This window comes from Lampetra fluviatilis, chromosome 31 (assembly GCF_964198595.1).
Source record: "Lampetra fluviatilis chromosome 31, kcLamFluv1.1, whole genome shotgun sequence".
In the NCBI taxonomy this organism is placed as follows: Eukaryota; Metazoa; Chordata; class Hyperoartia; order Petromyzontiformes; family Petromyzontidae; genus Lampetra; species Lampetra fluviatilis.
This window is the reverse complement of record NC_136305.1, coordinates 12,467,888-12,612,066: the sequence shown is the minus strand read 5'-3', so window position 1 is coordinate 12,612,066 and position 144,179 is coordinate 12,467,888. Positions and strand designations below refer to the sequence as shown.

Below are 144,179 nucleotides of genomic sequence, written 5' to 3'. Positions count from 1 at the left end.
TGCGCTACGATACAAGCGGTGGCGACGCAGACAGTGCAAGTGCCCCAGGGTTCACAGATGTTGATTCCCCTCCGGTTGCGGAAACCATGGGTGAGGGAGGCTTCGGGACAGAGTATGCTTTTGGGTCCTTCTAACAAGGCTGTCGGGGGTCTTGATTTATCGGTGGCTCACACTTTGGTGCGGGCTGACAGGGATCCGTTTGTGATGGTTTTGAACGCGGGGTCGCGACCAGCTGTCATTCCGCAGGGCACCGTGCTGGCTCACGCGGCGCAGGTCCCTGGGGATGATGGGTTGGTTGCGCAGGTGGGCTCGAGCCCCGCGCGGAACGTTGAGCCAAGGGAAGACCTTGAGTGGGTCCATTCGTTATGTGCCGCCTCGGACGATTTGTCGGCGGCGCAGTTGGGTGCGCTGCGCGAGTTGCTCATTGAATTCTCTGATGTATTCAGTAAACATAAGTATGACATTGGGTGCACGGATTTGTTGCACCATCACATTGAAACGGGCGATGCGGCGCCGGTCAGGCTAAATCCCTTCCGACTGAGTCCCGTGGAGAAGGAACATGTTCAGTCGGCTGTTAACGATATGCTAGAAGCCGATATTATTTCGCCCTCCTCTAGCCCGTGGGGAGCGCCTATTGTGCTGGTTAAGAAGCAGGACGGGTCCCTGCGATTCTGCGTTGATTTCCGTCGCCTGAATAAGATCTCTGTGGCTGACGCGTATCCGCTCCCCAGGATGGATGAGTCCCTCGATGCATTGTCTGGTGCGCGATATTTTTCGACTCTTGATTTGTTATCGGGGTTTTGGCAGTTGCCGCTCGACGAAGAGTCGAAACCTAAGACAGCATTTCGGACTCCAGGGGGGCTGTTCCAGTTTAACCGGTTACCCATGGGACTTCACTCCTCTCCAGCGACGTTTCAGCGACTTATGGAGCTGGTTTTGTCGGGCTTGCAGTGGGATACATGCTTGATTTATATGGACGATGTCATTGTTTTCAGTAAAACGTTTGAGGAACACCTCCGGCGATTGAGAGGGGTGTTCTTGCGAATGCGATCGGCTAAGTTGAAATTTAAACCGGCCAAATGTCACCTCCTTCGTAGGTCCGTTAGATACTTGGGTCACATTGTCGATTCTTCGGGGATCTCCACCGATCCCGCGAAGACGGATTGTGTCGGTTCGTGGCCGACACCTACGTCCGTTTCCGACGTGCGTAGTTTCATCGGGTTTGCTTCTTATTATCGGCGGTTCGTTGAGCACTTCGCCACTATTGCAAAACCCTTGCACGCTCTAACGGCGAAGGGAGTGAAGTTCAAATGGGGACCGGAGGAGGAGGCCGCGTTTCGCTCCCTCCGGGACGCCTTGGTGGGTGCCCCACCCTTGTGTTATCCCGATTTTGCCAGTCCCTTTTTGCTGGACACGGATGCTAGCAACACGGGCATTGGGGGGTGCTATCCCAAGTCGTTGGGGGTGTCGAAAGAGTTGTCGCCTACGGTAGTAGGGTGTTGTCTCCGGCGGAGCAGCGCTACTGTGTCACCCGTCGCGAGCTGCTTGCCATTGTTTTTTTTGTGCAGCAGTTTAGGCCATATCTTTATGGTCGTCACTTTACAGTCCGAACGGACCACGCGGCGCTACAGTATTCATTGAGGGTCGCCCAGCCCTCGGGCCAGTTGTCGCGTTGGTTGGAAGTCCTCCAGGACTATCAGTTTACGACTACGTACCGTAAGGGGTTGCGACACACGAATGCCGATTGCTTGTCGCGGTTGTTGCCTTGTGATGAATGCGCGTGTTTGTCGGGATCGGCGCGCTGTAAACCGACGCTTGCGGGGGAGATGGGGGCACTGGCTGCGACAGCGGGCGCACCGATCGGGGATGATTCCACTGCCTCTCAGGGTCGGGACTCGCTGCTCTCGCTGTCGCTCAGCGAATGGGGCCGCCTCCAGATGGCGGACAGCTCGCTGCTAGCATTGCGCCGCAAGGTTGGGGGTCCCGAGGGGGACCAGGAGCGTACCGGCTCCTATGTACTTGAGCGGGGCGTGTTATTGAAATGGGACAGTTTGTCCCGGCGGAACGCACTCGTGGTGCCTTCCGCTGTGAGGGGGAGGGTTGTCTTGGCGGCACACGAACGCCTCTTGCACTTGGGAGTTAACAAGACGCTTGCCCTGCTTCAGCGTGACTATTACTGGCCGGGAATGGGAAGTGATGTGGTGCATATTCTGAAGGGGTGCGTTGAGTGCGCCAGGCGTAAACCACCGGCCGTGGCAGCTAATCCACCGCTGCAATCTATTCAGGTCTCGCGTACCAACGAGCTCGTTGCACTCGATATTTTGGGGCCCTTCCCAGTCACGCCGAGAGGGAATAAATATTTGTTAGTGGGGGTCGAATACTTTACCCGATGGCCTATGGCGTGGCCTCTCGCTAACCAGTCGGCAGCGGCTGTGACGGATGCCTTCGTCCAGGGCTATGTCCTGGACAAGGGGGCTCCCGAACGCCTGCTGACCGACCAAGGTAAAAAATTTTCGAGTAAATTGTTGCAAGAGGTGTGCGATCTGTTGGGTACCAAGAAGGTGCGTACCTCCCCGTACCACCCGCAGACTGACGGGATGGTGGAGAGACTCCACAAAACCTTGACTTCCATGCTGTGCCAGCAGGTGTGCGAGGCACATGTAGATTGGGACCTGCAGGTCCCGGGAGTCCTTGCCGCGTATAGAATGGCCCCCCATGCAGCTACGGGGTTTTCCCCATTCTATTTGATGTACGGTCGGGAAGCTGACCCGCCAATAGAAACGCAACTTGGCCTGTCCGCTCCACGAACTAATTCTAATTTGGCAGAACATATTAAGTTTAATATTCACAAGCTGACAGAGGCGAGGGAGGCCGCGCGGCTTAATTCGCGGGCTCGCCAAATTGCTAATGAACGGTTGCGGGCACGGAAGGTGTCCATGCACGAATGGAAACCAGGTGACAGGGCCTGGCTGCATTGCCCTCAGGCACCCTTGGCTACGTCGCCTAAATTGTTGAGACCGTGGAGGGGACCCGTGGAGGTCGTGCGCGTTGCACGGCCCCAGTGCGTTCAGATAAAGTGGGGAAAGCGCCGGTGGTACGTTCACCCCTCCCGACTGAAACCGTTCTCGCCTCCATATGGCCTCCCCTTGTGTCGTGATGGCCGGGCGTGTGACGTGACCGGCGACCCAGAGGGGGAAATGTCTCTGCCTGATCCACACGTATTTTCGCCTGATCTGCTCCCAGGTGTCTCGGAACTGACAGCTGCCGATCACCGGCGGCCGGATCTCCGCGGCGGGGCCGGCCCTTTCAGGCCCGTTCCGCGCCGTCTGGAGCAGCCGGAACCGCCGGACGGTCGTCAGTGTCCCGCCCCATACGATGGACCAGCCAGACGGACTCGCGCCAGGTCGTGCTACTTTGCATGACCTGCCTCGTGAGGAGTCGGGGCAGTTGGAGCGCCTCGTCACTGCGTGTAGTCGCAGGGAAGTGGGGCGCGTTCGTTTCGAATTTGCTCGTATCGTGTTATTGTTGACTTTTCGGGTTCATTGTCAATCTGTACATAGTTATTCTTGTTGTTGTTGTTGTTGTGTTATGTTACGGGGCACACTCGGGGGGTTACGGGGTTTTTTTTTGTTGGTTGTCGTTTTATCGTCGCGGTTGGTTGTTGTTAGCAGCCGGGCCGGCTGCGAGCTATGTGGGAGGGGGTGATGTAGTGGTGATACGCGCTGGGTGTATATGTCGTGTGCCAGCGCGTATGTACGGGTGTGTGTGTGGTGACGCGCGCTGACGGGGAGGAGCAGGCGTCAGTGCGCGGGTGGGGGTAGTGCTGCTGATTGGCTGTGTGCCGGTGACGCGCCCAGAGGGAGTGATCGGGTAGCAGCGCGGTGTGATTGGTCGGGGAGTGGAAACACGCGCTGAGCGGAACCGGATCGTAGGGATAGCGCGTGGGGATTGGGTAACTGAGGAGCGGTGCCGACGTTGAGGTCCGCATCCGCTCCGTCTCCCGGGAAGAAGGGGTATATAAGGTGATGCACAGAGGAGCAGGGGCAGAAGTGGAACCATCTAAGAATGAAGACGAAGGTGCAGAGATAGAGCCCGGAGAGGAGAGTAATGGAGAGTAATGGAGAGTAATGGAGAGTAGACGAGCTGAGTAATGTATAGTGTGTAGCCAGCGAGAGAGAACGGTCTACACGAGCTGAGTAATGTATAGTGTGTAGCCAGCGAGAGAGAACGGTCTACACGAGCCGAGTATGCATACGGTGTAGCCAGAGAGAGAGGAAGGTCTACACGAGCCGAGTATGCATACGGTGTAGCCAGAGAGAGAGATGCAAAGTCTACACGAGGCGAGTGGAGAGTGTAGCAGAGGCGCAGAGTCTACACGAGGCGAGAGAGGAGTGTAGCCGAGGCGCGGAGTCTACACGAGGCACAGAGAGCCGGCAGCACAGAATCCAGAGTCAAGAGAAGCGCATTGTGAAGAAGAGAGGCCACGCGTTGTATTGTTACAAGTCAAGATTTAATAAAAGAAGTGTGTTCCCGTCAAGGAGTTTCCTGCCGTCATTTTACAATACTTCAATAGTATCCCCCGTGTGTTAGCTAAGTTAGGAGCGGTGGTTACTACCCTATGTCGTTATCCTGTTAACGTTAAGAGTTACATGTTGTGTTAGTTAATAAACATGTTGCCTCCAGTTCTAAGTGAGAAAATTAATTGCTCGGTTAATACCTAGCAATTAATTTTAGTATAGTAAAACGCACACACAAAGAAAACAACTCACCAGGACGCCTTCGTATGATGACAGTGTGAAGATCATTCCCCAGACAGCCCCGGGGATTGCAGCCCCGATGAGAGAGCGAGATTGCGCTGCAGGCGGATCAGGGAGACAGACATCACACTGCTGCTTCGCCACCATCGGGAGGTGAGCGCCGGAGCCGTGGGAAGAGGACGCCGCCGCCGCTGCTGTTCTCGGGCGGGAAAGCTCGTGCGTGAAGCCCGTGCGCGCGGCCGCCATTTTGTTGGTCGGTCGGGACATGGTTCCTGTCACCGTTCCCGCCTAAATCAATGCTTGCGGACGGGGATTTTAGACCGTCCCGGTGGTGCCCCCATCTTCTGCTCGAGTGCAGGAGACCGGATCAGCTCGCAAGAGGATGCTGCGCTCACCATACAAGATTCTTCATAGCGCCCAAGTTTTCACCCTGCTGTCCTCACAGCCTTTCAGGCGAGTCGTGACACGTCTTACACCCGGCCCTTGCAGACATCACCCATCGTTTGTGCGGAGCATGTCGGTCTGGTTTGTGGTTTTACTCGCCGGGTTGCGGAGCGCGTCGATCGGGTTGTGTTGTGTAGCGGATGAACGTGGCGTCCGTGCTGGTGTCCGCGTTATAAAGTTATTGTTTGTTACGGCGTCGGTTTTGCGGACTGCAAAGTGCTTTGCTCGACATTGTTGACGATATGTGGACTGTATAGACCAGGGGTCGGCAACCTGCGGCTCCGGAGCCGCATGCGGCTCTTTTGAACCTTGACCGCGGCTCCGGGGCGGATGCTAGCGAGGGGAGGAGGCGCACTGTGACACCTGCTCTGGCGTTGCCGCTGCTGACAGGTCGCCGCTCCGCTCCACACTGCCCGCCCGGTGACAGGCAATAACGTTGCCGTTGCTTTGTCACATGTTTGGAAGAAGTAAAAACCTTCCTGGGCAGCAAAGAGCTCACCTTTGCTGAGCTGGAACAGCCAGAGTGGCTGGAAAAATTACATTTTATGGTAGACATGACAGCACATCTAAACACGCTAAATACAACCCTTCAGGGGAAAGGAGGCACAGCCCTGCACATGCTGGAGGAGGTTTTGGCATTCGAGCGCAAGTTGACAGTGTTTGTCAAAGATTTACAGAGAGGTACACTGTCTCACTTTCCCTCTTTGAGAGAGTTCAAACAAAGTCATGATACGATAAATTTGGAATATTTCAAGTCTGCAATCACCACAATGCAAAGTTCGTTTGGGAAACGATTCTGTGAGTTCAGAGAGGAAAAAACGACATTATCCTTCCCTGTCACTCCCCTGGCGATCGATCCATCCCTATTGAATATGACTGCATTTGCAGGTGTAAGTCAACCTGATCTTGAGATGGAACTGGCCGATATAGCCGACAAAGATATATGGGTGTCCAAGTTCAAATGCTTGACCGCTACTCTTGAGGATGTTGCCCGTCAGAAGGCCATTCTGGCTCAGAATCATAAATGGAGTGATATTGAAAACCTTCCCAAACAGGACAAACTTGTATTCGAAACATGGAATGCCATCCCCAACACTTATATAAACATGAAAAAGTATGCATTTGGAGTCCTGTCGATCTTCGGCTCCACATATGTATGTGAGCAGGTCTTCTCCAACATGAACTATATTAAAAACAAACATCGATCATTCCTCACAGATGACAGCTTGCAAGCCTGTGTGAAAATGAAGGTGACGTCTTACAGCCCTGATGTGCAGACACTGTGCACTGAGGTTCAGGAGCAAAAATCCCATTAACCAGGTAATTTAGCTATTAATTTGCAAAAATATATTTTACATTGTTAAGTGAAAAAGTCCTTTTTTTATTCAGATTGACAGCTGACTGCACGATCCTGTATATAGCAATAAGGTAAGAAACAATATATGCAGTGTTATATTTGTTTTAAATGTTGCAATGGTTTTGCGGCTCCCAGTTTATTTTTTCCTTCGGAAACGGGTCCAAGTGGCTCTTTATGTCTTAAAGGTTGCAGACCCCTGGTATAGACCATTGCTCGGGAGTGTTGACGATGTGCGGACTGTATGGAGCTTTGCTCGATAGTGTTGACGATGTGCGGACTGTATAGAGCATTATACGAGAGTGTTGACGATGTGCGGACTGCATATACCGCATTGATTGATATCGTCGATTATTGGGGGCATTGTGTATGGTGCTTTTGCTGTTGTGTTAGACTGTTAGTTAATAAATGTGTTGCCTCCAGTTCTAGTGTGCGCCTAAATAGAACCCACTACACATTGAGTGGCGTTGAATAGGCATGATTAAAGGGCTGTGTAAACCGAACGTAGATGGGTATGCGAAAGAAAACTAATTTTTAACAAGTGCAAAGTGGAACAACACCAGGTGGCCTGAAAAATTAAGTCATTGGCCTCCGAACACTCGTACTTTTGAAACAGCTTCCATGAATTTTTTTTGAAACCTCATTGACTTAAAACGTGAACTCGCACTTGTATACTGAATATAACTATTTTGTTCAGAGGAGCAATCCTTCGCGAGAGGGACTAATTGTAGCCCCAGAGAGTGGGGGTTGGTGATTGCTTGACTAGGAGATTTATGGTGCTGTAACAGAACACGATGAATCCGCGACAGAGCGAATGATAGATTGCACACATCAAAAACCCGTATTTGAGCAATTGCCACACCCATATATGGTATGAAAATGTAATTAATTCTTTTGCCGATTCATATGTAAGGGCTGTTACATAAACATAACATGCCAATTCGTCACTACACCTCCCGCTCACTCTCCCGGCCGCCCCCTATCTGCCTGTGAGTGTGGTGACAGTAAGAAGACATACAGCGCCTTGGTATGGCGCAACATCACCCCCCTCTCCGTAGCACCCAGCCGTCCTGGCTGTCAATAATCCTGAAGGGTACAACAATGAACAAGGTACGCGAGCCTAAACCATAACAACAACATCAATAACAACAACGGCGGGGAAGGTAAGTGACCCGATATAAATACCCTAGCCCACCTGCACAAATTTAAACTATATGCAACCGATAAAGAAAAACGACAAGGTAAGTTCATGGTGTGTGAATAAGCGACCCCTTCCCCTCTGAGTTTACTGTACAAAGTATCCCAAAGAGTAAAATAAAAGTCAACAAGAACGAACAAAGTGGGCTGTACTCATTGTGAAGTGTGTGGGGCTTGCATGTGTGTCGGGGGGGGGGGGTCAAGAAAATCTTTGAGTCCTGGACCAAGTCCTCATGGCCGGGCCGCCGACAAACGTGGCCTCCCCCAAGCTGGCAGGATTCAGGGGTGTCAGTGACGGCGGCGTGACAGAGGGCCTTTTGGGTAGAGTGTCCGGGGGGACGGGAGAGCTCCTCTTGGCAGGGCTCAGCAGAGCAAATGTCAGCGGTACCGGTGCAGGCGTCAGTTGTGCGGCGCCTGGAGAGGGGGGCAAGGACTTCCGCTGTTGCTCCGCATCAGTAGGCGCACAACCCGGCTCGTCGGACACCTCACACAAACGGCCCGGACTAAGTGGGGATGAATCGGGAGGGTGTGAAACAAAGAATGGCTTAAAAACGCGACGGATGCACGTGCCAGCAGCGGCAACCCCACCGAAACCACACATACCACGACAACGGGCCCCCGCCATAGTTTAGCCAACTTGGGGGACGTCCTCACAGGGACCTGAAGGCAGTGAAGCCAGGTTTTGTCACCCGACTGCCACCCGTGATCAGATACGCAGGAGGCCTGCAGGCGTTCGCTAGCGTTTTGCCACGCCTCTGAATTAATTCTAGCAGCTTCTCGTGCTTCGGTCAGCCTCTCGATGTTAAAGCGAAGCGAGTCGGACAATTTAGCAGGTTGTTTAGGTGGAGTCACGCCGAGTTGGACGTCAACTGGGGGGTCGTGCTCCCTGCCATAAATAAGATTAAAGGGCGAGTAGCCGGTCGAAGCGTGGGGGGCCATCCGGTAAGCGGCCAGCTGCCAGGAATGCACAAGTCCCAAACCTACTGGGACTCACTCACTTGGTGGCTAAGCATTGTCGTAAGTGTCCGGATCAACCACTCCACCATGCCATCTGTTTGCAGATGGTATGGAGACGTTGCGTACCTTTTGAGTGCCAAGCAGGAAGCACATGTCACGGAGCAATTTAAAAGATACATTTTTCCTTTGATCTGTAAGTAGCCTTTCAGGTGCTCCCTTATCCATCACGTATCCATTGAGTAATTGGTTGGGGAGAGGCCAGGCCATGGGCGAAAGTGTGAAGTATTCTGCCCCAACCAACAAAAAAGATTTCCGCGAGGGGTGGCGGGAAAGGGCCCCAAGATGTCAAGAGCTACCGTACGCGATAACACGCTCAACCCCGTCAACGACCTGTGACAGGACGGCGCTGATACTGGTGTCGCTCGCATCCATATCAAGGATAAAAGGAACAAAAATTGGGATAGCGGAGAGGAGGCGCGTCGACCAGAGCCTCTCAAAGTGCCCGGAACGAGGCCTCCTCAGCGTCACCCCAATGGCAAATTTCGCGACGAAGCGGTGGTAGTATGAAGCAAAACCAATGAAGCTTCACACCTCTCCAACCGACGTGGGGGTAGTTAATGTGCTGACACATTTATTTTTTTCGGGATCCATTGCAATGCCGGATTCGCTAACGATATGCCCAAGATAACATACAAATTTTTGCAGGAGATGGCATTTTTGTGGCTTGAATTTCAGATTGGCAACCCGCATGTTCCCAAAAACAGGACGCAACCGTTCGAGGTGTTCGTCGAAGATGCGGTTGAAGAAGATGATGTCATTCAGGTAGATCAAACAGGAGTCCCACTGCAAACCAGCCAGAACTAGTTCCATTAACCTTGGAATGTTGCTGGTGCGGAATGGAGGCCCGTCGGAAGCCGATTGAACTCAAACAGACCCTGCGGCATGTGGAAAGCCGTTTTGGGTCAAGACGTCTCGTCCAATGGCAATTGACTGAATCCCGACAGGAGGTCAAGTTTGGAGAAGTACCGAGCACCGGCCAAGGTGTTAAGTGAGTCGTCCATCCTTGGCAATGGGTATGCATCAGTGACTTTATTGAGCTTACGAAAATCGAAGCAGAAGCGCAAGCTTCTGTCGTGTTTTTTAACGAGAACTATGGGCGCACCACATGGGCTAGTGGATGTTGAAATAATGTTGGCTCCCAGAATGTCATCAACGGCCAGCCGAACGTGTTCCTTCTCCGCAGGACTGAGCCTGTAGGGCGAATGGGGGCAGCATTCCCCGTGTCAACGTGGTGACTGAGCAGGTTTGTGCGGCCAAGGTCAAATTTGCCGTTGCTAAAAATGTCCGAAAATTCCAGGATGAGAGACTGCAATTTTCGGCACTGTGACTCGGAGGAGCTCAGTCGATTCCGCGCACAGGGATTCGACCCATCGGATATCCGGTCTGGAACGTGGCATCGGACTAGGCCTAGCCGCAACGCTACTGATGACACATGTCGCGAAGTGCTGGCAACTCATGGGCAAGAACTGTGCCCTGGGGTACAACGGATGTCGTTAACCCAGCGTTAAGAACTTGTAAAAACGGTTCTCTGTCTGTGGACACCAGGGTCTGCGCCGCCCACGAGTTCCAAGCCTCGTACTGCTGTATTAGACGGGCCCAACAGTATCCCAGCTGAAGTTGCAGCTGGGTCGAGAGGTTTTCGGAAACGGAGTGGCACTAATATCTGCACGCCCAGCGGGATCCAGATGGTTATGGCTGCGAGCACCTGCACCGTAGTAAATGGGAGGCGAGGGGAAGAAATGCCAAATGGCGACCCAAGGGTAACTCAATGCAACCACGGTCAATGAGTATTTTGATGGGCATTTTGACCAGGATATCAGTGCCCATTAAACACGGAACAACCAGGGACGATGAGACCAGGATCGGCCCCGACAATTTAATATCCCCAATGGCAATTTGAGCGTGAATCTGGCCTATTATACCGAGCGAACGCCCGTTTGCCGCAACACACGACACCTCGAAAGGGCGCAGAGAATGACAGCTATCTGGCGGTCGCGGCAATCACCCTATTGGCCAGCTCCGACCACTGACCCGGTCGGAGCGGCCAGCTTTCACGAACGTGATCTGAAGCCGCGCGATCATAAGCACAATCCGAACGGTCGCGGCGGGATGCATGAGGTGAAACTATGAGCCATGTGTGTGAGGTGCCGCGACTTGTCTCCGGTTGATGCGGCGAGGAGGGTGGCCTGGTGGACGACAATGAGGGCCCGGATTAGCACTGTCGTGGAGCCCGGCAGCCCGAAGCAACATGGCCCTGCAGTCCGCAGTTGAAGCAGGTCATCCTGCCCTGCTCCCGCCGCGGTGATGTCCTCTTCCGGCTGAGATCCGTGTCCCGTCGCGGCCAATCTCCCGACATCCACCCCTTGCCAGGAATGGAGGCGACGACCTGTGGTGAGCTCGAATCCTCAGGAGCGTCGCGTGCCTCGCCGGTGGTAGCAGCACACATTGGAGTGGGTGTGTCACGCCGGAGGAGCACATTTGCCTGGATGCACCTGGCGACTTGAAGGGAGCTGAGGTCGGAGTCCTCGACGGCATGCACGACAACTCGGAGTTCTCGTGTGAGCCCCAGCAGCTTGTGGATCACCAGCGCATCGATGCCCTGTTCATCCATTCTAGGATACGCCGCCCTTGCCAATGCCAACAACGAGCAGCGATAGGCGAGGGGAGTCTTCGACTCTTCCTGTCGTCAAAGAGTTCGCGTGTGTGTGACGGTGGTCCGAAAATAGCGGCCATCTGTTGCAGCGCTTGCTGGAGCATAGCGCGGTCCGCCGGCGGAATGGAGATGAGCGCCGCAAATGCATTGTCGTCGAGAGCCGCAGGGAGAGTCTAGAGCACCTCCTCGTCTGACCAGCCCGCCATGGCCACGTTGAACATGAAGCGGCGCTCAAAAGCAGCCCAATCGCTGCCCGCCACAGAGAATTATCTCAGAACGGGCAGGCGCTGCTGCACTGTAGACTTCTTCCTCGGCAGGAGCAGCGTCGAGGAGGCCACGACGTCGCGTACAGTACTAATGGTGGCTCCACTGTCCAGTCGCGGCGTTGATGACTCGCCACCCCCTGATTGGTCGGGGCCAATGGCGGAAGTATTTGAATTTTCGGCGGGAACCCCGGCAGCGATGGTGGATGCCGCGGCTACGAGCGGCTCCGCCTGTTCGTCCTCCGCCGCCGCCGCCGACTCCCCCTGGTTTATTTTGTCCAGCAGAGATGCCACGGCATGGAGCAGCTCAGCGAGCCAGAAATGCACCGCCCAGCGCGTTCTTCCCGGCGGCGGTGGCCCGCTGAGCGGCCGGGCAGCGTGCTGCACGGCCAGTGGCGTCTGTCCCTCTCCTCCCTCCAGGCCACGCAGACCCAGAGTTGATGCGTCGGTGGCGGCATCTTCTGGAGACCCGGTACGTACGGCTTTGCTCCTCATCTCCATGTCGAGCTTAGGCAGTTATCTTGACCACTTCTGGCACCAAATGTTGTGGGTATAATCTTCGAGGGAGACTTCTCGCTTGGAGGCAATGCGTTTATTTAGATAAACGATAACAATAACAATAGCCGTAACACTAAGGGCTATGGCCGCTGTAACACCTCAGGGTACGGCCCCATCACCCGATAACCTAAGGGAGGTACAACCTCTCTTCTAGCGGGCCCTACAGACTCCGGGCTACGCTCTCACGGGTTCTCTGCTACTGGAGCTAGGGGAGGCTAGACTGACCTGACCTAGCCAGGGTACGGGTCTCACCGCTGGTCCGCTGCAACCTGGCTTTCACAAGAGCCTCGGTTGAGGGTCCCAGGGTGCTGGTCTAGTCTTCAGATGTTTTCGGGTCTTGAGTGGACGAACACTGCCAGTCCCGTTGAGAGGACCGGCTTTTATACACAAGTTGGGGCTTACCCCGCCCCTAACCACACCTTCCTCCGAACCTTCCAGAAGCATCTGGAAGGGTCGGGAATGGACCGTTGGCCTCCAAGCCCTACCCCTTGGGGGTCTAGGGTCTCTACCTCCGGTCACGGGGCACCCGGGGGGGGGGGGGGTTTACCCCAGGTTAACCATTACACCTCCCGCTCACTCTCCCGGCCGTCCCCTATCGGCCTGTGAGTGTGGTGACAGTAAGAAGACATACAGCACCTTGGTATGGCGCAACACTGGCAAAGGAGGTCCCATGATCTCCCATGTTGTCGTGGTGTTCTTTTTTCATACGGCTGATGTCATCATCATCATGGCTTGGCTTCGAACAAAGATCTAGGAAGGACATCCATCCACGTCTTCTGCAGGTGTAGGGGTTATTACGGGGAGAAGGGCGGACAGAAAACACAAGGGTGTCTGCACCTACACACGGGTGTTTACATCCACGTCCGCATCCGTTAACCCTGGGGGGCCATGGGGGCGCTGTGATCCCCCATAACTCCACCCCTCGGAGGGGATTCCTATAAAAGGCGGGGAGCCAGAGAGCTCGGGGCCAGTGTGGAAGAAGCTTACCAGTGAAGTCTGAAGACCGGCAGAATAGGCACTGGGACTCCCCTGTCTCGCTGCCCTTGTCAGGGCCGAGCAGGGCAAGCCAGTGGCGTGGCCCCAAGAGCTTCTGGACCTCTGCACTTGTAAGAGCAAGGCCAGGTTAGCTGGGTGCCGGGATCCGTGCTTTACCAGGGCCGGATCAGATAGCCTCTCATAGCACTATTAGAGGAGGACTGGGAATAGGACAGGGGAAATAGTGCTAGGGGTGTTTTCCCATCTAGTACGAGTGAAGGGGCCGTTACCCCACCAAGTATTGTTACTGCCCTTGAGTTGAATAAAAGAGTGTGCCTCGACTCCGTCGTCAGTCTCCCTGGAACTCACTACACAGGCACGCTGGTGGCTGACGAGGCCTATGCGGGACAGGCAGGTCCTGCCACAACGGCTGCAAGTATAGGTCTGATCTGGGATGGGTGCCGAGGGATCACGGTTCTTCCTCCTTTTGTCCTCCATACGGGCCCTGCGGGTATCTTCGAAGAAGGAGGTGGCCTGGTGGACTGTGTGCCGCCAGGAGTTGCGATCAGCTGCTTGTGTTTCCCACTGACGGTGATCAATGCAGCAAGCAGTGAGGGACTTCTTCAGGGAGTCTTTGTATTGCTTTCGTGGTGCCCCTATGTTGCGATGGCCAGAGGACAGTTCCCCATACAGCACAATCTTAGGTAAGCGGTGGTTCTCCATCCTGGCGATCTGCCCTGCCCAGTGAAGCTGTATCTTGAGGACCATGGCCTCGATGCTGGTGACCTCCGCTGACTCGAGGACTTCAATGTTGGCGAGGAAGTCACTCCAGTGAATATTGAAGATTGTGCAGAGGCAGCACTGATGAAAACGCTCGAGGAGACTCAGGTGACGACGGTACGTGACCTAGGACTCAGCGCCATACACGAGAGTGGTCAGCACAACAGCTTTGTAGACGTTGACCTTTGTGTCTCCTTTAAGGTTGCTGTTGTTCGAGACACGTTTGTATAGTCTGCCGAATGCACTGTTTGCCTTGGCCAGCCTGTTGTCAACTTCGTTGTCGATCTTGGCGTCAGACGAGATCACGCACCCCAAGTAGCTGAACTGGTGGACAGTTTTCAGTTCTGTTTGTTCAATGAAGATGCTTGGTGGATGGTGCTCCTCATGATGAAGAACTTCAGTCTTCCTCAGGCTGACTTCAAGACCGAAGATCTGAGCAGTTTTCGTGAAACAGGACCTAAATTCGCTGCATAGCTACCTCTGTGTGAGCAAGGAGGGCGGCATCGTCAGCAAACAGCAGCTCCCTGATCAGTTGCTCCATAGTCTTTGTGTGGGCCTGCAAACGCCTCAGGTTAAACACGCTCCCGTCGAGACGAAAACGGATGTATACACCATCAGCGTCGTCGAGGTCCTCTGTGGCCTGCTGGAGCCTCATGCTGAACAAAATGGTGAACAGCGTGGGAGCAAGAACACAGCCCTGTTTCACGCCGTTTGCAATTGGGAAGGGCTGCGAGAGATCGTTGCTATGTCTGACTTGTCCAAGCTGGTCTTCATGAAGCTGGACGATCATGGTGAGGAACTTCGGTGGGCAGCCTAGCTTTTCCAGGATTTTCCAAAGTCCCTGCCTGCTCATGGTGTCAAACGCTTTTGTCAGGTCCACAAAGGTGACGTACAGTGCTTTGTTTTGCTCCCGGCACTTCTCCTGAATCTGCCTCAGGACAAACACCATGTCTGTGGTTCCCCGGTTGGCTCTGAAGCCACACTGGGTCTCTGGGAGGTGATCTTCAGCTATTGCGGGTACCAGTCTATTCAGCAGTACTCTTGCGAGGATTTTGCTGCCGACGGACAGAAGTGTTATGCCACGATAATTGGAACGGTCTGATTTATCCCCTTTGTTCTTGTACAGGGTGATGATGACTGCATCTTTGAGGTATTGAGGGAGTTTACCCTGCTCCCAGCAGCAGACGAAGAATTCATGGAGTTTGGTGTGCAGTGCTGGGCCTCCGTTCTTCCATACTTCAGGAGGGATGCCATCAACTCCTGCAGTTTTACCACTCTTCAGCTGTTTAATGGCTTCCTCAGTCTCTTGTAATGTTGGTGCCACATCCAGTTCGGTTTTCACTGGTTGTTGTGGGATGCGGTCAATCGCTGGTTCTTGGACTGAGCGGCTAGCATTGAAGAGCATGTAGAAGTGCAGACCAGCGGTTCAGGATTGAGTCCTTTTCGGTGAGCAGTTCTTTCCCGTCTGCAATCCACAGGGGGCTCAGGATTTGGTACGAGGGGCCATATACTGCTTTTAGAGCTTCATAGAATCCCCTGTAGTCAGTATCAGCGCACACCTGAGTTCTTACTGTGAGGTTGGTCCACCACTCGTTTTGAATCTCTCGAAGCTTGCACTGGAGGGTGCTGCATTCCAGGCAGAAGGCTGCTTTTTTGTGCGGGCAGGATGGTTGGGCCAGGTGGGCCTGGTGTGCTGATTTCTTCTTTGACAGCAGCTCCTGGATTTCTAAGTTGTTCTCATGGAACCAATCTCTGTTTTTCTTCGTGGAGAATCCGAGGGTATCTTCATATGTTTGCAGAACAACAGTTTTGATGCGGTCCCACAGCACTTCAGGAACCGGAGGCGAGTCTGCTAGGCAGCTCGGTTCCTCTAGCCTAGATTGTAGGCTTTTCTGGGAAGCTGCTTTGAGCACGGCAGACTGAAGGCTGCAGACTTTGAGCTTCTTTCTCGGGGCGCCTCCTTTCCTTGGTCTGGGCTTAAAGTGGAAGCTGAGTTTGCAGCGGACAAGACGGTGGTCTGTGTGACACTCGGCGCTGGGCATTACCCTGGTGTGAAAGACATATTTTAGGTCACGCTGGCGCACTAGAATGTAGTCTATGAGATGCCAATGTTTTGACCGAGGGTGCATCCAGGTTGTCTTCAGACTGTCTTTCTGCTGGAAGATGGTGTTGGTAATGGAAAGCTGCTGTTCCGCGCAGAGTTCAAGTAACAAGCGTCCATTATCGTTGCAGCTGCCCACACTGCCTTCCAAGTACGCCTTTCCAGGTTTCCGAGTCTCTGCCCACTCTGGCGTTGAAGTCGCCAAGGATGACAATCTTGTCGTCAGCTGGGACATCCTGCAGAAGGCTGCGTAGGTCGGAGTAAAACTTGTCTTTGTCAGCGGGATCTGCCTGGAGAGTTGGAGCGTACACACTGATCAGTGTTGCGTGTTGCTAGTCATGAAGTGGTAGACGCATTGAGATGACGCGGTCAGAGTGGCCAGTTGGCAGGCTTGCAAGCTTGGTAGCGATTGAGTCCCTGATCATGAAGCTGACACCTGAACGGCGTCTCTCTGTCGCTGGTTTGCCTGACCAGTAGAGAGTGTAACCTGCGCCATGCTCCCTCAGACTGCCTTCCTCTGAAAAGCGGATTTCGCTGAAGGCGGCGATGTCAACATCCAGCCTAGCGAGTTTGTGTGCAATTAAAGCAGATAGTCGCTCAGGTCGAGTGCTGTCAGCTGAGTCTAGCATGGTTCTGATGTTCTAGCATGCGAGTTTGAGTCCTTTCCCACCTTTTAAGGCAAGTGGGATAAGCCGTTGATTCTTTGATATAGTTCGACCGCATATGAAGATGCCCATTGACCACGGTAAGCCAACTAAGGGAGGAGGAGACGAGCTTTGTTTAGGTCACCTTTTCTAGGCCCCTCTCCGTGAGGAGCAAGCAGTGCTGTCCCTAGAAAAGGCTGCTTGGTCGCTCAGGGTGCTGCCGGGTGATGACGTCGTCTCCAGGTCATCATCAGACGACCACTAGCGCCTGAGCCACCTGCATGCAGGATTGAGACTGCGGCTGCCAGTGTCATCTTACACCTGCCGAGTTCGCCCCTTTCCCATCGCTACAGGACTTAGTGAGACCCCCCCGGTCTCACTAAGTAGACGTGAAGATTTCTCTTTTACCAGTGGCAAAATATAGTAGTGTAAATGCTTACCCCGAGCTCTCAAGACTCTGATATTGCACTGTGTTTGAGTTGTACGCCTTCTGGTGTCATCTGGTCCAACACCAATGGGGACTAGGCTCTAAAGAAAGCCGTCTCGGGTGTGGACCAATCAACTTCAAGGACAGTGCATATTATTATCATTATCAGAGTTGCTTCTTTTTGTTTGCTTTTTTGACTACTTGTGTTGTGGTTATTGCAAACATGATGCCTTGAATAAAGGTGTCAGTTTTGTACCAGTTTAAAAGGGTAAAAACCTACTACTATATTTTGCCACTGGTAAAAGAGATCTCATAGTGTAAATACTGTTGTGTTGTATTCTCTCTATTAATAATAATTCGCTAGCTTTGTGTAGTATTTTGTTAGCTTTAGAAGACTTTATGTGATGTGTTATTTTAACTGCGTTTGGTATTACCTTCGAATCTCTGCACCTTTTGAGGAACGCCAATGAAGATATCAAATAGTTCACTGCTTTAGCCCACCGGTGTGTTGAAGCGTGAAACCACAACATTTACAATTTGAGTACGACGTTTCGCTGGTAATTGCATCCAGCATCATCGGGCAATTCGCCTATTTGTCTTTTGTCAACGTGACACTTTTTTACTGATTGGCCGTGTCGGGTGGTGGAGGGTTACGACACATTTATAAATAACGCGATCTAAACCCAAAAACGTTGATTATGAATAATATTGGTCGCAAAAGCCTACGTGTTAAACTGACTAACCTCTATGGGGAGGATACTTTTCTTAAAACCAGAAAATTGGAAAAGCTCCGCATTAAGCGGATGAAATTGATATCTTCATTGGCGTTTCTCAAAAGGTGCAGAGATTCGAAGGTAATACCAAACGCAGTTAAAATAACACATCACATAAAGTCTTCTAAAGCTAACAAAATACTACACAAAGTTAGCGAATTATTATTAATAGAGAGAATACAACACAACAGGAGTGAATTATCCAACATTTCTGAATTGCTAAAGCATTTACATTTAAATATAAGCAATAGTGTGTCCATGCATGATTGGAATATAATCGATACTATAACACAACAATCGGCTGATAATGTGTTTAATCTAACAAATGCTAACCAAATTAACAAATTTTCTAGACTTTACAATAAACAAATCCCTATTAAAAACGAACAATTTAAAAAGAAAAACCGTAATGAACTTGACTAACACTGATTTAACCACTGACATGATTTCTGTCCTTTCTAAAGGCCTTAACTTTGCCGTTACCCCACGCACAATTCCAGTGGATGAGATAATTGCTGAGGTAGAATCAGCAGTAAGACTCCTTCCACATAATGAGGCAGAGATGACTAGACACGAGGTTGCCAAAATAATTGAGAATAGTAAAGTACCAAAAGTAAATATTAGCTCGAACGAGGCAAAAGCCTTAAGAGAGCTTCGTCTAAATAAAGATATTCAAATCCTAGCAGCTGATAAGGGCCGCACTACTGTAGTGATGTCACAAGCCGATTATGATAATAAAATTAAAGATTTATTAGAGAAAAGTACCTACATTAAAATTGAACGAGATCCAACTAATACTTTGGAACCTAAGACTACTGCAATCATTGCAAATTCATTAATCCCAAAAAAATTAGCAATTGCTAATTAAGCCAAGGGCTTCAAACCCACCTAGACTGTATGGGCTACCAAAGATCCATAAAATCGGCATCCCTTTACGACCCATAGTCAGTACAATTGGCTCTGCCACATATAAATTAGCAAAATATGTAACTAAACAAATACAGCCCTACATCGGTAGGACATCATCATTCATAAGAAATTCAGAACATCTTGTGAATATGATAAAAAGATATTAAACTTAACCCTAATGATATTTTGGTGAGTTTTGATGTGATTTCGCTATTCACTAAGGTTCCAGTGAGCGAGTCGCTTAAATTACTTGATGCACTGGTAAAGAATACAGGTTTGCCAAAAGATATTCCGAAACTCGCTGACCATTGTTTAAATAACACTTACTTCTTATGGAGAGGCGAATTCTTTAAACAAAGGGAGGGAGCAGCAATGGGCTCTCCTTTATCTCCTGCTATAGCAAATTTGTACATGGAAAACTTTGAAACCAGAGCACTTGCCTTGAGCACATTAAAACCATCCTTTTGGTTTAGATATGTGGATGACACTTTGGTTGTCTGGCCACATGGTAAAGATACACTTGTAATGCGGGCGTAAATGGGCGGGTCGGATGTGACGATCCGAGAGGGAGGAGTCAGGGTCACGTGGGGGGAGATGTTATAGCGGGGAGACAGGAAGACATCTGGGTCAGTCGGGGGAGTGAAGAGTGGAGAACACGTTGGGTGGTCGCCGTGCCTCAGCCTCGTGGCTGAGGGGCTCATGACGGCGCCAGCCAGCGGGGTGGAAGAGAGAGTGTGGGAGATAGAGTTAGAGTGAGGCCACGCAGGGCGGAGGTCGAGTGGCGAGATCGCCACACACACGAAGAGTAAGACTTGGCACCGTCGGCCAGCGGTGACCAAGCACGGAGGAACGACGGGCAGCGGATGGAGCTGCAGTGAGGGCAGCGGTGGAGCTGCAGTGAGGGCAGCCAGAGGACTGCACGGGATCTGCAGCGGAGCTGCAGAGGTGTGGAGGCTACGGGAGCGAGGGCAGCTATGGAGCTGCTCTCCTCTTGGCAGCTATGGAGCTGCCAAGGGGAGAGCTCTGAGCGAGGGTCGTGTGGGAAAAGTGCAAGAACCCGAATAAAGGACAACGGAGACAGACCCAGGATCGAGTCCTTTATTACACTGGTGTCAGAAGTGAAACGGCATGTCAAAACAGCTCGGAAGAAAGAATATTCCTGCGCCATCATCTGCTACATCATCCGACTTACGACGGAGACAGATGGCGGCGCAGCTGGAAACCTTGAAAATCGTGCTGGCGCAACTGTGTGAGCTCACCACGCCAAGGACGGCGTCGGGGAGGCCCGGTGGTGATCCGCAGGCCTCCGCCTTGCCTGCGCTGCCAGCGCCATCTGCCACGCGGCACGAAGACGCCATCTTGGGCGTGGCAGGGGAGAAACGGCGGGAAGCCGCCATCTTGTCTTCACCGCGGCGGGAACACGCCGCCATCTTCAACATCGCGGCGGAGAGGCGGCCTTGCGCTGCCATCTGGAGGTGCCGCGGGGTGAGCAGCCTGCTGTGAGCTGCTGTTTTGCGAGGAGGAGCTGCGAGGAGAGGACGCCGACGCTGCAGCTGCTGGGGCGGAAGCTCTCCCGTCCTGGCTCGGGTGCGAGACAACGGAGCAGTCAAGTCATCGTTCGAGTTTTGCGAGGCGTCTCAAGTTACCACCCTGCTGTCCTCTGCTTGCTGCAGCCCCGGGCGAGTCGTAACGATACGCACCCGGCCTTAACACACACCTCACCCATCTTTCGTGTGCCGGGGGGCGATTTTTGTCACGTCTCGAGCGTGCGGAGCGTGGTTCGGGCTGTGTGTGTGTGTGTTCAGAATGAACGCGCTATCTGCTTGTTGCTCGGTGTCAATTAGTGTGTGTGTGTGTTGAGGATGGACGGAGAGTCTGCTGTGCTTGCTGAGTGTCAAATAGTGTGTGTGCGCTGCGGCGTGCACTTGTTATCTTGATGGCGAAGTTACTTATTAACTCGGGAGCGTCGGGTATCCTGCGCTGTACCATCGCGTGGGTTACCGTGTGCGACGGGCTTAATTGAAAAATATTTTTTTTTTTGGTGTATTGTGCTGAAGTGCTGTGTGCGATGTGGTTGTTTGCAAGAGAGAGAATATTTGTGTTGTTGCTGCAAAGTTATGACAGGATTAATGGTGTGTTGGTTGCCTGCAGATCTGCTTGCTATTGTGCTTAAATGTACGCGTGTGATCGCGATATGCTGACTGCATGTGCTGTTTACACCGTTCTGTACGGTTACGGGGTGCGATGCATTGGTTGACTATTGGGGTTGGGATTGTTATTAATTGTGCGTACCTGTTTGGAAATTGGTAACAAATTCGAGGGGGATCCAAAAATTTGGTTGTATGGGTGTTTATGCACACGATATTGCGTGTATATTATAGGTAATTGCGCTTTTTGAGAGAGAGAGCGCGCGATGAGGGTGCGCGATGACGCCGTTGTGGGTGGCTCAGATGTTAAGGGTGATGGGACCGTAAATTGGCGCCAAGTGGCGTCGCTCATTCGGTTGATTGCATGCAGCCAGGGGTTGCTTTGCGAGTTGGTGTGTGTAACCAATGTGTTTTGGTAAAATAGTGGTTAAAATTTCCCCGATATGACTGCTGTGCGCAGCAAGCTGGGGCTGTGCGTCTATCATTGGTGGGGTTGTTACAACGTGACGGGGGATGCATCTTGTGACCCCCAGCAAAGGGAAGCTGGGGTGCACGCACGGAGAAAACTGGCCACGTGTTCGCACGTTGGGCCGCCATTTTGCGCGCACGCGGGGTATGGCGACGATGCGCTTTGCGCAAAGGGCCGCCATTTTGAGTGCGCGCGAGATATTGCGAGAACGCGCTTGGCGAAGGGGGCCGCCATTTTGAGCGCGCGGGAAAAACCTCGGTGGGGCAAATATTCCATCTGTTATGCCTGCCATTGTTGATTGAGTGATGCACGAGTTGTGGTCACATCGGCCTATGGCTGATGACTGACCTGACAGCCCGGAGGCGAAACCTCCGTGGTATGTCTCAAACTAATGGGTCGTGTGCTCATATGGCTCGGGGAGTCATAGTTCAGTTGTGCGGTGGCAGACTGAACCTGGTGTGCCAGGGGCTCACGGGATCTGGGTTAGGGTGTTATTGTCTCTATAAGAGAACATTACCCCGTGGGGGGGGTCGTTGGTGTCTGGCCTTGTCGAGGGATTGATCTTCCCTTGGCTATACAGCGTTAGACTATAAGATGCTGGTGTGTGTCCATCGCTGATGGGATAGTAAGGGAGGAGCATGGCCGAGTTGCTGCTCATCCCCGAAATAGCACTAGCCGAGAGTATGATCAGTGGATGTTGCTGTGGTTTGACGACCACGGTGAGGGTTAGGGCGAGTTAAACGTTACCGCTGGGGAGCGTGGCTCTCTCCACGCGAGGGTGTGCGACTGGGGGTTTTGTTGAGAGTGACCATGGGTACATGCTGTGTACGTGTGATGTCTGTGCTGGTCCTCAAGGGAGGACTGCTGGTGGGCAAGAGCAGGAATTTTTTGTTGTTGTTGTTGTCACGTGTAAATACTATTGTTGTTAAAATGTAAATACTGGGGCATCCATCGCGGTTATTTTGGGTAATTATTGGGGGTTTCTTAAGCGGGCAGGATTTACATCATCTCCACTACCCTGGGGCCGGGTGGCTGTCGTGTACGACATGCGGATGTGCGTTGTTGTGCTGTGCCTCAGGGGATTGGATTCTCCTTCTCGTCACAGATCTTCGGCGCCTGCCACACTGGGTGTTACCTGGTGTGCTAACTGGATGAGGACTTAAAGGAGAAATTGAGCGCCCGTTCGTCATTCTGCTCTACCACTTGCTCTTTGATGTTGGACTTGAGCCGAGCGGATGGAACAACAACATGGACACGCTCTAAGACACCACATTTCTGGGTTGTGCGCGTGTGCTATTCTTGCGTGTCGGTTGCCGTTGTTGTGCTTTGTGCTATTATTATTCTTGTTGTTCTGTTCCGGTTCCTGATCCCTCCCCTTTCGTTACTTGTGTTGTTGTTATAATCTCCGTTGTGTCTGGGGGACTCCTGATTGTGATGTCTTCGCCCGCATTATTTTGTTCTGGTTCAGCCGAGGACGGCTGGAATTTTCTCTACGGGGGAGGGTGGTGTAATGCGGGCGTAAATGGGTGGGTCGGATGTGACGATCCGAGAGGGAGGAGTCAGGGTCACGTGGGGGGAGATGTTGCCGTGCCTCAGCCTGGTGGCTGAGGGGCTCATGACGGCGCCAGCCAGCGGGGTGGAAGAGAGAGTGTGGGAGATAGAGTTAGAGTGAGGCCACGCAGGGCGGAGGTCGAGGAGTGGCGAGATCGCCACACACACGGAGAGTAAGACTTGGCACTGTCGGCCAGCGGTGACCAAACACGGAGGAACGACGGGCAGCGGTGGAGCTGCAGTGAGGGCAGCGGTGGAGCTGCAGTGATGGCAGCCGGAGGACTGGACAGGGGATCTGCAGCGGAGCTGCAGAGGTGTGGAGGCTACGGGAGCGAGGGCAGCTATGGAGCTGCCAAGGGGAAAGCTCTGAGCGAGGGCCGTGTGGGAAAAGTGTAAGAACCCGAATAAAGGACAACGGAGACAGACCCAGGATCGAGTCCTTTATTACACACTTAACGATTTTCTAAATCATCTCAATGCACAAAACCCGGCCATTCAGTTCACCATGGAAATGGAGGTGAATAACACACTCCCGTTCCTGGATATTTTACTTGGGCTTGGCCTAAATGGTAAAATAACACAGCGTTTACAGAAAGCAAACGCACACTGATGCCTATCTGAATGCAGATTCGCATCATCACCCAGCTCAGAAATCCTCTCTTATCAAGACGCTCATACATCGGGCTAAAACAGTGTCAGATGGTGAAAGTCTAGTGAGAAAGATTAAACATGTTAAAGAAGCACTAAGACAGAATGGCTACAATAATGCTCAAATTAACAGAGCACTAAATGCCAAATCACGATCGCAAAGCAACACTGCTGAAAGCGATCAGATTATTAAAACAATAAAAATACCATTTATCTCAGGAGTAACTGACAAATTAGCCCATGTTTTGCAAAAGCAAAACATTACAGTAAGATTTGGTACAGTACACAAATTCAACAACTAGTAATGTGCACTAAAGACGAATTACCTAAATTATTAACAGAAGGTGTATATCGGATTAATGGTGTATGTGGCAGATGCTATATTGGACAGACAGGGCGTAACGTTAGTGTAAGACTAAAAGAACACCAGAGAAATATTAAACTATCGCAAACACAACTGTCGGCAGTGGCAGAACATGCATGCCAACAGGGACACTCAATTGATTTTGACAACGTTGAAGTGTTGTGTAAAACTAGTTACTACTGGTAAAGACTAATTAGAGAATCCATTGAAATTGAGAGAAACAGAAATAACTTTAATCGCTCAGACAGCTACAGGCTTAGTGCGGCCTGGAAGCGTATTATTAAATAAGATACATTACAATTCCTTATAAGGGAAACAAAAACTAACTGATTACTAATGTAGCATAATCACAATAAAACACATTCCAAATGATTACTAATCTACAACTCGCATCGTAACAATAGCCTGATTACTAATCAAGTATATAATTACAATAACCCCCCCTCAAATCTTTGCACCTGATGAGTTAATGAGTTAATGATGACGTCACCCTGCTGCTGCTCTATATAAGAACGGGAGACACAGCAGAGCCTCACCATTCTGGCGAATTGCCCGATGAGGAGGGGGAAACTGCCCTGGCTTGCCAGAGGAGACACCAGGAGCACCGAGGTGATCCTTCCAGCCCGTCCGGATCTCAAGTGAGACCTAGCCACCAGCCCCGAGGCCTGCGTGGGCCCTGACCGTGTGGTCAGGGATGACCACGCTGTCAAGAAGCGGGGACTGCTGGAGAATGGAGACAGAAATCGCAACAGACGAAGAAGGGAAATGGCGAGAGTCAAGGACCACGAGGGCCACCCGAGTTGCTGAAGGAGACCGGGATGACCGAGCTGCCCAGCTTATGCTCGCAGCAGATGAAAAGGAAGCAGGGAGTGCGTCAAGAGAAATGAATGCCACCTGCACTGCTGAGGGAGCCTGGGACGACAGAGTCGGCCAGACGGTGACTGCAGGAGACAAGAAGAAGACGCGGCGAAAGCAGCGGGCCACCGACACCACCTACGCTGCTGGAGGGGACTGGCGCAACCAGACCGACCCACCGACAGCAGGGGGATGCGTGGAGGAGGCACGGAGATGGATGGAGAGGAACGCGGCGGAGGCACGGCAGAAGGAGAGGATGGAGGAAATGGATGGGAGGGTGGGAGCTGATGGAGTGGGTGAGGGAGGCCGAGGAGAAGAAGGTATGGCGTCCGGAAGCAGAGAGGCAGGTGCCCCCGAGTGGAGGATGGGGAACGAAGCCAGGGAGACGCCAGCAACCCTGGGGCAGGGGGAGGCCCGGAGGGAGAACGCGACAGTGGACGCTGGACCAGTGGGAGCTGGGAGGCCCCGGGAACGAGCCGGGAAATGGCGAGGCGGGGCAGGGGTGAGTCTGACACCACCTCATGTCAAGCGATATAATTGCGTCCGAGTAGTGATGAAGGATGAGGTAGCAGAAGAAGTGACCATCGACCGTGCGACCTTTGTACGGTCTATAATGATGGGCTTGCTACATATAGAGCCGACAGACTTGTACTGTTTGATAACTCTGCCGGGAGGGAGGGCGTTTGATGTAAGCTTTAACTCAAGCCCCCTGCTACAAAGATTTATGACCCGCTTCGAGGAAAAAGTGGAGGAGAAGCCATTGACATCAATGAAGCTACAACTTATCAGAGCTAGACACGAAGGTAGTGACTATTTTCCTATACAATGAAGCCCTACATGACCACGACGTGGAGGTCTGGCTAAGACAGCACTGCTCGGTACTGTCAGGCTGTAAAAAGGTGAGGGACTCAATGGGGATATGGACAGGGGCAAGACAATGGAGGGTGCAGTTGAAAACAGAGGGAGGGACCTTGAGACACATCCCAAGTGCTCTGAACATAGGAGGCAACCGAGGATATGTTGTGTATGCCGGACAACCTAAACTGTGTAGGAGGTGTGGGGGAAGTGGTCACCTGGCCGCAGCGTGCAAGACAAAAGTCTGCTATAGATGCAAGGCACTGGACCACGAGGTAGAAGAATGCAGTGTTCCGGCACGATGTAACCTCTGCGGTAGCCGAGAACATCTGTACAAAAATTGTCCGGAGTCGTACGCCAACAAGGTTAGGGCGTACAGGGCGGGAGGAGTGCGGGATGAGGAAGGGGGTGGGACCAAACTGGACCCGGATAAGGAACCGGTGAGGGAAGAACGAGGGGAGGTGGCCGAGCAGCAGCTACCAGCGACGGACGGAGGGGGAGAAGGGGAGAGGCATGCAGAAAGAGCAGAATCAACATCGAGCGAGCAGGAAGCGGGGCTGACGGGGGAGGGGAGCGACGGCACGGAAAGCATCACCAAGAAGACCGTGGAAGATTGGGCGGAGGTAGTGGAGGAGGATGAAGAAAAAGGGGAACGACAACAGGAGGAAGGTGAGAGCGATAGCGAGAAATGGGAGGGACCAATTTGAAGAAAAAGGAGGATACAGAGAGCGCTAAAAAGAATCACCCCTTCAGACAGCTCGGGACCCTCGGACTCCTCGCTGGACACGGAGGCCTCGAGGGAGGGGATGAAGGAAATGGTGGGGAGCCGGCGCAGGGGGAAACCCTTGAGAGCAAGGGGCAAAATGAAATTACGGGAACTGGCGAATGAAGACTGCTACGGAGGGCGAGCGGAGAAGGCCGTTTTGGACTGAGACACATCCCAACATGGATCTTTCCGTGGCGTCCGTAAATGTGAGAGGCTTGAAGGGTAAGGGAAGGAGAGGAGCAATAATACAACTACTACAGGCTTCTAAGTGCGAGGTGGTCTTCCTCCAGGAATGCCACCTACCATACACCCTGGGCCGGGAGGAGCTGTTGGAGAGCTGGGATGGCTACTACTTTTGGTCCGGGAGTAATGAAAATCGATGCACGGGGGTGGTTACCCTCCTAGTCGGAAAGGTATACAGATAGTCGGGTCCCAAGAGGTCATCCCGGGCCGCCTCCATTATGTGGACGTGTCTTATGGAGAGGCAGACCTGAGACTAATAAATGTGTACGCCCCCACGACGTGCACAGAAAGAGTGGACCTATGGAATAATGTAGCGACCCTGCTCGTGACGAGACGGCAAGTCATAATGGGGGGTGATTTTAACTGCCCGTTGTGCCTGGCAGACCTATTATCGGTGGCTGGGAGGAGGCTCGACCCTTCCTCTAGGAAGTTGAAGGAGTTGATAGAGGATTTTAAAATGACCGACACCTTCAGAAAGGTACTGTCGGTGAGACCGGGATACACGTGGTCGGATAAAGGCGGTAGAACGCAATCACGAATAGATTTCATCTTTGTGTCTGCCAATGTGAAGGTGGATGGAGCAGACCTGGAACCCTTCCCCTTGTCAGATCACAATTTGGTGAAGGCAAGGCTCGGTATTCCAGGTGGCCTGAAGATGGGGAAGGGAACCTGGAAAATGAATGTAAGCCTGTTGGAAGACATACCGGTCGTGGAAGACTTTGTAAGGAAGTACGAAGACTGGACGACCCTGCAGGAATGTTTCGCCACGAGGGTGGAGTGGTGGAGAATGGTGAAGGGCCGGATAAAGGCCCTCTTCCAGACACATAGTAGGAGGAGGAGTGTAAACCAGGAACTGCAGCTGTGGAACGCTAGAATCGAGAAGAAGCACAGGTTACTTGAGCTGGGATTCTCGGTGGGTGAGGATATACAGAGATTAAAGGGAAGGTTATCCTCGGTATTGGAGAAAAGAGTTAAACAAATGGCATACAGGGCAAGGGTCAGGGTAACGGAACAGGGAGAGAAATGTACGAGTTTCTTCTTTAAGAAATGCAAGGCAGGAGACAACACACTTAGGGAATTGGTGAGTCCGGTCAGAGGCAGGCAAGCAACGACAGAGGGTATGATAGAGATAGCGGAGGAGTACTATGGGGAGTTGTATGGGAGGAAGGGAACAGATAAGGGAATAAGGGAGGCACTACTAGGGGAGCTAAGACATGAGGTTAAGAACCCAGAGGTACTGGGCAGGAGGATCCAGATGGAGGAAGTGGAGGAGGCAGTGAGGAGGCAGAATAGGAATAGGACGCCAGGACTGGATGGAATTCCAGCAGAATTCTATATTACATTCTGGGATTTAATTAAAGGGGACATGCTGCAGATGTATAGGGAAATGCTGGAGGGCGGACTGGTGCCAGAAGCAATGTGCGAGGGGCTCATCACGCTGATGTATAAGAAGAAGGGGGACCGGAGAGAGTTGGGAAACTGGCGTCCAGTTACGCTCCTGAACTCGGATTACAAGATCATGGCAAAAATAGCTGCGACGCGCCTGGGGAAGGTGGTGGAGGGAGTAGTCGAACCCAACCAGACGTGTGCGGTGCCAGGAAGGAGGATTTCGGACTCCCTGATTTTATTAAGGGAGGCAATAGAGGTAGAAGGAGAGAGGGGATGCCCCCTAGGGCTTCTTAGCCTGGATCTTGAGAAGGCTTTCGACCGCCTCTCGCACGAGTACATGTTCGCAGTGTTGGAAAAAATAGGGGTGAGGGGACCCCTGGTCGATTGGGTGAGGCGTCTTTACCAAGGGCTCAAGACCAGACTACTGATAAATGGGGAGCTCTCGGGGACAATTCCAGTAGAGTCAGGGGTGAGACAGGGGTGCCCGATGTCCACGGTTCTATTTGTAATGTGTATGGAACCCCTTGCACAGGCAATGAGAAACAATGAGGAGATTAAGGGAGTGACCATCCCCGGGAATAAGGAACAGGGGAAGGTGGCGCTATATATGGATGACGTAGTCGTGCTCTGTAGGGACGTGGCATCAGTGTGGGGGCCATGAAGGAGACAAACCGCTTCGGCCTGGCTTGAAGGTGAACGCGAGAAAGAGCGAATTGATGGCCTTCGGGGACCCGAGACTATTTGAGGGCCGGCCGCCTGAGTTGGGGATAAAGATGGAGGAAGTCAAGGTCTTGGGAGTGTCCTTTTGCCGAGAGAGGTCGGCGGAATGAAACTGGGACGGGAGAATAAAGCAGGTAATGGGACAGTTAGGCAAGTGGGCCGGGAGACGGCTCACGATGGAAGGGAGGATTCTGGTAGTGAGGGTGGTGGTTTTACCAACACTCAACTACCTCGCATATGTGTACCCGCCAGGTAGGAGGGAGGCAAGAATCCTGGAATCGCTGTTGTTTAGATTCATTTGGGGAGGCGGGATGGATAGAGTGAAGAGGGTGGTGATGTGTAAACGCGTCGAGAACGGGGGGAAGGGCGCCCCAAATATTGCACGTGTGCTGTCCTCAATTTTTGTGTGCAACACCTTGAGGTTATTCTTTTCCGAAGGTATCGCCTGACGTGGCTCCTGAGGGGGCTTGTGATGACCCAATTACCGGCGGGCACGCCCTTGGCCTGGCCACAAGGTTGGCTGAATGCGGCGGTGGGTGACTACATAAAAGAGTACAATTTGAGTCAGAGAGGGGGACCGTGGAACTCCAAGGAGGTACTGGCCGAAATAAACGAAGGGGAGGCTTGCGAGGGGGTGATGGGCGCAAAGAGGACTATGTACTGCCAAGTGTGGAAGAACATCTCTTCAACTGCACTCACAAAAGAACAGAGAGATCTGTCCTGGTTGGCGGTATGGGATAGATTAGCGACGAGGGGCTTCATGTTTTCCCGCCGAATGACACATTCGTTCAAACGCCCGAGGGGCTGCAGCACAGACGAGGACGCGGTGCACGTCATGGTGAAGTGTCCCTTCGCACAGGAGGTGTGGAGACTGAGCAGTCTGCTGTTGTCCTGGTTTTACCTGTCGCAGGTGACAAGTCGGGACATTATGTGGGGAGTCTTAAGGGAGGTGCGGGGAGATAACAGAGATCGAACGTGGGCCATAATAGGCGCGACAAAGGAAGCCTTATGGGGAGCCCGCAGAAAATAATTGGATGGGTCCCCTATATCACCTTTGGGGGTGTGCTACTGGGCGAGGAGGTTGCTAGAAAGGGTGATCGAAGTAGATCGGGTTAGGCTGGGATACAAAGCTGCAAGTGTGACGTGGAAATGGCCCCTACCCAGCGTAGAGTAGCGAGGGGACTGGCGGGTATAGGTAAGGGATAGAGAAGGAGGGCCATGCACATGTTAACCGGCCTGCTAAATCATATGGGCGAGGAATATACGTGTTCGATCCGGGGAAGGCGATGCGATGGAACAGCGCACGGGTGTATGGTGGTAATTAATGTACATAAGGGGCATGGGACGGTGTGCGTTATGGCGGCGAGCTTTTTCTGCTGAATTGTACGTGAGTGGAGCCCGCGGATGTGACGGAGACTCGAAGGGGCCGATCGAGGCGCCCGGGAAAGAGTGTTTTTCAGTACTCTTTTTGGTTTTTTTGTACCTGCTAAAAAGTTAATAAAACTTTTTAATCGCAATTACCAGCGAAACGTCGTACTCAAATTGTAAATGTTGTGGTTTCACGCTTCAACTTCAACACATCGGTGGGCTAAAGCAGTGAACTATTTGTCTTTTGTCAACGGGACACTTTTTTACTGATTGGCCGTCGGGTGGTGGAGGGTTACGACACATTTATAAATAACGCGATCTAAACCCAAAAACGTTGATTATGAATAATATTGGTCGCGAAAGCCTACGTGTTAAACTTCATCACGTTTATAAAATTTTCAGCATTTCCAGCGAATTCATAATGCTTTCAAATGCACAGTCCTCAGCACCAAACGTGAATCTTCCATGCATTCCCCTGATCTTTTAAATGTACTTTACTACCAGGTAAACAATACATCCTGTAGTTACCGTTCTCTGTTGTAAAATGTGTTAGATAAACTTGTCTCTGTCGTCTCTGTAGTGGAAACACGTCCTCCCACTCCCCCCATTTCTCCCCTTCCATCTCCACTCCCCGGAGTCCCCAACGTTTCGGGGAGGGGCGAGGAGTGAAAAACTGAGACACACACTCGGAGAGAGAGATACACAGCATGTGAGACCGAGATAAAGTGAAAAACGTTGAGACAATTTTAGTGGGTTCCAGGAGACTTGAGACGTTTACTTAGAGGCAACACTTTTATTTAAAACACAGTAACCCAACAACCCTTACCCCGCTCTCTAGGGAGGTACAGCCTCCGGGTTAACGTGCCCTATCACTGGGACTACTCAGAGCCCTCCGGCTAAGGGTGACCTGGGAGAGGCTGACTGACCCCGACCCAGCCAAGGTGCGGGTCCCGACCACTGGTTCATACTCGGTCCTGGCCCTTACAAGGACATCGGGTCCCGAAGTCCCAGGGTCCTAGCTAGGGAGGCTAGGCTGACCCGACCCAGCCAAGATGTGGGTCCTGACCACTGGTCCGTGCTCAGCCCCGGCCCTTACAAGGACATCGGGTCCCCGGGTACTAGCCTAGCTGGTCTTCGTCTTCGGAGCACTGTCTCGAGCCGACCTGAGAGCCGCCTTTTATACACATCCCGGGGACTCTCCGCCCCCGGTACCGCCCCCTTTCTGGAATCTTCCAGGGGGCCCTGGAAAGGCCCCCCAACCCCTGACCTTGGGTTGGGGAGGAGAACTCGGCCTCTCTATGGTCCGGCTCTCTCTATCCCCTTGTACAGGTTGGCACCCCCTACAGACCCCTGGCCATAACTGCAGGTAAGTGAGCATCAGGCGGTGTGTGCATACGTATTTCCGACGCTACACAATGATACAGAGGCATATAAACCAAGTTATGCAGATATGCAGGCGAAGTGATACAGAAACAAGGAGACGCAGACAGGGAGGCAGAGTCGCACAGGGATGCACAGAAACAAACAGGGACATGAAGGCACGGTGGCAGTATGATCAAGGTAACAAAGATGCAGGAGTAACAGCAGAGTGATCAGTGAGCAGCAGGATTTCAAGTTGAACTCGACTTTGAGATCGAAGCAGTACCAATGTCCTAGGATTATCCGTTTTAACCATGTTTACCTTGCAACCATGATCAATTGTTACAGGGACCAGTGAATGAGGAATATAAATACAAAGCAGTTCATGGCTTAGTCATAATTTCGATGTAACAGTAGACCCTAGGCTGGGGATATGTCAAGCGCTCTTATCCACTGCATGCTCCTAGTGACGTTCAGTATTATGTACTGGTGATAACACGACTCACCTTGGCGGAGTCCATCTTCCCGTTATTTCCACGCGTCCGTGATCTGCCCTGGTGTGGTGTTCACATCAATTTGAGGTGCCACGGTATGCAGGTCATGGGTTCGGTCCCGACCCTGACGCTTCTGTATGTCAAGTTTGCATGTTCTCCCTGTGACCACATGGATTTCTCTCGGGGTCCTCCGGTTTTTCCCTCCACATGTAGACATGCATTTAGAGTATTTGGCTATTCATTTCCACGTGATAAGCCACTTTGTTGAGCTATCATTTGTGGCCAGGTCGCTTCTGAAACACAGCCAATAGCTCAGTGGGCTTTACCTGGTAAAATAGAAATAGTAAAACAATAGTAGCATGCACCTAGGACGTGTTATGCATGTGTAGGGGTGATACGCGCTGGCAGTAGGGATCGTGGGGCAGCGCGTGGTGATTGGCTGTGTAGTGGTGACGCGCGCTGACAGTGATGGATCGTGTGGCAGCGCGTGGTGATTGGTTGTGTGCGCTGCCACAAGCTGGGAAAAGGGATCGTGTGGCAGCGCGTGGTGATTGGTCAACTAGGGTGGGTGCTCACATCGCAGTCCGCATAGGCTCCGTCTCCTCGGGAGCGGAGGACTATAAAAGGCGGTGCGCGCGGGCGCTCGGGGAGTTGGTGACCAGTGAAGACAGAAGACGGAGGAGGAAGAGATAGGGCCCTGAGACCCCTAGTCCCGCTGTCCTTGTAAAGACCGGGACCCTGTGTGGCTCAGAGGCGGGACCTTGGGACCCGGGGCCGGACGTCCGTGTGAGGGCCGGGCCGCGGGACCCAGTGGTCGTGACCCATACCCAAGCTGGGGTGGGTCTGTAGGTTCCCCTGGATGTTACGGGGCTGGAGAGCCCGTGTGTGTATAGCCGGGTGGAACGTGTAGCGTGAGCTGTAGTGACCACACGTGTCGGGTGGAACGTGTAGTGTGAGCTGTAGTGACCACACGTGTTATTGTGGCAAGGACAAGTGTTAATAAAGTGTGCTACCCGTCAAGTGGTCTCCCGCCGTAATTTACAATATTACACATGTGTGGAGGCTGCTGCTCCCTCCTCTCCCCCTTTCTCCTCCCCTCCTTCCCGCCGGGCTGCCGCCAATCGCGTCATCGGCCTCCCCGCCCCCGTGTCCTCTCTATGGGGCATGACTCATGGGTGGCTCTCCACCACCTCGGGTTATCCCAACACACTCCCCACCTACCCCACCACTCACGCTGTGGTGGCTGCGTGCATGCGCACCACCGTACCCGCTGCTCACCACGTGCATGCGCAGCCATCCGTACCTGCTGCGGTGGCTGCGTGCACGCTGAGCAAGATGGCCGCCTGAGGCACTCGCTCCCGGGCCGCGCTCACAGCAGCGGCTGGCGGGGCCGTTTGTGAGGGAGCCGAGGGTCCAAGGGAGCCGACGGAGGGAGCCGATGGAGCAGAGGGGGCCGACGGGGCCGACGGGGCCGGGGGGGGCCGACGGGGCCGGGGGGGGCCGACGGAGCTGGGGGGAGGCAATGGAGCCGGGGGGGGGGGCGGACGGAGCTGGGGGGGGGCTGACGGAGCCGGGGGGGGGGGGGCCGACGGAGCCGGAGGGGGGCCGACGGCGCGAGCAGAGGTAGCCGACACTGACTTTCTCACACATCATACACTGACTCGCTCATCATGCACTTATTCACTCACATCATACACTCGCACAACCACTGACCCATTCACTCATCATACACAGATTCACTCATCGTGCGCCGGCTCACTCGCACATCATACACTCACACTGCCACTGGCTCGCTCACACATCATACACTGACTCGCACATCATACACTCACACTATCACTGACTCACTCACTCGCACATCATATACTGGGATTGTCATGCTGCCAGCTATGGCTGCAGGTTTTGTCGTACCTGTTATGTATATCGTTTATTGTTAAATTTAAATCACAGTTCCTATGATTACTGTTGTTACATTGTTTTTATAGCTTTATTTTGGTGATTCGAAAACATATGGTTAATCTAAATTGTCTTATGGTTGTTGTTGTTGGCTTGCACCACATTGTGATTTTTGCACACGGCGTTTTAATACGTTTTTTTTCTATATTTGCTGGTTTATTCCAGGATGTTTCTGTTGCGCGTCGTCGCTTTGGGATGTTCTTTGTTCATATTTTGTTTGTTGCGGTTGCACCCGACTTAAGAGCCGCATGGCTCACAGGGCGATACCTAATAAGTTAAACTTGGAAACTTTTAACTTTAGCGCGCCCGCTCAGGTTGCTTGCCACGACTCGCGCTAAAAATAGCCGTAGGAATATGCGCGCGCCCCTCCCCCCTGCCGTGGGATCGGCTTTAATCCGCGGTGCAAACAGGCACGGCGAACGCAAGCACACGGGCGCAGTTAATGAATTACTACCCGCGCTGCCTCATGCACTTAATTCGATCGCCTCCGCGTAAACCAAAAACACGCTGTGTAAACACGCACTCGAACGGGTTTTAAACTCACCCCTCCCTCGCCCTATTAATCACGCGGCTGCACAGACACGGAAGCCGTTAAGAATTACAACCCGCGCTGCCTCACACACACACTCGAATTACACACTACACCGACACTTTCCCAACACCCACAGAAGTCACACCACACGGATCCTTTGTGCGAAAGTTTATTAATGGCGCCTAACTCTACCTATGACCCCAGTTACACGAACGTTCTACCACGTACCTCGTAGCAGTACTCACGGTGTCGCACGGATGCTGTGAGAGTCGGAGGGAGAAGGACGAGCGAAACTCTTGCTTATCATTCCCTCGTAGCAGCACTCGCGGGCATCACACGGATGCTGCAAGTGGCTCAAGGAGGCAGGACGGCAGGGAAGGGTCTGAATCGCCCAGGGTGACGTCATACCGCGCAGCCAATCAGGCGCTTACCCTTGCTCCCCCTCATTGTCCCCCTCCACCGTCTCTACCGTGGCCTAATCCCCTCCTTTCAAAGGCACAGGATGGCATTGTACGGCGCAGCCAATCGCGTGCTCACCTGCGCCGTCTACATGGAGGACTACGGGGTCTGCTGCTGCGGCGCCTCACCTATTGTCCCCCCGCGCTCATTAATTCTAACCCATTGGTCTGCCCTTCTGGCCTAATATTCCACCCTCTGCCTCTCCCAGTGTCGTGAGTAACTCATTGCGGTTGGCCCAGTGAACCTTTTTGTTCTGCGCCCATACAATCTTAAGCCAATTTAGGGTGACCGTGATGTAACTTGGCCTGGGGGTGGGGGCGGCCAATCTCCAAGCACTGGGAAACCGTGGGACATCCCCACGAGGGGGCCCTCGGGTAAAAACCCAGGGTGCTAGGTGACCCCCCCATGAGGCCCTACGTGGGGATATGTGTGTGTTTAGAGGGGGGTGTGCGTGCATTCGTGTGGGGGGGTTGCGAGGGGACAGCAGCGCTGGCAGAGTGGCTCCGTTGCTGTGGCACCATACATGATCCCTTGCACCTGGGGCCTGTTCTGAGTGGGACAAAATCACTCCTGAGATGTGTGCAAACCTGGTGGCCAACTACAAGAAACGTCTGACCTCTGTGATTGCCAACAAGGATTTTGCCACCAAGTACTAAGTCATGTTTTGCAGAGGGGTCAAATACTTATTTCCCTCATTAAAATGCAAATCAATTTATAACATTTTGTACATGCGTTTTTCTGGATTTTGTTATTCTCTCTCACTGTTCAAATAAACCTACCATTAAAATTATAGACTGATCATTTTTTTGTCAGTGGGCAAACGTACAAAATCAGCAGGGGATCAAATACTTTTTTCCTCACTGTAGTATGAGGGCACACTAAGTGTGAGGACGTATCCTCTAGGCTATTGGGTGGGAGAGGCCGTTACCTCTCCATGTTAGGGACGTTCTTAGTCGTTAAAGCGAATAAACGGTGTTGCCTACAAAGGGAAGTCTCTGCCTACTTTATCAACACTACACCTTTATACAACTCCTACTATATGGCAAGTATGTGTAAATTATACATACAGGTTTGTGAGCCATTTGATACCTTCAGGAGTAGCGCTACTCATACTATCTATTCCGTTGGACAACGGAAATAGAATGCAGTTGTTCGGGATATGGTCCATTGTTTTGTTCGGATGGCCGCAGTCACACTGAGTCACCTTTAATTTTCTACTTGTAAAAGAGGTATGTGCAGCAACTAGTTGATGTTCTGAAACAGTTGCTGAAACACTAGAGTTTTCTTGGCAGATGAAAGCTATGTGGGGCAGTGGTGGGGCATTAATGAGGCTTTTATTAGGAATCTTGCGGAACTCTATAAAGTTCACCAGATATCTTCAGTTGACCCTGCTTCAACCAATTGTCTCGCGCGATCAGAGATTGGTTTCTGCGATCTCGGACAAGTTCTTGGAAGTGGACGACCAGATCGTTGTGTGATGGAATTTCTATGCTTATTCGGATTTTCCCCAGTTGGTTTGATGTCACGGCATGCCAGTGGAGGTTTTCTGGCATGTTGGCCAGAATGGGTAGCCACTCAGTGTGAGTGCATTTAAGCATGCATGTTATTGTTCGGAGGACACTGTTGGTCTGGATGTCCAATTTATTTGTGGGCACTTGATGCCCAGACAGGCGCGTAATACTCAGCACTGGAGTCTACAAGTGCGAGGCGGCCATACATAATTTTGATGGCAGCTCCCCATGTTGTACTGGCCAATTTTGAAATAGGAGCTACTTAGATTTTTTTTCTAACTATTTAAATTTTTTTACTCAAAGCTTTCGTGACTGCAGGAATTCATATTCTTGGGTCTTTCCATAAATTAACGTAGATAGGTTCAAATAAAATAACAAAAAACTACGACGTTTCGATTGCAACACAAGCAGTCGTCTTCAGGAAAAGGGGGGGGGGGAAGACGACCGCTTGTGTTGCGATCAAAAGTTTTTTGTTATTTTTTTAAACCTATCTATACGTGACTTTACCGAAAGACCCACGAATATCTTTTAACGCGCTTTTTGAATGAGGCTTCTAACGTTATGACCCAATTTTTTAGCGTACAGTTCGGTTTTTACTGGGTTACCACATAAAGTCACTTCCAACTGGGCGCTTATGTCATGGTGATTGAAAGTGGATTGAGACAGTCGTTTTGAATGTATGTAGCCATAGCCTTTGCGTGGGCCACCTATTAAACATCTAATCGCATGATTAATACCATCACTTCGGCCTTTTTGTAAATAATTTATATATTTAATTTCAAGCATGTGTAATAAAAGACTCCGTCAGGCACTGCTGGTCTCCGTTGGTCTTTTATTCAAGTTCTTTCTCCGCACCCCGCTGGTCTCCTCCGCGGACCAGCGTCGTCTCGCGTGCGCCTCACACGCGCTTCTCCTCAGCTCCTCCACTCGTCCTCACACCCCGCTGGTCCTGACAAGGGACCAATGTCTCCTCTCGCGTGCCCCGCACGCTACTCTCGCGTGCCGCGCACGCTCCTCTCGCGTGCTGCGCACGCTCCTCTCGCGTGCCGCGCACGGTGCGGCAATACACACGTCAGGCTACGACAGTATATAGGGGGAATAAAACATCTAGGCAAAGTTCATGGAGGGGGCCAACTGGAAGCCTTGGGAACCTGCTAATAGGTTCTAGAAGGAGGGCGTGGTGAGGGCGGAGCAAGGCCACGCCAGGAGGATAAGAAGGGGCCCTGAGCGAGAGCTCGGAGCTGTTGCTGTAAGTGGATCCTCGCCGTGAGTTGCTGTTTGTCACTACCGTCACCGCCGTCTTCACCATCACTGGGCGCCGTTAGTTCGACAGCCTGCCAACTTTCTCGGTGTAGACCAATCAATTTCAAGGACAGTGCATACATTATCAGAGTTGTCTTTTTGTTTGCATTTTGACCGCAAGTGTTGTGGTTAATGCAAACATGATCCCTTGTATAAAGGTGTCAGTTTTGTTGCCAGATAAAAGGGTAAAAACCTATTACTATAGCCTGCAAACTGTTTAGTTATTGCCGCCGACAATAGATGGTTGTGTGTGTAGAAATTTATATAATAGTCTACACCCACGTAGAGGGTGTATAGTCCCCACTGTCAGTAAAGAATAAAGAGGTGCCTCCAAGTATTTCTTGGTTCTTTCGGTAAAGTCACGTAGAAGGGAAGCAGCCGTCCTCAGGTGAAGAACAGAGCTGTCGGAAAGATAGCGTCCCAATGAACACTGCTAGGCTTGGCAACGTATTTTTAAGCTGTGTGGGAGGAGGAGAGCGCCTTGACAAAGGAGTTTACATATCAACAAAGGAATTTAGCATGTTGATGACAATGCAGATATGGGGTTAGTCACTCCTTGTAGAATGTGTAGGTGGTGGGGGGTCTCAAAGTCATATTTTGCTCGTGTATTATGCAGGATTAGCTGTAATAAAGGAATGGAAATTTTTATAATGAAGAACTGCAACAGCCAAACCACCGCGTATCAGGCTAGTGCATTATGTGGAAAAAAAGGAGTTTCTAAAGAACTGCAAATACCCTACTACCATATAATAAACCGATGTGAAAAAACGAATCATAAACTACATCAATATAATCAATGTACTCAATATACTCTCCAATAAGCTGAGCTATTAACATTAAGTAACACTACACTATGTAATGACTGTCATATAGTAAACCGAGAAAAAAACGAAAATATAAACTACATCATTATAATCAATATACTCTCCAATAAGTTGAGCTACTAACAATAAGTCATTATGCATTACACTTCTATCTCGAAAAAAGTGGCGTTTTTTTCTTAACGTTAGCACCACGGACAGCGACTAGCGTTGTTCAGACGGACGAGTCCATCTATGCTCGTGTTGAGAGGCTCTTGAAGACTCGGAGACGGAGGTACAGGTAAGGGCTTCCGCCGGTGTTTATTTAAGGGCTTATGCCAATAACACGGGGTATAACACTTCCCCCAGGGGTAAGGGGTCCTACACTTGGACCCCTGACTCTGTCTGCCCCTTAACACAGCGGGCTGCCCGTGCTGCCTCCTGTGTGCCGGCCGAGGGTTCATCCAACTCGGCCGACCCAGGAGCGCAGCCACACCTAGCTCTTACGCTGGAAAACTCCTATCCCTTTACCCTTGACTCTAGATTCCACCCTTCCTCGTTCCCTGGTTCTAGCCACGACCCCGTTGACGTCACGTTCCCCTCTTTAAGTACTCTCGCGGGACATGATGTCACCCCGCCCGCAGGCGCGCATGACGCCACCTCCTGTGATGTCACCGCACCTGAGAGCAAGCCTGACGTCACGCCCACCACTAATCCTCTACATTATCCCCCCCTGTGAAAAAAAAACGATCCGGCTGCAACCATGACGAAAGCGGGGCCCCATTCCGGACGTAAGGCTGACAACCCAAGGGGACATGTGCATAAAGGCCGAACCGGCTGCCAGAACGGAACCCCAACATAAGGGAAGCACGGCACAACAACAACCAACACAACTAATAAGAAAAAGAGAATTTCGATTTAAAGCTTTCGTGACTGCAGGGATTCGTCTTCTTGGTTCTTTCTGTAAAGTCACGTAGAAGGGAAGTAATAAAATAATAAAAATAAAGCATAATAAAACAATTCTCACGACGTTTCGGCCACAACGCAAGCAGCCGTCCTCAGGTGTAAACCTTCAGACGCTGTCGCTTCCGCAGACCTGGTTTTCACCTGAGGACGGCTGCTTGCGTTGTGGCCGAAACGTCGTGAGAATTGTTTTATTATGTTTTATTTTTATTCTTTTATTACTTCCCTTCTACGTGACTTTACCGAAAGAACCAAGAAGAAGAAAAAGAGACAGAAAGCCCCCCTCGCCCACAGCAGCGCCGAACCAGCGCCGGGGGCCGGGGTCCGATGAACGGCAGGCCAGTCCATCACCGGAGCCACATCCCCCTCGAGCGGGTATGCGCTGCCGGCCCACTCCCCCGTGTGGCGTCGGGCGACAGTGTAGGTGGCTCGTTAGCGGACGACAGCTCCCCCGTCAGGGCCTCTGGTGGCCGAAGAGCCTTTGCAGGTGTCACTTGCGAGGGCTCTGGGGGCACACATGCAGGGCGGACGTCGCCTCCGTCATGACCCGGGCGATCAGGCACGTCGGACGCATCACCCGCTGGCCGCTCCGGAAGTGGGGATGGATCCACAGGGGTAGATGGCACATAACATTTGAGCTGGGACGGGTGCACTATCCACTGCCGGCGACCAAACCGAATCCGAACGCACTGCGGCCGTCGGACTTCCACAACCTCAACGGGGCCCTGCGAAGGGCGATGTCATTTTGGAGATGTGCCAACGGGAACCTGGGGCAATGCAGACACGCCTTCTGGCCCGCTACCCACGGGAGGCCAGCTGCCTGGTGTTTGGGCAGGCGCTCGTTGGCCGCCTGCCGGTTGGTGGAATTTTCGACAGCGGGCCTTCCGTGCCTCGCGCAACCGGTCGAGCGTGACCTTCAAGGGGACCGACACCACCGACCCCTTCCTGGAGGACTCGACGTCCATCTGGACGTGCATCGGGGGCTCCGGTTCCCTACCATACATCAAATAAAAAGGCAAAAATCCGGTTGAAGCATGAGGAGCCAACCGATATGCCGCCAAGACCCCCGGGATGAACAGGTCCCAGTCTGACTGGGACGTGTTCATGTGGTGGCACAGCATGGACGTGAGGGTGCGGTTCATCCGCTCTACCATCCCGTCCGATTGGGGGTGGTAAGACGAGGTGCAGATTTTCTTGGTGCCAAGGTCACACACCTCCTTGAGCAACCTAGACGAGAAATTCCGCCCCTGGTCGGTTAGCAATTGTTCCGGCACGCCCTTGTCCAACACATTCCCCTGGACGAACGCCTCGGTGATAGAAGAGGCCGACTGGTCCAACAAAGGCCATGCCACAGGCCAACGTGTGAGGTATTCGATGCCTACCAAGAGGTATTTATGTCCCCGTTGAGCTCATTAACGCGAGAAACCCGGACGGACTGCAGCGGGGCCCGGTCCTGGCCAACTGAGGCCTTCCTCCGCGCATAGTCGTGACACCCCTTCAAAATCAGCGCCAGGTCACCCTCTACACCCGGCCAGTAATAGTCCCGTTTAAGGGTCAACAAGGTCTTGTGGTAGCCAAGGTGCATAAGCTTTTCGTGAATGGCTCGGGTTAATTTACCTCGCAGGCTAGTGGGCACAACCACGCAATAGCGTTTCAATTGGGCATCCCAACGCATGAGGAGGCCGTCATGCACGGCGATCGCCGGGGCAGCTGACGGAGCTGAGCTCCGGGCCTTACGCCCAATGCGGCGTCGTAGCCTCAGCAGAGAGGAATCCTACATCTGCAACCTGGACCATACCTCTCGGGGGAGTCCCAGGCCGAAATCCGCTTCGGCCAAAGCAACCAACTGGGCCGCAGAGTCCCCTGGAGTCTTGCAATGGCTAGAGCCCAGGGCACAAGCGCACCTGCCGCCTGCCGGCAATCTGCAGAGACCGTCCGCATTTCCATGATGTGCCCCCTTTCTGTGGATTACGTCAAAGGGGTATTCCTCGAACACCTCGAGCCAGCGGGACAGCTGACCCGAGGGCTGGCCAATCCGCAGCGAGTATTGCAGGGCCGCATGGTCGGTTCAGACCGTAAACAGTCTGCCGTACAAGTAGGGCTTATACAACTGCACAAAAAACACTATGGCAAGCAGTTCCCTTTGGGTCACACAATATTGCTGTTCCGTCGGGGACAGAACGCGACTACCTTAGGCCACCACCCTCTCAACCCCGTCGACCACCTGGGCCAGGACCGCCCCAATGCCCATGTTATTGGTATCGGTGTCGAGGAGGAACGGTTTTGAAAAATTTGGGTACCCCAAGGGTGGCACATCCGCCAAGGCCGTAGGAAGCGCCGCAAAAGCGGCCTCCTCCTCCGCACCCCAGCTAAACTTCTGGCCTTTGGTGGAGAGCGCCTGCAGTGGCTTCGCAATTGTTGCAAAACCGCGGAAAAACCGACGATAGTAAGATGCGAAGCCGACGAAGCTACGCACCTCCCTGACAAATGTGGGAGTCGGCCACGTCCGGATACAAGCCGTTTTCTCCGGATCCGTGGTGACACCTGACGCACTAACAATGTGTCCCAAATACTTCACCGATGGTTGTAACAAATGGCATTTCTGGGGTTTAAATTTCAAACCCGCAGCACGCACTTTGACGAACACTGACTCAAGGCGTTGCAAGTGCTCGTCAAACATACGGCCAAAAACAATAACGTCATCCAAGTAAATTAAACAAGACTCCCACTGCAGCCCCGCCAAGACCATCTCCATGAGATGCTGGAAGGTGGCTGGGGCCGAATGAAGACCCATAGGAAGCCGATTGAATTGGAACAACCCTTGGGGTGTGCGGAACGCTGTCTTGGGTCTAGAGGCCTCGTCTAGTGGAAATTTCCAGAAGCCGGAGAGCAATCTATAGTCGAAAAGAACCGTGCACCCGAGAGGGCGTCCAGGGAATCATCCATGCGAGGCAATGGATATGCATCAGCCACCGAGATCTTGTACAATTTACGGAGATTTGATGCAGAACCGGAGACTCCCGTCCCGTTTCTTGACTAGCACAATGGGGGCACCCCAAGGGCTAGTGGATGGAGAGATAATGTCCGCCACCAACATTTCGTCGACAGCCGAGCGGACATGTTCTTTTTCTGCCGGGCTAAAGCGGTGGGAATTCAATCGAATAGGGGCCGAATCGCCCATGTCAATGTGGTGTTCCAGAAGGGCAGTGCGACCTAGATCAAATTTACTTTGGCTAAACACATCGGTGAATCTCTCGATGAGGTTGCGGAGTCGCTGGCGCTTCTCGGGGAACAACGAGGTGTTCTCGTCGCACAACGCGTCGATCCACGACGCGTCGGATTCCCCTGTGCACATCACGTGCGCCACCACCCCTCCATCCGGTGAAGTACACTCGGATGGAGGAGCTGGGGTCGCATGTGCTAGGACGGCGCCGGCCGGAACTATGATCGGTGAGGGCCCCGAATTGAGGACCTGTAAAAAAATGTCCTGGCCTCCCGACACGGCCGTCAAAGCGCCCACTAACCCGTCCGTCTTTGAAAAGTAACTGGAGGGGGATAGAAGAATACCCGTCTCCGGAGAGCCCAATTTGAGTGGTCTGCGCAGCCTGAGGGGTAGCAGAATTTATGAACCCAGTGGAACGGTCACAGCCGCCCTATTCAAAGCCCGTACACTGGTGACCAAGGGGGACAGTACGGTCGGCAATTGCAGAAAGTGCAACTGCCTTCCTGATGGCATTTCCACACAGCCCTGGTCGACGAGGATTCGACTGGGCATTCTGAACAAAAAGTCAGTCCCCAAAAGGCATGGCACCGCCAATGCCTTGGAGACTAAAATAGGCCCAGACCAACTCAATCTCGTCGACCCAAACCGACGCAACAATGTGGCCCAAGATGCCCAAACTGCCGCCATTTGCCCCGTGAACCGGCTGTAAGGGACCCATGCTGCCAGGTAACAAATGGAAGTTGGCCTCCGAAATGATGGTGGCAGATGCCTACGTATCTACCAAGATTCGTACTTCGACCCCCTGCACGCATCCTGCCACCGCCGAGGAGCCAGCAGCTGCCGCCACCACCCGATGCGCAAGCGCATTCCAATGGCGGATCCGTCTGGGCCACCCAGCGGATGACGAGCGTGCCGAGGGTGCATCCGACCCCCCAGAGACAACCCCATGATGAGGGACCCTAGCCCTGCTAGATGCATGAGTTGAGGGGAGCGGCTGTGCGAGTGATGCATCGCGACTCGCCTGGGTCCCGGGGGCCGATGCTGACGAGGGTCCGGAGGGAGCCAGAGAGGACTTGCTGAAGGCCCCCAGAGCATTCCGGCAGCCCCGCTCTATGTGGCCCTGCTGACCACAGCGGAAGCAGGCCACTGCAGCAGCGTCCTGCGGACGGGAAGGTCCCGCCCGCCACCGCTGCTCCGGCCGGCGACCACCAGCACCCCTCCCGCGGCGGTCGGGCACCGCCAGGGCCGCGAGGGTGTCCAACTCCTGAGGGGTGGCCATCCCCTCCGGTGCCAGGGCCCCCGTGCACGCCGCCATCCGGGGCTGTTGCCGTAGAGAGAGGTGCGCTTGAATGTTCTCAGCCACCGCTAATGACATAATCTGGAGATCGTTGGCAATTGACAAAACGATCCCCAGCTCCTGCGCCAGGTCAAGCAGGCTTTCGAGGGCCAATGAATCTGATGCCCTGCCCTCCAGGTCAGGGTATGCGGCCTGCGCCAATGCCAGGAGGGAGCAGCATAATGCCAGTGGCAGATCCCCCTCCTCCCGCTGTCTTAGTAAGAACTTAAGCCGTGCACTGGACGGCGGCTCGAAGACGGCGGCCCTCTGCAGATATGCTGCTGGAAGTGAAGCTGTAGGGGCCGTTGGCCCCCGGGGTCTCCCCCGCCTCCATCTCCAGGCTCGTTTGCGTTACCGCACCGCCCTGCCCTTCACCAAGAAAAGAGAACTCTCCCCGGGGTCCCCGCCGGCATCTCCGGGCTCATTTGCGTTACCGCACCGCCCTGTGCAGCACTCACACGCTGTGAGCGGACGTACACACAGCCCCGCGCAGCACTCACACGCTGCGAGCGCACGTACACACAACCCTGCGCAGCACTCACACGCTGCGAGCGCATGTACACACAGCCCCGCGCAGCACTCACACGCTGCGAGCGCACGTACACACAGCACCGCACAGCACTCACACGCTGCGAGCGCACGTACACACAGCACTGCGCAGCACTCACACACTGCGAGCGCACGTACACACAACCCCGTGCAGCACTCACACGCTGCGAGCGCACGTACACACAGCCCCGCGCAGCACTCACACGCTGCGAGCGCATGTACACACAACCCTGCGCAGCACTCGCTGCGAGCGCACGTACACACAGCCCTGCGCAGCACTCACACGCTGCGAGCGCACGTACACACAGCACCGTGCAGCACTCACACGCTGCGAGCGCACGTACACACAGCACCGCGCAGCACTCACACGCTGGGAGCGCACGCACACCCAGAACCGCGCAGCACTCACACGCTGCGAGCGCACGTACACACTGCACTGCGCAGCACTCACACGCTGCGAGCGCACGTACACACAACCCCGCGCAGCACTCACACGCTGCGAGCGCATGTACACACAGCCCTGCGCAGCACTCACACGCTGCGAGCGCACGTACACACAGCACCGCACAGCACTCACACGCTGCGAGCGCACGTACACACAGCACTGCGCAGCACTCACACACTGCGAGCGCACGTACACACAACCCCGTGCAGCACTCACACGCTGCGAGCGCACGTAGACACAGCCCCGCGCAGCACTCACACGCTGCGAGCGCATGTACACACAACCCTGCGCAGCACTCGCTGCGAGCGCACGTACACACAGCCCTGCGCAGCACTCACACGCTGCGAGCGCACGTACACACAGCACCGTGCAGCACTCACACGCTGCGAGCGCACGTACACACAGCACCGCGCAGCACTCACACGCTGGGAGCGCACGCACACCCAGAACCGCGCAGCACTCACACGCTGCGAGCGCACGTACACACTGCACTGCGCAGCACTCACACGCTGCGAGCGCACGTACACACAGCACCGCGCAGCACTCACACGCTGCGAGCGGATGTACACACACCCCCGCACAGCACTCACACGCTGCGAGCGCACGTAAGCACAGCAACGCGCAGCACTCACACGCTGTGAGCGGACGTACACACAGCCCTGCGCAGCACTCAAACGCTGCGAGCGCACGTACACACAGCCCTGCGCAGCACTCACACGCTGCGAGCGCACGTACACACAGCCCCGCGCAGCACTCACACGCTGCGAGCGCACGTACACACAGCACCGCGCAGCACTCACACGCTGCGAGCGCACGTACACACAGCCCCGCGCAACACTCACACGCTGCGAGCCTGCAGTTACTACTATAGAATCGGTAGATATTACTATAGGCCGTAGGTACTACGACTGTAGAGCAGGCGGGGTGATGGTGAGGGGGGGGGGTAGCAGCCTAGCCCCAGCTGGCCAAGGCGCCAGTAGATACTACTGAGTCAGTAGATACTACTAAAGTCAGTAGATTGCCACTACGGTCAGTAAATACAGTCAATAGATACTACTGTAGAGTTAGTGGATACTACTAGTCAGAAGATACTACTATACAGTCAGTAGATTACACTGTAGAGTTAACAGATACAATAGTCAGTGGAAACTACTGTAATGCGAGCGTAAATGGGAAGGCCGGATGTGACGATCCGAGAGGGAGGAGTCAGGGTCACGTGGGAGAGAGGTTATAGGAGGGAGCCCGGAAGAGATCAGGGCCAGTCGATGGAGTGAAGAGGCGGGACCACGTTGGGTGGCCGCCGCGCCATCAGCCACGTGGCTGATGGGGCTTGGGACACCGTCAGCCAGGCGCACGGGGCTAGCGGAGTGGCTAGTGGAGCCTGCGGGGTGCACGGGGCTAGCTGAGTGGCTAGCGGAGCATGGGGAGTGCACGAGCTAGCGGAGTGGCTAGCGGAGCGTGCGGGGTGCACGGGGCTAGCGGAGTGGCTAGCGGAGCGTGCGGGGTGCACGGGGCTAGCGGAGGGGCTAGCAGGGCGTGCGTGGCACGCGAGAGGAGACGCTGGTCAGAGGAGGAGGCCAGCGGGGTGCGGAGGAGAAGAATCTAAATAAAGGACCAACGGAGAGCGACATCTTGTGACCGAGTCCTTTATTACACTACTATAGAGTCAGTAGTTACTACTATAGAGTCGGTACATACTACTACACTCAGTAGATACCACTATAGTCAGTATATACTGCTGTAGAGTCAGTAAATATGACTATAGAGTCAGTAGATAATGCTATAGCCAGCAGATACTGCTATTCAGTCTGCAGATACTACTATAGAGTCAACAGATGCTACTATAGTTAGTAATTACTACTATAGTCAGTAGATACTACTATAGAGTCAATAGATACTACTATAGATTCAGTAGGCACTACTATAATCATTAGATACTAGTGTAGATTCGGTAGATACTACTACTTTAGAGTTAGTATATACTATGTCGTCATTAGATACTACTACCATTAGTAGACACCACTGCAGTCAGTATATACTGCTGCAGAGTCAGTAGATACTATAGAGTCAGTAGATACTGCCATAGAGGCAGCAGATACTGCTATAGTCAGTAGATACTACTATAGTCAGCAGATACTGCTATAGTCAGCAGATACTACTATAGAGTTAGTAGTTACTACTATAGTCAGTAGATACTGCCATAGAGCCAGCAGATACTGCTATAGATTCAGTAGATACTGCTATAGTCAGCAGATACTACTATAGAGTCGGCATATACTACTATAGAGTTAGTAGTAACTATGTTCAGTAGATACTATAGAGTCGGTAGATACTACTGTAGAGTCAGTAGTTACTACTACTGTCAGTAGATACTAGAGTCAGCATACACTACTATAGTTAGCAGATACTACTATAGTCATCATATACTACGATAGTCGCACACTTGTGTGGAGGCAACACTATTGATTTAACACACAACTGTTACACACACTATACATAGGGTGGTGACCACCGTCCTAGTCTCACTAACACTCGGGTACTACTTGGTGTGGCCAAGCCAGGAGGACTTCTGTTTGGTCACGACTTGGGGCTTCAGTCATCATGAGGCGTTTTCATCCCAGGCACGAACAACCCCGCTCCCTCAAAGGCGCCCGCTTATGAGCTCCCCGGCGTGGCCGGCCACACCCCGGCCACGCCCCCCTTCTCAAACTCTCGAGAAGGCTCCAGACCCCAACCACGTGACCTCAAGGTCCCCCCTGGGCCCCTGGCCCCCACCTTGATCCGGTCACGTGTCCAGCCAGGGTCACTCAGAGTGCCATGGCCTGCCACGACTCCCGTGGCACTTGTCAACGGCCTCCACCCTGCCCGACCCGGCAGTGAAGTCATCCGAACCGACCCGACATGGTAGTGATGTCATGTGTGTACAGACCCGACATGGTAGTGCCGTCATGTCACTACACTATAGAGTCAATAGATACTACTGTAGTGTCAATAGATACTCATGTAGAGCCAGACACTATTGTAGGGAAGTAGTGGGTGATGTCACGTCACGCTCGCCCTCGGAGAGAGTGGCGTTGCAGAACGTGACGTCAGGCGGATCTTGGGGGATGGTGACGTTATGCCCCCGGGGGGGTATTTAAAGGGGGAGCCAGGATGTATCCGGGGTCGTCAGGGGTAGGAGTAGGGACTCGGGGTAAGTGATCCTCACACGAGGCTAGGGGAGGCTACTCCGCCCGACCGGCCGAGGTTGGGGTAGTCCCGGCCCGGGGCAGGGAGGAGAGCCGAGTTAGCCGGGGTTGTAGGGATCACAGTACCCTGTCCCCTGGGGAGTTATAGGCTAGGATGGTTTGGGTTCGGCGTAAGCCCTTAATAAACTTGGTGTGAGCCCCTAAAGGAACCCGTCTCGGAGTCGTACATTGCGCCGCAACACTATTATAGTCACTAGATACTACTCACTCTATTGTATGTAGGATATGTAGTATATATGCCTACGGGGGGTAAAACATGTTTTTTAGGGGGGGGAGTCGACAATTTTTGGAATCATTTTAGATCAACTATTTACCCCCCACTTTCTATTACTTTTAGGACTTCTGCAAGCCTCTTATAATTTTGTTGACAGAAAAATGGACAAACGGAATGCCGGGCTTCCACAATAGCTTTGTATTTGTACATGTTATGTTTTTAAGAGAAGACAAGTTTTGAAATATATTTTTCCCCCGAGCAACGCTGGGTACTTCCCGCTAGCATATAAATAAAACATTAATATATGACAAGATGAAGTCGGAAAAAAAGTCCCATGCAATCGTAGCATTAACACTCATGCTAAGCCTATTGAATAACATATGTAAACCAATTACGATTCATTATTTACAACCCTTTCCCATTTCCACTGTTGCATAAGGGTCTCCTCACGCTGTGTCGGTCGGAGGTATTGTTTGACAAGCGTGATGAAGCATGGTCGAAGTGAATTGTTGAAGGGGATGGAGGGGGCCAGGACCGGTCCAGATATCACTAGCCACTGATGTTAGCTATGGCCAGGAACCAACTCAGTGGTCAGGTTCATAGTGTAGTACGTTAATATTGCACCACCGCTTCCCCATAAAAAAAGATCACAAAATGCAATTGCTGAAAATAATTTTCACAGGGTCATAATGGCCAATGGAACCACACCTCACCTTTGAGCGCTTCCTGCCAGACACTGCTATTGCACAGGTGACGTAACTTATTAACAAAAGCCCTAACTTTTCCCTAGCCCGAACCTACCCTTAGCCCTACTTGAATACATCCTGAACTCTACCTCATTGATCCACGACTCTTATTACCCACGACTGCTAATATCCGCATGACCTACAGGGTCTGTGGCCATATTCTTCCTGCTATCCATGATTATCCGTGGTTTTTCCCATTCTGCTTTATGCGACGGCTTCCTATCATCCATGAGTAAATTTATTTCAGTAGGCTGTTATCCACACAAGGGTTACACCTTGTATATACACTTCTTAGGAGCGTCCATCTCAGGTCAATATAATATAAATGTTTAGTCCTCAGAACTGGAATATTGTACAGTCATTGGTGACCAAGCTGAGACCAAACACTTTGTACACTTGAGAATCCGATTATATTATTAATGCCTGAAACTCAGATTCAAACCCAAGTTTTGAATGGTTCTGGCTCCATGTCTCTCACAGAGCCATTATACCCCCTCTAAAAGAGACAGCCAGATCTAGGATTTGTAACTAGCATGTCAGAAATGCCTTTTGATTTCTCTGACACCACAATTATCCCACAGAGCCACCCTTTATGTGCCTCCTACTCTGCCGGTGGGCTTTGGGAGTCTCTGTCGGAGCTTGTGAATGGCAGCGGAGAGGCGGGAATTCTCGCTCTGTAGAATCCGAACCCGTGTGGTATTCGCTTGGATGTGCCTCTCCATGTCACCCAGCACATCCCCAGAGTCTGCATGTCACACACAACAACAACAATGCACTCAACAACATGACCTCGTGGTCTAGAATATAGGCAGTCAACAGCACAGTTCGGTAGGCAGAGACGTTGGAGGCGGCAGAAGAAAATGGGTAACATCCCACTGAGCAAAGGTTGACTGGGGGCTTCTACAGAAAACCTTGGAGCAGGAAGATGAGAGGTACGCAGGGGTAAGGCCATAGATAATCTTGATTTCACATGTAGCAATGCAAAATCGATTTTTGAGTTTGGCCACAAAATCTGACCAAATTTATATCATGAAGACCCCCACCACCCGACTAAGCTAAAACAAATTGTCACATGAGGCATGAGTATTTAACAATGCGCCAATGATTATTGTTTTAGCTCACACCGGTAAGTTACAGAACAATTCTCACGACAACATTTTGCAATTCTATTAACAATATTTCACTTGTAACAACAAGCATCTTCAAAACAAGATCCAGGAAGTCATGATCACTGTGTCACCTGATCCATATTCTTAAATATAGTTTTCATGACCTTACAAGAACCAATCAGATTTGAACTCTATAGTAACCATTAAAATATATTCTAATTGTATTATGTTGAACTGGGCTAATTACTACTATAATGAGCCAAGAATATCTGTTTGTGTGTAACACACGTGACGTCACTCCACATGCCGCACCCCTCCCCCCCATCATTAATATTCATGAGCGGGTGGATTTTTACACTCGCGCAGAAGAAGGTCGAGCAGAAAGACATTTTTCTTCGCAAATTCGCTTTAAGTTTCACATTTCTTTATTGAAAGTGAATCTAATTAATAATTCTACACGGCAACAAAGTGGATTTGGTGTATTTATTTCTTCAGCATTTGAGACAAAAAGTAAGTCTAATTTATGCTTCTACATTATGGTAAAATAGACATTTCTCGGTGATTTTCCAGATATTGTATCGATTACCAGATAATTTCAACCCCAGCGACCGAAAGCAGAAGAGAATAAAGTATCAGAGAAGTGAATTTGAACAAATTGAAGGTCAGTTATATCCAGTGCTACAGTGACATGAAGTCAGGTGTTTTATGACGTAGTTTTGTGCAAGAATCACTGCCATTAATACAGTGTTACAGTGAAATGCAGTGAAGTGTTTGATGACATACTTTTGTGCAAGATGTACTGCCATTAAATTTACACAAGACACAATTATACTCTGTTAAATTTTTTCGTAAATATTCCAGCTTCCGTCCTAGGACTGGCAAAAGGCTAGTTATAATTAATAGTCGATGCATTCTTCATTACAAACTATTCTTCATGTAATAGAGTGTGAATGTCGGTGCTGTGTACACTCGGGTATCAGCTCTGTGGGCGTATGCAGCTCTGGGTGGCAGATGAGTAGATGCTGTTGCTCCTGCAGGGCACTCAGCGCACGCTCCCGGTCCATAATAGCCTCTTCCGCCTCCTTCCTCCGCTTCTCCTCCTGCCTTGCAAGTTCCTAATAATCATACACGACCATTACAAAATAGATATGCCCACAATAGGTTTCCTTCAAATATGTCTCTCCACCTAAAATATAAAAGTGTATCTTACATAAACCTATCAGCTGTTTAGCCTTCTGGGAGTGCATAATTTCAGCAGCATATAAGCCTGACTGCTAATGAGACAGTGTCAAAACATGTCCAAAATTTGCTTGAATGAAATCAATGCTGTCATGTGGCTGATGGGTTTAGAAAAACATTTTTTTTTACATGGAGAGACATTCAGTTTAACACGTAGGCTTTCGCGACCAATATTGTTCATAATCAACGATTTTTGGGTTTAGATCGCGTTATTTATAAATGTGTCGTAACCCTCCACCACCCGACACGGCCAATCAGCAAAAAAAGTGTCACGTTGACAAAAGACAAATAGTTCACTGCTTTAGCCCACCGGTGTGTTGAAGCGTGAAACCACAACATTTACAATTTGAGTACGACGTTTCGCTGGTAATTGCATCCAGCATCATCGGGCAATTCGCCAGAATGGTGAGGCTCTGCTGTGTCTCCCGTTCTTATATAGAGCAGCAGCAGGGTGACGTCATCATTAACTCATTAACTCATCAGGTGCAAAGATTTGAGGGGGGGGGTTATTGTAATTATATACTTGATTAGTAATAAGGCTATTGTTACGATGCGAGTTGTAGATTAGTAATCATTTGGAATGTGTTCTATTGTGATTATGCTACATTAATAATCAGTTAGTGCTTGTTTCCCTTATAAGGAATTGTAATGCATCTTATTTAATAATACGCTTCCAGGCCGCACTAAGCCTGTAGCTGTCTGAGCGATTAAAGTTATTTCTGTTTCTCTCAATCTCAATGGATTCTCTAATTAGTCTTTGCCAGTAGTAACTAGTTTTACACAACACTTCAACGTTGTCAAAATCAATTGAGTGTCCCTGTTGACAAGCATGTTCTGCCACTGCCGACAGTTGTGTTTGCGATAGTTTAATATTTCTCTGGTGTTCTTTTAGTCTTACACTAACGTTACGCCCTGTCTGTCCAATATAGCATCTGCCACATACACAATTAATCCGATATACACATTTATCTCAGGAGTAACTGACAAATTAGCCCGTGTTTTGCAAAAGCAAAACATTACAGTAAGATTTGGTACAGTACACAAAATTCAACAATTAGTAACGTGCACTAAAGACGAATTACCTAAATTATCAACAGAAGGTGTATATCGGATTAATTGTGTATGTGGCAGATGCTATATTGGACAGACAGGGCGTAACGTTAGTGTAAGACTAAAAGAACACCAGAGAAATATTAAACTATCGCAAACACAACTGTCGGCAGTGGCAGAACATGCTTGTCAACAGGGACACTCAATTGATTTTGACAACGTTGAAGTGTTGTGTAAAACTAGTTACTACTGGCAAAGACTAATTAGAGAATCCATTGAGATTGAGAGAAACAGAAATAACTTTAATCGCTCAGACAGCTACAGGCTTAGTGCGGCCTGGAAGCGTATTATTAAATAAGATGCATTACAATTCCTTATAAGGGAAACAAGCACTAACTGATTATTAATGTAGCATAATCACAATAGAACACATTCCAAATGATTACTAATCTACAACTCGCATCGTAACAATAGCCTTATTACTAATCAAGTATATAATTACAATAACCCCCCCCCTCAAATCTTTGCACCTGATGAGTTAATGAGTTAATGATGACGTCACCCTGCTGCTGCTCTATATAAGAACGGGAGACACAGCAGAGCCTCACCATTCTGGCGAATTGCCCGATGATGCTGGATGCAATTACCAGCGAAACGTCGTACTCAAATTGTAAATGTTGTGGTTTCACGCTTCAACACACCGGTGGGCTAAAGCAGTGAACTATTTGTCTTTTGTCAACGTGACACTTTTTTTTTTGCTGATTGGCCGTGTCGGGTGGTGGAGGGTTACGACACATTTATAAATAACGCGATCTAAACCCAAAAATCGTTGATTATGGAGAGACATTGTCTGCTTTATCTATTTTGTTATTTATCACTACATCAGTGCATAGCTACTGTGGTGGTTACCTGCTATCACTGCAGCAGTGTATACTGACTGTGGTGGAACCTGCTATCACTCCAGAAGTGCATACTGACTGTGGTGGTATCCTGATCTTGCTACAGCAGTGCTTACCGACTGTGGTGGTTACCTGCTTTAACTACAGCATTGCATGCCGACTGTGGTGGTTCCTGCTTTCACTACAGCAGTGCATACTGACTGTGGTGGTATCCTGTTATGACTACAGCAGTGCATACAGACTGTGGTGGTAGCTGCTATGATTAAAGCAGTGCATACTACTGTGGTGGTACCTGCTATGATTACAGCAGTGTATACTGTGTTGGCACCTGCTTTCACTACAGCAGTCCATACCAACAGTGGTGGTACCTGCTTTAACTACAGCAGTGCATACAGACTGTGGTGGTAGCTGCTTTCACTACGGCATTGCATACGGACTGTGGTGGTAGCTGCTATTATTACAGCAGTGCATAGTGACTGTGGTGGTAGCTTCTATGATTACAACAGTGCACCCTGCTGTGGTGTACCTGCTAGGATTACAGCAGCGCATACTGTGGTGGCACCTGCTTTCACTACAGCAGTGCATACCGACTGTGGTGGTACCTGCCATCACGACAGCAGTGCATACCGACTGTGGTGGTACCTGCTTTCACTACAGCAGTGCATACCGACTGTGGTGGTACCTGCTATCACGACAGCAGTGCATACCGACTGTGGTGGTACCTGCTTTCACTACAGCAGTGCATACCGACTGTGGTGGTATCTGCTTTAACTACAGCAGTGCATACAGACTGTGGTGGTAGCTGCTATGATTAAAGCAGTGCATACTACTGTGGTGGTACCTGCTATGATTACAGCAGTGTATACTGTGTTGGCACCTGCTTTCACTACAGCAGTCCATACCAACAGTGGTGGTACCTGCTTTAACTACAGCAGTGCATACCGACTGTGGTGGTAGCTGCTTTCACTACAACAGTGCATACTGACTGTGGTGGTATCCTGCTATGATTACAGCAGTGCATACTGACTGGTGGTAGCTGCTATGATTACAGCAGTGTACACTGCTGTGGTAGTACCTGCTAGGATTACAGCAGTGCATACTGTGGTGGCACCTGCTTTCACTACAGCAGTGCATACTGACTGTGGTGGTACCTGCTATTACAGCAGTGCATACTGACTGTGGTGGTACCTGCTATGATTACAGCAGTGCATACCGACTGTGGCGGTACCTGCTTTCACTACAGCAGTGCATACCGACTGTGGTGGTACTTGCTTTCACTACAGCAGTGCATACCGAATGTGGTAGTTCCTGCTATCACTACAGCAGTGCATACCGACTGTGGTGGTACCTGCTATTACAGCAGTGCATACTGACTGTGGTGGTACCTGCTATGATTACAGCAGTGCATACCGACTGTGGCGGTAGCTGCTATGATTACAGCAGTGCATACTGCTGTGGTGGCACCTGTTTTCACTACAGCAGTGCATACTGACTGTTCATAATAAAGTTTTTGGGTTAGATCGCGTTATATATAAATGTGTCGTAACCCTCCACCACCCGACACAGCTAATCAGCAAAAAAGTGTCACGTTGACAAAAGACAAATAATTCACTACTTTAGCCCACCGGTGTGTTGAAGAGTGAATCCACAACATTTACAATTTTTGAGTACGACGTTTCGCTGGTAATTCCATCCAGCATCATCGGGCAATTCGCCAGCAGCGCATACTGACTGTGGTGGTACCTGCTATAATTAAAGCAGTGAATACTGACTGTGCTGGTACATATGATTACAGCAGTGCATACTGTGGTGGTTCCTGCTTTCACAACAGCAGTGCATACTGACTGGTGGTCGCTGCTATGACTACAGCAGTGCATACCGACTGTAATGGTTACCTGCTTTCATTACAGCAGCGCATACCGACTGTGGTGGGACGTGCTATAACTACAGCAGTGCATACCGACTGGTGGAACCTGCTTCCACTATAGCAGTGCAAAATGACTGTGGTGGTAGCTGCTATGACTACAGCAGTGCATACTGACTGTGGTGGGATCTGCTTTCACTACAGCAGTGCATACTGACTGTGGTGGTACCTGCTATGATTACTGTAGTGCATACTGACTGTGGTGGTACCTGTATGATTACAGCAGTACATACTGACTGTGGTGGTACCTGCTATTACTCCAGTAGTACATGCTGACTCCATAGCAGTATATATCGAATCTATAGCACAAACTACTAACCTGACAGAGTGGCATGGTGAGGCCTAGTCCCGTGCAGAGCCCCTGGCCTCGCCTAGATTGCCCAGCCGGCGCAGGCTGGCCGCTACCCCCCCCCCCCACCATCCCCCTGCCCATGCTACAATAATACCATCTAAGCGCTATAATATTAGTATATACCGACCCTATAGTAGTAAGTGCACACATTGGGGTGGGGGGGGGGAGAGAAGAGGACATGACACTTTGATGAGTTTACCTGTGTTGCGTGTATTTTTTTTTTGAACGCGAAGGGGGGGGAGGCAACCCCTGGCCAGCTGTCGCGGCTCGATGAAATAATTAAATAATGTTTAATTGCACTAAATTGTTCATTAAACTACTTTAAAGTTGACAGATGGCAAAACAGAATAGCGCTTGCCCACCGTGGGGCTTACGGTGTGTTGCCTGGAAAAAAAAATTTCCACGTGAACCCCACCATTTGAGAGCCAAATCCCTCGCAAGCGCGCGTGAGCAGACAGACAGACGGACAGACAAAAAATGCCTTTTATAGGTTAGATAAGCGACTTACATAATTCCAAATTTTTTAAAGGGCACCCCTAGTTGCAGCTGTCCAATTCATTGAGCACCTGCTACAAAGCAAGCAAAAGTCTGCTTTGTGTAATTCCAATCGAGTAATTTGTGAATCCGGTTAATGTGGATCATAACACTGGCACACAATGGCCTCCTCGCTTCAAATAATGTCAGGGAATCTTTAACGTCTGCTGCCAAGAAAAGTGCATATTCTATGGTTAATACGCATGCAGCAATAACCAGGGTGGCCACCATGTTTGAAGTGCGAAACTCTGCAAAAAGTGGTGAACGTGCTACCACTGAGCAATGTCCAGTGATATAGTCACTATCTGAGCCCGACTTACGATGGCAGAGTGGAGCTGCTCCCTAAGGTTTGCGCAGGACTTGGCGGAGAAGGCAGCCTCGCTGATGAGCCCCTCGCTCTTCTCCTCGCTCATTCCCAGATTCTCCCTTAGATGCTCACACTCCGCGTCGAGCTGTGCAACTCGATCGCACAGTGATGCCTGCTTCCCCAGTACTGCCTGTGGCAAGCAGGTAAGGACAACCCTCTGTCAGAGAATGTATGCTTCAGCTCTACCCCCACCCAAATTTTTATTATCCTTATATTCTTTTTTGAGAATACTAGTTGTCACATATAGAATAAATGTTTGAAAATTGGTTGACACATGGTTGGTTAATAAAATTGTGGGTGTTGTCAGAATAATCTCACATGTACCATTAACCTCTCCATGCCTCTTTGCGTGCTTTTAAACTTTTCCATTACATTTTTTCAGTACATTAAAAATATTATACTTAAATTATTAACCTGCTGCTGTAAGTATGTGTCCAACACAGTGGTGTGGTAAAGTATTTGTTTTATCACCTGTACATGCTTCTGCAAGTTGTTTGCCAAAGCAGTCTGGCTCGCGGCCTGAGCTTTTGTGTCTCGCACTCTCTCCCACGCCCCCTCCAGATCCTTCTTTGCCTCCCTCGCTCGTAAAATTTCCCCTTCGAGCGCTTTCTCCATTTCCTGAATGCGGGCTCTGCTCTGAGCCTCAGAAGCCCTTAGTTTCAACTCTACATTTGTGGCACGGACACGCATAGGAAAATGTGGGCGTCATTACCAACAAATCTACAAACATGTTAAAATCCCAGCAGAGTCGTGCAATGGTTAACACTTGTTTGTGCATGAGAGTAAGAAGTGCCTGGGTTAGATTCCCAACTTAGGCAAACTTTCTGTGGAGTTTGCATATTAACCCCCTACTCTACATGGGTTTTCTCTGGGTTCTCTGATTTCCTGGCATAACGAAAAAATAACTATACAATGTAACTGGTATTGCAAACATCCCAATGCTGAAACATTACCTGCAAATTACTCAATTGGGATTATACATTGCAACATCGTCAAAACTGTGAAAACTTGGCAGAACCATCCCAACACAGAATCTTAGGACACGGTGAGGCTTTTCCCAGTGAACAAGCATACTTAATAAATACAATGACCGGAGTAGAAGCAGTTGACTCACCAAGGTTTGACACTGTGGACATGTGGCATCTGACTGTTTCTTGATGTTGTTGGATGACTTCTTCACACTTGGCTTTTTCTGTCATGTAAATTTCAATTTCAATATCAATCAAAAAGAGCTAAAGCATATTAGTTTAGATCAGTCTAGATGTGACATGTAGTTATGTGTGTGTGATAAATCGTGCTTATAATCACGATACATCATGACAAGTTTATGGAAATTGAATGTCTGCAGTAAATATCGCAAGGATATTGAGCAATAGTTGCGTGTAGAGCACTGGGTCTCATTTGGCTAAGGGCAGATGGGTGGTACTTTAGACCCTGCCCCTTCCACCAGGCAAACGTAGGTGGACACGTGGCTCACAGGTCAGTCATGTGTGCTGAGAAGTGAAGGCATGTCGGCATGGAGCTCCAATATTTGAATTGTAATCTATCGCCATCTGCAATGATAGAGTAATACAAGTCACCTATGTCTATAGCATAAATCTAGAGTTGTTAAATATAAAATGGTAATTTGCTAAATGTGATGCTTTACAGCATGTAGAAGAGCATAACATTCACAAAATGGGGTGTGGTGCTTTGGCTAACGATCCGTGACGAATGATTATATGGATAACTAGGGAAGTGCAATTAATTAACGTATACATTAATGGATCATATTTTTTAACTGTTACGTGTTTTGTTAAATGTTGTAATACATGTGCCCCGCACACCCCGCTAGCCCCGTCTACCCCACGCACACCACGTGGCAGATGGCGCCGTTCGACTATGTGGCAGATGGCGTCGCTGTTCCCGTTCCGCTCAGCGTGGCTCCCCCCTATTCTCACTCCATTCCCACTCCCGATCTCTTCCGGCTCTTCCATTATATCCTTCCCATCACGTGACCCCTGACTCCTCCTTCCCGTACTGCCCCCGTCTCCCATTGGAGCCGAGATGAGCAGTGGCTCCTCCCACACGCTCCGTCGACCCGGCTACGCCCCCCAATGCTCCGGCCCGCGTGATTGGCGCGGAGGCCAACAACCACCCTGTTTATGCTCGCATTACATGACCCCCCCCCCTGATGAATAAGCCAGCCGTCCCCGGCTGCAACAGAACAATAATAATGTGAGCAAAACATAAGTCAAGACTCACAAGACACAACGGAGATTAGAACAACAACAATTAACAAAAGGGAAGGGACTTCGAACGAGTGCGGGTCGCCGGCCCGTCCTGCACGGGGCCCGGCCCGCGCACCGACCGTGATTTGGACAGGGTTTTAGGAGCGGCGGAACCAGAACCGTCCGCCGCTGGTGGAGGCCTGTCAATCCCAGCGTCTCGTTCCCCAGAGAGGCCCGTCATCGGGGCCTCCTGCAACTGCACCCGCGGTGGGGTTGGAAGGGCAGCGGGGTCAAGTGTCCCCGTCGCCGTGGTAGGCCCACCCGGTGCAGGAATCCCTGTGTCCGGCAGGATCACAGCCGGTCCGTCTACAGGAGGCACGACAGGCGCGCCTGCAAGTTGAACAGGCAAGGTCAGTGGCACGTCGGCCGCGACAGACACCGGCAAGGCAACATTAGGAGATGACGCATCCACCCGCGGGGCCACGTAGGGTTTCAAACGAGACGTATGAACGAACCAGCGCCGTGATCCGAACCGAACACGCGCGGACTGCGGACTAGGAACCTCAATAAGCACAACCGGCCCCTGCCACGGTTTGTGCAACTTAGGGGAGGTCCCCACCGGTACCTGTGGGCAGTGCAACCAGGCCATCTCCCCCACCCGCCAGGGGGACTCACCATACGAGCGCCGTGCACAACGTTCGTTCCGGGCCTGGGTCTTGGCCGTAGCCAATCGGGCCGCCTCCCGCGCCTCTGCCACGCGATGAACGGTGTCCCGAATATACTCAGGGAGAGGCTTGACAGGACCCTTCGCCCAGTTGCACTTCCACCGGCGGCACGTTCTCGCGGCCGTACATCAAAAAGAACGGTGAGTACCCCGTCGACGCATGTGGCATCATCCGGTATGCGGAGAGCACCCCAGGGATATGCAAATCCCAATCAGCCTGCTTTTCGCTAACCGTTTTACAGAGCATGGTCGACAGGGTCCGATTCAGCCGTTCAACCATCCCATCCGTATGCGGATGGTAGGGAGACGTCCGAACCTTCTTGGTCCCCAGTGCAGCACACACGTCGCTCAACAATTTGGAAGAAAAATTTCGCCCTTGGTCCGTGAGCAACCTCTCCGGTGCCCCTTTGTCCATTACGTATCTGAACAGAAAGGCCTCCGTGATAGACGCCGCTGACTGGTCGGCCAAGGGCCAGGCCATCGGCCAGCGGGAAAGATATTCCACCCCGAACAACAAAAATGTATTCCCCCGAGCGGACGGCGGAAAGGGCCCCAAAATATCCAACGCCACCAACTCGTTAATCCGCGACACCTGTATAGACTGCACTGGTGGGACATATGGGTGTTTAGGCGGCTTCCGACGGGCACAGTCGGAGCACGCCCTAATGTGCCCGACGACATCAGTCGTCATGCCGTGCCAAAAATAATCCCGCTGTAACGTCAACAAAGTTTTCTGCACCCCGAGATGTAACAACTTCTCAGAGTGCAGAGTCCGAATCAACTCATATCGCAACGACGACGGCACAACAAGACGCCAGCGATCGTGCAAGCCTTCCCTCCACAACAACAAGCCATCACGGAGAGCAGCTCCCGGCGTCCCATCGGACAGTGGCCCACCTCTCTCCTTCGCGGCCCGACCACGCAAGGCCCCCAGTGACTCATCGAGCAATTGCTCGCGAACCCATACAAAACGCGGCAAATTCAAAACCCCATCAGCTGGTTCCGGACATGCGGGAGCCTCAGGCACCTCCACTGCGGACATAACAGGCCGCGGGGGCTGCGGAACCCGCGTGCATCTATTTGTGCCCGAAGCACAGGCGCAAGGAGGCCCCTGCGGCAATCTGGAGAGCGCGTCCGCGTTTGTGTGACACGATCCTTTACGATACTGAATCTCAAACGAAAATTCCTGCAAGGTTTCCAACCATCGTGCCAATTGGCCAGACGGTTGTTCAACCCTCAGGGAATATTGCAAAGCCGCATGATCCGTGCGCACAATAAACTTACGGCCGTATAAATACGGGCGATATTGACGAAGAAAATGCACTATTGCCAAGAGTTCCCGACGAGTAACGCAGTAGCGGGTCTCCACCGGAGATAGCACGCAGCTACCGTAAGCCACGACGCGTTCAACGCCGCCCTTAGACTGGGACAAGATGGCCCCAATCCCGGTGTCACTAGCGTCAGTATCCAGAATAAAAGGCCGAGCAAAATCAGGATAGTCCAGCGTCGGCGCCGACGCCAAACGATCGCGTAGGCCCTGAAACGCCGCCTCCTCCGTCGGCCCCCAGCTGAACCTCCGTCCCTTTGCCGTAAGGAGGTGCAACGGCCTTGCGATCGTGGCAAAGTTTGGAACGAACCTGCGGTAATAGGAAGCGAACCCAACGAACCGGCGCAAGTCCCCCACCGTGGCCGGAGTCGGCCAGTTTCGGACGCACGCCGTCTTCTCTGGGTCCATGGCCACGCCGTCCGAACTGACTATGTGGCCCAAATAGCGCACGGATCGTTGGAACAAGTGACACTTTTTAAGCTTAAATTTAAAATTGGCGGAACGCATCCTAGCAAATACCGCGTCCAATCTCCGAAGATGTTCCTCAAACGTGCGGCTGAAGACGGTAACGCCATCCAAATATATCAAACACGTGTCCCACTGCAGACCGGTCAACACAAGCTCCATCAATCGCTGGAACATCGCGGGGGCGGCGTTCCAGCCCATGGGAAGACAATTAAACTGAAACAAGCCCTGCGGCGTACGAAAAGCCGTCTTTTCCCTCGAGGACTCGTCCAGGGGAAGCTGCCAGAATCCCGACGAGAGATCAAGAGTAGAAAAAAATTGCGCCCCAGACAAGGCATCGAGGGAATCATCCATACGCGGCAGGGGGTACGCGTCCGCAACCGACACCTTATTTAACCTTGCGGTAATCGACACAGAATCGCAATTTCCCATCCTTTTTCTTCACAAGGACCACCGGAGCGCCCCACGGACTGTTGGACGGGGAAATAATGTCAGCGGCCAGCATATCCTCCACTGCGCCACATACGTGGTCCCGCTCCGCTGGACTCAACCGGTGTGGGTTCATCCGAATCGGAGCAGCATCCCCTGTATCAATATGGTGGGAGAGCAACGAGGTACGTCCCAGATCGAAATCGTCCGAACTAAAAACATCTGAATACTTCCCCAACAGCGCGCGAAGCGCGGACCGTTGGTCCACAGTCAAAGACACATTTCCCTGGCACAACTCGGCAATCCATCAATTATCCTGTGCCGTCGAGGCAGAGACCGCCCCTATGAGGCCCCGGTGGCACCGATCGTCATGGGCCGTGAAAGCAGTCGTGGCATGTGCCAAAACCGTTCCGGCCGGCACGATGACATTTTCCCCGCTCCCATTCAAAACTTGCAAAAACGGAGGCTGACCCGGCCGAACAATCGTCTGTGCTGCGACCAGCGTCAAGCCACCCGTAATCGCTTTGGACGGCGACAACACGCCTGCCGCGCCCTCGATTCCCGGCACTGGCTTCCGATACCGCAACGGAATAAGCATCTGCGAGCCAGGTGGAACGTCAACCAAAACCTCGGACAGCGCCTGCACCTGGCAGTCAGGAGCAATTCGATACAATTCTGATCCACTCTTATCTGAATGGGCATCTTTGCCAGAAAATCGGTCCCCAAAAGGCATGGCACCGCGAGGGACCTGGAGATCAACACTGTCCCTGAAGCCAAAACACCCCCAACCGATATACTCGCGTCCACCTCACCCACGATGCCCATACTCCCTCCGTTCGCCGCTATGCACGAGTCGTAAACCGGTCGTGCCTGCCCCGGTGGAATGGACAGGAGATGGAATATCACATAGGAGATAATGGTCACGGACGCACCCGAGTCAACCAAAATGCGCACGTCGACCCCTTGGATCGAGCCAGGCACAGTCGACGACCCAGTAGCGGCCGCAACCACCCTCCGTGCCAATTTCCGCCACTGCGTGAGCGAACGACGCGGATCTCTTAGCGCCCCCCCGTTAGGAATGTCTCCCGGACCGCGTAGTGACGGTGATGCATGAAATGACAGGCCTTGCCGGGTGTCTGATGCGTACCGACTTGCCTGTCGTGGTGGATTTTCCCACGTCGCGTTCCCGGCAGGGGCCTCCAGCTGGAGTGGCGGCCGAGAGCGACCCCAACACTCCCTGGCGAAGTGCCCCCGACGGCCGCAGCGGAAGCACGACGAGTCAGCTCGTCGTCCGGCACCCCCTCTATCTTGCCGATCCCGCAACGGTGGGCCCGAGTGCAACTCCGCTCCCCCTCGAGCAGGCCACTGGGTCGATGCTACCGCCAGCTCCTCAGGCCCCTTCTCGTCCTGTACGTAGACGGCTTTGGACGGATCCCACCCGGTGGCACCACCTTCGACTTTGGGGCTCCCGTCCAGGCGTCACCTGCTTCCACCAGCGTAGGTTGAATTGCACGTCCAAGCACTTAGCCGCTATCCGGGAGGTCAGCTGCTCATGGCCGCACACCGGCATGGGGATGCCCAAATCCCTGGACAGCTCCAACATCTTGCCCAATATTAAAGGCTCCAGCAAGTCGGGCTCCGTGTCCGGATATGCGGCCATAGCCAGCTCCAACACAGCGCCCCGGAAAGCCACTGGCGATTCTTCTGGTGCCCGTTGCCGCTGCACGAATCTGCGATGTGCGTCGTCCGGGGGCTCATAAGCCTCCACCATTTCCTCGAACACTCCCTTCAGCATCGTCTTCTTCGCGGCCTTGATGGAACGGAATAATCTGACAGACTCGTCGTCCAGGAGCGTCGGCAGGACCTCCAGGGCTTCCGCATCCGTCCACTTGGCGGATCGGACCGCCACCTCAAAACGGCAGGCGAATGCACTCCAATCCCCACCGATTGAGAATTCCTTAACCGTCGTCAGACGATGGCTGCGGGTCCCCGAGTCGCCGTTTCCCGCTGCAGGTGTTCCACGCGGTGGCGATAAGATGGCGTCTCCATGCGGCGGGGGCAAGATGGCGGCTTCCCGCGGTGAAGGCAACAAAATGGCGGCTTGCCGCGGTGGAGGCGACAAGATGGCAGCTTCCCGCCGTTCGTCCCTGACCACGCCCAAGATGGCGGCGTCGTGCTGCGTGTCGGAGAGGGCGGGAAGCGTCGCACAGGCCCCAATGGCGGACGGCTCGGCCCCACTCGAAGGCTCCCCGCTTAGGCGATCCGACATCGTCGCTGGCGCCACCAGGGTGAGTAATTGCAGCAGAACGGCCCGCAGCGAATCCAGCTGGACTGCGACGTGTCGCCAGCCGTCCTCGACGCCCGTCGGCGCAGGCGTTCCGGCCGCCCCAACGACATCCTGTACTCCTGGCGTGTCGCTCGCCGCCGCTTCGCCCACGCCTTCCATGGTCGGGACTGCCACCGCCGGAGGAAGATCCTCTTCGTCTTCTGAAGATGGTGCCAGTATATTCTTTTTCTTGAGGTGTTTAGACATCACGTTCCACTTCTGACCCCAGTGTAATAAACGACTCGGTCAGGCTTTCTTGGTCTCCGTTGTGTCATTTATTAGGTTCTTCGTACCGCACCCCTCCGTGCACGCTCCGTGTGGACCGCACTCGCTGGTGGCCGCTCCGCTCTCTCCGTGTGCCCCGCACACGCCGCCAGCCACACCGCTTGCTCCGTGTGCCCCGCACACTCCGCTAGTCACTCACTAGCTACGTGTGCCCCGCACACCCCGCTAGTCACTCACTAGCCACGTGTGCCCGCACACTCCGCTAGTCACTCACTAGCCACGTGTGCCCCTCACACTCCGCTAGCCCCGTTTACCCCACGCACACCACGTGGCAGATGGCGCCGCTCCACCACGTGGCAGATGGCGTCGCTGCTCCCGTTCCGCTCAGCGTGGCTCCCCCCTATTCTCACTCCGTTCCCACTCCCGATCTCTTCCGGCTCTCCCCTTATATCCTTCCCATCACGTGACCCCTGACCCCTCCTTCCCGTACTGCCCCCGTCTCCTATTGGAGCCGAGATGAGCAGTGGCTCCTCCCACACGCTCCGTCGACCCGGCTACGCCCCCCAATGCTCCGGCCCGCGTGATTGGCACGGAGGCCAACAACCACCCTGTTTATGCTCGCATTACACATGTAGTCACATGGTGCCCTGAGAGGGAGCGGGGAAATAGGTGTGCTATATCTGCGGGCCGAGTCATGACCTAGTGTAATAACATTACAGGGCCCTGTTGGTGTGCGAATAAATGGGCGCCATTGTCATTCATCATATCCTCTGTAGACTTCCTGTGTACGGTGGTGAGAGAGTGAGGCGTGCTGTGGCCTCGGAGATGGAGATAGAGCTGAAGCAAGAATAATCGCAGAGTACTACCAAGCTCTGACAATTTGATATTCTATACCCCTGTGTTTTCAGTGAAAATCACGGCCAATGATAGTAATGTGGATTGTGATATACAATAACACTGATAATGCAGGGCGTAATAGACCCTGGCTGATGATGATAACTAAACTGGACACCGCTTATATATATTACACACCATGACCCTTCCCTACGGTGTCACCTCAAACACCTTCAGATAGGAATACCTATGTTCACCCATTGCATAAAGGTCATCATATGTTAAGAATCTTAAAAAATACTGACCGGAAGTAGCCGGGTACTTCAGAGGTCATAGAAACTTAGTTGACCTGTGATTAAAACCAGGTTTCACTCACCCATGATTAATCTGGGTTCTCATATGACTACACAACCAAACCACTACATTGATTAACCAACTTTAATGACAAACCAAATTATAGTTTTACTACAGTTGGGTATCGGTCCACTGCAGATATCGAGTGATGAAATAAGCTCATGTGTAGGTGCTAGATGATTCTTACATTGCAAGACCGTTAAGGATGGCGACTGCGTGATGAGGCCTTCATCTAGTACTGGACAGAACATGGCAGATGATGATGAAGATACAACCATCATCTCACCTCGGATGACTTCCAGCCTCTCCTTGTCCATCGCCTGCACTGTTCTCTCATGATCGCTCTGCAGTCGCCCCACTGTGAAATTCAATTCGGCCTTTGCGTTTCTCAGGGAGGCAGCAATGTCAGCAGCCTGTTGCTTCTCTTGCTCCAACTCCGCCTGCAAGGAAGGTGACCACCCCGATTTGCCCATTTCTTCTCATGTAAATACAATCCCACCCGCATTTTTTAAAGTAAACAAATATTGGTTTCCCCAGAATAGTTGTTCCCCCAGAGGGAAACAAATTATTTGTATCACCAGCTAACATATAGCAGCGCACAGACCATGGCAATACAATGGTGACCAGCCGACATAGTTCCCCACCTTGAGTGGCACCACCTCCCCTTCCAAGCGCTCCATGTGTCGCATCACACGGGTAAGGTCTCTGGCCATGTTGGCCGCCCAGCGAGAGGTGTCTGTTGGGTGGCCGGGCCCCTGGCCCACATCGCGCCGCAGCTGAGAGAGGCAGGATGGCAATTGCTGACTCTGGCAGAGCTTCATGACGGCATCACAGACCTGCGGTTCACAGGGCGGACACCACAAATGAAAGCAGCACAACCTCTGATCACGTGATTTATTATTATTATTTAGACACTTCTCAGAGTGTCTAAGTCATCCTCATAATAACAATATGCAGACCGTTTGTTGATCCATGGCTTGGAAGGTCCAATGGTGATGTTTCGGTCACGGGGATTTTTTCATGATAATGAATACACTTTTCAGTGTAGGTTTGTGATTTAAAAAAATGAGTCTCTATAATAATGTGCAGGTTTCTATGTTCTCTTGTGGCCACCTATCCGCGCGAGTGAGTTTATGGTTGCAGATGAAGGATGAGTTATGTGAGTGGAATACTTTGAAGAAGGGCCTTGGGATCTGGGAAGGAACCATTCATGAGTGATATAACATTTTAAGGAGAACCATCATAATAGGTTTTTTCCCTTTTTTCTGGCAACAAAACAGGTGTTAAGATGTTAAAACACCAAACTGAAACCTTTTACAAGGAATCATGTCTGCATTAACCACAATGCTTGCGGTCAGAATGCAAACAAAAAAGATACTCTGATAATATATGGATTGTCCTTGAAACTGATTGGACCACACCAGAGACAGCTTTCTTTTGAGCCTGGTCTTAATCGGTGTTAGACCAGAGGATGCACACCCCAAGCTCTCATTACTCTGATAGTGCATTGGCATTGGGCTGATCGCCTTTTGGCGTCCTCTGACCACGAGCATTGTGGTTAAAGCAGACATGATTCCTCGTAAAGGGTTTCAGTTTGGTGTTTTAACATCTTAACACCTGTTTTGTTGCCAGAAAAAAGTATCAAATTTTGGTACTGGCAAAAGAGGTCCATGATGTAGATTCTCACCCCGAGCTCTCAATACTCCGATAGTGCATTGTCTTTAGGGTCTACGCCTTTTGACGTCCTTTGGTCTAACGCCGTTTCAGACGAGGCTCAAAAGAAAGCTGCCTCTGGTGTGGATCAATTAGTTTCAGGACAATGCATATATTATCAGAGTATCAATCTTGATTTGAAGCTTTCGTGACTGCAGGAATCCATACTCTTTGGTTCTTTCGGTAAAGTCACGTAGGTAGAAAAATATATGACAACGTTTCGATCGCAACACAAGCAATCATCATCAGGTGGGACAACCACAGCAAGAAAAAAACTGCTGAAGTAGGCGAGAGATTTGCCGTGGCACGAGGTTGTTATGCAATTACCCGGGTGTCGACAAATTGAGTTGTGGGTGCAGCAGCAGTTACATTGGGGAAATGAAACGACATGTCTCGGACCGCGTTCGCGAACACAAGGCAGATATGAAACACGGTAGGACCAATACCTCTGTCGTTGCTGATCATTGTTTTAAAGCTGTGGGCTCACACAAAATTGACTTTTCCAAGACGAAGGTACTCTGCAAACCCACCGGCTACCTTCAGAGATTTGTTCATGAAGCCATCCAGATATATAAACACAAACGCAACTTCAACCGAGAAGATGGGTACAAACTGAGCAATCATTGGAAGGACGTTATTAACCAGGTAAAGTCTAAACTGACTGTGATGTTTCCATCCTACCTGCCTATGTCAGCTGTTATTTCTGACTCTCTGTCTTTCTCTCTCTCTGCGCATCTCTCTCCGATCTCTACTCCAGTACTCCAGTGACCCGGGTGCTGCCGTGGGGTCCCCTTTCTGTCCCCCCCCCCCTTCTCTCTCCCCCCCTGCAGCCGATCTCTCAGATCTCTCCAAGTGCTGCGGCGGGGTCCACTTTCTGCCCCGCCCCCTCTCTCCCCCCACCTCCTTTCTCCCCCTCTAACCTCGTGCCACGGTAGATCTCTCGCCTACTTTAGGAGTTTTTTATTGGTGTGGTTGTCCCAGCTGATGACGATTGCTTGTGTTGCGATCGAAACATCATGATCTATTATCAGAGTATGTTTTTTGTTTGCATTCTGATCACAAGCATTGTGGTTAATGCAGACATGATTCCTTGTAAAAGGTTTCATTTTGGTGTTTTAACATCTTATCACCTGTTTTGTTGCCAGAAAAAAGGGGAAAAACCTATTATCATATTTTGGTACTGGCAAAGGAGGTCCCATGATGTAGAGGACCATCATCTTGACCAGATGGGCTCTGTTGTGGAAAGAAATGGGGAAATCTGTCCACTCTGCGACTGAAGTAACAATATCCTGGAGCAAGGAGGGGGGTGGGGGGGGAATTCTTCCGAAAGAGCGACATTAGAGAAGCGGGGATTGTCACACCCAGGTAATCTGATATGGGTTGGGCACCACTTAAAGGATAACAAACCCTCTGGGGGTTTGGGGGAGGTAGGGGACAGGCACATCAGTTCTCATTTAGTTACATTGAGTTTTAACCCCGACGCTCCCCCATATTCCCTCACTAGAGTCGAAATGGCAAGAATTGAGGTTTCTAGGTCAGTAAAGGTAATGAGAACATCATCGGCGTATAAGTTAATTTTATTTTCCACTGCTCCAAAACTTACTCCTGAGATCTGTTGACTGCTCCAGATAACCGTCAGTGAAGGGCTCCATAGTAGTGGAGAAAGAGTGCAACCCTGCCTTGTGCCTCTACTTCATGTACAATTTGGGGATGCCAAGCCATTTGTAGCCAGCGTAGCCGATGGGCTCACATACAGGAGTCTACATTTGTTAGTGAATGAGGGAGGGATACTAAATGTATCCATAACCCTGAATAGGAAGGGCCACTCCACCCTATTGTAGGGGTGTTAGAGAGAGAGCCGTTATGCATGGCAGCTTATGGGAAACAAACACAGTGGGCGGGGCTACGTGAGTGCACGGGGGGGTGCTCTCAACGACGTCCGCACCAGGCAGCCCGGGGCCCCACCCCTCAGCGGGGGTGGAGTATAAAGGGGGATGTGTCAGAGGGCTCGGGGCAGAATGTTAAAGCTAAACCAGTGAAGACCGAAGATCGTCTAGCTAGAGCCCTGGACTCCCCTGGGACGCCGCCCTTGTCAGGGCCGCGCAGGACCGAGCCAGCGGCGTGGTCCCGAGAACCAGAGCCAGTGCTCTGGGACTCCGGGTACCGTAGCCCGACTTACCAGTGTCGGGCCAGACAGCCTCCCCTAGCCCGTTAGTGGAGGACTAGGAGGTAGGTCAGAGATAGCTAGCAGTGTATTCCCAGCTAGCCGGGTGAGGGGGCCGATACCCCCTCTAGTATTGTATGTCCACAGTTGTGACTACTTGTACGGAATAAATACGTGTGCCTCACCAACGGTGTCCAAGAGTCACCAACGGTACTTCATCTGGTGTCAGAACAACTACGAACATGGACACGCGCCGGACAGCTCGAGCCGGAGTACCGCAGGTGGAGGACACCGCTGAAATTGTCGAGCCCGAGACGGCTCAACAAGACATCGTGCAGCCGGGGCCGGACGCATTCTTACCGGGGCATCAGGATGAAGAGGAGCCGCCATCAGAAGGGCTGAGGCTGGCTCACGCGAGGCTGGCGGAGCTGCTTTACGCCGCTGCCGCCACACTCGAACACATCACGCGGCTGGGGGCTGGTGGACCACCACGGGGCGAGGAGAACCGACGTCCGATGCGCCTTCCCGCCATCTCAACGGATTCAAACTTTGAATCTCCCGCCATCGCCGCAGCAGCTGCTGAGGGCGTGGCCGGCCTGAACCTCGGGTCCAACATCGCTCTTGCTGGGGCTGCCGCGTCACCGCCAGCGGAGGGAGCGTCATCACGGCTGCGACAGGCGATACCATCTGCCGTTCGCGCCGAAGCACAGCCGAGTTACGGGGACAGCAGCCTGCGAGCTTCCATGGCGACCGCTGCGCTGCACCAACGGCTGCCTCCGCTCAAAGAGTTTGTTGGCGCGGAGGGCGACTGGGGCGGCTTCCAGCGACGCTTCCTCGCCCACCAAGAAATGGCACGGTGGTCGGATGCTGAGGCTCTCTGCGCGCTGCCGGCGCTCCTCGACAGCGACGCACTCGCCGCCCTTACATCGGCGCCGAGGGAGAAGCGCTCCACGCTACAGATGGCGCTGCAGTTGCTGACCGGGGTCTACGGACCTTCAGCGGAATGCAGGCAGCAGTTTTACGATCGCCAGCGGGGTGCAAAGGAGTCGCCCCTGGCGTACAGGACGAGTCTCCTGGCACTGGCGAAGACGGCCTTCCCTCGAATGGACGACGACGGCGTGGACGCCATGGTCACAGAAAAAATCCTCCTGCTGGCAGACGACCTGGACATCGCCGTCGTTGCACAGGAGGACACGGAGATGAGTTCCCTCCAGGCTGCGCGGCTCCTCCACGCCAACCTGCTGTCACAGCGTCGGAAAGCCAGCAGGGCAGCGGCCGGGCGTGCGGTGGCTGCAGCCACCCTCCCGGCGGAGGAGGTTTACGCCGTCGACCGTCGACGGCAGCAGGGGACGGGAGCACGGTCGGGCCGGGATGGGTCGAGCCGCTTCGACCGTCCGTCATCGCCGCCGGCGCTCCCGCGTTGCTTCAACTGCGGCGTCCGGGGCCATTTCGCCTCGGGGTGCTGCTCTCCTCGGCAGCGCGGGACGACGCCTCGACAGGACGCCGGCCCTCCTCCTCCCAAGCTCCATCAACATAATCCGGCGAGTCGCGGCACCCCTCATGTTTGGCCCAAGCACACACTCGTCACACACTCGCACACCGCAACGAACGGGGGGCCGACATTGCGCTGCGACGGGCCAACACGCACCACTATGGGGACTCAAATCGAACCCAGGCAGTGGTCCATGTTGGCCCATCGCGTTGTGGCCGCGTCGTCGGGGTCGTCGGCCGTGGTGGGACACATTGACGGGGTGGAGGTACGCATCCTGGTCGATACGGGGGCATCGGCGACCATCATTTCCGAACTCATTTACAATATTCTACCTGTCCAGAGCCGTCCTTTACTGCCGGTTAACGTCCCATTCTATGCTGCTAACGGGGGCTCTCTTGGCATCATTGGACAGATTCGAGCGCAAATTTGTATCGGGGATATCAAATTGTCGGGCCCGATTTTTGTTTACTCCTCGCTGGCGGTTCCGTGCCTGCTGGGGACGGACTTCTTGGGCAAAATGCCGATTCGTATTTTAATAGACCAGGGATGCATTGAGCTCCCGTCGGGACGACGCATGGCGTTCCTGCCTTCCTCTACTGCGGCTCGGACGGCGTTCGTAACAGTACCAGCGTTCGTCGTTAAAACAGTTCGTGTGCCGCCGGGAGCTCAAATGTTGGTGCCTCTAAAACTTCGTCGGCCCTTCGCTGAGGGCATTGGGGACCAGGGAATTCTGCTGGGACCATCTAGGGCCGGGGTTAGTGGACCTCATTTGATTCCGGCCCAGACCGTCATAAGAGGGGACGGGGACCCTTTCATCGCGGTCCTCAATGTGGGGTCGCAGACAGTGGTAGTTCCTCAAGGGACGGTGCTTGCTCACGCGACGCCGGTGCCCTGCGAGGAACCTGTTGCGAATCACGTCGGCACTGCTCCCCGGCCGCACCCACATTCGGACAGCGATGGAAGGTGGCTCGATGCGCTTTGTGCGGGATCGACGGACCTGTCAAATTCAGAGCGCCAACAGCTTAGAACGCTACTGCGGGAATTTTCCGACGTTTTCAGTCGGGACAAATACGATTTGGGTTGCACTCATCTGCTGCGTCACCATATTGACACGGGTGACAGCGCGCCAATACGCCAGAATCCGTTTCGGTTAAGTCCCGCCGAAAAGGACCATGTCAAATCGGCTATTGATGACATGTTAGCCGCCGACATAATTTCTCCTTCCACCAGCCCTTGGGGAGCGCCGATCGTCCTGGTTAAAAAGCAGGACGGCTCGTTGCGGTTTTGCGTTGATTTTCGGCGCCTTAACAAAATTTCGGTTGCCGACGCATACCCGCTCCCACGGATGGACGAATCGCTGGACGCCTTGGCGGGAGCGCGATTCTTCTCCACACTGGATTACTTTCGGGATTCTGGCAGCTTCCTCTGGACGATGATTCAAAGCCTAAAACTGCTTTCCGTACACCGCACGGCCTGTTCCAATTCAACCGGTTGCCGATGGGCTTACACTCAGCGCCGGCAACTTTCCAGCGTTTGATGGAATTGGTTTTGGCTGGATTGCAATGGGAGTCGTGCCTGATTTATTTGGATGACGTTATCGTCTTTAGTAAAACTTTTGACGAACATCTCCAGAGGTTGCGGGCGGTTTTCCTAAAGATGCGGGCTGCTAATTTGAAATTCAAACCCCAAAAATGTCATTTGTTACGCGATTCGGTGCGTTATTTGGGGCACATCGTGGGGCGCTCAGGTATTGCTACCGATCCCGCCAAAACGCAGTGTGTCAGCTCCTGGCCGACTCCCACCTCGGTGGGAGAGGTCAGGAGTTTCATTGGCTTCGCGTCGTATTACCGACGGTTCGTCGCTGATTTTGCGACGATTGCCAAACCCCTACACGCTTTAACATCAAAAGGGGTTCGGTTCCACTGGGGTCAGGAGGAGGAGGCTGCTTTCTGCTCCCTTCAGGACGCCCTGGTAAAAGCTCCTCCCTTGATTTACCCCGATTTTTCGGAACCATTTTTGCTCGACACCGATGCGAGCAACACGGGTATTGGGGGCGTGCTTTCCCAGGTGGTTGACGGCGTGGAACGGGTGGTTGCGTACGGCAGTCGGGTGTTGTCTCCAGCGGAGCAAAGATATTGTGTCACCCGTAGGGAACTGTTGGCAATTGTCTATTTCATCCAACAGTATCGCCCATATCTGTACGGTCGGCATTTCACCGTTCGCACAGATCATGCGGCACTGCAGTACGCCCTGCGAGTTCAACAGCCATCGGGACAATTGTCCCGATGGTTGGAGATCCTCCAGGATTTTGATTTCGAAACCACCTACCGTAAGGGCGTTCGCCACACCAACGCGGACGCTCTGTCGCGCATGCCAACCACCTCCGAATGTGCATGCCTCCTGGGGTCGGGACGTTGCAAGCCTGCAGGGGACATGCCGGTTCCGGTCCTGGCGGCAGCCGCCGACGACGAAACATTGCTTCCAAATTCTATCGCACAACAGGGAAAAGATTCCCTGCTGCGTTTGCCTGTTAATGAATGGGGGCGCCTCCAGATGGAGGATACCTCCCTCCTCGCGTCGCGTCGTCGCGCCGGGGAGGCGGGGCGGGGGACGGGTGATGCCGACGCATGGGAAATGCACGCGGGGTTGCTGATGCATTGGGACGGGAAATCCCATCGACACCGGCTGGTGGTCCCTTCTGGGTTACGGGGTAGGGTGGTGTGGGCTGCTCATGAGCGCCTCCTCCACCTGGATACCCAAAAGACCCTCGCCTTGCTCCAGCTTGATTTTTTTTGGCCAGGCATGACGAGGGATGTCGCAGATCTGTTGGCATCATGCCCTCGGTGTGCGCAGCGAAAACCACCAGCACGGGAGTCAAACCCGCCTTTGCAGTCTATCAGAGTCTCCAGAGTGAACGAACTTGTCGCGCTGGATATTCTGGGGCCATTTCCCGCCACCCCTAGGGGCAATAGATATTTGTTGACCGGGGTGGAATACTTTACGCGCTGGCCTATGGCCTGGCCCAGGGGTCCTCAAACTACGGCCCGCGGGCCACATGCGGCCCGCCGAGGACATTTATCCGGCCCGCCAGGTGTTTTTGCCGCCGCTGCCTGTCTGTTACTTTTTTTCTTCATGAGAAGGACGGTCATTGGTGGAAGAGGGAGATGGGGCGGCCGCCGCCGATTGGCTGGCCGGCTGAAGCGCTGGATCATGGGAATTGTAGTCCGGCCGCAATCAAGCTTCAGGCGGTGGGAGGAACCGAACAGCGCAGCCGGACTACTACTCCACCTCCCAGGACTCAGAGGAAGCCAGGGCATGTGGGAGGGGCCGGCTGCGCTGTGAACAAAACTGCAGGTGTAATTAATTTTTAATGGCACCCGCACCAGTGTGAGCCTGGGGTAAAAGCGGAGTTCCCCCAATCAGACTGCATTGATGGGCAGTGCAGTCTGTATGTCTCTGTGTGGGCAAAGTTATTGCTGGTATATGGTTTTTGTAGCGCTGTATATATATAGGCATTTTACTAATAGCAATTTTGACTCCCTAGGAAACAATGATGTCAAGAAAGAGAAAAATTGCCTCGGAGTGTAGGATATTCAAAGAACAGTGGACTTATGATTACTTTTTCATGCAGTACAAGGAAAGAGCTGTGTGTCTGATATGCCAGAATATAGTGTCTGTGTTCAAAGAATACAATTTAAGTCCACACTATGAAACTCAACATTAAGATAAATATGATTGTTTGGTCGGAGAAGTGAGAAAAGATAAAATATTAAAACTGAAAAATACATTAACAACTCAGCAAAATACTTTTGTGAAGCAGAAGCAGCTAAATATTTCATCACTGCGAGCAAGTTGTCAAGTTGCCAAGCTAATAGCGTACACTGGCAGACCATTCATGGAGGGATAATTTGTTAAAGAATGCCTTCTTTCTGTTGCCAAAGAGATGTGTCCAGAGAAGGCCGATTTATTTAGTACAGTGAGTCTTAAAGGACATACAATTACACGGAGAATTGAAGAAATGGGAGACAATTTGCATCAGCATTTGCAAAACTCCCCAAAAAAAATTTGCTATTTTCCTTGGCACTCGACGAAATCAATGATGTTCGGGATTCTGCACAACTTCTAATTTTTATTCGTGGAAGCTTGCTGCACTGCAAAGCATCAAAGGAACAACTACAGGAGAGGATATCTATGAAAAGATTTGCCAAACTGTGAATGGTTTGGAGCTGAACTGGGCTAAACTTGCCAGTGTGACAACTGATGGTGCTCCTAGCATGGTGGGGTCTAAGAAAGGAGTAATTGCTCGCATTAACCAAGAGATGGACAAACATAACCATTCTCATCCAATAGCCATACACTGCCTCATCCACCAACAAGCGCTGTGTAGTAAATCACTGAAGTAGGACTCTGTTATGAAAATTGTGGTATCTTGTGTTAACTTCATTAGAGCTACATAGAAGGGAAGTAGTCCTGCATAATGCACGGGCATATGTAGTACTAATCACATTCCTGCATTTCCCATAAATATGCTAAATTCCTCTTGATATGCAAATTATTTTGTCAAGGCGCCCTTTCCCCCCCCTTCCAACCCAGCTTATATATATGCTCCAAGCTCGTGTGCTGTTTCATTCAGACGCTGTCGTCTCGACAGACCTGGTTTTCACCTGAGGACGGCTGCTTGCGTTGTGTTTATTACTTCCCTTCTACGTGACTTTACTGAAAGAACCAAAAAGATGAAACCCTGCAGTCATGAAAGCTTTAAATCGAAATTCATTAGAGCTCATGGACTAAACCACAGACAATTTCAGGAATTTCTGTCTGAGCTAAATGTTGACTATGAAGATGTTCTGTACCACACAGAAGTCCGTTGGCTGAGTCGAGGGAGAGTTTTGAAACGTTTCTATGACTTACTTCCACAGATTACAGCTTGTCTGCTTTCAAAAAACATAGAAGTACCAGAGCTCAATGATGCAGAATGGAAATGGCACCTTGCCTTTCTGACAGATGTAACAGAGCTACTCAACAGTTTCAATGTGCAACTTCAAGGAAAGGGGAAGCTCATCTGTGATATGCAATCACATGTCAAAGCATTTGAAGTAAAATTAGGCCTCCTCATCAAACAAGTGAAGGAGGAAAACTTCTGCCATCTCCCCACAACTCAAAATCTGTTAGCGGAAAAACCATTGGTTGCATTCCCAAACAAAACATGTGTGGATTCACTGTAAAAATTGCGAAAGGAGTTCCAATTTAGATTTAAAGAGCTTCATCTCCATGAACAGGACATACAGCGTTTCTGTAACCCATTTTCTATTGACATTGAAAATGTGGATACAATTTACCAAATGGAACTGGCTGAACTGCAGAATTGTGACTCTCTGAAAGACGCATTCAAGTCAAGCAGCCTTCATAATTTCTATGCATCTCTCCCCTCTGAGACATATCCTCATCTCAGGAACCATGCACTCAAAATGGCAACCATCTTTGGCAGCACTTATGTCTGTGAACAGACTTTTCCAGAATGAAACATTTGACATCTCCAACCAGATCTAGACTAACGGATGCACACTTGCATCACTTGTTACGACTAGCAGTGACAAATATGGAACCGGACATTGACCATCTCATTAGCCAAAAGCAGGCTCATAGTTCCCATTGAAATACTGGCAAGTTTGTTGATTTAACTTTGCTTGTTCTTCATTTTAAATATTGTATTTGTTCCCGTTTTGTTTCTTCACTTCAAAATAAGATATATGCAGTGTGCATAGGAATTTGTTCATAGTTCGTTTTAACTATAGTCCGGCCCTCCAACGGTCTGAGGGACAGTGAACTGGCCCCCTGTTTAAAAAGTTTGAGGACCCCTGGCCTGGCCCCTGGCCAACCAGTCGGCAGCAGCCATCGTGGAGGCCTTTGTCCAAGGTTACGTCATGGACAAAGGTGCTCCGGAGCGGCTGCTGACCGACCAGGGAAAACATTTTTCCGGCAAACTCCTCCAACAGGTCTGTGAGCTCCTGGGAACGAAAAAAATTCGTACCTCTCCCTATCACCCGCAAACTGACGGGATGGTCGAGCGTCTGCATCGAACCATCACGTCTATGTTGTCGCAGCAGGTTTCGGACTCACAAACCGATTGGGACTTGCAAATTCAGAAATAGATCTGGAATTACCTTTAACTTTCACCAGGGTACCCAGTTTATGAAAGAACGAAATCCTGGCTTTATTCATAGCGTTTGGGAGAGTTGGAATTAAACGCTGTGTTAAGCATCAACATTTACTGTGAGTTGAGAGGGGCACCAACTTTTTTACAGAGCTCCAATGGGATACGATTGGGGCCAAGCAGCCTTCCCCACGGGTGATGAGGCAATGGCATCGATTCGTTCTTGAGAGGCAATAAGCCTGCCTAACTGCTGAAGGTCCAAATTGGGGTGAGTGACCTTAGTTAAAAAGGAGTTTATCTCCTCGCCGGTCGGGAAATCAAAGATACACGGGGACTTTTTGAATTATCTAAAGTTCATGTTCATTTCCCTAGTTTTGGTTAGAGGAGAGTCCTTCCCGCTCTGGATAGAGACAATAAACTATCGGTGTCGCCGGGTTGTGACCAGTTTAGCTAGTAACCTGACTATAGTAGAAGAGTCATGAAAGGGCAATCTGACTCTCTTATTTATATAGCAGGCTAGTTTTATTATTAACCACTTCCAGTTCTATTCTTGTAGTGTTAATTTATATTACATTTGTAGTGATGGAGTGGATTTAAACTTCTCATGCAAGACAGCAAGATCCTCCTTTAGCTCCTGTTGCTTTTGATGACCTTTCTTCATCTGTGGGCCCCCTTTTTTTGTTTGTGAACCTCAAATGAATGCTTTAAGAAAGTCCCAAATTATATGGGAAGAAAGGGGTTAGAGGCCGAATGAATCTGTATTAATTCACCTATTTCCTTTCTCAACTCCTTCATCATCTGCTCGTCATCCAGGAGCCGCTTATCCGGGGATCAGAAGTTAGCCACTACCTAGTCTGGGTCAAGAATTATTTGGATAAATATTGAAATGTGGTCGAAGAACTGCAAGTCCAAAATTTTGGTTTTCGTGAGCTTTGACAGAAGTAGCTTAGAGGCTTGGAAAAGCCAAATCTGGACAGAGTCTTGTGTGCTTTAGAGGTGTGGATAAAGTCATTATCTGTCTGATTAAGGACCATGAAGGGGTCGACTAGATAACGCTGGGACATTATATTTGGAGGAGTCTTTGTAGAGTATTTTGCTCTGAAGCGATAGGATGGAATTTATCGAGGACAGGGTTTAGAACCAAACTTACAGTTCCTACCCACTATGATTTTCCCCATTCTCTTCTCAATCAGTGCAGAGCTAATGGAAGGGAGATTATAGACGTTTAGCAAGGTGATTTCCCTATCCTGCAGTTTACCCGAGGGAAGAACATATTTTCCCTGCGGATCCACAACTAGTAAGTTATGGGAGATGTTGATCCTTTTCTTCACCAGGATGCGTAATCACCTGTATATGGGGGATCTTTGATTTTTATGGTTATGTGGTGGTTGTGGTTATATGGTGATTGTGGTGAGAATGTGGTAATCGTTGTGATTATGTGGCTGTGGTTATATTGTAGTGATTATAATGGGGTTATGTGATTATTATGGTTGTGGTTTTAATGTGGGTGTTGTGGTTATGTGGCTAAGGTTGTAGTTATGTGGTTGTGCTTATAATGTAGTTGTGGTTATATTCTGGCTGTTGTAGTTATGTGGTGGTTATGCTTGCAGTTGGAATTTGGTTGTGGTTATAAGGCAGTTGTAGCTATGGTTGTGGTTATTTTGTGACTAATATGGTTACTTCACTTTAGTTGTGGTTATATCAGGGCTAATTATGGCTCTAAAATATTGGTACAGCTGTTGAAAATTATACATGTGCTGTTGATATTAATATTAACATTTCTGTCATTGATATGTCATTGTTGCTATAATATTATTGTTGATGCTGATATGAACAATAATATGATTGTTGATATGCCATTATTGTTGATGTTATTGTTGTTGATAAAGTCAACTCACTGTTGTTCATTTTGACATGATGTTATTGTTGATGTTGCCCCATCAACTATTGCTGATTTGGTGGCTCAGTCCCGACCAACCTTTTGTTCCCTCGATCCCTACCCTACCAAATAAATTCAAGGAAATTTCCATTTACTCTGTCCATTTGTCACCAACATTTTGAATTAATTTCTCAGCTCTGGTATTGTCCTTTCCACCTTCAAACTTGCAGCTGTCACCCCTCTCCTGAAAAAGAATGGCTTTGATTCTGAGGTTCCACATAATTATCACCTAATCTACCCTTCCTATCCAAAGCCCCTAAATGCCTGGTTGCTTGGAGTTGAATCACCATCTGAACCTTATGGCAGTACCCCGGGGTACCATAGTACTCCGGCTTTCGCATAATCTCTGTGGTGCAGCCATTTTTAGTCTTATGATGGTCAGTGATGCGGAAATCGACTCATCTCGACGAGTTGTACACGATGCACTATTCAAAGTTGAATTTTTCGATGACGGATTTTTTATGCTAATATAGTGCCGTAACGCGCGCAGGGTTTACAAACAGCAGTTGCATTCATGTACGGGGTTGCAAACAGTGAGGTCAGCTCAGGATAAGTAGGTGAAGGCGGGTGGCCTGGGTGACAGCAGACAGAGAGATGCCAGCAATTAGGGAAAGAGGCAGTGATTGGCTGACTGCAAATGCAAATGCGGGGTAGGCGCCACGGAGGCGAGAGATAGAGGCTAGAGGTGATAAGAGGGAGAACACGTGCAAGAGACGCCGGAAGGACGCCGGCTTAATGAGGGTCATCTGAGGGCACTTAATGAGGAGGGGGATATAAGGGGAACGTGTGAGGCAGTTGGGTGGCGTTGGTTGGAGATGAAGCAGTGAAAAGATTCAAGAGAAATCCGGGACCACGCCCTCCACACCTCGTCCTCCCCAGGGGTGTTGGCTGAACCCCCGCTGGAAGAACGGGCGAGGTTGGAGGTGCGGGTGTGGACAGGCTAGCAGTGGAGAGGCGAGCGGACTCTTTAGTCTGAGTGTGATAGGCTAGCGGGGTGAGAAGCTAGCAGAGTATAAAGAGAGAGAGTCCGTGACAGGCTAGACAGCGGAGAGCAACAGGCTAGCGGAGCGAGAGTAAGCTTGAAGTAGCAGGCTAGCAGAGGAAGAGAGGAAGAGTTCGCGAAAGGAGTAGGTGGTGTTGAACAAGAGCAGCATCTGTGTGGGATACTGTCAATAAAGTGACACAGGAGAAAAAGACGAAGTTGTCCGCGTGAATAAACACCACACTCCACTAATGTTTGGTGTTTCGACATCGCGGAGTAGCACTAATTTCGGATTGATTGGTACCCCAGTCGCGGAGTTAAGTACACCCCTGAAAAAAATAGTATCCCAGAAATAAAATATTTAATTGCCTCGACCATTTTGTATTATTTGGTACCCTGGGGTACCGCCATAAGGATCCAGTCTGGGTTCAGGGGTAGACACAGCAGACACGGTACACACAGCACTCAGACAGCTCTGGTTAAAGTGGTGAGCGACCTTTTGATCGCTGCTGATTCTAGCTCACCTAGTATTCTCACTTTGCTGGATCTGAGTTCACCCTTTGACACCATCGATCATATATTTTGATTGATCGCTTGGAAATCATCATGGGGGTTCGAGGAACTGCTCTCTGTTAGTTCAGATCGTATCTAGCTAATCGGGAATAGTTTATATCCATGGGAGATTTTAAATCTGCTCCCAGCCCGGTTTCATTTGGGGTTCCTCAGGGTTCAGTTCTTGGACCTCTTCTCTTTTGTATTTATATGGTGCCACTGAGTCATATGCTCCGAAATCTTGTCATAAAGTGTCATTGCTATGAGGACGACATTAAATTTAGCATAATGAGTCCGATATCCCTTCATCTGCCTCCATGCTCACTTTGGCGATTACTTCCTTCAAAAGTTGGTTACAACGAAACTTCCTCCAATTGAACGGTGTTAAAACGGAGGTGATGCTCATTGGGTCACCCCACCAACTTCACAAAGCTGCATCAATCAACATTACGATTGACGGTTATCTAATCAGTTCGGCAATGAGAGTCACAAATCCAGGGGTCATCTGTCATCCCACATTGTTCTTCAAGGCTCATATTAAAAAGATCGAAAAGACTTCATTTTTCCATCTTCGGAATATCTATTGTATTTGATCCCTTCTCTCTGCCTCAGATGAAGAAAAGCTGGTCCATGCCTTCATCTCATCACGCATAGACTATTGCAATGTCTTACTCCCTGGCATGGATAAGAAAATGCTGATCATCATTGGACCTCATTTGCCAGTACCAAAATATGATAATAGGTTTTTTCCCTTTTTTCTGGCAACAAAACAGGTGTTAAGCTGTTCAAACACCAAACTGAGACCTTTTACAAGAAATCATGTCTGCATTAACCACAATACTTGTGGTCAAATTGCAAACAAAAAACATACTCTGATAACATATGCATTGTCCTTGAAACTGATTGGTCCACACCAGAGACATCTTTCTTTTAAGCCTCGTTCCAAACGGTGTTAGACCAGAGGATGCACACCCCAAGCTCTCATTCCTCTGATTGTCTTTGGGCTGTACGCCTTTTGGCATCCTCTGGTCTAACACCGTTTGACATGATGCTCAAAAAAAGCTGTCTCTGGTGTGTGCCGATCAGTTTCAAGGACAATGCATATATTATCAGAGTATGTTTTTTGTTTGCATTCTGACCACAAGCATTGTGGTTAATGCAGACATGATTCCTTGTAAAAGGTTTCAGTTTGGTGTTTTAACATCTTTACACCTGTTTTGTTGCCAGAAAATAGGGGAAAAACCTATTATCAGGATGCTGATCAATTTGCAGCATGTTCAAAATGTGGCTGCTTGGGTGTTAACCTGAACACCTACTTCACATCATATTACACCAGTGTTGGCCTCCCTGCACTGGCTTCCAGTTTCATATACAATTCAGTTTAAAATCCTATTGTTAACTGACAAAGCAGTGAACCATCTTGCCCCATACTCTTTGGTTCTTTCGGTAAAGTCACTGATGGTGATTGCTTCTGTTGCAATCGAAACGTCGTGATTTGTTTTATTTTATTTCTAACTACGTGATTTTACCGAAAGAACCAAAGAGTATGGATTCCTGCAGTCACGAAAGCTTCAAATCATCTTGCCCCAGCCTATATCATTGACATACTGCACCCATGTCCCCTCAAGATTCCTAATAGCTGGGGATGTAGATCTTGTCTGCATTCCCAGGTTGAGGTTTCGGTCTATGGGTGAATAAGCTTTTTCCTGTGTCGTCCCCAGGCTATGGAATGCTCTTCCACGAGATATCAGGATCTCTGAGTATGTGGACATTTTTTAAATGCGTCTTAAAACCTATTTATATGCTTCCGCTTATTGAACTTTTAGTCTATTTAGTAAATGGATTATAATATAATTATTTTCATGCTGAGTGTCTGCGGCTGCTGTGTCCTATACAGTGCTTTGAGATCCTTGATGAAAAGCCCTAAACAATGGAATGATTATATTGTTGTTGATGTTGATTGAAAGTAGGCCTGCAAATCTCATTGGGAAAGGAAAAGCAACAAATCCATATTGCTTTCAATTAACTTAGCTCATACCCCCTGCAAATGAGTGTTAGTATATTTGAAATTTAAGTGGAATTTACCTTTTTACTTAGCCTATTCACATTTTACAGGTTTAAAAATGTATTGTACATTTTTTATCAAATGTAAAAAAAAAAATTGTTCTGATTTTTTTCAGGGCAATCAAGGTTGCCATTGCAAACGAGGCAAAGCTTCATGTGTCTCAATGGCTTTAGTCATCTCCTGCTTAAATAAGGCTACAAGTATACAACATACATGCAGTATTTGCAAACTAACTACACATACTTACTACATACTTGGGTCATTTGTGTAAAAGAGCTTATGGCTGAACGTCCATCAACAAATATAACCAATGAATAAATCAACCAAACATACATACGCACTCACCACTCTCATGCCGGTCTGCGTAGACATACACCTAGAACAGAGGGATCCAGTCCAGGATCCGGTCTGTGTTGTCGCATCCTGAGCTCCCATGTCTTTCTTTATACCCTTCTGCAGATCCTGCATTTACAGATGGTCATTTTACAAGAAGAGTTAACAACAGATCATAAACGTGATAGAATCAATATAAAATTGTACATCCTTTTGTCTATCCATTGCTGGTGGTAAAGAATAATGTTGGCAGTGCCAGCCAAGTGCTCCTTAACTTAGCCTGCATCCTCCCCTGGCCTTCCTTACCATGCCTTACCAAACAACTTCTGCTTCAAATTCCTAGCCTGTCTATGGCATCTTCAGTTTTAGCACTTATCTACATATCCTTCATTTACTCGAATTCTGCTGCTGCCTCAACTACAACTGTATTAAAGCATTCCTGGAGTATCTCTGCTTCTAGCTCTGTCACACCTCAGAGACATTTAGCTTTGCTGTATTAAAGGAGCACAGGAAGGAAATCAGAGAGAAACTATCGCATGACGAAACTACTTATTGGTAGAAGCCAGCAGAGCAGATGGAAGATGCTAATAATAATAGGGATAACAAGAAGTTATTCTATATGGTTATTTGATCATTTGGTAAGAAGTTGTCTAAGAATATAGGGCAGGAACCAGTTATGAATGGAATTGGGGTAGAATGCTCTGTGAACGAGAGAATGGCAGCGGTATGGTAGGCATGGGGTTAGGGTTGATTTGATGACCCTGACCTATGTAATCCACCGTTACCTGCTCGGGAGCTTCCTGACGGCCGTAGCTTGTGATCAGACGCTCCCACAGCCAGCGAGCAGCCAGGCTAACGGACACAGAGGAGCCCTTGACGTCTCTGTCTGGGGGAGCGACCCCGCCCCTCCACCATTCAGATGCTCCCGACACAAACCTCTCCACTGTCAGTAGCAGCAGCACCAGCCTGAAGATCATGTAACACCACCACCATCAAGCGTTAAACGAAGCTGCCTTGTGTCCTATCCTTTCAGCTCCAGCTCCTAGACACTGAACCGGATGTTTTGCTTTCTACTTGACATTGCTGAGGATATGCAGGTGGCCAAGTCGACTATTGACCAAAGATGCTAAGCCAGAACCAGCGTGGTCTGGAGATGAGGGTTCTCATTTCCAGTTCAGTTATCACTCATCCACTGATAATAATAGGTTTTGCCCTTTCTGGCAATAAGATAGGTGTTAGGATGTTCAAACACCAAATAGAATAACTTTTTGCAAGGCATCAGGTCTGCATTAACCACACATACCTGTGGTAAAACTTCCAAACATGCTCCGATTAGAATATATGCATTGTCTTTGAAACTGATTGGGCTACACCAAGGATAGCCTTCTTTACGGTCTTGTTTACTCTTATTTTGATACTGGCAAGAAAGGTCTAATAGATATAAATGCTCAACCCGAGCTATAAATGCACTTATACTTGCGCTACCTTTGTATTGTTCACCTTTTGGTGGTCTCTGGTCTAACACTGGTGGGATCACTCTCTCTGTGAAGTTGCATTTAACACCAGAAAATAGATTTGACTAACAGTGTCAAATCTGGAGGGTGTATTACTCTTAGAAGAAAATGTTATCTGGAGCGGCGACCATTACCCTAACACAACAGCCTCCACCCAATGTCCACACCTGTCCACAATGAGCTCCAGTAGCAATGTGACCTCACGGGTGCCATCCTGATTTTGTTCCTCCAACTCCTGCTGCAGCAGCACGGGGAGGTCGAGGTGCCAAGCCGGGCGGTCAGGGTAGCGCCAAGACGGGCAGGCGTGGACACCGGTTCTTGACGCGACAGAGATGAGGAGGCCCTGCAGCTCTGTGAGATCACGACGCAGAGTAACGCAGCGCAGCTCTGTGCTGTCCATGTCAGTCATGGCCGTTGGTGGCTGGGGTGGGGTTGGAACAAGGAGAGAGTAAAAGCCTCAACATTGCAGAATGTATCTTCTTGGTTCTTTCGGTAAAGTCACTTAGAATGGAAATAATAAAATAATAAAAACATAATAAAATTATTCTCACGACGTTTCGGCCACAACGCAAGCAGCCGTCCTCAGGTGAAGACCAGGTCTGTCGGGGAGACAGCGTCTGAATGAAACAACACCACGCTTGGAGCGTATATTTAAGCTGGGTTGGAAGGGGGCGCCTTGACAAAAGAATTTGCATATCAAGAGGAATTTAGCATATTTATGGGAAATGTAGGTATGTGATTAGTACTACTTGTGAAATGCGTAGGAGGTGGGCGGGGGGGTTTCAAAGTCATATTATGCCCGTGCATTATGCAGGATTAGCAGCATCAAAGGGAGTGGGTAGGGGTAGCATTAATAAAGGGAAGGAATGTAATAGTATGTAGCTGCAGTAACTAAACAACCACGTAAAAAACTACAGTATAAACTACATAGTATGATCAGTATACTAAATATACTCTCCAATAAGCTGAGCTACTAACAGTAAGTAATACATTACAATTTTATGTCGCAAAAAAGATAGAATAATACATAGTGTAATATTACACTATGTATTATTCTAAGGTGGTGTATAGTAATACAGTATGTAATTTAATGTTGGGTTTGTCTATGGCAGCATATAGTACGGGGTAGACCCGTGTGATGTAAGGGAAAAAAGTATAGCTGGAAGCATATTATATTTTTTGCGACATAAAATTGTAATGTATTACTTACTGTTAGTAGCTCAGCTTATTGGAGAGTATATTTAGTATACTGATGATACTATGTAGTTTATACTGTAGTTTTTTACGTGGTTGTTTAGTTACTGCAACTACATACTATTACATTCCTTCCCTTTATTAATGCTATCCCTACCCACTCCCTTTGATGCTGCTAATCCTGCATAATGCACGGGCATAATATGACTTTGAAACCCCCCCGCCCACCTCCTACGCATTTCACAAGTAGTACTAATCACATACCTGCATTTCCCATAAATATGCTAAATTCCTCTTGATATGCAAATTCTTTTGTCAAGGCGCCCCCTTCCAACCCAGCTTAAATATACGCTCCAAGCGTGGTGTTGTTCATTCAGACGCTGTCTCCCCGACAGACCTGGTCTTCACCTGAGGACGGCTGCTTGCGTTGTGGCCGAAACGTCGTGAGAATTATTTTATTTTTATTATTTTATTATTTCCATTCTACGTGACTTTACCGAAAGAACCAAGAAGATGAATCCCTGCAGTCACGAAAGCTTTAAATCGAAATTGCAGAATGTAATTTATAATTTGGAAAAAAGTATTTGATCCCCTGCTGATTTTGTACGTTTGCCCACTGACAAAGAAATGATCAGTCTATAATTTTAATCGTAGGTTTATTTGAACAGTGAGAGACAGAATAACAACAACAAAATCCATAAAAACGCATTACAAAAATGTTATAAGTTGATTTGCATTTTAATGGGGGAAATAAGTATTTGACCCCTCTGCAAAACATGACTTAGTACTTGGTGACAAAACCCTTGTTGGCAATCACAGAGGTCAGACGTTTCTTGTAGTTGGCCACCAGGTTTGCACACATCTCAGGAGGGATTTTGTCCTACTCCTCTTTGCAGATCTTCTCCAAGTCATTAAGGTTTCGAGGCTGACGTTTGGCAACTCGAACCTTCAGCTCCCTCCACAGATTTTCTATGGGATTAAGGTCTGGAGACTGGCTAGGCTACTCCAGGACCTTAATGTGCTTCTTCTTGAGCCACTCCTTTGTTGCCCTGGCCGTGTGTTTTGGGTCATTGTCATGCTGCAATACCCATCCACGACCCATTTTCAATGCCCTGGCTGAAGGAAGGAGGTTCTCACCCAAGATTTGACGGTACATGGCCCCGTCCATCGTCCCTTTGATGCGGTGAAGTTGCCCTGTCCCCTTAGCAGAAAAACAACCCCAAAGCATAATGTTTCCACCTCCATGTTTGACGGTGGGGATGGTGTTCTTGGGGTCATAGGCAGCATTCCTCCTCCTCCAAACACGGCAAGTTGAGTTGATGCCAAAGAGCTCCATTTTGGTCTCATCTGACCACAACACGTTCACCCAGTTGTCCTCTGAATCATTCAGATATTCATTGGCAAACTTCAGACGGGTATGTATATGTGCTTTCTTGAGCAGGGGGACCTTGCGGGCGCTGCAGGATTTCAGTACTTCACGGTGTAGTGTGTTACCAACTGTTTTCTTGGTGACTATGGTCCCAACTGCCTTCAGATCATTGACAAGATCCTCCCGTGTAGTTCTGGGCTAATTCCTCACCGTTCTCATGATCATTGCAACTCCACGAGGTGAGATCTTGCATGGAGCCCCAGGCCGAGGGAGATTGACAGTTCTTTTGTGTTTCTTCCATTTGCGAATAATCCCACCAACTGTTGTCACCTTCTCACCAAGCTGCTTGGCGATGGTCTTGTAGCCCATTCCAGCCTTGTGTTATAGGTCTACAATCTTGTTCCTGACATCCTTGGAGAGCTCTTTGGTCTTGGCCATGGTGGAGAATTTGGAATCTGATTGATTGATTGCTTCTGTGAACAGGTGTCTTTTATACAGGTAACAAGCTGAGATTAGGAGCACTCCCTTTAAGAGCGTACTCCTAATCTCAGCTCGTTACCTGTATAAAAGACACCTGGGAGCCAGAAATCTTTCTGATTGAGAGGGGTTCAAATACTTATTTCCCTCATTAAAATGCAAATCAATTTAGAACATTTTTGACATGCGTTTTTCTGGATTTTGTTGTTGTTATTCTGTATCTCACTGTTCAAATAAACCTACCATTACCAGCAAAACGTCGTACTCAAATTGTAAATGTTGTGGATTCACTCTTCAGCATCTTCGGGCAAATCTTATTGGCGAAAAATGTTGCAAGTACTCTGCACAGACCTGGTTAACTAGTTGATGGGTGGTTGGAGTGCAGCAGCACCTTGCGTTGTTTATCCTATGCATTGTCAATAATTCTATTGAAGTCATTTTTTATGGCTGCTTGTTTTTTTTCATTAATTGTATCCCAATTGTGATATAGGTGTCATGCCACGAGTTTCACAATTCATTATAGAATTTAGCATCATCCTGTAACGAACTTGTTGGGCAAAGTCTTTGGAAGTTTAATTACAGTACAGGTAGTCCCCGATAACCACAATGCGTTCTTGAAATTCTTTGTGGAAGGAGAAATCGTGTAAATCGATCACTGATTTCCCATAAGAAATAATGTAAATAGGGGGTGTTGCATTCAAAGCCCCCAACTTGATCGACAAATTCATCATTATTACCGATTTATTATGACTATATTTTGGTTAATGCTTTTTATTGTTGCATTTTTATGTATATTTTCATGCATAACATTAAAAAAGAAAAGAAACAATGATGAAGGTAACCTAATGTAAAGAATACCGTAGTCTATGTATGCGAGCTGACTTGGGTGGAAGATAAAGACAAAACGTAAGAATAGAAAACGGATAAGTGCAGCAGGGGTGTAGTGCACCAATGCCATTACCACTTTCTTCCTTGTACTGGTGTAGTGACTGGGAATATCACTGTGTGGTGCCGGGCCTGTGAGGCCACGGTGGGATGTATACTGTTGTGTGTACACCCCGGACACGGGGTGTAGTACCAGTCCTAGTGGGGCCTTGGGTGAGCGCTGGTTAAGCGCGGTGGCACCACGCATAGCATACGGTGCGGGCTCCTGTTGAGAGAGCGAGAGAGTGTCAGCCAGCTAGGGTTACGTTGGGGGCATTATACTCTGGCTGACCTGGGGACATGTGTAGGGGTGTTACGGAGGAGCTGTATGTGTAGGGGTGTTAGAGAGAGAGCCGTTATGCATGGCAGCTTATGGGAAACAAACACAGTGGGCGGGGCTACGTGAGTGCACGGGGGGGGTGCTCTCAACGACGTCCGCACCAGGCAGCCCGGGGCCCCACCCCTCAGCGGGGGTGGAGTATAAAGGGTGATGTGTCAGAGGGCTCGGGGCAGAATGTTTAAGAAAACTCTTGAAGACCGAAGACTGCCTAGCTAGAGCCCTGGACTCCCCTGGGACGCCGCCCTTGTCAGGGCCGCGCAGGACCGAGCCAGCGGCGTGGTCCCGTGAACCAGAGCCAGGACTCTGGGACTCCGGGTACCGTAGCCCGACTGACCAGTGTCGGGCCAGACAGCCTCCCCGAGCCCAGTATTTGGAGGATTAGGAGGCAGGCTAGGGGTAGCTAGCCGTGTGTTCCCAGCTATCCGGGTGAGGGGGCCGATACCCCCTCCAGTACTGTATGTCCCCAGTGACTGTTGTGAAATAAATACGTGTGCCTCTACTCGGGTGTGCACGCGTCCTCAACGGTACTACATCTGGTGACAGAAGTGAACAACAACGAACATGGACACGCGCCGAACAGCTCGGGCCGGGGTGCAGGAGGCGGAGGACACCGCGGGAAGTGCGGTGCCAGAGACGGCTGATGGAGGCAACGAGCAGCCGGGGCCGAATGCATCCTTACCGGGGCATCGGGAGGAAGGGGAGTCGCCATCCGACGGACTTCGGCTGGCGCACGCGAGGCTGGCGGAGCTGCTGTATGCTGCTGCTGCCACACTCGAGAGCATCACTCGGCTGGGGGCTGCTGGACCGCCGCGGGGCGAGGACGGCCGACGACCGTTGCGCCTTCCCGCCATTTCTACTGACTACAACTTTGAATCTCCCGCCATCGCCGCAGCAGCTGCCGAGGGCATGGCCAGCCTCAACCTGGGGTCCGACATCGGCCTCGCAGGGGCTGCCGCGTCACCACCAACAGACGGAGCGTCACCATCAGCGCGACAGGCGATTCCATCTGTCGTTCGTGCCGACGCTCAGCCGAGTTGCGGGGACAGCAAAGCGCGGGCCTCCACGGCGATCGCTGCGCTACACCAAAGGCTGCCCCCGCTGAAAGAGTTTGTAGCTGAGGAGGGCGACTGGGGGGGGTTCCAGCGGCGCTTCCTCGCGCACCAAGAAATGGCGGGGTGGTCGGACGCCGAAGCCCTCTGCGCGCTGCCGGCGCTCCTCGACGGTGACGCCCTCGCCGCTCTTACGTCGGCACCGAGGGACAAGCGCTCCACTCTTCAGATGGCGCTGCAGTTGCTGGCTGGGGTCTACGGACCTTCGGCGGAATGCAGACAGCGATTTTACGATCGCCAGCGGGGTGCAAAGGAGTCGCCCCTCGCCTACCGTACGAGCCTTCTGGCGTTGGCAAAGACGGCCTTCCCTCGTATGGATGACCAAGGCGTGGACGCGATGGTCACTGAGAAAATTCTTCTGCTGGCGGACGACCTGGACATCGCCATCGTCGCACAGGAGGACACGGAAATGGGTTCCCTCCAGGCGGCGCGGCTCCTCCACGCTAACCTCCTGTCACAGCGACGGAAGGCCAGCAGGGCAGCGGCCGGGCGTACGGTGGCTGCCGTCACCACCCCGACGGAGGAGGTCTACGCCGCCGACTTCCGACAGCAGCAGAGGGTGGGAGTACGGGCGGGCCGGGATGGGTCGGGCCGCTCCGACCGTCCGTCATCACCGCCTGCGCTCCCGCGCTGCTATAACTGTGGCATCCGGGGCCACGTCGCCTCGGGGTGCCGCTCTCCTCGACAGCGGGGGACGACGCCTCGCCGGGACGCCGGCCCTCCTCCTCCTTCCAAGCTCCATCAACATGACCCGGCGTGTTCGCGGCACCCCACATGTTTGGCCAAAGCACACACCCGTTACACACAAGCACACCGCAACGAACGGGGGGCCAACATTGCGCACCGTCGGGCCAACACGCACCACTATGGGGACCCAAATCGAACCCAGGCAGTGGTCCGTGTTGGCCCACCGCGTTGTGGCGGCGTCGTCGGGGTCGTCGGCCGTAGTAGGGCACATTGACGGGGTCGAAGTGCGTATCCTCGTCGATACAGGAGCGTCGGCGACTATCATTTCGGAACTCATATACAACATTCTCCCCATCCAGAGTCGTCCTTTGCTACCGGTTAATGTCCCATTCTACGCTGCTAACGGGGGCTCATTGGGTATCATGGGTCAGATTCGCGCACAAATTTCGATCGGTGATATTAAATTGTCCGGCCCCATTTTTGTTTCCTCCTCGCTGGCGGTTCCGTGCCTGCTGGGGACGGACTTCTTGGGCAAAATGCCAATTCGGATTTTGATTGATCAAGGTTGCATTGAGCTCCCGTCGGGACGACGGATGGCGTTTTTGCCTTCCCCTACTGCGGCTCGGTCGGCGTTCGCGACGGTACCGGCGTTTGTCGTTCAAACGGTTCGCGTGCCGCCGGGGGCACAAATGTTGGTGCCCCTAAAACTTCGTAGGCCCTTCGCTAAGGGTGTTGGGGACCAGGGTGTCCTGCTGGGGCCATCTAGGGCCGGGGTTAGCGGGCCGCTTTTAATTCCCGCCCAGACCATCGTAAGGGGGGACGGGGACCCTTTCATCGCGGTCCTCAATGTGGGGTCGCAGGCCGTGGTAATTCCTCAAGGGACCGTGCTTGCTCATGCAATGCCGGTGCCCTGCGAGGAACCTGTCGCCAATCACGTTGGCACTGCCACTCTGCCGCTTCCACATTCGGACACCGATGAAGGGTGGCTTGAGGCGCTTTGTGCGGGATCGACGGACCTGTCGGATGTAGAGCGTCAAAAACTTAGGACACTCCTGCGCGAATTTGCCGACGTGTTCAGTCAGAACAAATTCGATTTAGGCTGTACCCATTTGCTGCGTCACCATATTGATACGGGTGACAGCGCGCCCATACGCCAAAATCCCTTCCGGCTGAGTCCCGCCGAGAAGGACCATGTCAAATCGGCTGTTGATGACATGTTAGCCGCCGACATCATTTCTCCCTCTACCAGCCCGTGGGGAGCGCCGATCGTTCTGGTTAAGAAACAGGATGGATCGTTGCGGTTTTGCGTCGATTTTCGCCGCCTCAACAAAATTTCCGTTGCTGACGCATACCCGCTTCCCCGTATTGACGAATCGCTGGACGCCTTGGCGGGGGCGCGATTCTTCTCCACATTGGATTTGCTTTCGGGATTCTGGCAGCTTCCTCTGGACGATGAATCTAAGCCTAAAACTGCATTCCGTACACCACATGGTCTCTTCCAATTTAACCGGTTGCCGATGGGATTACACTCGGCGCCGGCGACTTTCCAGCGATTGATGGAATTGGTTTTGGCTGGATTGCAGTGGGATTCGTGTTTAATCTATTTGGATGACGTTATCGTCTTTAGCAGAACATTTGACGAGCATCTCCAGAGGTTGCGGGCCATTTTCCTCAAAATGCGGGCTGCTAATTTGAAACTTAGACCCCAAAAGTGTCATTTATTGCGCGAATCGGTACGTTATTTGGGGCACATCGTTGGACGCTCGGGTATTGCTACCGATCCCGCCAAAACGCAGTGCGTCAGCTCCTGGCTGACTCCCACCTCGGTGGGAGAGGTCAGGAGCTTCGTTGGTTTCGCGTCATATTACCAACGCTTTGTCGCGGACTTTGCCACCATTGCTAAGCCCCTGCACGCTTTGACGTCAAAGGGGGTCCGCTTCCATTGGGGACAGGAGGAGGAGGCTGCGTTCCGCTCCCTTCGGGACGCTCTGGTTAATGCCCCTCCCCTGGTTTATCCCGATTTTTCAAAACCCTTTGTGCTCGATACCGACGCGAGCAACACAGGTATTGGGGGCGTGCTTTTGCCAGGTGGTTGAGGGCGTGGAACGGGTGGTCGCGTACGGTAGTCGAGTGTTGTCTCCAGCGGAGCAAAGATATTGTGTCACCCGTCGGGAACTGCTGGCAATTGTCTATTTCATCCAGCAGTACCGGCCATATCTGTACGGGCAGCGTTTCACCGTCCGTACAGACCATGCGGCGCTACAGTACGCCCTGCGAGTCCAACAACCATCGGGACAATTGTCTCGATGGCTGGAGGTTCTCCAGGATTTTGATTTTGAGACCACGTACCGTAAGGGCATTCGCCACACCAACGCGGACGCTCTGTCGCGCATGCCAACCACCCCCGAATGCGCATGCCTCCTGGGGTCGGGTCGGTGCAGGCATCCTGGTGAAATGCCTGTTCCGGTCTTGGCGGCTGCTGACGACGCAGCGTCAATGACGAATTCCATCGCACAACAGGGATCTGATTCCCTGTTGGGGTTGCCTGCCACGGAATGGGGGCGTTTGCAGATGGAAGATACCTCCCTCCTTGCGTTGCGCCGCTGCGTCGGGGACCGGGGGCGGGGGAGGGGTGATGCCGACGCATGGGAAATGCTCGGTGGGTTGTTAATGCATTGGGACGGGAAATCCCATCGACACCGGCTGGTGGTCCCTTCGGGGTTACGGGGTAGGGTGATGTGGGCCGCTCACGAGCGCCTCCTCCACCTGGGAACCCAAAAGACCCTGGCCTTGCTCCAACTTGATTTTTTTTGGCCGGGCATGACAAGGGATGTCGGGGATCTGTTAGGGTCGTGGCCTAGGTGTGCGCAGCGGAAACCACCAGCGAGGGAGTCGAACCCGCCCCTGCAGTCTATCAGGGTCTCCCGGGTGAACGAACTTGTCGCGCTGGATATTCTGGGACCGTTCCCCGCCACCCCCAGGGGAAATAGATATTTGTTAACCGGGGTGGAGTACTTCACGCGCTGGCCTATGGCCTGGCCCCTGGCCAACCAGTCGGCAGCAGCCATCGTGGAGGCCTTTGTCCAGGGATATGTCCTTGACAAAGGTGCTCCCGAGTGGCTGCTGACCGACCAGGGTAAAAATTTTTCTGGCAAATTGCTCCAACAGGTCTGTGAGATCCTGGGCACAAAAAAGATTCGTACCTCTCCATATCACCCACAAACCGACGGGATGGTCGAGCGGTTGCATCGTACCATCACGTCGATGTTGTCACAGCAGGTTTCGGACTCACAGACAGATTGGGACTTGAAAATTCAGGGGGTCCTGGCAGCGTACAGATTGGCCCCCCATGCGGCGACGGGATTTTCCCCCTTCTTCCTTATGTATGGCCGCGAACATGACCCACCTGTTCGGGCCCAGCTGCAGATCCCAGCGCCACAGGGAAAAACTCAATTGGCCGAACATGTTAAATTTAACCTGGAAAAATTGACAGAGGCGCGGGATGCTGCCATGCAGAATTCTGACATGCGGCAGAGGGCTAATGAGCGCCTCAGACTGGGTCGCGCGCATGTGCTACAGTGGAAGCCGGGGGACAGGGCATGGCTGCACTGTCCCCAGGTACCACTCGCGACCTCCTCAAAACTGGTGCGGCCGTGGCGGGGCCCCGTCGAGGTGGTTGAGGTCCTGAGACCTCAGTGCGTACGCATTAAATGGGGGAAGCGCCGGTGGTTTGTACACCCCTCCAGGCTCAAACCCTTCGTTGCGGTGCGAGGTCCCACTACACACGCGCGTGGCCAAACATGTGGGGGGGCGACCGACTCAAAGAGTTCGTCTCCGCTGCTCTCGCCTGACACGTTGCCGGCTGTCCCGCCCCCAGGTGCACCGGGAGTGACGGGCTCACGCCCGATGACCCCCACGGGGGATGCCGAGGGTCTTGCGACGTCAACAACAGACTCACTCGGAGATGGACACTTGCCACCCGACGGCCTGCCGGCCGGGGTTATCCCGTGTGACGGGCCTGCGGCGAGGACGCGCGCAAAAATGCGCAGACTCTTGTGACGCACGGAGTGAAAATGGGAAAAAAAGGAAAAAAAGAATTTTTTTTTTTTAAATATTTTTTTCCTGTGTACGTTCACATGTTATGCTCACTGTGTGCGGCGTCGGTGGTGTGCTCCTGGCACATTGCATTGTACGAATGTTGTGTTCGCTGTGTGTTGTGTGTGTGCTGGGGGGTTTCCTGAAAAAAATGTATATACGTTGGTTGTACGGATTTCGTATTTATTCGGGGGTGGGGTGCGTCGAGTTATTTTCCCTTCCTGTTGTTCTTCTCGTTGCGTTATTGTTGTAAAAATGAGGCACACGCTGGGGGATCGAGGGGTGAATAAACTTTTATTGTCAAGGTTGCAGCCAGGACGGCTGCGAGCTGTACAGGGGGGGGTGATGTAGGGGTGTTACGGAGGAGCTGTATGTGTAGGGGTGTTAGAGAGAGAGCCGTTATGCATGGCAGCTTATGGGAAACAAACACAGTGGGCGGGGCTACGTGAGTGCACGGGGGGGGTGCTCTCAACGACGTCCGCACCAGGCAGCCCGGGGCCCCACCCCTCAGCGGGGGTGGAGTATAAAGGGGGATGTGTCAGAGGGCTCGGGGCAGAATGTTTAAGAAAACTCTTGAAGACCGAAGACTGCCTAGCTAGAGCCCTGGACTCCCCTGGGACGCCGCCCTTGTCAGGGCCGCGCAGGACCGAGCCAGCAGCGTGGTCCCGTGAACCAGAGCCAGGACTCTGGGACTCCGGGTACCGTAGCCCGACTGACCAGTGTCGGGCCAGACAGCCTCCCCGAGCCCAGTATTTGGAGGATTAGGAGGCAGGCTAGGGGTAGCTAGCCGTGTGTTCCCAGCTATCCGGGTGAGGGGGCCGATACCCCCTCCAGTACTGTATGTCCCCAGTGACTGTTGTGAAATAAATACGTGTGCCTCTACTCGGGTGTGCACGCGTCCTCAACGGTACTACACATGTGACCAGATGATACTGGAGGGGGGCCACCGGTGGAGGGGGCCATTCGGTGGTCACATGGTCCGGGAAGAACTCTCGAGAGCCTTCAGGCAAGAACGAGAGAGATCGAGTAGGTGGGCTAGGTGAGTGGCAGAGCCAGCCCCACACCGGCGCGATATAAGGGGGGGCCCTGTGAGGGGCTCGGGGTTCTTACTGTTGGAGAGGCAGAAGATCCACGTCAAGCTTGAAGAAGCCTCCAGCCACGCGGTCCGGGACCCAGCTTGTGGTCCGGACCGGGATAGTGGAACCACGTCTAGTTCTGCCGTAGCGTGGTTAGTTGGGTGGTCACCACTCGAGGTTATGTTGTGTTAATAGCCCTGGAGTATGTTGTGCAAATCTAACCTATAAAAAGCATTCTTTATCTGTCTGTCCGTCTATCTGTCTGCGTACACTCGCTCGCGGGGAATTTGGCTCTCGGACGGTGGGGTTGACATCGCGGTCCAGCCCCCAGCCTCAGCCGGCTGGGCAATCTAGGCGAGACCGGGGGCTCTGCACGGGACTAGGCGTCGCCACGGCACTGTCAGGTGAGGACGTTGTGCTAGAGTCGATATATACTGCTACTAGCGGGAAATACCCAGCGTTGCCCGGGGCAAAAATAGATTTTAAAACTTCTGAAAACTTAAAAACATAACATACAAATGAAAATAAAACTCATTTAAAATAAAACCCAAGCATGCCAAGAATCGATGCTTTAAATCGCGCAAAGGAATCACAGGTTGTAGATTATCTTAAAATCGTCTTGAAGTGACGTCGCGCAACAGAAACATCCTGGATAAACCAGCAAATCATTAAAGAAAACGTATTACAACGCTGTGTGCTCAAATCCCAAGGTGATGCAAGTCAAACAACAACAATCATAACATAGATTAACCATGTTTTCTAAATCACAAAAATGAAGCTATAAAAACAATGTAACAACAGTAATCATAGGAACTGTGATTATCATTTAACAATAAACGATATACATAACATGTACGACCAAACTTGCAGCCATAGCTGGCAGCATGACACTCCCAGTGTGAGCGAGTCAGTGGTAGTGTGAGTGAGTGTATGATCTGTGAGTCATCGTATGATGAGTGAGTGTATGATGAGTGAATTAGTCTATGATGAGTGAATGGGTCAGTGGTTGTGCGAGTGAGTGTATGATGTGTGAGTGAGTCAGCGTATGATGAGTGAGTAATCATATGATGAGTGAGTGTATGATGAGTGAATTAGTCTATGATGAGTGAATGGGTCAGTGGTTGTGTGAGTCAGCATATGATGAGTGAGTCAGCGTATGATGAATGAGTGTATGATGAGCGAATTAGTGTATGAGTGAATGGGTCAGTGGTTGTGTGAGTCAGCGTATGAGTGAGTCAGAGTATGATGAGTAAGTGTATGATGAGTGAATTAGTGTATGATGAGTGAATGGGTCAGTGGGTGTGTGAGTGAGTGTATGATGTGTGAGTGAGTCAGCGTATGATGAGTGAGTGTATGATGAGTGAATTAGTCTATGATGAGTGAATGGGTCAGTGGTTGTGTGACACAGCGTATGATCAGTGAGTCAGCGTATGATGAGTGAGTGTATGATGAGTGAATTAGTGTATGATGAGTGATTGGGTCAGTGGTTGTGTGAGTGAGTGTATGATGTGTAAGTCAGCATATGATGAGTGAGTTAGCGTATGATGAGTGAGTGTATGATGAGTGAATTAATGCGTGATGATTTCTTTAAACAAAAGGAAGGGGCAGCAATGGGCTCTCCTTTATCTCCTGCTATAGCAAATCTGTACATGGAAAACTTTTAAACAAGAGCACTTGCCTCGAGTACATTAAAACCATCTTTTTGGTTTAGATATGTGGATGACACTTTGGTTGTCTGGCCACATGGTAAACATACACTTAATGATTTTCTAAATCATCTCAATGCACAAAACCCGGCCATCCAGTTCACCATGGAAATGGAGGTGAATAACACACTCCCGTTCCTAGATATTTTGCTTGGACATGGCCTAAATGATAAAATAACAGCATTTACAGAAAGCGAACGCACACTGATGCTTATCTGAATGCAGATTCACATCAAAGCTTTCGTGACTGCAGGGATTCATATTTTTGGTTCTTTCGGTAAAGTCACATGTCGGGTAGTGGAGGGTTACGACACATTTATAAATAATGCGATTTAAACCAAAAACGTTTATCATTAGATACTACTGCAGTCAGTAGTTATTACAAGCGGCAAGTCCCCAGGACAGGACGGCATCACACCAGAGGTACTGAAATGTGCGAAACCCGCCGTCCTCACAAAACTCCATGAACTTCTCTGCCAGTGCAAGGAAGAAGGAGCAATGCCTCAAGACATGAGAGACTCCAACATCATCACCCTATATAAAAACAAGGGTGACCGTGGGGACTGCAATAACTACCATGGCATCTCCCTGCTGAGCATCGTGGGGAAAACCTTTGCCCGTGTGTTCCTCAGCAGGTTACAGATACTAGCTGAGAGGACGTATCCTGAGGCTCAGTGTGGCTTCAAAGCAGGAAGGTCCACAATTGACATGCTCTTCTCCTTGCATCAGCTACAGGAGAAATGTCGAGAACAGAGAATGCCCCTGTACTTGGCATTCATTGATCTTACAAAAGCCTTTGACCTCATCAGTAGGGAAGGCCTTTTCAAACTCCTCAAAGTAATCGGCTTCCCACCAAAGCTGCTGGCAGTCATCTCTTCTTTCCATGACAACATGAAAGGAACAATACAACACAGCGGCACCACCTCAGAGGAATTTCCCATACTCAGCGGTGTAAAGCAGGGGTGCGTGCTTGCCCCAACACTGTTTGGCATCTTTTTCTCACTTATGCTCACTCATGCCTTTGGGACAGCAGAAGAGGGAGTCTTTGTCCATACAAGATCTGATGGTAAACTCTTCAATCTTGGCCGTCTCAGATCCAAAACCAATGTCTGCAAAGTCCTCTTCAGAGAACTCCTATTTGCTGATGATGCCGCGCTGATAGCTCACACAGAACAAGGTCTGCAGACACTCATCGACCACCTTGCCAATGCCTGCAACAACTTTGGCCTGACAATCAGTCTGAAAAAGACCAATGTCATGGGCCAGGATGTCAGAGACACCCCTTCCATAAATATTGGCAGCTACACCCTGGAAGTCGTTCAGGACTTCACCTACTTGGGTTCTACCATCACCTGCAATTTGTCCCTTGTTACAGAGATTGACAAGCGCATTGGGAAGGCGTCTACAGCTATGTTCAGGTTGACCAAAAGAGTGTGGGAGAACAAATCTCTAACGCTCAACACCAAAGTACAGGTGTATCGGGCCTGCGTCCTTAGCACCCTCCTCTATGGATCAGAGTCCCGGACAACATACGCCCATCAAGAACATGGACTAAACACATTTCACCTCCGATGTCTCAGGTGCATCCTCGGTATCAGATGGCAAGATCGCATTCCAAACACCTCAGTCCTCAACTTGGCCAACATTCCCAGCATGTACTCTCTACTCAGTCATATGCGCCTGAGATGGCTTGGACATGTGCGCCGCATGCAGGGTGGCAGAATACCCAAGGATATCTTGTATGGCGAGCTGGCATCAGGCACACGGGTCACTGGTCGCCCGGTCCTGCGCTTTAAAGATGACTGTAAACGGGACATGAAGAGCTGCGACATCAACCCAAATGACTGGGAGAAAACTGCCGGTGACCGACTCAGCTGGCAGCAAGCTGTGAAAACAGACCTCAGGAGAGGCGAGGAGAAAAGACACACTGCTTGGCAGACCAAGAGGGAGCGACGTAAAGAACAAGCAACAAACACCTCTGGAGCTGCCACCGCATTCACTTGCAATTGTTGTGGCAAGGATTGCCACTTAAGGATTGGCCTACTAAGTCATTCTAGGCGCTGCAAAACCTACAGCTGACCTCATAAGTGCAAAAGAAATTGTCTCTCGAGACACAAAGGCCTATGACAGTTATTACTGTAGAGCCAGATACTACTGTAGAGTCAGATACTACTATAGAGTAACTAGATCCTACTCACTATATTGTATGTAGGGTATTTAGGTATATATGCCTACGCGGGGGTAAAAATATTTTTTGAGGGTGGCAGGGGGGTCGACAATTTTCGGAAACCTTTTAGATTAACTATTTACCCCCCCACTTTCTATAACTTTTTTACTTATAATTTTGTTGACAGACAAATAGAAAGACAAACCGCATGCCGAGATTTCACAATAGCTTAGTATTTGTGTATGTATATGTTATGTTTGTAAGTTGAGAAGTTTTGAAATATATTTTTCCGTCGGGGGACCCCGGGTACTTCCCGCTAGTCTTCTTTTTTTCTTCTTATCTATAAAAGTATCCGCGCGCTCGCGCTTGCGGGGGATTTGGCTTTCGAACGGTGGCCTTCACGTACAACATTTTTTGCCAGGCAACACGCCCTAAGCCCCGCGGTGGGAATAGGCTATTCCGTTTTCCCATCCGTAAACTTTCAAGTAGTTTAATTAACACATTTGTGCCGTTTCTATTATTAATTATTTACTTATTGCGCGACATCGACCGTACCAACTGAGAATTGCGTGGGGGGCAGACCCTGCCAAGTCATGCGCGTTCGCTAGACCTCACGGGGGACATTTCCTTTCACGTCTTTTACAGCCAATACATACACACATAACGCTGCGGATATTTCTTCACAGTGTGATGTCCTCTTTGCCGCCCCCAACACCATGCGTCCAGTTTATACTACAGACTCCGTAGATAATAATCTTTTAGTGCTTACATAGCATTATTCTTGCACGGGCAGAGGATGCTGGGGGGGTGTGGGGGTAGCGGCCCAGTCCCTAGCCTGGCAACGTGCCAACTCCGCCACCTCGCCAATGTAGGCTAGGAAGGTAGCTACGCATGGCACAAGGCCTCGACACGGCTATGGTAAGTATAAATTTCCTTGCTTCTTATGCTAACAACTCACGTCCATTGTTTACTATTGTTAAACACGTTAGTTGACAAACATTATAATAATGTTTGTGTGCTGATAAAAAATGTGCTTTATTGCTTACTATTATGAAACAAATATTGCCAGATATTACAATATTTATCTTTGTGTGCACATACCAACTCTGCTTAATTGTTTACTATTATTAAACTAATCAGTTGCCAAATCATACTATAATAATGTTTGTGTGCAGATAATTACTCACGTTCATTGCTTACTATTATTAAACAAATAAGTTTTCCCATATTACAATTATTATGTTTGCGTGCAGATAACAACTCAGCTTCATTGCTTACTATTATGAAACAAGTTGATAGATGTTACAATAATAATGTTTGTGTGCACAAAACTCTTTTTTTATTTTTGGTTGCTAAATTTTCACTTTCTTTGCTGCGCTTTTATGATGCTGCGACGGTCTACTGCCAGTCTATGATGTGGCCTGCTGCCTGCTGATTCATTAACGTCAGTGCACTGCCAACCTATCATCTACACTGCTAATTTTCCTTTTCACCATTTACAGTGTATGCCAGTCTATAATATGTTGCCTGCTTCCTGACCTCACTCAATATACTGCCAGCCTTTCATGTCGACTGTAGCAATGCTTATGTTATTGAGTCGGCATACTGCCAGTCTATAATCTCGACTGTTGCTTGCTTCTCAACTTAACTGCGCGTACCGCTGCTCTTTAATTTACACTTATTTCTGATTATTTCTTCAATGTATTTATATTGTTTCCATCGCTCTCGTTGCGCTATTTACTCATACGTAGTACTGCGATACTGATAGCTGTGCCATCATCGGGGATTTCTGTGCCCATCGATGTGTGTCTTTGAGTCCATATGTGTGTGCGTGTAGAGCCATGCGTGTCTTTAAGTCCATGTGTGTGTCTGTCTTTTTCAAACAGACAACGCCACCTTTTTGTGTGTGTATGTCAAAGTGTTTATGTGTGTGTGTCAGTCCAAGTGTGTGTGTCAGTCCATTTGTGTGCGTATCAGTCGCTGTGTGTGTGTTAGTCCATGTGTGTGTGTTAGTCGATGTGTGTGCATGGCTCCATCTGAGTGTGTAAGTCAATGTGTGTTTGTGTGTCTATGTGTGTCAGTCGATGTGTGCATGTACGTCCATGTGTATGTGTGTCAGTCCATATGTGTGTGAGTCGATGTGTGTGTTCATCTATGTCTGTGTATCTAAAGTAGATGTCTGAGTGTCACAGTCCATACGTGTATGTGTGTAGGGCTATGTGTGTGTCAGTCTATGTATGTGTGTAAGTCCATGTGTGTGTGTGTCTTCGTCCATATGTGTGTGTGTAAGTACATGTGTGTTTACGTCAATGTGTGTGTGAGTCCACGTATGTCTGTGTGTGAGTCGTTGTATGTGTGTACGTCGATATGTGTGTGTTACTCCATGTGTTTGTATCTCAAGTGGATGTCTGTGTGTGTGAGTCTATATGTGTGTGTAAGTCGATGTGTTTGTGTGTGTGTGAGTCGATTTGTGTGTGTCTCAGTCCATGTGCGTGTGAGTTAGTCGCTGTGTGTGCATGCTTCCATCTTAGTCATTGTAAGTCCATTTCTTTGCGTGTCTGTAGGTCCATGTGTGCATCTTAGTCCATGTGTGTGCTGTATTGACCTGCTCAAGGCCTATGATACCATCAGTAGGCCTGGCCTCTGGGTTGTTCTTCGTGTTTTCCGAGTTCCTGACCCACTGCTCACCATCCTTAAGGACCTTCATGATGGTGAGCGGCCCCGCATCAAACTACGTGGCCGTGAGTCAGAGCCATTCCCTGTACACCTTGGGGTGCAACAGGGATGTCCTCTGGCTCCCACTTTATTTTACATATATTTGGACCACGTAGTTAGTGAAGCCTTCAATGGCTGTACCGGAAGAATTTCCATCTCGTACAGATACAATGGGAGGCTGATCGATGTCCGGGTGCGGTCAAGGGATGGCTCCCTATTGCTCAACCACGTTATGTATGCCAATGATCTGCTAATTGCTGCTCACTCGGAGGAGTTCGAGGTGCTGCTGCTGAACCTGGAGCTTGCCACCAAGAGGTGGAGCCTTACCATCAGGCCCACCAAAACTAAGCACCTGCCTGGGTATTTTCTACCATCGGACACTCCACCCCCACAACTCCCAATTGGTCAGGGACGGTTGTGGAGATAGTGGAGAGTTTCCCATACCTTGCCAGTGTGCTAATGACCAGCTCCGGTTTAACAGCAGAGGTCTCACTCCTAATCAGTCGAGCCGCATTATCTTTTCATCGGTTGCGTAACGCTGTGTGGAAGCTACCTGCTCTATCACTCCGCACGAAGCTTCAGGTCTTCTCGGCCACGGTCATTCCCTCCCTTCTCTATGCTTCTAAAACTTGTGGAACCTAATGGAAGATCTTCGCCGGTTATATTGTGGAACCTAATGGAAGATCTTCGCCGGTTATAAACATTTAGGATGGCCTGCCTAGGATCCATCCTGGGTTTAACCAGGCTGCATTGTGTGAGCTCACAAATCCTTGAAAGATGTGGACAAAGTCCCATCGGTGAGCTCCTCCAGCAGGCAAGGCTGCGTTGTCTGAGTCATGAAGCCCGCATCCCCAGCCACCGCATGCCTAAACAGATTTTGTTCGGCCGGATCGAGGGGGCTAAACGGGCGCGGCACAGGCTAGAGAAGATATGGAGTGATGTGGTACAGGAGGGTGTGGAGCTGAGTGGACTTGCTGATGACTGATACCAGTGGTGTCAAGATCGGCCTCTGTGGAGGAGGCTCCTGAAGGACGCTACTGGGCAGTTGGAGGCAATCGCTCTCCAACAACAACGGAGGGCGGAGGAGCGACGCTCACAACAACGAGCGGAGCGCCGGGTGGCTAAAGCACAGCAAGTTGCCACAGTCGGGGCCACAGGTGGTGCATCACCCAGTCGTCTCAGTCAGTCGACCTGCGCCATCTGGGTTTGCCCCGTGACCTCCTGCCAGCGGGCGTTCGACACTTCACATGGCCTCAAGGTGCACATAGCCTGGCACAAGCATTGTGGTGACGTCACCACCACTTAGTGGCGAATGTGTTGCTCCTAAGAAATCTGCGACTCCGTTGGACTCACTACACTTGTACTACAACTAGAAGCATCACCACACTTCTCAGCCTAACCATGCATTATGAATACACTATTTTAAATGTTAAAGTAAATGCAGAGTTATAGAATTTCTAGAAACAACGCACATACGTCTGAGCTCGAACAAGGCGGAACAAAGACTGATGGGGTGGCTCGCTGCTGCTGCCCGTTTACACGCGTTTACACGCCTCGCGCTAGGGTACTGTATTGTACGCAGGAACTTGGCGATTTTCCGCTTCTGGAAAATTCTCCAAAAATTGCGTGAAAACGTGTTAAGTCGAGCGTGTTAATCGGGGACTACCTGTACGTTGAAATGCAGGATAAAAAAAAACTAGTTATTTAGGAATTCCAGAATCCATTTTGATTTCCAATTCCCCCCCCCCCTTTATTTTGTTTTAGAATGTGCTATTTCTGGATTAATACTGCATGAACAATTCAAGATATAAGTGATATAAATAGAAACAGAATGAACTTAAGGTTCTGAATGGGCTGTTACCTAAATGTTAATCAAAACTTTAGGATATCTACATATATTGAACAAAATAATACAAAGTATATTATGAAAATCATAACCAATAAATAAACGCAATCCACACACAACTACTTGAATACTAACCAATAAATAAACGCAATCCACACACACATTTAAACACTAACCAATAAATAAACGCAATCCACACACACCCAAAGAGTAATAAATAGTAATTCACGCCTATAACTTTAAAATGTAACTAATTATCATAATTCACACAATGACGATTTTCATATTTACCACCTCACCAATAATGTATCCTTCTACATATACTAGTACAGGACGTCACGTTGACCTAATGACTGTTAATCATGTTTTTTTTATTCATAAAAAGCACAATTGTGTAATCTCCATTCCAATCCTGTATTTGGAATCGATCGTAGGGTTGGAGTCAACTCCATTTCATACCAAAAATGCCAGGACAGTAATTGATTCCAAAACTTAACAAACGGCATCGGGAATTAATTATTCTGTAATCGACTCCCCATCCTTAACTTTATGTACAAAGCCACTAAAGATCTCCATCTGGCCTTAACGGATTGCTAGGGAAAATGCTGTTAGTGAGCACCTTTATAAGGCCAGCATTATGCCCGGTCGCCTTTGTCTCCCCACTGGCGATGTTTAAACACCGCACCAGGTACTCAATTGAGACTGGTTGAGCACTCATAGATATTTATTTTAACGAGCACCTATGAAGAGCAACACAAAACACGAGGGGATGGCCACCACGCCCGGCTGCCTTTGTTTCCCCTTAGGGGAGGCTCAGGGGCGATTCAGATAATCATCACCGGTCTTGGCCGTTAGCGAGAATGAAACGCTGGTTCGCCGGGTTCGTAGTACGGCGCTCTTACCGCTACGCTACACAAACGCATGGACAGTGCACACTGACACTTCTTAACAGGGCTACGACGTTTAGGAAACTATACAGTCCAAGACACTGCCTGCGTGAATGATTCCGATATTTAACGAGCTCGCAAAAAAACTGCTCTGCACTGAAAATACGACTCGTCATTGTAAACAGGTCGAATTCACGCCGGAGCAGCTGTTACTGAACTGCTGCAGTTGTGATAGGCCTCGGCCGACCAGGGTTGGGCTGCGTTATGACCCCATGCCAACTCGGAATCTCACGATGGTGCCGGCTTCGTGTCTCCGAGCTATATCCACGGCATCGCAGGGCTGATAAATGGCGTGGGATTGTATATACGTCTTCATCCATCAGTGGATAGAACATGTACTAATTTACAAACTGCACAGTGTACCCGTACACTGTACATACAGTACTCGGGCTGTGAAACTTCCCGCTCTGCACTGTAGCTACCGTATTTCCATACCAAACGTTCGTTAAACTGGTCAGCATACTGTAACGTAGCATCTTAAGAAATACGAACATTTTCGTTATATATGTATATATAGCAATTCTCTTTAAAACTTTACACGCAGCAAAGTTGAACATTGGCCTTACCTGCTGCTGCGCTAAGTGTTGCCATGGAGACGACGCGTTGCTAAGGTGACGTCACCTATCAACGACACCACTGCCGGCGGTCGTGTTGATGAGCAGGGATTGATTAAAAATGAATAACGTTATGAGCATTACTACTGCATCAATACAGAGACATACTGTATACATATTCATTCGTGTCGTTATAGCGTGTACAAGCAACACAAATAACGAGACAATTCGCCTCCACATATCTGCCATCTCATCAACAACACGGCCTTCTGGGAGGGCGTAATTTCAGCAGCATATCTTTACATACTGGACATCGTTGAAAAAAGCTTTATAGCTCATCGGATTCCTCCAATATAAATATGCTCATTCTAAAACTGATCATGCACTCACAAAAGGTCGTGTGGCTGATGGAATGTGTTGGAAAACATGTGGAGGGCCATATATGCGAAGATGTAATGTTTGCCTATGTATTGTAGTGTAAGGGTCAACAAAGGTCAACTTAATTAATGCTGTGGTAGGTCAGATCTTAATGGAGGAGCACGGGATTGGCCAAGTGATTCAACGGTAAATCAATTGGTGAACGGTTAGGGGCGGCCAAAGAACAGGATTAGTGAAAACTTTTGAGAACAAGAGGTTAGGGATGAAACAGATGATAACAAGAGGGGGAGGGGTGACGTGCACACGGGGCTCGTATGACACGGCTTCCTACGAGTGTGCGTGTGGAGAACGGGATAGCGTTCCCTTACCAGAATATCGCGTCGTATTTACTCCCACGACCACTGCCAGCCCATATGCATTGGTTAAATGAATTGTTTTTTTTTTATGTCTTGCTATTCATGTCTTAATTACACTCGCTGGTCTACAACTCCAATAATATGAAATATCAACATTAACACTATGCCTACATCAACGATTTGAAAGAACATTAAAAATAATAACATCGCAACATTAACAATACGATTCGTGTTCAAATAAACAATGACATAAAACAGCAATGTTAATGCTCATATAAACAGCACGTGTAAACAATATTAGCAACATCTGGTGAACTTTTTTACAACCACAAATGAGCTACAATATAAGCACATCACAACCTTAATAACCACAGGCTCGCTGAGAGGTCATGAGACAGACCAGAGGCGAACTAGCTGTATTTTCGCAGCATGGCACTCCGCTCGTTGTTGTGAGCGTCGTTCCTATGTTGATGGAGGGCGACTGCCTCCAACTTCCCAGAAGCATCCTTTAGGAGTACAACCACTACAAGCACATAACCAGAACCATATAAAGCACAACAACCACATAACTATAACCACATGATAGCCGAAACAATAACCACCAAATAGAACCATAACTACCACATTACAACCACTATATAAGCGCAACATCTGCAATATAACCACAACCCAAACATAATTATAACTATATTATGACCATAACCATAAGCACATTCTAACTGCAACCATAATCACGTAACTATAATATAACAACCATTATTAACGCGTAACCATAAACACATTCCAACCACAACCATATGCACATTATAATCGCAACCATAACCACGGCACGTGCGATAGAAGCTGGCACGATGGGATGTGTCCCGGCCAAATTTGGACCATACCAACTAAACTTCCGAGCAATGGGAGGTGGACACAAGCAATGGCTAATAGACGCACGTTATTTGCCCGTTTTAGAAGGTGAATTCAATATATCAATGTTATGGACATGTTAAATATATTAAAACGTCCTCTGCAAAAAAATTGTGTTTGTTTTATGCCTGTTTTTCTCCCACAATATTTGAGATCCAGAGCGACAGATACCTGCGACATATGCAGATACAACAAATAAGGGCTGCATTGTGTTGTGCTTGGCAGGGCATGATCATCAGCGTTTGTGCGAGATATTTGCGTGCGATATATGTTGTGATTCATGTGATACATTATGGTGGATCTTGATTTGAAGCTTTCGCGACTCATGAATCCATACCCTTTGGTTCTTTCGGTAAAGTCACGTAGATAAAATAATAGATCACGACATTTCGATTGCAACGCAAGCGACCGTCTTCAGGCGAGAAAGTCGGCTGCGAGACACGGCACGAAATATAGACCCGGGTGGAAGGGAGGGCTGCCTGATTGGCAAGAGGGCAGGGCCAGAAACCCGTACAAACGAACGGAAGAGAGAGAAGTGCACCGGCCGCAATTCAAATGATCGTGAGAGACACAGAGAAACACCGCAAGTCACAGTCCGCTACAACACGAGCGTCACCGCCACATCGAGGGAAAGGAGCAGCGGTGGCCGTGCCGGTGAGACATCCAGCCTGCCAATGCAAAGACATCCAACCTGGCAATGCAACTCAGAGTCGGAAATAACTGCTAAAACTCAGCAGGTGGAAAGGAAACATTACAGCCAGTTAAGACTTTACCTGGTTAATAACGTCCTTCCAATGATTGCTCAGTCTGTACCCGTTTTGTCGGTTGAAATTGTGTCTGTGTTTATATATCTGGGTGGCTTCAAGGACAAATCTTTGATGGTAACCCAAAGGTTTGCAGAGTACCTTGCTCTCGGAGAAAACAATATCGTGTGAGCCTACCGCGTTAAAACAGTGATCAGCTACGGCAGAGGTATTGGTTCTGCCGCGTTTCAAATCTGCCTTATGTTCGCGAACATGGCCCGAGACATGTCGTTTCGTTTCCCCAATGTAACTGCTGCCGCAGACACAACTTATATTGTAGACACCAGGATATTGCATGTCAGGAATCACATCCTTCACAGATGGGATCAAATCATGAATTTTGTGTACTGTGATGAACCGAACCCGGATTCTTGTGCCTGCTCAAGATTTTTGAAATCTTCTTGGTAACCCCTGCTATGTATGGCAAGGTGATGGTTTTGATTTGGTCCTCAGATGGTTCTCTCCCCATGGTTGGGGATACAGCTTTGCGGATTGTGTGGTCTGAATATCCATTCCTCTTGAGGGCTTGGTGTACATGCTCCAGCTCACTGGCTAGGTGGTGCTGGTCCTAGATGCAACAGGCCCTATTGTGTAGTGTTTGATGAGGGAATTCTTCTGGGCTGGATGGTGATGGGAATCAGGCTTTAGATAGGAATCAGTGTGGGTGGCTTTCCTGTAGACAGACTGTCCCAACGAGCCATCAGGTCTCTTCTCAATCAAAACATCCAGGAATGGTAGTTTGCCATCATTTTCCACTTCCATGGTGAATTTGATGGATGGGTGTATGGAATTGATGTGGTTGAAAAATTGGTTCAGTGCTGGATGGCCATGTGGCCAGGTGACGAACGTGTCATCTATGCATCTCTTCCACAAGGACGTAGGGTGGATGTCTGGATGGCATCCGTCTCAAATTTCTCCATGAAAACATTTGCTACCACTGGTGATAATGGAGAACCCATAGGGGTACCTTCATTTTGTTTGTAGAATGTACCATTACAGGTGAAGTGTTGGTTAGGCAGTGCCTCACCAAAGTTGGTACATCAGGATTCAGTCCCTGTTGGACCAAGTCTTCAATGATTGCAATGGTGTCAGGCACAGGTACCTTGGTGAACAGAGAGACTACATCGAAATTGACAAGCAAATCATCTGGAGATATCGAGATGTCCTTGATTAGAGAAACAAGGTGAGCTGAGTTAAGTACAGCTGAGGTGGTCTTGCCCGTGAATGGGAGCAGGGTCTCAGACAGAAATCGGGCCAGTTTGTAGGTGGGTGAGTTAATGGTAGATACACACATTAAAAAGCTATATGTTAACAAGATTGTTATCAATCAGAGTAACAGCCCAATTTCCGAAATCCTAAAATCCCCTTGAGATAGCAAACACCATGAAGAAATTCCAACCACGAGGGAAGAGGGGAGGCAACCAAGCAGCTGCAACCACAGGAGAACGACATCAAAGGGATTCCGTTTTTGCGAGAGACGCGCAGAGGGGGGAGAATTTCAGATATAAGCAACAACACCGAACACGCAATTTAGTCTTGCTACGGCAAGCTCCGAGGGGTGGGCCCCGCAATCGACCATGGATGACAAGGCTTGCAGAGATGTGTCGGCGCTGACAGACGAAGTATTGCTGAAAGTTGTATTCTACATTGAGTGCCAGCTCCCACCAGCAGCTGCAGCAAGAGAGAAAGAGTGACGAGCAACGACAAGCAATCAACCTGGAGAAAGGGTGGAAAGCGCCAAGCATCGACTAAGCGAGCATCGAACAGGACCAGCAGAAGCGGCTATCGATTAACCACGAGCGTGCGGACTCGAAAGCCGAGCACACTCCTGCAAAGGTCGAATCTACAACCGTGCCTGGTGCAAGGGAGAGAGCGTGACCGGCGCAACCAAGAAAGAGTGTCGGCGCTGGCGAAGGTGTCAGGTGTTCGACACACACATCGACGCAACACAACCGAGAGTGTCGGCGCTAGCGACCAGCGGACGAGCTGGGAGCACTATCGGGCACCGCCGAAGGCGAGCATCGTGCCAACTCAATCACCTAGCAGTGGAGAAAAGAGCGTGACCAGCGTATTCGAGAAAGAGTGTCGGCGCTGGCGACCAGCGGACGAGCTGCGAGCGCTATCGGGCACCGCCGAAGGCGATCATCGTGCCGACTCAACAATCATCCAGCAGTGAAGCCTGGATCTGCCACCGAGAGAGTGCCATGTGTATGACACGCCCACACACACCGCCCAGCAGGGAACCGAGATATTCTCGGTAAAAGGAAAGCCCCACCTCGGCGCCCGCTTAATTCAAAGAGTTGAGCACGAAGACAATACACCCACACACACATAACACACATAGCAGGACTAATAGGATTGCTCCAAAAGTTATCTGTGTTTCGAAAAGGACCATCTTAAGGTGGTTCGTTAACTATTAGCTGATCGTGGAAAACATTGTTCGGTCCATTGAGCTGTAGAGGCCAACCGAAATTCGGTTTCGGTGCCGAAAGATGTCAACCGATTATCTATTTTTAGAATATAACACTAGTGCTACATCTATCACTCTGCCTATCGGCCGGTCAGTCGGCGCTAGGCAATCCTATGCGATAGGCTGCAAACACACACACGTCAGCAGCAGCAGCGTGGGAGCGAGGTTACAGCCGCAACCATGGTCTGCTAATGTATATACGACCGGTCAACAGACGGCAGCCTGTCTGGCTGAATGCGGAAAAACTGTTGTTTCATAACTATATAATTACTAAGTAACACCTAAAGATTTGATATTTAGCGACTCTTACTGCAGGCTCTGAATGATTAATTCTAGATTTATTTTTAATTAAAGTAGCATTGCATCATGCCATATTTCATAAATCTTGTGTTCGGTAACTTCGGTTATATACCTTTCTGTTTCAGCCTTGGTCGAAAGTGTAGTTAAACTTTCGGTTTCGGCTTCGGTTTCGGCCGAAAGTGTCGTTAAACTTTCAGTTTCGGCTTCGGCCAAAAGTACATTTTTTACTTTTTTACTTTTGGTCTGGTTTCGCTTTCGGGCCGAAATCAGAAATTCAGTTTGGGTCGGCCTCTATTAAGCTCCATGAATGACCGTTTAGAAGTATTTTAGTCATTCGGTTCGTTAATTGCATAGCTTTCAAAATTAATTGACGCTAAACCTTTATAAGCATCACTAAACCTTTATAAGCATCGATGTTATGAATCTACACGCTCACAGGAATACTATTGTGATTTGAAGCTTTCGTGACTGCAGGAATCCATACTCTTTGGTTCTTTTGGTAAAGTCACGTAGGTAGCAATAAAATAAAATAAATCACGACATTAAGTTGTCCTGCTGTATCGGTTCCACCTGATGACGGCCGCTTGTGTTGCGATCGAAACGTCCGCAAGAACCAAAGAGTATGAATACTATTGTGTTCAGATTTCTTTGTTTTGATCACGGAATCTTGCCCGCGAATCAATTCAAGTCCATTAGCCATTTTGTTAATTGCATAATCTTACCAATGAATTCATTGAAAACTACTTTTGCCTTGTGCACATGTTCCTTTACTGCTGTTCGTATGAATATTTTCACATTAATTTTTAAGGACTTTTTCCTATTGCCGTGTATGGTCGCTTTACTCGGAGGAATTAGCCAATTGTTCTGATACCCAGTTTAACAAACATAACCATTGAGGGTTAATTGTATGGATCAAGGAGTCGGACATCTCCAGGAGTACTGTTAACAATTCCGAGCATAAGATTTTGCATATTAGAGTGTTTTTAGATATTAAAGTTGCTTAACACAGATTCTAAATGTCCCTTACCAAGTTTATGCATAATCTTAATTATAAGAACTGTATCCTGCAGTAAGATCTGAATTCTGAGAACTGACGTAAAACACACTAAAATATAATAAGTAAAAGTTAAAGCAATAATCATTGTATTATCATGATTGATAATACACTCCGAGACAACTAAGCCGAGTCTAATTAGCACAAGTCCATAATTTGCATAATTACATTAATTAGTATACTTTCAGAAAATTACACATTTTCAATTTTCATTTCATTTTTTTTATTTTTCAAGACCTAATATATACAACACATAAAAAATACAATGAAAACTTCACCAGTTGAATCAGGTATACTTTAGATGAACTGTACATTACAAAGCATGGTACCATATTATATACCATATATCAGGTGGGAAATAATATATAGATGTTTATATTTACTACAATTCATCCTATATTCATGCATTTGTGGCTAGTGTAGCCTATATTTTATGCTTTTTCTGATGCTTTTTCAAGTGACTGTTGCTCAAAAAGCTGCTCCCACACTGGTCACATACATATGCCCTCTGTCCAGCATGCATTTGTTGGTGTTCCTTCAGATGAGACATGCATATAAACGCCTTGGCGCACTCCGTGCACACGTACGCCCGCTCACCGCTGTGGCCCTTCTGGTGAACTTTAAGGTTGGACTTGAGAGAGAAGCACTTTCCGCACTCGTGGCAGGTGAAGGGCTTCTCACCGGTGTGCGTCCGCCCGTGGTCCTGCAGGTGCTTGCGATGAGCGAATGTTTTGCCGCACTCGGAGCAAGCATAGGGCCGCTCGTTGGAGTGCATCACGAGGTGGGACTTGAGGGCTGAGCTCTGCACAAAGCCCTTGTGGCACACTTCGCACACATATGGCCGTTCCCCGCTGTGCCACCTCTGGTGGGTCTTGAGGTACGACAAATAAATAAACTTCTTTCCGCACTCGTCGCACACATGCTTCCCGTCAAGTGTGTGCGTCTTCTGGTGGATTTTCAGGTAGGAAATCATCATAAACTTCTTCCCACACTGCTCGCAAGCATGCTCCTTCTCTGCGGCATGTCTCTTAATGTGTGCATTGAGGTTAGCGCGATTCACAAATGACTTGCCACACTTGTCACAGGTTAGAGACTTTTCGGTGGTATGCGTGTTCTGGTGGTTCTTCAGGCTCGACTTGTGCGCAAACGCTGTCCCACACAACTTGCAGAGAAAGGGCCGTTCGCCTGTGTGCTTCCTTTGGTGGGTCTTGAGTAAACAATTGGTGGAAAAGCTCTTCCCACAGTTCTGGCACACGTGTGGCTTTTCACCTGTGTGTGTCTTCTGATGGTGTTTCAGGTTCGAGTTTGTGGAAAACGCCTTCCCACAGTCTTGGCAGACGAATGGCCTCTCTCCAGAGTGCGTGCGCATGTGAGTCTTCAGGTGCGATGTGTAGAAGAATCCCTTCCCGCATTCATCACACATGAATGTACGCTCTGCCATCCCTGGAATTGCCGTCAAAAGCACAGATAGGGAGACAATTGAACACACAGTACAAACGGTATATGCAGCGCAAAATTATCCGTCTTCCAACATTGTCCGGCATGTAATCCGGCAAAACCGGCATGTAATCCGGCAAAACCGGCATGTAATCCGGCATGTAATCCGGCATGTAATCCGGCGATCACCAGAAAACTGCTCCAAAGGCTGTACCAGTCTGGCGATCAGCACCATGTGTGTGACAAAAAAGTATTTATGCTTGTTTTGAGTGTCAAATATTATATACAGCATATTATACAATACAACTTAAACAATGGAAATACTGCACTATGTATATATTTCATGACTAATAACTAATGAAAACATGAAATACAGTTCGATCCTGCAAAAAGTATGTTTTTTTTTACTAAACATACCTTTACAGCTGAACGAGGCAGCATTAATGAAATCAATCATTAAATTGACACTTAAATTTCACTCCTGATGAGCGGGTTAGAACTACGCAAGTATGCCTGTGTAGTGACTGTCGGCATCACTACTGGATGCACACACACACTCACACACAGGCCTGCACACACACACACACATGACGTCATCCCGTCCAGAGGCGGGAATGACGTTAGGGCCGGTTCAGGGCTCGGAGGGGCCACGGGTGTGGTGTGAGAACATGGCACTCTATGTGCCTCCGGCTGGACACGTGACCGGATCCCAGTGGGGGCTGGGGGCCCGGGGGGCACCTTGGGGGGGGCATGTGGACAGCAGGGAAGCTTCGAGAGGGTTCTCGTAGAGAGGCGTATCCGGGGTGGGGCCCGGGCACGCCGAGGCCCATATAAGCAGCCTCCTTACGGGGTTCGAGGCTGCTCGTGTCAAGAATGAAGATGCATCGTGAAGACGTCCCAAGAGAAGAGTCAAGCCTCCAGTCAGCGTGACCAGCCAGGAGCCCACCTGGCTGGGTCACGCCAGTTGCATCCGAGAGTCCGTGTTAGAGAGACGGTGTATGTTAGATAGAGTAGGTCGGTGGACAGCACCCTATGTTAACAGTGTTAAGAAAATAATAAAGTGTTGCCTCCCAAGAAGTCGTGTGTGCGCCTAATTGAGCCCATTACACCTGCATTCACAGCCGGAATTACAGCGGTGCTGGCTCATTACTGTCACACGGCCATTGTGGAAACCTGAAGCAACATCTCTCGTAAATGTTGTCAGCACTGACCGCAGCTGTGGTACAGGGACCACAACCCAAAGGCACAGGCCAACTGCCTTCGACAAATACTACTCAGCGCCTACGTCTACTCGGTGTGCGTGCGCACTCACCACTGCGATGCCGCTCGCCGGGGGGGTCAGGAGGGGAGGGGGGGTGCGGAAACGCCATCCTGGCCAAATCAGCAACTGCTACCTCAGCAGCTGGAGAGGGAGGACACATAGAAGAGAGTGTGGGTGGAGGGACACAGGTAGCAAAGTGTGGGTGGCGGGAGATAAGAGGTACAGCAGGAGGTTCTGTTTATGGAAAATCCGTCGGCTGACCCTACCATTGCACATGCTTTTTATGGGTTCTGTGTCTTGAGGGGTCCCTGTGAGGGCAGTATCATGTGTTCCTGTGACCTCGCTCTCAGCATCAGCAACAGCTGCAAACGTGGCATGTGGATCTGTGGAAGCAAATAGCACCAGGGCTCACGAGTGAACTTGGAACTCAGCAGAGAATTGAGAGCAGCACACACCCTCGCAATCAACATACAGGCCTCCTCCAGGTCACCAATGGCCATGAACAGGAATCAAACCCAGCTTTACAGACACTGTGGTGAAAGCATGCACACGTTTCTGCTCTAATCTCCATACATATGTGAAGTTATATTCTAAACATTCACCCCCCCCACAACTGCAGTAGCTGAAAGTGACAATGTCACTACTCTGCCTGTGCCAGGCTAGGTGCAATGTGACATCATGTGACATGGTGATGATTTCATAGTCGACTAACCTATAGCCCATCCAAGGATGGGTGTATTGCAGTAAATCTGAAATATTAAATCCAAAATAATGTTCCACTAATTCTTATTAATAGGGGAGGTGGGGTGCTCTATATGGAGTGACGTCACCTGCTCGTGATTATTAAGCTGGGGGTGCTCCATGTGGAGTGACGTCACCTGCTCATAATTATTAATGATAGTGTTTAGGAGTTAGCGTGACATCAGCGTTCTGGATTTTAATATATTAAGAATAAGGGACAAAACCGTAGATTAAACGAGTGGGCGACTGACAAAGGCACCACATGGGAATGGAGTGTGGGTGGAGAGACAGGGAACGGAGTGTAGGTGATGCGGCATAGGGAACAGAGTTTGAGTGGAAGGATAAAATGAACAGAATGTGGGTGGAGAGACACGGGAGTAGAATGTGGGTCGACAGACAGGAAACGGAGTGTTCCATCTTGGGAAGAACTTTAGGCTGGGTTCTGTTTCTGGAGGGGTCACTGGGCAGTACCATGTGTTCCTGTGACCTCGCTCTCAGCAACAGGTGCAAACATGGCCTGTTGATCTGTGGAAATAAATAGTACCAGGGCTCATGAGGGAACCTATAACTCAGCACAGAACTGAGGGCAGCACAAACCAACCCTTGCAATCATGACACAGGCCTCATCCAGGTCACCAATGGCCATGGACAGAGTCAAACCGAGCATTACAGACACTGTGGTGAAGCATGCAAACGTCTCTGCTCTAATCTCCAAACACATCTTCTTGGTTCTTTCGGTAAAGTCACGTAGAATGGAAATAATAAAATAATAAAAATAAAACATAATAAAATAATTCTCACGCCGTTTCGGCCACAACGCAAGTAGCCGTCCTCAGGTGAAGAACAGGTCTGTCGATAAGACAGAGTCTGAATGACACGTCCTGGGCTTGGAGCATCTATTTAAGCTGGGAGGGAGGAGGAAGAGCGCCTTGACAAAATAATTTGCATATCAAGAGGAATTTTTGCATATTTATGTAATATTACACTATGTATTATTCTACCCACCCTACTGCACACCACACTGCTGCATATTCACCATACAACTACGACACCATGTATTACCTTGTACATTGTATTAAACATTGCAATTTTATACTATTTACTATTATACAATCCGCTATACACTATACCATTGACCGTCGCGTGAAAGATACTAAGAGGAAGCAGCGAAATATGTCAATGGGAGAGTGGTGATTGGAGACTTGCAGCGGAGCAAAGAATCCATTCCCTGCGGAGAATACAAGATATATAGTCAATGCAAGTGAGTGGAATGTGGTCTGAAAGTCACTGTAAACGTGAACACAATCAGTTAAGATCCGAAATGGTTTATTACGTCCTTCCAATGATTACTGAGCCACAATCCATCTTCTCGGTTGAAATTGTCTCTGTGTTTGTATATGTGGATTGCCTCATGAACGAATCTCTCATGGTAGCCAGATGGCTTGCAGAGAACCTCTGTCTTGGAGAAGTCAATGTCATGTGAGCCCAATGAATTGTAACAGTGATCTGCCACGGCTGAGGTGTTTGTCCTACCGTGTTTCAAGTCTGCTTTATGTTCACGGATTCGGTCTGAGACATGTCGTTTGGTTTCTCCAATGTAACTGCTACCACAGAGGCAACTTAGTTTGTAGACGCCAGGGTACTGTATGTCTGGAACCACATCTTTTACAGACGGGACCAGATCACGGATTTTACGTACTGTTTTGAATCGGACCTGGATCTTGTGTTTTATCAAGATTTTGGAGATATTTTTTGTGACCCCAGCAATGTAGGGTAATGTGATGGTTTTGAAAGGCTCCTCAACAGGATCCTTCTTGATGGTTGGAGTGATGGCTTTGCGGATTGTGTAGTCGGAGTAACCATTAGCCTTAAGAGCTTGGCGTACGTGTTTGAGTTCACTGGCAATGTGTTCCTGGTCAGAGATGCATTGGGCTCTATGGTACAGAGTCTTGATGAGGTAATTCTTCTGGGATGGATGGTGGTGGGAATCCGGTTTTAGGTAAGCATCCATATGAGTGGCTTTCCTGTAGACAGAATGGCTCATTGAACCATCAGGTCTCCTTTTAATTAGGACATCCAAAAAGGGTAGCTTGCCATCTTTTTCGACTTCCATGGTGAATCTGATGGCTGGGTGTATGGAATTGATGTGGTCGAGGAATTGGTCTAGAGCAGGCCGGCCATGTGGCCAGATGACAAAAGTGTCATGTACGTACCTCTTCCATAAGGTCGGGCGTAGAGTGGCAGTCTGGATGGCGTTAGTCTCAAATTTCTCCATGAAAACGTTGGCTACAACAGGAGATAGGGGGAGCCCATTGGGGTGCCCTCAGTTTGTTTGTAGAAAGTTCTATTCCAGGTGAAGTATGTATTGGTTAAGCAGTGTCTCACCAGGGGGGGTACCCCAGTATTCAGTCCTTGATGAACCAAGTCTTCAATGATTGCGATAGTGTCAGGTACAGGCACTTTGGTGAATAAGGAAACCACATCAAAACTGACAAGCAGGTTGTCTGGGGACAGGGAAATCCCCTTGATTGTCGATACCAAGTCAGTAGAGTTTAGTACCGCAGAGGTAGTTTTTCCAGTGAAAGGCCGCAGGATTTCAGACAAAAAACGAGCCAGTTTGTAGGTGGGGGAGTTGATAGTAGAGACAATGGGACGAAGAGGTTTATCTTCTTTATGTATCTTTGGCAAGCCATATAATCTTGGTGGCCTGGCTGCAGAAGGTTTCAACGAGAACTGTTTGGTTGGATCAATGAATGCGGTTGAATCAGAAATTATTTTGTTGGTTTTAATGACGAGGCTGTTGGTGGGGTCTCTTTTTATTTTTGTATAACTGTCATCGTTGAGTAGTTCTTGAATTTTGTTGTTGTATTCTATTTTGTCCATGATGACAGTGGCTTTGCCTTTGTCGGCTGAGAGGATGACAATGTCATCCCTCTTTTTTAATTGAGCTAACTCAAAACGCTCATCTTTGCTGATGTTGCTAGCTGGCATCTTAGCGTTTTTGAGGGTTGCAGAGATTTAAGATCTTGCTACGTCTGCAGCAATGTGACTCAGGCCCTTGAGAACCACATCTACTCGGGCAATGATATCATTAACTGGTATGTGTCTAGGTGTGACTGCAAAGTTTAGTCCTTTAGCTAAAACGGATTACAGACCATCAGAAATAGAACTGTTACTGCGATTAATTACAACTTTGTTAACGTCTAGCTTTTCAGTGTGTGGGTCCGGTCTCTTGTTTGAAAGGCGGTTGAATTTGTAAATCAAGTTGTCCTTACATTTGGTCGACATAGCGGCAGCTGAAGAGGCAGCCATTTTGTCTACATGTTCCCAATCCGATGTGGACATTGTTGCAGTCAAAGATAAGTGTGATTTGTAGAGTGTCTTGTCCAAACACATGTAAAGACATTCTAAACATTCACTCCCCCACAACTGCAGTAGCCGAAAGTGACAATGATGTCACTCCTCCGCCTGTGCCAGGCTAGGTGCAATGTGACATCATTTAACATAGTGACAATTTCATAGTCGATAAGAAGTAGAACCATGGATTAAAAGAGTGGGCGACTGACAGAGGCACCACCTGGGAACTGAGTGTGGCTGGAGGGGCCACAGGGAACAGAGTGTGAGTGGAGGGACAAGCAGCAGAGTGTGGGAAGAGGGAGCAGAGTGTGGGAAGAGGGACAGAGGCATCAGAGTGGTCCTTCTTGGGAAGGTGTTTAGGCTGACTATCGTAGCTCGTGCTCTTGCTGGGTTTTGTGGCTGGAGGGGTCTCTGTGTAGGCAGCACCAGGTGTCCCTAGCGCCTCGCGCCGAGACCTCGCTGGTCAGCGTCAACAGCAGCTGCAGAAGTGGCCCCTAGATCTGGGAAAACAAAGAGTGTTTGGGCTCATGATGGAATCTGAAACTCAGTACAGAACTGAGCATAAGGGACAGTGGGAATCGAGTGTGGGTGGAGGGACACAGAGAACAGTGTGGGTGGAGAGACACAGGGAATGGAGTGTGGGTGGAAGGACACAGGGAGCCAAGTGTTCCATCTTGGGAAGGTCTTAAGGCTGATTACCTTCATGTGTGCTTTTGATGGGTTCTGTTTCTGGAGGGGTCTCTGCGTGGGCAGCACCAGGTGTCCCTAGCGCCTCGCTCCCCGACGCCTCGCTGTCAACATCAACACCAGCTGCAAAAGTGGCCGGTAGACCTGTGTAAACAAACAATGCCTGGGCTCATGATGGAACCTGGAACTCCAGCAGAGAATTGAGAGCAGTACACACCCTCGCAATCATGACACAGGCCTCCCCAGGTCACCAAGGGCCATGGACAGTAATCATACACAGCTTTACAGACACTGTGACCAATCGTGCAAACGTCTCTCCTCTGATTTCCATTTACATGTCAAGACATATTCTAAACATTCACGCCCCCACAACTGCAGTAGGTGAAAGTGACAATGATGTTACCACTCTGCTTTGACCAGGCGAAATGCAATGTGACATCATATGACATGGTGATACTTTCATAGTCGATAAGGTACAGAATCATGGATTAAAAGAGTGGGCGACTGACAGAGGCACCACCTGTGAATTGAGTATGGGTGGAGGGACACAAGGAACGGAGTGTGAGTGGAAGCACACAAGGAGCAGAGTGTGTGTGAAGAGGGACGGAGGCAGTGGAGTGGTTCATCTTAGGAAGATGCTTAGGCTCACTACCGTAGCTCGTGCTCTTGCTGGGTTTTGTATCAAGGGGGGTCCCCGCGTGGGCTGCACCATGTGTCCCTAGTGCCTCGCTCCCCGAGGCCTCGCTGTCAGCGTCAACAGCAGCTGCAGAAGTGGCCCCTAAATTTGGAGAAACAAACAGCGTCTGGGGTCATGATGGAACCTGCAACTCAGCACAGAACTGAGTGCAAGGGACAGTGAGAATCGAGTGTGGGTGGAGAAACACCGGGAACAAGGTTTGGGTGGAGGGACACAAAGAACAGTGTGGGTGGAGGGACACAGGTAATGGAGTGTGAGTGGAAGGACCCCAGGGAAATGAATGTGAGTGGAGGGACATGGGGAATGAACTGTGAATGGAGGGACACAGGGAGTGGAGTTTTGGTGGTGGGACACAGGGAGCGAAGTGTTCCATCGTGGGAAGATCTTGTGGCTGACCCTACCATTGCACATGCCCTTGCTGAGTTTTGTGTCTGGAGGGGTCCCTGCATGCGCAGCACCAGGTATCCCTGATGCCTCGCCATCAGCAGCAGCTGGACATGTGGCCCCTCGATCTGGAGAAACAAACAGCACCTAGGCTTAGAATCTGGGAGGTCTTCCAAAGATCCATAAAGAAGGTACCCCACTACGGCCTATCGTGTCCACGATCAACTCTCCTACCTACAAGCTAGCCCGTTTTTTATCGGATACTCTGCTTCCCTTCACTGGCAAGACCACCTTAGCAGTACTTGACTCAACCCAATTGGTTTCTATGGTCAAGGACATTGTACTGTCTCCTGACGATATCCTCGTCAGCTTTGATGTGGTCTCTCTGTTCACCAAGGTCCCAGTGCCTGACACCATATCAATAATTGAAGACTTGGTCCAACATTGACTGAACCCTGATGTACCTGCACTGGTTAGGCACTGCCTCACCAACACTTACTTTACCTGGAATGGTACCTTCTACAAACAAAATGAGGGTACCCCTATGGGTTCCCCCTTATCACCAGTGATAGCCAATGTTTTCATGGAGAAGTTTGAATCAGATGCCATCCAGACATCTACCCTTCGTCCTTCCCTGTGGAAGAGATATGTGAATGATACTTTAGTCATTTGGCCACATGGCCTCCCAGCATTGAACCATATCCTAGACCACATCAATTCTAGACACCCATCCATTAAATTCACCATGGAAGTGGAGAAAGATGGCAAGCTGCCATTCTTGGATGTTCTGTTTGAGAGGCCTGATGGTTCTTTGGGACATTCTGTTTATAGGAAGGTCACGCACACAGATTGCTAATTGAAGCCTGATTCCCACCACCACCCAGCTCAAAATAATTCCCTCATCAAAACTCTATACCATAGGGCTCATTGCATCTGTGACCAACACCACCTGGCCAATGAATTAAAACATGTACATCTGGCCCTCAAGATGAACGGATACTCAGACCGTACTATCCGCCAAGTTGTTTCTCCCACCATACAACCATACAACCACCTGAAACTCCGATCAAAATCATCACGCTGCCATATATAGCAGGCGTTACCAAAAAGATTTCCAAAATTCTAAACAAACACAAGATCCAGGTCCGGTTCAATACAGTACACAAAATCCGTGATCTGATCCCATCCGTAAAGGATGTCATTCCGGACTTACAGTACCCCGGTGTTTACAAATTGAGTTGTACCTGTGGTGACTGCTTTATCGGGGAGACGAAACAACATATTTCGGACCGAATTCACAAGCAAAAATCAGACTTGAAAAACGGCAAAACAAATTCTTCGGCCTTTGTTGATCATTGTTACAACGCCGTGGGTGATCATGATATTGTTTTCTCCGATACCAAGGTACTCTGCAAGCCGTCTGGATACCCCAAAATATTTGTCCATGAAGCCATACAGATATACAAACATAGACATAAGTTTAACCGAGAAGATGGATTCAAATTGAGCAATCATTGGAAAGATGTGATTAACCATGTTAAACCTCAACCGCGACTCTCCCCCGCTCTGCGTCCTCCCTCCCCCATCCGTGGCTCCGTCGTGTAGTACCTCCTTCATCTTCCTGGCTCCACCCACACCCCAATCCCCCCCCCCCATCCTGCGCCCGTCCTCCTTGGCTCCTCCTCTTACCCTCTTACCAAGGCCTCAGCAAGGTAAGGTAATTTACCCTTTTTACCGGGTAAAAGAATAAAGGTAAAGGGTAAAGGTGTCGACATGCCAAGGGGTAAGGTACAGGGTTGGGTAAAGGTAGCTCGGAAGAATTACCCAGTAAGGTAAAGGTAGCGCGAAGTATTACCCCGTAAATACGGTACATTGTTTACCGCTAAAAGCTCCGTGGCGCAGTCCGTGGCCTACATTTAATAAGTAATATTAAAACAAACTTTATTAAAAACACGCTTTTATGAAATGTACGAGTAATGGCAGAACTCCACGACTCTAGGAAGTGGCCCCGAAGCTTGCCATAACGTAAGGAACTGTGGTAATTTACAGCCAAAGTCAGTTGAGCGTGGACAATTAGACCCAAGCCGAAACATAACATTTACAAAATAATGTTTAAAAATATATTTTTTATGATAGAATATAGTATTGTCATCAGTATGACCTAAGTATACCAAGTTTGCAGTCGATATCACATTAGGAAGTGGGTAAAAATAGAGTTTCAAGATTTGAGAATACAACAACAATAACGACAACAACAGAGTGCGTTAAAAGAAAGCGTGTAAAATTGGAATAATTGAGAGTATTCTATATGAATAAAGCGCTCTACCTAGTATGTACCGTTATAAACCTTGTTCATGTGTAGTAGTTCCCTAGTAATTACCCTGTAATCGGGTAATTTGTATGGGGTAAGGGTAAAAGGTAGGGTAAAGGTAGGCTCGTTGCATTTTACCTTTTACCTTACCTGCTAAAGGGGAAAAGGTAGGGTAGAGTGATTGTATTGTGGTAAGGTAAAAGGTAGGGTAAAGGTAGGCTCGTTTTTATCTTTTAACTTTTACCTTACCTTGCCGAGGCCTACTCTTACCCTATATAACAATGTCTCATCACAAATAACTCTCGCTACAGTTATTTTGCTGTGCCTTTTTTACACCTGATGAAGGAAGCTTGTGTTGCCTCCCAAACGTCGTGATTTAATTGAGTTTTTTTATTTATTTTATTGTTTTTTTTATCTACGTGACTTTACCAAAAAAACCAAAGAGTATATGAATCCTTGCAGTCATGGAAACTTCAAATCTAGCACCTAGGCTCACAACAAAACCTGGAACTCAGCACACACCCTCGCAATCATGACCCAGGCCTCCTCCAGTTCACCAAAGGCCATGTACATGCAGTCCCCGGGTTACGGAAGGGTTAGGTTCCCGAGAACGATCTGTAACCCGAATTTCTTGTATGCCGGAAACTGAACAATTACCCCCCAAAATCCAGATGAAATCAGATAGCCGCAAATAGTTGTGCATCCCCTACCCGATCACTAATTAGCTTTCTTTCAGTATTGTATCACGCTATTGTCTGTTTTCTATCGCTACCTGTGTAATAAAGGACTCGATCCTGGGTCTGTCTCCGTTGTCCTTTATTCGGGTTCTTACACTTTTCCCACACGGCCCTCGCTCAGAGCTCTCCCCCTTGGCAGCTCCATAGCTGCTCTCGCTCCCGTAGCCTCCACACCTCTGCAGCTCCGCTGCAGATCCCCTGTGCAGTCCTCCGGCTGCCCTCACCGCAGCTCCACCGCTGCCCTCACTGCAGTTCCACCGCTGCCCGTCGTTCCTCCGCGCTTGGTCACCGCTGGCCGACGGTGCCAAGTCTTACTCCCCCGTGTGTGTGGCGATCTCGCCACTCCTCGACCTCCGCCCTGCGTGGCCTCACTCTAACTCTGTCTCCCACACTCCCCTGTCTCTTCCGGTATCTCTCCCTTAAGACCTCACCCCTCTCTCACACGTGACCTAACTCCTCCCCCCCATGACGTCATATCCGCGAAGCCGTTTACGCCCGCATTACACCTGTATCGTATCGCTGTGCATGTATACGCTCTGCACTTCCTATGATTCTCCAATTTCATAGAATATCTACCCTAACACTACCCATAATTAAACTAATAGAACATATACTGTATGAAATTGTTCATGAATAACACGAAACATTTTAATATTAAAAGAAATCAGTCAATTCCGAATGAAAAGAAAATAATTATGTAAAGCTACAAAAAAATTCCATTTACCTGAACCATGGTGAAGCTCGAGCTCAGTGAAGGCGGCATTTTGGTAGAGCGAGGCGTAAGTTGGGGATTACCCCTCACGTAACGCAGGGCTTACGCCTCACTCCGCGATATTCATCCACAACCTCACCGCGCTGCACTATTTGCGCTCATGTAACTAACGCAAACATTTCCGCATATTAAATGTTTATTACATCATTTATGGGAGCATTTCCATAAAGTTAGATTTCCTCAAGTCGGGTGTTCCGCAACCCAAGAACTTACTGTACATGAATCAAGCCCAGCCTTACAGATACTGTGGTCAAGTGTGCCAACATTTTTACTCTGATCTCTACACACATGTGAAGACATTCTAAACATTCACTCCCCTACAACTGCAGTAGCTGGAAGTGACAATGATGTGACTACTCTTCCTTGACCAGGCTAGGTGCAATGCGACATCATGTGACATGGTAATGCTTTCATAGCCAGTAAGGAATAAAACCATGGATTAAAAGAGTGGGTGACTGACAGAGGCACCACCTGGGAATTAAGTGTGAGTGGAGGGACACAATGAGTGGAGTGTTCCATCTTGGGAAGATTTTAAGGCTGACTCTACCTTTGTGCTTGCTCTTACTGGGTTTTGTGTCTTGAGGGGACTCTGTGTGGGCAGGACCAGGTGTTCCTAGCGCCTCGCTCTCGGTGGCCTCGCTGTCAGCGTCAGAAGCAACTGTATACGTGGCCCCTAGATCTGTGGAGACAAACAGCGCCTGAGCTCACAACGGATCCTGGAACTCGGCACATATCTGAGGGAAGAACACACCCTCGCAATCATGACACAGGTCTCCTGCAAGTCACCAATAGCCATGGACAAAATCAATACAATATTATTGACTCCCCGGTCAAGCATGCAAACGTTTCTGCTCTCCGCACACACATACAGGCAAATAAAAAATATAAATCCCCCACAATGATGTCACTACTGTGGCTGTGCCAGGCTAACAGCAACGTAGCATCACATTACAATGTGATTTCATAGCCGGTAAGGGGCAGAACCATGGATTACCAGAGTGGATGACTGGCAGAGGCACCACCTCAAAATGGAGTGTGGGTGGCAGGACACAGGGAACAAAAAGTAGGTGGAGGGAGACAAGAACAGCATGTGGGTGGAGTGAGACAGGGTATTTTTTGTGGGAGGGACACAGGGAATGGGACGGGGTGGAGGGACAAAGGGAGTGGAGTGTGGGTGGAGGGACACGGGAAGTGGAGTGTGGGTGGTGACATGGAGCAGAGTGGTGATGGGGGGACAGAGGAAAAGGGATGTGGGTCCAGGGACACATGGAATTTGGCATGGGTAGAGGGCTTCAGCAGGAGGTGCCATTAAGGAAGATCCATCAACTGACCCTACCATTGCACTTGGCCTTGCTGGGTTCTGTGTATGCAGGGGTCCCTGTGTGGGCAGCACCAGGTGTTCCTGGGGCCTCACTCTCAGCTTCAGCAGCAGCTGGATACATGGCCCCTATGTCTGGGGAAAGGAAAAGCATCTGGGCTCAAGATGGATCCTGGAACTCGGCAGAAAACTGAGCTCATAACACACCCTGGAAATCATGACATGGCTCCTGCTGGTCACCAATAGCCATGGACAGGAATCAAACCCATACTATAGACACTGTAATCAAGAAGGCAAATACGTGCATGCATCTTACCTATAAACGTCATTTGTTGTCTGTGTACGCCTATCCTTGTAATATTTTAACTGACAAACTATTGGGTCTCCCCGACAGACCTGGTCTTCACCTGAGGACGGCTGCTTGCGTTGTGGCCAAAACGTCGTGAGAATTATTTTATATTTTATTTTTATTCTTTTATTATTTCCCTTCTACGTGACTTTACCAAAAGAACCAAGAAGATTAATCCCTGCAGTCACGAAAGCTTTAAATCGAAATTTATTGGGTTTATGTTTCAACAAAGTACACAAATACAACAAACTAAGCTCCCAGATGAACACTTGCTATTTGTTTTTACCCTTGGCTCAATATAATCTAAGAAAAACAAACTTTGTACAATGTTCGCTGATCATAATGATAACTTTGAACTGCGCCAAAGCATGCATCCAAGCATGCACGGAAGGCAGACTCGTGGTGGCTCCTAGCAACACAAACACGGTTGCTTAGGGATTATGACTGGAGGTTCTCTCCTTAAATACTTTGTGGTCATTTTGTTTACAAGTAAAAAATGCCAAAAAGAAAAAAAAACAAGCTTGTCCAAGACAAACCCAAAGAGAGTGCTGGTCTGTGGCACTCAAAACAAACAGTGGAGGAGCAGCGGCTGTCTCAACAGCAAACAAACAGCGAAGGCACATCAGCAGCACAGGCTGAGGAAACTGCAGAGCAGCGAGCATGGAGACAAGCCAGAGGCTGCACAGTTACTGCAGCAGCACAGGCTGAGGAAAATCTTGAACAGCGAGCATCAAGACAAGCCAGTGAATGCACATTTACTGCAGAAGCACAGACTGAGGAAAATCCTGAACGTGATGTCCTCTTTCCCCACCCCCACCCCAATGTGTACAGTTACGACTATAGTCAGTAGATACTGCTGTAGAGTCAGTAAATATTATAGTCCAAGGCCGTAGCCATGGAGTCAACATTGGGGGGGACCAAATCTTCCAGGGTGTCTCTGGGGGTCCCAACCCAGAAAAATATCTAAATTAGAAAACTAATTTCCTGTCTAAAATATTTAAAAATTCACTAACACATGGGATGGACTTTAAAAAATATATTTTTTACAATGTCTAAGTGTATTGTATTACATTGCTCTGTTTTTACTTTTTTTTACCATTTCTTGTTTCATTGTATGTAATGACAGATTAGGGATTCATAAAGTACAACCATAACCACAATCATATAAACAGAAATCTATGCATTGATTTATATGAAGACAAGTCCAGATATTGTGGCCAAGGTTTAGCAAATTGTTGTTTTTATTTACATAGCAATTTTTTTTTATATAGCAATATATTGGGGGGGACATTTTGAGCATATTTGAATATACGTGTGTGTCCCCCAATATATATTATAACTAGCTTTACTACCCGGCTTCGCCCAGGACTTGGATTCACCATACCAGGCTGCCTTTGTCTCCCCAGTGGTGATGTTCACACACCACACCAGTTACTCGTATGAGGCTAGAGGAGGCCCAGGAGCGGTTAAAATAATCGTCACCGGTGGTGGCCGTGAGCAGGAATTGAACTCGGGTCGCCGGGTTCGGAGCGCAGCGCGCTAACCACGACACTACAATGCGTTACGCTTCCACATGCGTGGGTCACATGACAGATTTGACGTCACAGCTCACTTGCCGCGCAAAAAAGAGATGCATTATTGTGCACCCCCCCCCCCCCAAAAAAAGTGTATTTTTTATAATTTTTCCATGGTGTACAGTCTGGAAAGTACCCACATGGCAAATTTCAAGTTTGTTGCATGTCGGGAAGTATGCTAAACATTTTGAACAGAGACACATAATCACAATTTAGCCTTTTATATATGGAGATTACGCCTTGCTATAGTCAGTAGATACTACTGTCGTCAGTAGATACTACTGTCGTCAGTAGATACTATGGTTGTCCGTATACTACTGTAGTTAGTAGATACTACTGTAGAGTCAGTATATACTGATTCTATTGTATGTAGGGTGTGTAGGTATATATGTCGACAAAATAAATCTAACTGGGTGGAGGGGGGGTTGATAATTTTGGAAACATTTTCGATCAACTATTTACCCCCCACTTTCTATAACGTTTTTTTATTCAGGCCGTCTGTAAGGCTCTTCTTAATTTGTTGACGGACAAATAGACAAACGGAACGCTGGGCTTTTATAATAGCTTAGTACTGTATTTGTGTATATGTTATGTTTTTAAGAGAAGACAAGTTTTGAAATATATATTTTTCCCCCGGGCAAAGCAGGATACTTCCTGCTAGGATATTCTAATTCACTCGCCTGCAACTGCAGCCATTGAGAAAAAGGGAACGATTTCACGACTGTGCCTGTGTCATGCTAGGTGTAATATAACATCACGTGACATTGTGATTTCATAGTAGGCAAGGAACATGTACAAGTAGTCGATTGGAAGAGGCACCACCACCTGTCGTGTGCCAATCCCTGTGGGTCCGTAACCTAGTTCACAGTGTTCACTGTGATTGTGATGAACTGTGGAGTGATATTGTCTGATGGCGCTCATCACGGAGAGTTGAGGGAGTGGACTGTTTGTTTAGCTTGGGTAATCAGCATCTAACACGCACAAGTCATCCTAAATCCAAAGGCTGTAGGGTAAGGAATACCAACACGGAACACAACGGGCCGGTGTGGGTAGGACCACGCGTAGCCGCCTGCTAATGTTTACGCACCGGACCATTTAAGGTTAAGTCAACCCACGGGAGGCCCACGGGCCAAGCTATTCATCATAGATGTTAGCCGGGTTCGTGGCGAAATGCCCTAACCACTAAACTACCGTTCCCTACTATCAATAACAGCCATTTGCCACGATGACGTCAAGACGGTGCATGTGCCAGGCTAGGTGCCCTATTGAGTGCGACGTTAACTGTATATGGTTCGCTGGTGTTAAGAGTTGAACAACCCCCCCCCCCCCCTCAGAGCTTTAATAAGACTCCTATAGAGAAAGTGCTGTGAGTGGGTGGCCAGCACTACACCCGGCCGTCTTTGTTTACCCCTCGGAGAGGTTCAGATAATTAATCATCACTGGTGTTGGTCGTGGGCTCGATTCGGAGCGCAGCGCGTTAACCACTGCGCCACCGCTCCCCACACACATGACACAGATCGATGCCACGTATCGCCTTAACCAGACTTTGGGCGAGTGCTGCTAGATAGCGCCTATGAAGGCCCGAACGGCACACGAGGGGGTGGGTGGCCAGCACCACGCCCGCTGCCTTTGTCTCCCCAGTGTTGCGATGTTTACACACCGCACCGGTAGTCATTTGAGGCTGAGTCGACCGAGGGGAGGCCCAGGACCGGTTCAGATAATCATCACTGACGTTGGCAATGAGCGGGAATCGAACTCGGATGGCGAGGTTTGTAACACAGCGCGCTAACCACTGCGCCTCCGCTCCCCGTACACATGAATATACCAACTCACGGACAGCGAGGAAGGGACAAGCAGAGTTACATATCTCCATGAGCGTTGGGAGGCGGATGGTCACCTGCGAACACCTGCTGCAGTAAAACCTCCCGTGCCTCCTCCGCATCATCCTCCTCCACCTCGCCTTCCCCGCCGTGTATCGCGCGCGGCGCCTCCATGGCGTTGGCGCGGGCCGGGGACGACACAAGACCGCGTGACGTCATCGACGGGCGACGCCCACCGCTTGTGCACTGCGATGGCCCCTGAGCAAGATGGCAGCCTTGGGCTGCGCCGTTTTTTTGTACTCGGATTGTAAATGTTGTGGATTTGCTCTCCAACACATCGGTGTTCTGTACTAGTAACGAATTGGTATGTTCTGTTTGCATGACAAACCTTACTGGCTGTGTTGGGTGGTGGAGGATTACGACATATTTATGCTTGCGCCATCTAACCCCAAAACTATTATGAATAAAGGTTTATTATGAATAAAGGTTTGTGTTAGATCGCGTAAATATAAAGGTGTCTCTTTGGTTCTGTCGGTAAAGTCACATAGAAATGAAATAATATAATACGACGTTTCGATTGCAACACAACCAACCGTCATCAGGTATGAATGAATGTAAACTCGGAGGGAGACATATACAGAGAGACACACAGAAACAACGCATCTGTGACGAGACATTATATAAAGAGGGGGGGAGCAGGGAAATTAGCATGTCAATGTGAGCGGTAGGGGGAGAGAGATTGGAAGTTTGAGAGAGAAATAATAAAAGAGAAAGAAATAAGAAAACAAGCCAAGTAAAATTTTGAACTGGAATGCAATGCAACAGAGAATCGGCTAACACAACAGTTAACACTTTACCTGGTTGATTACGTTCTTCTTGGTTGATTACGTTCTCTCTGCGTGTGTCTCTGTGTCTCTCCCCCATGTATCTCTCTGTGTCTTTGTCTCTCTGTGTATGTGTCTCTCTCTCTCTGTATATGTCTCCCTCCGAGCTTGCATTCATTCATACCTGATGACGGTTGCTTGTGTTGCAATCGAAACCTCGTATTCTATTTATTTTCTTTTCTTTCTACGTGACTTTACCGAAAGAACCAAAGAGTAATTCCTCCAGTCACAAAAGGTTCAAATCAAGTTCATAAATGTGTCGATAAACCCACCAACGCCCGACCGCCAATTAGCAGAGGTGGGACAAAGTCATTGTTATGCAAGTCCAAGTCGAGTCGCAAGTCATCAAATTCATGACTCGAGTCTGACTCGAGTCCAAGTCACATGACTCGAGTCCACATCTCATAGGTGGGACAAAGTCATTGTTATGCAAGTCCAAGTCGAGTCGCAAGTCATCAAATTCATGACTCGAGTATGACTCGAGTCCAAGTCACATGACTCGAGTCCACACCTCTGCCAATTAGTAAGGTTTGTCACGTAAACAGAACATGCCAATTCGTTACTTGTGCAGTGGCATAGCGCTGGTTGCTGGACGTTTGGGGCCGTCCATAAATGGCGTCACGCACCTAAGGGGGAGGAGGGGGGTCAGACATTTGTGACGAGGGGGAGAGGGGGGGGATTGAGAAATGTGACGTCACGTAAAAATGAGCAAATTTAAAAATATATAAACACGTTCTACTTAATTAAATAGAATTGTTATAACAACACAAATTATTTATACATTTTCATTATGAACTTTTTGATTATTGAAATTTATTAAGGTATAGTATAGATGAAATTATAATGTTAAACATAAGAACCGGAAGTCAAACTACGTCACATTTTTATAGAGAATAATACTTCGTCAGGAAGAAGTGCAATTTTTTTTATGCAGTCGTTACATTAAAAACGCTTGATAGTTTTAAATAAGAATTTTAAAAACGTAAGTACTATTATTCCCGTCATATCAATCTACATAATTTTAAATCACACACATTTGTTTATTAAATACTAGCGGAAGTACCCGGCGTTGCCCGGGTGAAAATACATTTCTCCACCAACAAATATATAAGAGGCTTGCACAAGTCAAAAAAGTTGTAGAAAGTGTGTGGTAAATAGTTGATGTAAAAGGTTTCCGAAAATTGTGGACCCCCCCTCCTCAAAAAATATCTTCACCCCTCGTAGGTATATATTCCTACACACCTTACATACAACAGAGGAAGTAGTATCTATTGACTCTGTAGTAGTATCTCCTGACTGTACCGTAGTATCTATTGAGCCAGTAGTAGCTACTGACTGTGTAGTAGTATTTAGTGACTGTAGTAACTACTGACCATAGTAGTATTTGCTGGGCCTACAGTAGTATCTACCGACTATATAGTAGTAACGACTAACTGTATAGTATCTGCTGACTCTATAGTAGTATCCACTGACTATAGTAGTAACTACTAACTCTATAGCAGTATCTACTCACTCTATAATAGTATCTACTGACTCAAGTAGCTACTCGCCGTGGTAGTATGTACTGACTGTAAAGTAGTATATACTGACTGTAGCAGTATTGACTGACTGTAGTTGTATATACTGACTGTTTTAGTATCTACTAACTCTATATAGCAGTATCTACCAACTCGATAACAGTATCTACTATCACTACAGCAGTGTATACCGACTGAGGTGGTACCTGCTATCACTACAGCAGTGCATACTGACTGGTGGTACCTGCTAAAATTACAGCAGTGCATAGTGACTGGTGGTACCTGCTATGATTACAGCAGTGCATAATGACTGGTGGTACCTGCTATGATTACAGCAGTGCATACTGACTGGTGGTACCTGCTATGATTACAGCAGTGCATACTGACTGGTGGTATCTGCTATGATTACAGCAGTGCATACTGCTGTGTTGGTACCTGTTATGATTATAGCAGTGCATACTGCTGTGTTGGTACCTGTTATGATGACAGCAGTGCATACTGCTGTGGTGGTACCTGCTATGATTACAGCAGTGCATACTGACTGTGGTGGTAGCTTCTATGATTACAGCAGTGCATACTGACTGTGGTGGTACCTGCTATGATTGCAGCAGTGCATACTGCTGTGGTGGTACCTGCTATGATTACAGCAGTGCATACTGACTGTGGTGGTAGCTTCTATGATTACAGCAGTGCATACTGACTGGTGGTACCTGCTATGATAACAGCAGTGCATATTGTGGTGGTATCTGCTATGATGAGAGGAGTACATATTGTGTTGGTGGTACCTGCTATGATGAGAGCAGTACATACTGTGGTGGTACCTGCTCTGATGAGAGCAGTACATACTGTGGTGGTGGTACCTGCTATGATTACAGCAGTGCATACTGATTGTACTCACCCTCACCACTCACAACTCACCCTCACCACTCACCCTCACCACTCACCCTCACCACTCACCAGTCACGCTCACCACTCACCACTCACGCTCACCACTCACCCTCAATACTCACCACCACCACTCACCTTATTCCCGTTTTCAAAACTTACGTGTCGCCAAGTATGCTTAATATTTCGAACAGACACACATTCACTAATTTAGCTTTTGACATTTAACATACAAAACGTCAGCTTGTGCTACTGTCATCATAGCAGATACCACCACCACAGTGATGGTGAGTGGTGAGGGTGAGTGGTGAGCGGTGAGGGTGAGTGGTGAGGGTGAGTGGTGAGGGTGAGTGGTGAGGGTGAGAGTGAGTGGTGAGCGTGAGTGGTTAGGGAGAGGGGTGAGTGGTGAGGGTGAGTGGTGAGGGAGAGGGGTGAGGTGAAGAAGAGTGGTGACAAGTGAGGATGATTGGTGAGGGTGAGTGGTGAAGGTGAGTGGTGAGGGTGAGTGGTGAGAGTGAGTGGTGTGGTTGAGTGGTGAGTGGTGAGGGTGAGTGGTGAGGGTGAGTGGTGAGCGTGAGTGGTGAGGGAGAGGGGTGAGTGGTGTGGGTGAGTGGTGAGCGTGAGTGGTGAGAGTGAGTGGTGAGGGTGAGTGGTGAGGGTGAGTCGTGAGCGTGAGTGGTGAGAGTGAGTGGTGAGGGTGAGTGGTGAGGATGAGTGGTGAGGATGATTGGTGAGCGTGAGTGGTGAGCATGAGTGGTGAGCGTGAGTGGTTAGTGGTGAGGGGTGAGGAAGAGTGGTGAGGAAGAGTGGTGAGTTGTGAGGGTGAGTGGTGAATGGTGAGGAATAGTGGTGAGGAATAGTGGTGAGTTGTGAGGGTGAGTGGTGAATGGTGAGGAATAGTGGTGAGGAAGAGTGGTGAGTGTTGAGGGTGAGTGTGTGTGGTGAGGGTGAGTGGTGAGGGTGAGTGGTGAGTAGTGAGGGGTGAGGCGTGAGGGTGAGTGGTGAGGGTGAGTGGTGAGGGCGAGTAGTAAGGGTGAGTGGTGAGGGTGAGTATTGAGCGTAAGTGGTGATGGTGAGTGTGAGTGGTGAGGGTGAGTGGTGAGGGGTCAGTGGTGAGGGTGAGTGGTGAGCGTGAGTGGTGAGGGTGAGTGGTGAGCGTGAGTGGTGAGGGTGAGTGGTGAGTAGTGAGGATGATTGGTGAGGGTGAGTGGTTAGGGTGAGTGCTGAGGGAGAGGGGTGAGTGGTGAGGGTGAGTGGTGAGTGGTGAGAGAGAGGGGTGAGTGGTGAGGGTGAGTGGTGAGCGTGAGTGGTGAGAGTGAGTGGTGTGGGTGAGTGGTGAAGGTAAGTGGTGAGTAGTGAGAATGATTGGTGAGGGTGAGTGGTGAGCGTGAGTGGTGAGGGAGAGTTGTGAGGGTGATTGGTGAGGGAGAGTGGTGAGGGTGAGTAGTGAGGGTGAGTAGTGAGAATGAGTAGTGAGGGTGAGTGGTGAGGATGAGTGGTGAGAAAGAGTGGTGAGGGTGAGTGGTGAGGGTGAGTGGTGAGGGTGAGTGGTGAGCGAGAGTGTTGAGTGGTGAGGGTGAGCGTGAGTGGTGAGGGTGAGTTGTGAGGGTGAGTAGTGAGGGTGATTAGTGAGAATGAGTAGTGAGGGTGAGTGGTGAGGGTGAGTGGTGAGCGTGGGTGGTGAGGAAGAGTGGTGAGGAAGAGTGGTGAGGGTGAGTGGTGAGGGTGAGTGGTGGTGAACGAGAGTGGTGAGGGTAAGCGTGAGTGGTGAGGGTGAGTTGTGAGGGTGATTAGTGAGAATGAGTAGTGAGGGTGAGTGGTCAGCGTGAGTGGTGAGCGTGAGTGGTGAGGGAGAGTGGTGAGGGTGACTGATGAGGGAGAGTGGTGAGGGTGAGTAGTGAGGGTGAGTAGTGAGAATGAGTAGTGAGGGTGAGTGGTGAGAATGAGTGGTGAGAAAGAGTGGTGAGGGTGAGTGGTGAGGGTGAGTGGTGAGGGTGAGTGGTGAGCGAGAGTGGTGAGTGGTGAGGGTGAGCGTGAGTGGTGAGGGTGAGTTGTGAGGGTGAGTAGTGAGGGTGATTAGTGAGAATGAGTAGTGAGGGTGAGTGGTGAGGGTGAGTGGTGAGCGTGAGTGGTGAGGAAGAGTGGTGAGGAAGAGTGGTGAGGGTGAGTGGTGAGGGTGAGTGGTGGTGAGCGAGAGTGGTGAGTGGTGAGGGTAAGCGTGAGTGGTGAGGGTGAGTTGTGAGAATGAGTAGTGAGGGTGAGTGGTCAGCGTGAGTGATGAGCGTGAGTGGTGAGGACGAGTGGTGAGGAAGAGTGGTGAGGGTGAGTGGTGAGGGAGAGTGGTGAGGGGTTAGCGTGAGTGGTGAGCGTGAGTGGTGAGCGTGAGTGGTTAGTGGTGAGGGGTGAGGAATAGTGGTGAATGGTGAGGGTGAGTAGTGAGGGGTGAGTGGTGAGTGTTGAGGCTGAGTGTGAGTGGTGAGGGTGAGTGGTGAGGGTGAGTGGTGAGTAGTGAGGGGTGAGGGTGAGTAGTAAGGGTGAGGGTGAGTATTGAGCGTAAGTGGTGATGGTGAGTGTGATTGGTGAGGGTGAGTGGTGAGGGGTCAGTGGTGAGGGTGAGTGGTGAGCGTGAGTGGTGAGGGTGAGTGGTGAGCGTGAGTGGTGAGTGGTGAGGGTGAGTGGTGAGTCGTGAGGATGATTGGTGAGGGTGAGTGGTGAGTGGTGAGGGAGAGGGGTGAGTGGTGAAGGTGAGTGGTGAGGGTGAGTAGTAAGGGTGAGTGGGGAGGGTGAGTATTGAGCGTGAGTGGTGATGGTGAGTGGTGAGGGTGAGTGGTGAGGGGTCAGTGGTGAGGGTGAGTGGTGAGCGTGAGTGGTGAGGGTGAGTGGTGAGCGTGAGTGGTGAGTGGTGAGGGAGAGTGGTGAGAGAGAGGGGTGAGTGGTGAGGGTGAGTGGTGAGCCTGAGTGGTGAGAGTGAGTGGTGAGGGTGAATGGTGAGGGTGAGTGGTGAGTAGTGAGGATGATTGGTGAGGGTGAGTGGTGAGCGTGGGTGAGGGAGAGTGGTGAGGGAGAGTGGTGAGGGTGATTGGTGAGGGAGAGTGGTGAGGGTGAGTAGTGAGGGTGAGTAGTGAGAATGAGTAGTGAGGGTGAGTGTTGAGGGTGAGTGGTGAGTGTGAGTGGTGAGGGTGAGTGGTGAGTGCTGATGGTGATTGGTGAGGGAGAGCGGTGAGTGGTGAGGGTGAGTTGTGAGGGTGAGCGTGAGTGGTGAGAGTGAGTGGTGAGGGTGAGTGGTGAGGGTGAGTGGTGAGTAGTGAGGATGATTGGTGAGGGTGAGTGGTGAGCGTGAGTGGTGATTGAGAGGGGTGAGTGGTGAGGGTGAGTGGTGAGGGAGAGGGGTGAGTGGTGAGTTCTGAGTAGTAAGGGTGAGTGGTGAGGGTGATTGGTGAGCGTGAGTGGTGAGAGTGAGTTGTGAGTGGTGATGGTGAGTGGTGAGGGAGAGGGGTGAGTGGTGAGGGTGAATGGTGAGGGTGAGTGGTGAGCGTGAGTGGTGAGAGTGAGTGGTGAGGGTGAGTGGTGAGTAGTGAGGATGATTAGTAAGGGTGAGTGGTGAGCGTGAGTGGTGAGGGAGAGGGGTGAGTGGTGAAGGTGAGTGGTGAGGGTGAGTAGTAAGGGTGAGTGGTGAGGGTGAGTATTGAGCGTGAGTGGTGATGGTGAGTGGTGAGGGTGAGGGGTCAGTGGTGAGGGTGAGTGGTGAGCGTGAGTGGTGAGGGTGAGTGGTGAGCGTGAGTGGTGAGTGGTGAGGGAGAGTGGTGAGAGAGAGGGGTGAGGGTGAGTGGTGAGCGTGAGTGGTGAGAGTGAGTGGTGAGGGTGAATGGTGAGGGTGAGTGGTGATTAGTGAGGATGATTGTGAGGGTGAGTGGTGAGCGTGGGTGAGGGAGAGTGGTGAGGGAGAGTGGTGAGGGTGATTGGTGAGGGATAGTGGTGAGGGTGAGTAGTGAGGGTAAGTAGTGAGAATGAGTAGTGAGGGTGAGTGTTGAGGGTGAGTGGTGAGTATGAGTGGTGAGGGTGAGTGGTGAGTGCTGATGGTGATTGGTGAGGGAGAGGGGTGAGTGGTGAGGGTGAGTTGTGAGGGTGAGCGTGAGTGGTGAGAGTGAGTGGTGAGGGTGAGTGGTGAGGGTGAGTGGTGAGTAGTGAGGATGATTGGTGAGGGTGAGTGGTGAGCGTGAGTGGTGATTGAGAGGGGTGAGGGTGAGGGAGAGGGGTGAGTGGTGAGTGGTGAGTAGTGAGGGTGAGTGGTGAGGGTGATTGGTGAGCGTGAGTGGTGAGAGTGAGTGGTGAGTGGTGATGGTGAGTGGTGAGGGAGAGGGGTGAGTGGTGAGGGTGAATGGTGAGGGTGAGTGGTGAGCGTGAGTGGTGAGAGTGAGTGGTGAGGGTGAGTGGTGAGTAGTGAGGATGATTGGTAAGGGTGAGTGGTGAGAGTGAGTGGTGAGGGTGAGTGTAAGTGGTGAGGGGTCTGTGGTGAGTGTGAGTGGTGAGGGTCTGTGGTGAGTGTGAGTGGTGAGGTGGTGAGCGATGAGTGGTGAGGTGGTGAGTGTGAGTGGTGAGTGTGAGTGGTGAGGGTAAGTGGTGAGCGTGAGTGGTGAGAGTGAATGGTGAGGGTGAGTGGTGAGAGTGAGTAGTGAGAGTGAGTCGTGAGGGTCAGTGGTGAGTGGTGAGAGGTGAGTGGTGAGGGTGAGTGGTGAGGGTGAGTGTTGAGAGTCAATGGTGAGGGTGAGTGGTGGTGGTGAGGTTGAGTGGTGAGGGTGAGTGGTGGTGGTGAGGGTGAGTAGTGAGAGTGAGTGGTGAGTGGTGAGTGGTGGTGGTGAGGGTGAGTGGTGAGGGTGAGTGGTGGTGGTGAACGTGAGTGTTGAGGGTGAGTGTTGAGTGATGAGGGTGAGTGGTGAGGGAGAGGGGTGAGTGGTGAGTGGTGAGTAGTGAGGATGATTGGTAAGGGTGAGTGGTGAGCGTGAGTGGTGAGGGAGAGGGGTGAGTGGTGAGGGTGAGTGGTGAGGGTGATTGGTAAGGGTGAGTGGTGAGCGTGAGTGGTGAGGGAGAGGGGTGAGTGGTGAGGGTGAGTGGTGAGGGAGAGGGGTGAGTGGTGAGTGGTGAGTGGTGACTAGTGAGGGTGAGTGGTGAGGGAGAGGGGTGAGTGGTGAGAGTGAGTGGTGAGGGTGAGTGTAAGTGGTGAGGGGTCTGTGGTGAGTGGTGAGGGTCTGTGGTGAGTGTGAGTGGTGAGGTGGTGAGCGATGAGTGGTGAGGTGGTGAGTGTGAGTGGTGAGTGTGAGTGGTGAGGGTAAGTGGTGAGCGTGAGTGGTGAGAGTGAATGGTGAGGGTGAGTGGTGAGAGTGAGTAGTGAGAGTGAGTCGTGAGGGTCAGTGGTGAGTGGTGAGAGGTGAGTGGTGAGGGTGAGTGGTGAGGGTGAGTGTTGAGAGTGAATGGTGAGGGTAAGTGGTGGTGGTGAGGTTGAGTGGTGAGGGTGAGTAGTGGTGGTGAGGGTGAGTAGTGAGAGTGAGTGGTGAGGGTGAGTGGTGAGTGGTGGTGGTGAGGGAGTGGTGAGGGTGAGTGGTGGTGGTGAAGGTGAGTGTTGAGGGTGAGTGTTGAGTGATGAGGGTGAGTGGTGGTGGTGGTGGTGAGGGTGAGGATGATTGGTGAGGGTGAGTGGTGAGCATGAGTGTTGAGGGAGAGGGGTGAGGGGTGAGGGTAAGTGGTGAGAGAGTGGTGAGGGATAGTGGTGATGGTGAGTGGTGAGGGTGAGTGAGGGAGAGTGGTGAGGGAGAGTGGTGAGGGTGTATATATTTTTGCCTATGATGACAGCAGTACATGCTGACGTCTTGTATGTTAAATGTTAAAGCTAAATGTGTGAATGTGTGTGTATCTGTTGGAAATGTTAAGCAAACTTGGCGACACGCAGTTTGTTAGAAAGGGAATCGGCCGATTCTACAGGAATCTACAACCCTCGATTCCTTCGCAACGATTCAAAAGAATCACTTCTTGGCGCTTGGGTTACAATTTGAATTACAGCGTTTTATTTTCATTGCTATGTTATGTTTTAAAGTTTTCAGAAGTTTTAAAATATATTTTTTCCCCAGGCAACGCCGGATATTTCCCGTTCGTAGCAGTTTATATTGACTCTATAACCAACTTAAAGTAAACGGGAATCGGCCTATTCTAAAGGAGTCTACAACCTCGGCGAAACCCACGGTCCGATAGCCAAATCCCCCGTAAGTGAGCGTACGCAGACAGACAGACACGACAAAAAGTGACGTTTATAGGTAAAACTAGCGGAAGTACCCGGCGTTGCCCGGGTGAAAAATATATTTCTTAAAACTCTTACATATATATACACAGATACTAAGGTATTGTCAAAGCCCGGTGAGCCGTTTGTACATTTCTCCACCAACAAATATATAAGAGGCTTGCACAAGTCCAAAAAGCTGTAGAAAGTGTGGGGTAAATAGTTGATGTAAAAGGTTTCCGAAAATTGTGGACCCCCCTCAAAAAATATCTTTACCCCTCGTAGGTATATATTCCTACACACCTTACATACAACAGAGGAAGTAGTATCTATTGACTCTGTAGTAGTATCTACTGACTGTACAGTAGTATCTATTGAGCCAGTAGTAGCTACTGACTGTGTAGTAGTATTTAGTGACTGTAGTAACTACTGACCATAATAGTATTTACTGGGCCTACAGTAGTATCTACCGCCTATATAGTAGTAGCGACTAACTGTATAGTATCTGCTGACTCTGTAGTGGTATCCACTGACTATAGTAGTAACTACTAACTCTATAGCAGTATCTACTCACTCTATAATAGTATCTACTGACTCTAGTAGCTACTCACCGTGGGAGTATGTACTGACTGTATAGTAGTATATACTGACTGTAGCAGTATTGACTGACTGTAGTGGTATATACTGACTGTTTTAGTATCTACTAACTCTATATAGCAGTATCTACCAACTTGATAGCAGTATCTACTATCACTACAGCAGTGTATACCGACTGAGGTGGCACCTGCTATCACTACATCAGTGCATACTGACTGGTGGTACCTGCTATGACTACAGCAGTGCATAGTGACTGGTGGTACCTGCTATGATTACAGCAGTGCATAGTGACTGGTGGTACCTGCTATGATTACAGCAGTGCATACTGTTGTGATGATACCTGCTATGATTACAGCAGTGCATACTGACTGTGGTGGTAGCTTCTATGATTACAGCAGTGCATTCTTACTGTGGTGGTACATGCTATGATTGCAGCAGTGCATACTGCTGTGGTGGTACATATGTAATGCGAGCGTTAATGGGGTTGTTGCTGGCCTCTGGTCCAATCACGCTGCCTCCCGGATCTGACGATCCGGGAGGCAGGAGTCAGGGTCACGTGGGGGGAATGGATATAAGTGGGAGCCCGGAAGAGATCGCGGCAGTCGGGGAAGTTAAGAGGCTGAGCCACGTTGGGTGGTGGGTGACATGCGTCGTTTTGTTGGGTTCGCTTCCTATTATCGCAGGTTCGTTCAAAATTTTGCCACGATCGCTAGGCCGTTGCACCTCCTTATGGCAAAGAACCGGAGGTTCAGCTGGGGGCCGGCGGAGGAGGCGGCGTTTCAGGGCCTACGCGATCGCTTGGTGTCAGCGCCGACGCTGGACTACCCTGATTTCACTCTGCCTTTTATTCTGGATACCGACGCTAGTGACACGGGGATTGGGGCCGTCCTATCACAGTTTAAGGGTGGCGTCGAGCGCGTGGTGGCTTACGGGAGCCGCGTTTTATCTCCGGCGGAGACCCGCTACTGCGTTACCCACCGGGAACTCTTGGCTATAGTGGATTTTGTCCGTCAATACTGGCCGTATTTGTATGGCCACAAATTTATTGTGCGCACGGACCACGCGGCTCTACAATATTCCCTGAAAGTTGACCAACCGTCTGGCCAATTGGCGCGATGGTTGGAAACTTTGCAGGAATTTTCGTTTGAGATTCAATATCGTAAGGGGTCGCGTCACGCAAACGTGGACGCGCTCTCCCGATTGCCGCAGGGATCCCCTGCGCCTGTGCCTCTGGCACGAATAGGTGCACGCGGGTTCCACAGCCCCCGCGTCCTGTCGTGTCCACTGTGGAGATGCCCGGGGCTTCCACGTGTCCGGAACCGGCCGACGGGGTTTTGAATTTGCCGCGTTCCGTGTGGATTCGAGAGCAATTGCTCGATGATTCGCTGGGGGCCTTACGGAGTTGGGTTGCAAAGGAGAGGGGATATCCGTCGTCCAATGGCGGCTCTCCGTGACGGCTTGTTGATGTGGAGGGAAGGCTTGCACGATCGCTGGCGTCTTGTTATGCCGTCGTCTTTGCGATATGAGTTGATTCGGATTCTGCACGCTGAGAAGTTGTTACATCTCGGGGTGCAGAAAACCTTGTTGACGTTACAGCGGGATTATTTTTGGCACGGCATGATGACTGATTCAATATCGTAAGGGGTCGCGTCACGCAAACGTGGACGCGCTCTCCCGATTGCCGCAGGGATCCCCTGCGCCTGTGCCTCTGGCACGAATAGGTGCACGCGGGTTCCACAGCCCCCGCGTCCTGTCGTGTCCGCTGTGGAGATGCCCGGGGCTTCCACGTGTCCGGAACCGGCCGACGGGGTTTTGAATTTGCCGCGTTCTGTGTGGATTCGAGAGCAATTGCTCGATGATTCGCTGGGGGCCTTACGGAGTTGGGCTGCAAAGGAGAGGGGATATCCGTCGTCCAATGGCGGCTCTCCGTGACGGCTTGTTGATGTGGAGGGAAGGCTTGCACGATCGCTGGCGTCTTGTTGTGCCGTCGTCTTTGCGATATGAGTTGATTCGGATTCTGCACGCTGAGAAGTTGTTACATCTCGGGGTGCAGAAAACCTTGTTGACGTTACAGCGGGATTATTTTTGGCACGGCATGATGACTGATGTCGTCGGGCATATTCGGGCGTGCTCCGACTGTGCCCGGCGGAAGCCGCCTAAGCAACCGTATGTTCCCCCAGTGCAGTCGATACAAGTGTCGTGGGTTAACGAGTTGGTGGCGTTGGATATTCTGGGGCCCTTTCCCCCGTCCGCTCGGGGGAACAAATTTTTGTTGGTCGGGGTTGAATATCTTTCCCGCTGGCCGATGGCCTGGCCCTTGCCCGACCAGTCGGCGGCGTCTATCACGGAGGCATTTCTGTTCGGATATGTAATGGACAAAGGGGCACCTGAAAGGTTGCTTACAGACCAAGGGCAAAATTGTTCTTCCAACCTATTGCGGGATGTGTGCGACGCACTGGGGACTAAGAAGGTTCGGACGTCTCCCTACCATCCACAAACTGATGGGATGGTTGAACGGTTGAACCGGACCCTGTCGGCCATGCTCTGTCATACGGTTAGCGAGAAGCAGGCCGATTGGGATTTGAATATCCCTGGGGTGCTCTCCGCTTACCGGATGGTGCCACATGCGTCAACAGGGTACTCACCCTTCTTTTTAATGTACGGCCACGAGAATGTGCCGCCGGCGGAAGTGCAACTTGGCACGCGGGCGAGGGGTCCTGTTAAGCCCCTCCCCGAGTATATTTGTGATGCCGCTCGATGCGTGGCAGAGGCGCGGGAGGCGGCCCGATTGGCTACGGCCAGGACCCAGGCCCGGAACGAACGTTGCGCCCGGCGCTCTCATTGTGGGTTCCCCTGGCGAGTGGGGGACATGGCCTGGCTCCACTGCCCACATCCCCTAAGTTGCACAAACCCTGGCAGGGGCCGGTTGTGCTTATTGAGGTCCCTAACCCGCAGTCCGCGCGTGTTAGGGTCGGATCGCGGCGTTGGTACGTTCACACGTCCCGATTGAAACCCTACGTGGCCCTGCGAGTGGATGCGTCATCTCCTAACGTTGCCTTGCCGGTGTCTGTCACGTCCGATGCGCCACTGACTTTGCCTGTTCAACCTGCAAGCGCGCCTGTCATGCCTCCTGTAGACGGGCCGGCTGTGATCCTGCCGGACACAGGGATTCCTGCACCGGGTGGGCCTACCACGGTGACGGGGACATTTGACCCCGCTGCCCCTCCAACCCCGTCGCGGTTGCAGTTGCAGGGGGCCCCAACTACGGACCTCTCTGGGGAACGGGGTGCTGGGACGGACAGGCCTCCACCAGCGGCGGATGGTTCCGGTTCCGCCGCTCCTAAAACCCTGTCAGGACTGCGACCTTTGAGGGCGCCGCCTCTCGTGAAGGACGGGCCGGCGACCCGCACTCGTTCCAAATCCCTTCCCTTTCGTTAATTGTGTTGTTGTTATACTCTCCGTTGTGTCTGGTGATTCCTGATTACGATGCTGTCGCTCGCATTTTTTGTCCTATTGCAGCAGGAAAGGCTGGCTTTTTCATCGGGGGGGGGGGGGGGTGGGTCATGTAATGCGAGCGTAAATGGGGTTGTTGCTGGGCTCGGGTCCAATCACGCGGCCTGGGGTATTGGGGGGTGGTCTGCGGGGCGTGTGGGAGGGGCCACCGTTCACCTCGGCTCCAATGGGGGGCGAGGTGAATGGGGGCGGAGCCAGCGGGGGAGAGAGAGATAGTATGGGAAGGCCGGATCTGAGGATCCGGAAGGGGAGGAGTCAGGGTCACGTGGGGGGAATGTATATAAGTGGGAGCCCGGAAGAGATCGGGGCAGTCGGGGAATCTAAGAGGCTGAGCCACGTTGGGTGGTGAGAGGGATCCGCGCTATCGGCCACGTGGCCGAATGACCTCTGCACGCCGTCGTCCAGCGGAGTGCGGGAATAGGGGAGTTAACGGGGGAGTGTGGGGGGCACGAGAGAGAGAGAGAGAGCATACGCGGGGCGCATGCGAGACAGGACTGGTCCAGGAGAGGGAGAGAGAGCATACGCGTGGCGCACGTGAGACAGGACTGGTCTGGGAGAGAGAGAGAGCGTGCGCGGGGCGCACGCGAGACAGCACTGGTCAGAGAAAGAGGCCAGTGGGGGGTGCGGAGAAGAACCTAAATAATAGACGAATGGAGACCAGCATCGCCTGACAGTCATTTATTACAGTATGAAGAAAAATATTTTGCAGAATTATTCTTAATATGAATTTGGAAAAAGGGGCATATATCAAACATATCCAAGATAAAGCCAGTGATTTGTGAGGCACAACAATCTCATATCTGATTGGTCATGGAATGGATATATTTCTATTGAAGACATTGGTTGTTTTTCTTCTTCTTCTAAACGTTATTACTATTGTAGTGTAATAGCGCCGGCTGGTGGACAGTGGTGGCATCTGTGGTGGACAGACAGTACACATGCCGGTGAGGG

The 144,179-nt window shown here is 50.1% G+C and overlaps 2 protein-coding genes across 3 annotated transcripts; both read right to left on the bottom strand.

Moving 5' to 3' along the window:
* Positions 1-48,807: 48,807 nt before the first annotated feature.
* Positions 48,808-107,133, bottom strand: CCDC157 (coiled-coil domain containing 157). Of its 2 annotated transcripts, XM_078871158.1 has the most exons (12): positions 106,981-106,997; positions 105,859-105,913; positions 84,808-85,061; positions 83,912-84,092; positions 83,139-83,255; positions 66,377-66,568; positions 66,019-66,172; positions 57,953-58,030; positions 57,310-57,503; positions 56,792-56,968; positions 51,441-51,588; positions 48,808-50,109 (listed from the first exon to the last, which is right to left on the bottom strand). In XM_078871158.1, exons 3-12 carry the CDS (start codon positions 85,047-85,049, stop codon positions 49,955-49,957), a joined length of 1,638 nt encoding a protein of 545 aa, XP_078727284.1. In that variant the 5' UTR covers positions 85,050-85,061; positions 105,859-105,913; positions 106,981-106,997; the 3' UTR covers positions 48,808-49,954. The 2 variants fall into 2 exon arrangements, with proteins under 2 accessions (XP_078727284.1, XP_078727283.1); XM_078871157.1 differs by lacking the exons at positions 48,808-50,109; positions 51,441-51,588; positions 56,792-56,968; positions 57,310-57,503; positions 57,953-58,030 and adding an exon at positions 58,542-64,480 and having other exon boundaries at positions 106,981-107,133.
* A 5,255-nt stretch (positions 107,134-112,388) lies between these two features.
* On the bottom strand, positions 112,389-129,783 carry LOC144943398 (uncharacterized). Its single transcript, XM_078870758.1, has 9 exons — positions 129,642-129,783; positions 125,840-125,956; positions 125,051-125,182; positions 120,701-120,811; positions 120,255-120,380; positions 119,615-119,746; positions 115,084-115,200; positions 114,869-114,958; positions 112,389-113,562 (listed from the first exon to the last, which is right to left on the bottom strand). Exons 1-9 carry the CDS (start codon positions 129,781-129,783, stop codon positions 112,544-112,546), a joined length of 1,986 nt encoding a protein of 661 aa, XP_078726884.1. The 3' UTR covers positions 112,389-112,543.
* Positions 129,784-144,179: the final 14,396 nt, after the last annotated feature.

Coding starts and splice junctions, on each gene's coding strand:
- LOC144943398 (XM_078870758.1), bottom strand. CDS start 129,783: ATGACGTCACGCGGTCTTGTGTCGTCCCCGGCCCGCGCCAACGCCATG. Junction 125,957..129,641: donor ACTGCAGCAGGTGTTCGCAG/GTGACCATCCGC, acceptor TCCTTTCCCCAG/ACATAGGGGCCATGTATCCA. Junction 114,959..115,083: donor CATAAAAAGCATGTGCAATG/GTAGGGTCAGCC, acceptor CTCCCTCTCCAG/CTGCTGAGGTAGCAGTTGCT.
- CCDC157 (XM_078871157.1), bottom strand. CDS start 85,049: ATGACTGACATGGACAGCACAGAGCTGCGCTGCGTTACTCTGCGTCGT. Junction 66,173..66,376: donor GGGAGGTGGTGCCACTCAAG/GTGGGGAACTAT, acceptor CCTTCCTTGCAG/GCGGAGTTGGAGCAAGAGAA. Junction 64,481..66,018: donor GAGGCTGGAAGTCATCCGAG/GTGAGATGATGG, acceptor CACCATCTTCAG/AAGACGAAGAGGATCTTCCT.